General features: G+C 40.6%; 2 protein-coding genes across 3 annotated transcripts; one reads left to right on the top strand and one right to left on the bottom strand.

The window, feature by feature from the left end:
- Positions 1-44,661: 44,661 nt before the first annotated feature.
- Positions 44,662-78,380, bottom strand: znf830 (zinc finger protein 830). Its single transcript, XM_036537850.1, has 10 exons — positions 78,150-78,380; positions 77,468-77,567; positions 74,255-74,381; positions 66,628-66,661; positions 65,832-66,070; positions 64,410-64,500; positions 56,945-57,008; positions 47,642-47,722; positions 46,000-46,076; positions 44,662-44,910 (listed from the first exon to the last, which is right to left on the bottom strand). Exons 1-10 carry the CDS (start codon positions 78,272-78,274, stop codon positions 44,736-44,738), a joined length of 1,113 nt encoding a protein of 370 aa, XP_036393743.1. The 5' UTR covers positions 78,275-78,380; the 3' UTR covers positions 44,662-44,735.
- Positions 78,381-81,835: 3,455 nt separating this feature from the next.
- Positions 81,836-126,129, top strand: vwc2 (von Willebrand factor C domain containing 2). Of its 2 annotated transcripts, XM_036539663.1 has the most exons (4): positions 81,836-82,283; positions 91,175-91,903; positions 94,912-95,041; positions 125,720-126,129. In XM_036539663.1, exons 2-4 carry the CDS (start codon positions 91,256-91,258, stop codon positions 125,869-125,871), a joined length of 930 nt encoding a protein of 309 aa, XP_036395556.1. In that variant the 5' UTR covers positions 81,836-82,283; positions 91,175-91,255; the 3' UTR covers positions 125,872-126,129. The 2 variants fall into 2 exon arrangements, with proteins under 2 accessions (XP_036395556.1, XP_036395555.1); XM_036539662.1 differs by lacking the exon at positions 125,720-126,129 and having other exon boundaries at positions 94,912-95,271.
- Positions 126,130-126,333: the final 204 nt, after the last annotated feature.

Genomic DNA, 126,333 nt, shown 5'->3' with positions numbered 1-126,333 from the left:
TGTGCAGCTCATCTGGCCCCAATGTTTACTAACATTTTCAACACCTCCTTCCACCAGTATACAGTTCCACAGTCCTTCAAGGACTCAACCATAATCTCTGTGCCAAAATCAACCCAGATCTCCTGCCTCAACAATTTCAGACCAATTGCCCTTACATCTGTGGTCATGAAGTCATTTGAGCACATCATCCTCTGCTATCTGAAATCCAACACCACCCGTCTGATGGATACTTACCAGTTTGCTTATTGAGCCAACAGGTTTGTTGAGCATTCTGTTAACTTAGCCCTCCACCACACACTACAACACCTAGAGTCACCCAGCATCTACGCCCGCATCCTATTCATCGACTTCATCGTGACTTTCAATACAATAAACCTGGTCAATCTCTTCAATAAACTGTTGGACATGAACACTGACCCCTGCAGATGCTACTGGCTTTGGAGCTTCCTGTGGAGAAGACAACAGAGGGTGAAGATGAGTAGCCTTTTATCTCGCCCTCGGACCCTCAGCACAGGCGCCCCCCAGGGCTGTGTCCTCTCACCCTGGCTCTTCTCCCTTTACACAAACCACTTGAAATCCCACCACAGCTCAGTCACCATTCTAAAATATGCAGATGACATAACTATAATTGGACTTATAACCAACAACAACGAAGACCAATACGGTGAGCAGGTAGCCCAAGCAAGCAAGCCCAAGTAAAATGAAGCCTCCTCCTTCACTTCTACACAGCCATCATTGAGAGCATTCTCACCTCATCCATAACAGTTTGGTATGGCAGCTTGGACAGTTACACAAGCAAAAAACTGAAGCGCATAGTCAAAAATTATTGGCACCCCCCTCCCATCAGTTGAATCACTATATCATAAACGCACAATCAAAAGAGTAAAAAAATAATCTGTGACCCCTCTCATCCTGCTCACCACCTCTTCCAGCTGATGCCCTCTAGGAGGCACTATAGGTCCCTGCCTGCCAAAACATCCCGTTTTAAAAACAGTTTTTCCCCCCATTGCAATAAGGACTCTGAACACTTCTCTCTAACCCTGACAGAGGCACCTGCACTTAAATATCCTGTACTGATCTTGTAAATATTGTCTGTGAATCCTGTCTTGTGGTATTTGTGAACTCTCCTGTGTCAATCTTGTAAATAGTGTTTGTGAATATTGTCTGTGAATTTTGTGTTGCATTTGTGAACATTGTCTGTCGTGTTAGTCATTGTCTCTAATACCTAATATGATGTTGATATCTGCCTATGTTTGATGATACTGACACTGAAAGCAAATTCCACCGACCTCAGTCATGTGGTCATTAAAAATGATGCAGATTCAGATTCTGAACAGAAATTCAACATTACCATGCCAAAATAATATAATTGCACAATAATAATCTACAATAATCTATAATTCTCAATAATTCTATACATAGAATAGAATGATAGAATTCTATACATATCTAGAATTCTATACATATCTATAATTCTCAACATATCCAGACTTAAAAACTGGAAATGAAAACAGATTTGTTTTCCCCACCTTTGTTATGATAGGGCTAAATTATCTGAGGAGTAAAACCTTAACAGTATGATTTGTAAGATTCAGTGATCTATAAGGTCCCTCAGTCCAGCAGTAAATTTCAAGTTACAACACACCCAAAGAGAGCATGTAGCTGGAAAAAATATATAAACTAAGATACTGAATATTTCTTTGGAACCACAACAAGACTGCTGTTCCTTGGTCAGGGGCAACTCAAAGAGGGGGGACTCAGACTGCTAAAGGATGTTGCAATGATGCTAAGGTTATTGCATGTTTACAACTGCAACTCACAATACTGACCCACATACCCACAGAATTAGAATATCCAGGTCTGTATGTGTAGCACACAAGAATGAAGATGGTGTGGAACATTAAAGCAAAAGGTCTTGAATCCATTTCAACTAGTCTTTGTTGTTATTTCTCAATATGTGATCAAGTTCATCATATTTCCCTTACCCCTCTATGTTTTTCACCTGTATCCCTACTGCACTGACCCAAAGGATTCATCTTCACGTTACTTCTAGCACAGGTTAGCATGGTGGATGAGTAAGCTGGCCAGCACAGTATGACCTGGAATTCTAAATTCTTTTGTAGTCCAGTTTCTTTCAGATTTGTTTCGTACTTCATATCCATAACATTTTTCCTGCAGTACACTCAGTAACTCAAGTTAGAATAACAGTCAACACAATAATTGGCCACACCCTGCCTTGATAAGAATATTCATAGGCATTCACAGGAGTTCTTCAATGATGTTGAAAAGTTTACTTGTTATAGTTTAAAAAACATGCGAATTTCAAACTTTCCAGCAATGTTGCTAATCTCTGCTCTGAGGGCAGTCTTCCCAGTCATATGGCACTATACCATCTTGAAACATGGATCCAAGACAAAGGCCATTTGGTAGACCTTTTTCTCATGGTAACACATTAGGCACTCTCAGAAACTTCCTTCAGGCTTTTTACCAGCTTGCCATTGTACCGTGTATGGTACTTGCAGGGATGAGTCCAAAGCCCCCTAATGTATGGAATTATGTAGCTGGCTGTCATAACATTTAATCTCTGTGCACAATCTGTGGCCATCTCAAAGGGGATAAGGATGCCTACAACAACTCTGAGGACATACTTTCCAGGCTAGGATAGTTTGGGGAGGGCATTGTGTCTAACTTTTCCTTGTCTGCATTGAGAACTGACCTGATCATTTTCTAATGAGTGTTCCACCATGTTATACTGGCAGGTTACAGATGATTCTGTGCAAAACCAGACTTGTGGTAGTGAGAGACTAACGTTGAGACTTTGGAGATTGCCTCATTGAGATCATCAGCAGACTTGAGGCCAACTTTAATGGAGAGTTTTGCGTGAGAAAAACACCTCTCATGCTGAGGAAAGTAAATGTCATCAAAATCAGCAGAACTTACAGGATGCAGTCCTTCCTCCTCTTCAGAGTTTGTGACTCATCTTCAAATGAGCAATGGCAGCAACCATGTTACTTTCATTATCAGTTACCACAATCTGCACCCTTGTTGAAATTTTGTAGTCCAAGATCTTGTCAATGTTTTCCCCACCAGAGTAACTTAAAATTTTTAATCTTTGAAAGCCAGCATAACACTACAATGATCAGTCTTTGCAGAATTGCTCAGTCATTCCAAGGTAGTATTTCATCTGTCAGCTGGACCAGAGATCAAGAGTAACACAGACAGAGGTTGCTGACCCAAGAAAAGAGACAAGATTCTACAGTGGCAAAAAGTATTTTCCCCCTTCTTGATATTCTCTATTATTGCCTATCTGGAGCACTGATTGGTTTCAGCTTTTCAAACAAAATGTAATATAAGGATAAGGATATTTTTATTGTCATTCTTTGACATGTTGTACATGACAGGGAACAAAACTCGGGTCCAGTTCGGTGGTAGTAATAATTAATAATAATCAAAATCAAGAACAAGCAATAATAAAATCAAGAGGAACTCACAAGAAAAAAAAAACATTAAAGATAAAATAAGTAAATAAATATATAAATATGAGTATAAAGTGAGCAGGAATCTAAAAGATAGACAGTGGAAGTCATAGCAGCAAATTGTTCAATGGGAAGCAGCAGTTTTTCTGGGAAGCAGCATTTTTCTGTGCAATTACAGTCTTAAAGTGCAAAAGTGCAAAGTTTATCAGTCAATTGCAGCAATGCCCTGATATGGTGTGATAATGCTCTGATGTGGAGTAATGCCATAAAAATAGTAGCAGCAATTGTTCAGTGGGTTGCAGAGTTTGTCAGTCTCACAGCATCCGGGAAGAAGATATTCCTCAGCCTGGTGGTTCTGGCCTTGATGCTGCGTAGCCTCCTGCCTGAAGGGAGGGGGGCAAACAGCTGGTTAGCAGGGTGTGAAGAGTCCCTCATGATGCATGAGGCCTTTTTCCTGCACCTGCCGGTATAAATGTCACTGATGTAGGGTAGGCTGCTGCCAATGATCCTCTGGGCAGTCTTTACTACCAGCCGCAGTGCCTGTCTGTCTGCAGCAGAGCAGTTACTGTACCACACAGTGATGTAAAACATGTGGATGCTCTCCACTACACACCTGTAGAAGGAAGAGAGGACTGAGGTGCCAAGGCCAGCGCGCTTCAGCCTCCTTAAGAAGTAGAGGCGTTGGTGAGCCTTCTTCACTGTGCTGGCTGTGTTGATGCTCCAGGTGGGGTTGTCAGAAATGTGCAACCCCAGGTATCTGAAGCAGGAGACCACCTCAACAGCTGCTCCCCCTATGTGGAGGGGAGGGGGAGTGGTGCTGGTCTTCCTAAAGTCCACAATCATCAACTTTGTTTTCTTTACATTGATGGAGAGATTGTTTGCGCTGCACCAGGCCTCCAGATTTTCTACTTCCTGCCTGTACACGGACTCATCGTTGTGAGTGATGAGTCCCACCACTCCTGTGTCGTCTGCAAACATGACATTATGATTGTTCGGATGCTTTGCTGAGCAGTCATAGGTCAGCAGTGTGTACAGTAGGGGGCTCAGGACACACCCCTGGGAGGAACCGGTGCTGAGGATGACGGGGAGGATGAGATGTGGCAGATTCTCATGGACTGGGGTCTATTTGCTAAGACCCAGTACCCAGCTGCACAGGGATGAGCTCAGTCCAAGTAGTTTCAGTTTGTTTATCAGGGTTTGTGGGATGATGGTGTTAAAGGTGGAACTGAAGTCCAGGAAGAGCAGTCTGACATAGTTTTTACTTTCCAAGTGAGTGAGGGCCAGGTGAACCACAGATGAGATGGCATCTGCAGTGGAGCGGTTCTGTCTGTATGCGTACTGGTGGGGGTCTACTGTGACGTTGATAGTCTCCTTCATGTGTGCCATGACCAACCGTTCGAAGCACTTCATGATTATTGGGGTGAGTGCTACCGGGCGATAGTCATTCAGGCATAACACTGTTGAGCTCTTTGGGATGGGGATAATAGTAGCGGTCTTAAGGCATGTTGGGAGAGTTGCCTGGGAAGGGAAGGTGTTAAAGATGTCCGTCAGCACATCTGCCAGCTGATGTGTGCAGTCCCTGAGGACCCGGCCTGGGATGTTGTGTGGCAGTGGGGGCAGTGTAGCATAGTGGTGAAGGAGCAGGACTCGTAACCGAAAGGTTGCCGGTTCAATCCCCGCTGGGACACTGCTGCTGTACCCTTGGGCAAGGTACTTAACCCACAATTGCCTCAGTAAATATCCAGCTGTATAAATGGATAACATTGTAAAGAACTGTAACCTATGTAAGTCGCTTTGGATAAAGGCGTCTGCTAAATGAATAAATGTAAATGTAAATGTTGTCCAGGCCTGCAGCCTTGCGGGGGTTGACTCTCTCCTCACATCTACTGCGGTCACAGTGAGGGGCAGCTCATCTGGTGGGGGGGGTGAGCCTGGAGCCAGGGCACTTACTTCTAACTTAGTAACCGCATTGCTCAGATACCTCTCTGCTTATGGGGCACTGGGACTTCTTTTGGAACAGGGGTGACCTGTACAAGCAGGACGGGTTGCACCTGAACCGGAGGGATACAGCTGCACTGGGCCAGCGCATGCTTAGGGTAGCAGAGGGTTATTTAAACTAGGGTCTGGGGGGGCAGGGAGTTTATACAGTCAGATGGGTAGGGATAGACAGACTGCCGGAATAGAACACACCATGGCTAAATATCTTATTAGTAGAGAGGAAACGATGCTTGTAAATCAGTCAGAGCAGCACTGTAATAGAGGTGGTTCTGGGCAGTTGAGGGCGGGGGTGGAGGGCAGGAGAGGCACACATGGTACCCTGAAATTTCTCTGTTTAAATACTAGAAGCATAAAAAATAAAATTCTCGATCTGGAAACCGTTATGAGTAATAGTAACTTTGATGTTGTTGGGATTACAGAGACATGGCTTGGTGCAGGGGATGGGGATGAGTACAACGTAGAGGGATACAAGCTGCTAAGAAAAGACAGAATCAATAGAAGAGGAGGAGGCGTAGCTCTCTATGTAAAGGATAATCTTAATACTCAAGAAATTCCAGGAATGGAGCCCCTTGGTGTTAGTGAAGACATGGATTAAGATATTGGGGGAAAATGAAAAAGGCCTGAATGTTGGAGTATGATATAGGCCACCACCCTCAGATAGCAAAGTCAGTAGTACTCTCTTTGATAACATTAAACTAGCATGTCAGGAGGGTGAGACAATAGTAATGGGGGACTTCAATTACCCTTCAATTAATTGGGAAGCTGTGTCAGGTCAAGGTAAATATGAGGAAGAGTTTTTGGATGTTGTAAATGACTGTTTTTTGATACAGTCTGTTACTCAACCCACGAGAGAGAACACAATCCTAGATCTGGTTCTGTGTAATAATCCTGATAGAATCGGCAGTGTTGAGGTAGGGGAACCACTCAGTGCAAGTCACCATAGTTCAATTACATTTGAAGTTTTTTGGCAAGTTAAGTCTGCATTCTCCAATGCTAGAGTATTCAACTTTAGACAAGCTGACTTCATTAAGATGCGTGATTATACAAGGAATATAAACTGGGTACCTCTTCTAGGTGGTAAAACTGTCAAAGAAATGTGGTGCATATTTAAAATGATTATTCTGGATGTACAGCGTAAATTCATTCCGCAAGTGAGAAAAGGAAAACTGAAAAAGAAGCATCCATAGTGGATGAATAAGTCGCTACGGAACAGTTTGAAACAAAAAAGGAAATTATTTAGAAAATACAAGTTGGAGAGCTCAGATAGTAATAAGATTGAATACAGGAATATGCAAGCTCAAGTTAAGAAAAAAAATAAGGGAAGCCAAAAGGTGTTATGAAAGACAAATTGCACTAGATGCAAAGAGCAATTCTAAACATTTTTTTCAATATTATGGTCAAAAAAGGATAGTTAAGGATGAAATAAGAGGTATAAAAAATAAGGATGGGGTTATGGTTTACGATAACAAAGCTATTGCTGATACACAACAGTTACTTTGTGGAGAGTTTCACTAGTGAAGTGTTTTTGCATATGCCTTCAGGTGCAGTCAGTTCTCAGAGACTTATAGAGGAAATTGATTTAAATGATGCAGAAGTACTAGATAAACTTCAAAAACTTAAAACAAATAAGGCAGCAGGCCCTGATGGAATATCCAAGAGTTCTCAGAGAACTAGCAGAGGTGGTTTACAAGCCTCTGACAGTTATTTTTAAGCAATCCCTTAAAACTGGAGAAATACCAGATGACTGGAAACATGGCAGTGTAGTACCTATCTACAAGAAAGGAGACCGGACTGAACCAGGAAATTATAGGCCTGTCAGCTTAACTTGTATCGCATGCAAAATACTGGAATCCATCATTAGGGATAATTTGGAATTATTCCTGGAACGAAATGGTGTTCTAAATGATAGCCAACACGGTTTTCGCAGAGGGAGGTCGTGCTTAACAAACCTCCTGGACTTCTTTGAGGAAGCTACAGCATGTCTGGACTCAAACCAAGCTTATGATATTATCTATTTGGACTTTCAAAAGGCATTTGACAAAGTTCCACACGAGAGACTCATATTGAAAATGACATCTGCGGGAATTACAGGAGCTATCACCGAGTGGGTTCGAAGTTGGCTGTCTAATAGAAAGCAGACTGTAACTGTGGGAGGAATTGTATCAGAGCAGGGTCCTGTACGAAGTGGAGTCCCGCAGGGATCGGTGTTGGGGCCTATTGGGGCTATTTCTTATATACATAAATGATCTTGATGCAGAGGTTAGAAGTAAAATAGTAAAATTTGCAGATGACACAAAACTAGGGGGCCTAGCCAACAGTATAGAATCAACTAAGGTAATACAGGAAGACCTAAACAGCATCCAAAAGTGGGCAGATACCTGGCAGATGACTTTCAATTTAGATAAATGTAAAATCTTACATGTAGGAAATAAGAACCTTAGACAGGACTACTTCATGGGTGGAAAAAAACTAGAATGTGCTCAATTTGAAAAGGACTTGGGAGTAATGGTTGGCCCAAGCTTAACAGGATCTAGGCAGTGTGCTGTAGCAGTAAAAAAGGCCAACAGGATGCTGGGATATATAGCCAAAAGTATTGAGTATAAATCTAAAGAGGTTATATTGAAATTATACAATGCCTTAGTCAGACCGCACCTGGAATACTGTGTGCAGTTCTGGGCACCGCACTATAAAAAAGATACCGAAGCTTTAGAAAGGTTCAAAGAAGGGCAACTAAATTAGTTCCTGGCATAAAATATAAATGCTATGAGGAAAGACTCAAGTTACTTAACCTATTTAGATTAAGCGAGAGGAGGCTTAGGGGTGATTTAATTGAGGTATTTAAATTTATAAAAGGAATCAATAAGGTTAACTATAATAGATTCTTTAGGGTGAGTTCAGTCTGTAAAACAAGAGGACATAAATGGAAACTAGTTAAGAGTAAGTTCCGCACTGATGCAAGGAAATATCATTTTACACAAAGAGTTATCAATACATGGAATAGGTTGCCAGGTCGTGTAGTTGAGGCAGAGACCCTTGCTGTGTTCAAGTATAGACTTGATGCAGTTTTGGATACTCTTTAATTAAGAAATGGCGAGCTTAGTTGGGCCGAATGGCCTGTTCTCGTCATCATATGTTCTTGTTCTTGTTCTTGCTAATTGCTAAGATAGAATGCTTATATATGCAACCGAGGGACTGTAGCCTCTGGTCTCATGTAGTGTTGCTCTATACGGGTTGCAGTCTCTCATGGAGATGCATACATGCCTGTAGCCTGAGCCTGGCCTAAAATGGCACTAGTTGTATAGGCGAGGGACTACGGAGCATACCAATAGCATAATGATTCTATGAGCGCGTAATTAGCAGTTATCTTACCGTACAGTGATCACCTGCAGCGAGTAAGCCGGACGATGAGCATTGAGTTACGATAAATGAATGTATTGTTACAATGTATGGTTATCCAAAATAACAAACAGTATGTGATAGAAATAACAGAGTACAACGGAGAGGCAAAGAATAATGAATGGGCTATGCGCAAAAGTGCGCAGGAGGTCGTGCCAACGAGTCTCCCCGAACAATGCCAGTTTCCCCCTTATATACCTGAACATAGGGTATCTGGATTTTAGTGCTGTGACCAAACATGGTAAGCTTCGAAACAATAGTGTAGCCACGATTCATCAATTATAAATACTGTCATAACCAGGGGGGTACAAAGGGGTGCTAGTGAGTGAGGAATGCCAAGATAAGTGCATTCCTCACAGTCCACTTTTGAGCCACATATTGTAATCTTTATTATGGACCCATTGTACCTCCCTGCTACATGTACCATTGACATGTGTGTGAAAATAGCTTTCAAATGACACCAAATATGATTATGTAGCACATGAGAATGGCTGTTTTTCATACTTTTGACAAGAGATGAACAGAGTCCTGAGTGTGGCTGTGCTGTAGGTTGCCTGGCAGCAGACAGAGTTCAAAGTCCAGAATGCAGCTGCCCTTAGCGTGACCTGCTGATCAGAGATTAGCGGCAAGGGTTGGACCTGCCGTTACCCCCGTTTGGGTTGCTTATTCGTCACGTTTGGTGGGTGCTGCAGGGTAACTGAGGTAATCAGATACCCATTGCACCCTCCTGACCTCCTACAAGCCCAAAGGTAAACACTTGCATTCCTGTGGGGGGTTTTGCAGGAGATGTGGTCCTGTAAATTGCCCTACAGCGGTAATAACTGCAACTAAATGCTTTCTATAATTTGATGAGCTTTGTATATCTCTGTGGATCAGTGATCAAGGATATGTTTATTATCCCCGAGGGGCAATTTGATGTTGTGTGGATACTGCTGGCTGTATAACAGACAAACAATAATAAATAAATAAACAATAAACACAAAAATAAAAAACAATATAAAAACCCATAAAAATCCCACTGGGTAAAGGACGATGACTACAACCAGGGCCGGCCCGCGGCATAGGCAGTATAGGCAAATGCTAAGGGCGCCGACCATCCAGGGGGCGCCAAAAACGGGGGAGAAAAAAAAAATAAATACTCTTCTTAAAACTAGTTGGTATTATATATCTTAATAGGAAGATAATGAGCCAAAAATATCAACTGCATAGCAAACCCTATTAAATATGAATAAAAATAATAATAAAAATGATGATCACACTTTACTTTCCTGAGATGCTCCCCCTTCCCCCCGGACTAATTAGACTCTACCTGCTGGCGGAGGGGGGAGGGGGGAGGGGGGGCACGCATTGACGTGACCCCAAAAGCAAGCTCAACAACAAGACAACGACGACAGGACAACAACAACATGTCAAAACGTCCCAAACTGTCTGGTGCCCAGAGGAGGAAAAAAAGAAAAGAAGAGGAGGAAAAAAGAGAGAAAGACAGAGGTAATGTTACAATAAAGATGATGTCATGACATTATTTGTAGGTAGGAGAACAACGACACGTTGTTAACCAAACATGGTTTGCTAATCAATAAATAGCTAGCGTGAACTGTTTTAACTTCAGTTAGGCTAATGGCATGTTACGAAGGACCAAAGCTGTTATGAAAAATGGCACTCCCACCCAGCTTCCAAATATGTAAATATTATAGGGTCAGCAAGAGTTAAAATTAAAATAAAACTTGTTTACATTTTTATTGAAAACTGGTTAGCTCACGTTTTCTTAGCTTGCAATATTAGCCTTAATCAAAAAGCTAACGTGTTATTCCTTTTCCTATAGTTTTAAGCCTGCACAGTGCACATCATTCCTGTTATAGCATACCTTAGCATTCCTACATTCTATATTATAGTGCAGTTTACTACTTCTTTGCATTCTGCTAATCAGCATTTCCTTGTAATGACAAAAATTGAATCTTATATCATTTTCATATCAGAAAAGTATTAAACATGTACAGCGTAGTCATCATGCACATTTCCCGTAGATTTTTAATTTGTCATATTTCAGTTTATTCTTAAAATCATATTATGTATCATATCATATTTATTATTAGATTGGTGTAATATATTCCTCTTCTCTCTTCAGATGCGCTGTTGAGGTTTCTCAGTCCCACCCCTGCAAATCTTGGGTCATCTACAGCATCAAGCGCTCCTCCTGTTTCCTCCACCTCAACAGCCGATACTGTTGTTTTTTTAATATCTTATTGTGTGCAGTGCCTTATTTATATTGTATTTATAATTTATTTTATGCCACTGGTTTACACTTTTTTTATTTTGTGGTTATTTAAATCTTATATTTTATTTAAGCTATTCATATTGTATTTCAAAAATTCATTTCATATTTTTATTGTATTTCTTTCTAATTTGTTCCAAGTGTTTTGATTTTGCAATCGCAAATAAAAGAATGTCGAAGACAAAGCTATTCAGTTTCTTGTGAGTATGTACACCAGCAGTCGAATTTACTCTGATGCAAGGTGTCGCCACCTAAATTTTCACCTAGGGCGCCAAATTGGTTTGGGCCGGGCCTGACTACAACATAAAAAAAAGTTATTTAGAAGGCCAATGGCGGCTAGGACAAATGAGTTCTTAAATCTGTTTGTCCTGCATGTTGGCAAATTGTGTCTCTGGCCAGACGGTAGCAACTTGAACTCCTTGAACAAGGGGTGGTTAGGGTCAGCCAGGATTGACTAGGCCTTCTTCAAAGTCCTGACCTTGTACAGATTAGTTAACTCATTCAGGGTCGTACCTGCAGTTTGCTGCACACCTGCAAAAAAATCATAAAAGTATTGTCAACATTAAAGCTTTGAAGCTTGCGATAAAAATACATACGCTGATGGGCTTTTCTATACACAGCATCCACCTGACACTCAAAGGTCAGTTTGTCATCAATTTCAGTGCTAGGATATTTACAATGCTGCACAAACTTGACAGCCTGGTCATTGACCTAAAATCTATTGTCATCTCTTTAGTTTTAGACACATTAATGTCTAAGAAGGATGACTTGCACCAATCTGTGAAATCTGCCGCTACCGGGCCATGATCAGGGTCATTACTGCTGAGGAGAGACATGATCACTAAATTATCAATGAACTTAATATGGCGCCTCACATATTGGCTTTGGCACTCATTTACGTACAGCACAAATAAAAGAGGTGAGAGGATGCACCCCTGGGGCGATCCAGTGGAAGAGAGAACGTTGATAAAACACCATTAACCTTCACACGTTGCGAACTTCCAGTTAGAAAATCCATCAACCAACATATTAGACCAGGATCAATGTTGTGGATGCTCGCTAACCTTCCTGCTAAAATATGAGGCTGGATGCAATTAAAAGCTGAGGAGAAATCAATATAGATGAGTCGCACAAAAGTGTTTGCATCCTCCAAGTGTGCCAAAATCATATTTAGTAGGGTGCCCGTCGCATCGACCACGCCCCTGCCTGACCTATATGCAAATTGGAATGGGTTCAGAAGCGCATCCTTCACAATCTTCTCAAGTGATTTCATTACAAGAGAGGTAAGCGCTACAGGCCTGTAGTCTTTGGGTGACTTTGGAGCATTATTTTTTGGCAGGTACAATGATGGAATCCTTCCAAAGACAAGGAACCCTGGGGGCGCTGTCGAGCTAGCGATGGAGTAGTAAGTGTGTGAGTGAGCTTCGCAGAAAATATTGTATTTTAAGAGGTATTCTAATTTCAATGGTGTACCGAGTAACAGTGTTCAATGTTATTCAGCCTAGCTGTGATCAGAATTATGTCGAACAAGAATTTAAGAGTGCGCAATGCCAACTCATCTGTATCAAAGCCTAGTTCTCCCGTACCTGCCACGACCTTGACTGAGATAAATGTCTGCGAAAATGTTACACTGTCCGGATCACCCGACACAGTAGCGTTCAGACAGGAATTACTTTCCTTACTGCGCAAAGACTTTGTTGATATTATGAAAACTGAGCTCTGGGAAGTTGTAGAGAATGAAATGGCAGTTATTAGAACTGACATTCAAGTGCTCAGATTGGGATTTGACGGTTATAAGAAAACTTTAAACTCAGAATTATCAACATTGCGCAGCACCATGGGAGCTTTGGAGCAAAGCCTGTTGACCTGTACTGATGATGTAGCCATTCTGCAAACCAAGGTGAAATGGGTAGGTGCTTTGTTAGAGTCGCTTCAAAACAAATGTGATAATTTAGAGTCGAGGTCCAGAAGAAATAATGTAAGGATTACAGGAATTCCCGAGGGTCCCAGCAGCTGTTCGCCGACCGTGGTTGCAACTCTACTGCAAAGCACATTCTCCTTGGATAAAGCCCCATTGATCGACAGGGCCCACAGAACATTGCAACTGGTATCAAAATCTAGACAGTCACCTTGGGCCATTGTGGCACGCCTCCATTATTACATCGACTGTATCAACATCCAGTGGCTTGCCAGGGAAAAATAGAAGATTAAGGTCAAAGATATGACCATTTTGGTCGTCCCCGACTACACGGCACGGGTGGCCAAGACCCGCTCGGCTTTCAAAGGCATCCGACAGCAGCTGAGAGGCCTAGAGGCCTCGATTCCGGTACAGTATTATACACCAAGCTTGTCTCCGCATCACTTACAATGGTGTGGAGAAAACTTTCTCAGACCCGGAGGAGGCTCAAGCATTATGTAAAGCAACACATATCTTTGCATGTGGTATAAGCTGAAAATTCGATATATGTCTTTTTAAAAAAAAAAATCATCTACTCTTTCGGATACCAGAGTTGTTTGCAAAGACTTGTTGTGAATACAAAGTCACACGTTCTGATTATGCGTTTATGCTGCACTACTTTGACATTTATTACCATTAAGTTCATTGCCTGTTGTTCCGTTCTAATGTCAGGCTATTTCACATTTAATGCTTATCTCACAATTTTCCCTTTCTAAATGTTGGTCGGTCAGTGTTATCTGTAGATGTTTGATGAGCTGTTTTCTGTAGGAGTTCATTTGTTAGCTTAGTGGTTACCTGATTACCAAGCACTTTAAACGTGCCAACACTTTTTACATTTAGAGGAGTTTTATGCGATCTCCATGCAGTGGGAGATCAGCATTGGGGTTCAGGGATTTTTATTTTTATTTCCTTTTTTTTTTTTCCTTTCTTCTTTCATATATCTGCATTTCAACCTTGAGCTTAGGGTTCATAAATTATTCAGCTCTGAACCACTTTCATTCCATATATAATATATGGCATCAGGTAATACTAGTACTTCAGGCTCCATTCGGCTTATTAGCTGGAATATTAAGGGAATAAATCACCCCACCAAACGAAGTCATGTGTTTGCTCACCTGAAATCGTTGGGCTCAGAAATAATTTTTTACAAGAGACCCACCTCCATACCAGTGAGTGTGCTAGGCTTGAAAGAGGATGGATCAAACAAATACTTTGCTCTAACTAGGGATAGATCCAGGGGCATAGCTATACTGGTCAAAAAGGGGGTCCCATTTGTCCCAATGACTATAATTTCTGACAACGATGGCAGATATGTGATTGTAGCAGGGAAAATCTTTAGTACACAAGTTGTCTTAGCTAATGTATATGGCCCAAATTGGGATAACCTTCAATTCTTCTCCCACTTCATAGCGAAAATCCCAAATCTTAACACCCACCATAACACTCACTCATTACTCACCCATAAGAGGTGACTTTAATTGTGTGCTTCATGCATGTTCGGATAGGTCGAATCCTAGACCCAACAGTTCCGTTCTAAAATCTGGTGAGGTGATTTTGTCATTTATGCAATCCTATAAGCTTTATTGACCCATGGAGAAGCCTAAACTCAACCACTAAACAGCAGGCCTACTCATTTTTCTCACTGGTTCACCGTTCTTATTCAAGAATTGACTTTTTCTTACTTGATGACAGATCCTTTCCATTCGTCACAAACTTAATACCATAGTATTATTATCTCTGACCACAGCCCAGTTCAACTAGACATGCTCTTTCCTAATAGTGTTGCATCTCATCACACCTGGCAGTTCTACAACTACTGTTGCCCTGCAATAAATTCCAAAAGTTCATATCAGAGCAAATTGACATTTATCTGGAAATTAACATCACCCCAGGTATGTCATATAGTACTATTTGGGAATCCCATAAGGCCTATCTCAGGGGGCAGTTCATCTCTTATACAGCACATATGAAAAAAGAACACACAAAAAGGCTCTCAGAACTGTCAAAACAAATATCTGACATAGACAATAGATATGCCTCTGTCCTGCACTACATAAAGAGTGCCTTTGTTGCAGACAGAGTTTGATAACTTATCTATTAGCCAAACCGAGCAGCTCTTATTTAAATTAAGGCAATCATTCAGCAGGGTTATTCCTGAAATCCGGGTGACACCTGGCTGTACATCTACTCATCATAAAACAATAAATGACTGTTTCAAATACGTCATATACGTTTCATATACATCAGAGTCTAACATAGATACACATTTACATTTATTCATTTGGCAGACGCTTTTATCCAAAGCGACTTACATAGGTTACAGTTGTTTTTATAATGTTATCCATTTATACAGCTGGATATTTACTAAAGCAACTGTGGGTTAAGTACCTTGCCCAAGGGTACAGCAGCAGTGTCCCAGCGGGGATTGAACCGGCAACCTTTCGGTTACGAGTCCTGCTCCTTAACCACTATGCTACACTGCCGCCCTACACCTGAGATTCAAGCCTTTTTAGATGATTTGAATATTCCAAAGATTAGTTTAGAGGCCCAAGCTAGCATTGAAGGTGCCATCACCTCTGAAGAATATATCCCAAGTGATTCATTCCATGCAGAGTGGCAAGACAGGTTCCCCATAGAATTTTTTAAAATGTTTTTCTCTAAGTTGTCTCCTACTCTATGCTCCTTATACCACAAAATTCTTTCAGAGAAAAAATTACCTGAAACAATGACACTTGTCTTGGCAATCATATGGGTTCTACTTAAGAACAAAGACCCACTAGACTGTGCTTCCTTTCGCCCCATAAGCATTTTGTGTAATGACTACAAAATACTGACTAAAGTCCACTCCCGTCGACCTCAAAAAAGTGATCCCAATTATTATTTCCTCTGATCAAACTGGCTTTGTATCAGGCAGGCAGTTGTTTTACAATGTGGCATCTGCTTAATATGCTCCATTTGTCGCATTCACCCCATCAAGCAGAAGTTGTACTGTCCTTAGATGCCAAGAAAGCTTTCGATCGGATCGAGTGGAAGTACCTTCTTGCTGTTCTTGAAAAATTTGGTTTTGGTCCCTCATTTGTTTTGTGGATTAGATCAGTGGTTCTCAACCAGTGTGCCAGTGTGCCGTGAGGCAAAGTGAAGTGTGCTGTGGAATTTTGAGGAACCCAATGCGTTTTTATACAGGGGTGTGTGTGTGTGTGTGTGTGTGTGTGTGTGTGTGTGTGTGTGTGTGTGTGTGTGTGTGTGTGTGCGTGTGCGTGTGCGTGTGCGTGTGCGTGTGCGTGTGCGTGTGCGTGTGCGTGTGTGTGTGTGTGCGCACTTATACTCTGTGAAAACACTGATGTTTTATATTCTGCTATTAACCCTTTCGCATGTAACTTATTTTTATGCTATGTAGCACACGTTACATTACATGGTTTGTTATATTTCATTAGTGTTATTAAGCATCTCATAGCTTTCATACTTTATTTATTTTCATTTATTTATCTATTTCTCTTTAGACAATTGATATCAGGGTGGGGGTGAATGATATTTAGTTTTGTTAAGAGGGCCAAAAAGCTGTGTCCCCTGTAAAAAGCTGTGTTTTTATTGGTATAATATTTAGATGTTCCTGCTCTAACTTCCCTAAAAGCCACTTACAGCTAGGCCTTTATGTCTGATTGATTGGATTCAGGTACAGTATACACGAAGCCCATAGGAGTCTTTTTCTCAAATGAAATGCCAGAATTATTTTTTCTTTTTTCTTTCGCTGTAAATGCACGTTCTGTGTGGTTCAGTCATTCTTACAGTGCACAACTGCACAGTGACAACTTAAAAATAAAACAGAATATGTCTGCTTACTGTTCAGCACAATTTTTAAGAATGCGACCTCCAATGCCACCTGGGCCGGGACTTTTGCTTTCCTTTACACCCCGGAATAGTTCTCATCGTGTACACTGTTCTGCCCGGGAGCAGCATTTTTGAAGACTGACCACTCCTCACTAAAATCATAGACATTAAAATGATTATAAAAAGTGTTCAGTTCATTATAAAGGTCAAGATCAGGTTTGCCATTAAGGGAAATTGGACATTTCTTGGACTGCATCCCCATCATAGGTTTCACACCCTCCCATGCAGAGCATGAATTACCAGTAATGAGCATGCTCTCTCCTTTGTCCTTGTAGTTACACTTAGCAAGCTTTAGTTCTTTTTTTACTTGTTTCTGTAGTTCCCTGTACTGAGTCACATCCCCTTGATAAAAACTGATGTTTCGCTGGATAATTATGCTTTTGACAGGCTTGGAGACCCATGGATATTATTATTTGGATAAATGAAAATTGAATTCTGGGGGATGAATGAATCCTCAAAGAAGGTGATGTATGCTGACACAGTCTCTGTGAGTTCATCAAGATCAGCACAGACATTTCTAAATAAGTCCCAGTCTGTGCAACTGACCAGACCAGAACTAAACGCTGTGCCGGCTTGTTTCTCTTCAGGACCGGTTTGTAGGACAGAACCAACTACACAACATTGTGGTCAGACATACCGAGTGGAGCTCTACGAACGGATTTGTAAGCTCCGTTGACAGATCCATACCAAAGGTCCCGGCAGACAAATTGCATACTGATAAAACTTACACAAGGACTTTCCTGGTTTGCAGTGATTAAAATCACCAAGTTCAAAGTTCAAGTTCAAGGGATTGTGCCGGGTGCACAAAGTTCGGTGCACCCGGCACAATTCCTTGAAGTCGCTGCACTGTGTTAACCATAGCCTGAGTTGCCATGTCAACATTGGCCTTCGGGTGAATATACACAAGCGTAACTGTGGCAATTCCCTTGGCAAATAAAAGGGTCATAGGGATACATGTCAGGTGTGCATATAGTGCCTCCCTAACGACCACTGTATTACACTGCGTTACAGTTTATACTGACAGAGACACAAGCCTCCACCAAATGATTTACTGTGGAGTCTCAAGGCGAAAAGGTACTTCAAAACCATCAGTTTCCAGATCAGAAATAGGGTCTTGTTTTTTGAGCCATGTTTCCGTTAACGCAAGAAGACAAGCACTGTTCTACTCCGTCAGGAACTTGACCTTTGCCCGAATCTTGTCAACTTTGTTTCAGAGTGAGTGGACATTGGCGAGGATAACTGTGGGAAGGGATATCCAATGGTGACCCTGTCTCTTGAGCCTCTGGCACACGCCGCCACATCTCCCCCTTCTCCTTTTGCTTGCACCCATCGGCTTAGATGCCCAGCTTTGGTTCCCCACAGAAGGATCCGACCGGATGATCTCTGCAGGGAGAGCTGCCGAGGGTCCATGGTGCCCACACCGGAGTTGTGCAATAGCAGAAGGAACTCACGGCTATGCTGGAGAGGGTTAAAACGAAATTTGCCGTTCAGCACATCTGCGTTTGCCACACCTTTCAGTAATTCAGGCAGGTAAATATCCGTGCTGGAATTACAGAAGGGAGTTGCGGTCAAACCTGATAATATGATTAATTTGCGTTAAAACATTAACACGTTAAAGTTTCCAGATTAATCGCGAACGAGCATTAACGCGTTAACGTTGACAGCCCTAGTTTGTATTCATGTTGTCACACGGAAGTGACGACTCTCTGTCAACCAACCAACGGATGGCAGTGGGTGTAGCTCCATCCTTTACAAACCGTACCACCGTGCTTGGTACCCCAACAGAAGGGTACCAAAAACCAGTACGGTACGGTATGCCTATTTTTGTACGGTTCGCAACTTTTGATGATGGAAACACAAATAATTGTGTACCGTACTGTAGCGAACTGTACTGTACTGCTTGGGGGAAACGCACCATAAGAGGACTAGGGCCGAAGTATGGGCATATTTTGGGTTTTACAAGAATGCCGAGGGACGACTGGTTGAAGACAATTATCCTACCTGCAGAGCATGCAGGAAGAAAGTTGCTGCCAAAGGCAGCAACACTACAGATCTACTGGCCCATCTCCGTGACCATCATCCACAGCTTTACAGCCAATGCAAGGTAGTTGAACATTAGTTTAAATATGTGGTGTGAGGACTTCAGTTTTAGGAAGATTGCCATGTTTTGTCTGTCTAACTTGTTGATGTTTTCGGTGGTGTAATATTAACGTTAATGGAGCCAACCAAGACACTTAGCAGCTAGGCTAGCCTCGAGGCTGGATGCCAATTTGAATTTCGCTTAGCTTACATTTTTAGTAACATATTCTTGCAACAGAACCGTGTAGACCTGTATTTCCTTGTATGCATTTTGTTCTTATACTTCTTATGTGTTAATTTTCCAGTGTAATGACCATTAGATAGCATAATTTGAACTCTACAATTATAATTCAGTTAACGTAAGCTGATTTTGCTAGTCGCAGCCTGGCTCTGGACCAATGCATTTGAAAACATGTAATCTGCTATGTAAGGTGATCCATTTAAATGGAGTGGACTGAACACATGTAGGCTAGTCAATCGCTTTCGGTTGATGTGGAAATTAAGCAACCAGAACAGTCAAATGTATGATATTTAGCTATTGTATGTTAATATTTTAATATCAGCATTACTATCTATATTAATGTTGGCTGTAATACGAATTCTAAATGACATTGTTATTCCCTTTTTTACAGAAAGGGCATGCAGTGGGCCAACTAAGTGCTACTGGTTCAAGTACAGTGCCACAGACACGAGCAGGCCTTCAGAAAACACTCAGCTTATGCACCTGATTCAAAGAATGCTCAAGACCTCACTGCTGCCATTGGTTATTTCATAGCAAAAGACATGATGCCTTTCCAAGTCGTTGAGAAGCCAGGCTTTTTGAGGCTAATGAAGGTAGCCATGCCTCACTACAAAGTGCCATCACGCAATTTATTTTCCAAAACAGAAATACCAAAGCTGTACAACCAAGTTAAAGCTGATGTTGGGAAGAGTTTAGCTCAGGGTACTTTTTTTGCTGCAACTACTGACCTCTGGAACAGTGGAAGTGGGGCTAATGTACCTTACATCAGCTTCACCATTCATTATCTCACCCCAGACTGGCAGCTGGAAATGCACTGCTTAGAAACCAAGTTCTTCCCTGATGATCACTCGCCCCAAAACATCAGAGAGTTTTTTGAGAATATGCTTGATGAGTGGATGATAAACAAGAATGACTTCGTCTCCATAACCACCGACAATGCAACCAATATGGTCAAGGCTTTCGAAGACTTCCCAGATCTGTGGCTTGGGTGCTTTGGCCATAATTTGAACCTGGCTATCTCAAAGGCTCTGAAAAGTCAAAGAGTGAAACAGCAGTCAGGGCTTGCCGACATGTGGTCCAAGGCTTCTCACGGAGCTGGAAGAGAAGGAGAGGACTGACAGAAAAGCAAGCTGCCTTCAACTTGCCACAGAAGGCTCTTATCCATGATGTGGTGACCTGATGGGGATCTATCTACAAGATGCTTGAGCATTTCCTCAGCCAACAGCAGGCAGTCTGTGCAACACTGGCTGCAGAAAGGGGTGCATGGCATCTGATGCCCAAGGATGCAGACATTAATGTTATGGAGCAATTGTGCCAGCTCCTTGAAGCTCTGAGAACATTTACGGATGCACTTTCCTCAGAGAAGCGAGTGACACTATCAGCCATCAAGCCTGTCCTTGATCACATCATCCATGATGTACTGCAGGAAAATGATGAGGAGCCAGCCCTGACCAAGGAGATGAAACAGGTAATGAGAGAAGATTGTACCGACAGATATACAGAGAAGGCAAAGAGTGTCATGCACATGGCTTGTTTCATTGACCCCAAGTTCAAGGTGAGATATTTAGATGAGCCTGAGGCTGCAGTAGTTGACAGCTGTGTCCAAGAGGCCTTGATGCGGACACCTGCAGTCGGGGTTGGGGAGGAACAACCAAGCACAAGCAGTACCTCCACAGAGGCACCAGAGGGGAAAAGCTTGGCTGGATTGCTGAGAAGAATTGCTTCAACAAGGCAGGAGAGAGCTGCAGACGATTCAGCTCCAAGCACACCAGAAGATATAGTGAAGGAGGAGATCAAGGTCTACTTGTCTTTACCTTCCATTCCAGCTGAAGATGATCCACTGGTGTGGTGGAAGGGCCATGCATTAGAGCTGCCTCATCTTGCTAGGATTGCCAAGAAGCTGTTGTGCATCCCACCAACCAGCGTGCCTTCGGAGCGGCTGTTCAGTGCCAGTGGGCACATTGTTTCTCCTCAGAGAGCACTTTTAACACCAGACAAAGTAAATATGCTGACATTTCTACATTTCAATCTTAAATGAGCATAGATGCACACAGGATACTAGATCAGCAGCATATTATTTCTTGAGCTGGGAAAAAACAATCAATCAGTGCTGTTCTGTCATCAACGCTTGAATGTTTGTACTTGTTTACATTGTATTGTTACTCTCAATTTGGTTATAGTGACTGTTTCTTTATATGGACATTTATACTTATTTAAGGTTCAGTTTAAAGTATTCATTTAAAGTTGCAATATTACTACCTACTTGCACTAATTTTCCTGAAGAATAAGTTTTGTTCCTGATATTTGTTTACATATTTTGACTTGAATGCTTGGATTTGTTTACACAGGATTTTATTTTTAATGTTTTACTGTACTGTTTTGAATTACTTATTCAAGATTGTTTAAGTGTTCACTTAAACTTGCACTAAAGGAACATTTCCTGATGAATAAGCTTTGTTCCTGTCATTTGTTTACATATTTTGTTTTGTTATTTTAATATCCTCACTTGAATGTTTGGATTTGTTTACATAGGATTGTATTGTTAATGTTTTACTGTACTGTTTTGAATTACTTATTCAAGGTTGTTTAAGTCTTTAAACTTGCACTGAAGGAACTTTTCCTAACAAATAAGCTTTGTTCCTGTAATTTGTTTACATATTTTGTTCATTTAAAATAAACTCTCTTTCTGTGCTACTCCCTTGCCAAGAATGGAAGATACTTGTAAATAAGAACATTAAGAACATATTATGATGAGAACAGGCCATTCGGCCCAACTAAGCTTGCCAATTCTTAATTAAAGAGTATCCAAAACTGCATCAAGTCTGGACTTGAACACTGCAAGGGTCTCTGCATCAACTGCATGACCTGGCAACCTATTCCATGTATTGATAACTCTTTGTGTAAAATAATATTTCCTTATATCAGTGTGGGACTTACTCTTAACTAGTTTCCATTTATGTCCTCCTATTTTACAGACTGAACTCACCCCAAAACTGTTACAGTTAACCTTACTGAGTCCTTTTATAAATTTAAAAACCTCAATTAAATTACTCCTAAGCCTCCTCTCGCTTAGTCTAAACAGGTTAAGTAACTTGAGTCTTTCCTCGTAGCTTTTATATTTCATGCCAGGAACTAATTTAGTTGCCCTGCTTTGAACCTTTTCAAAAACTTTGATATCTTTTTTATAGTGCGGTGCCCAGAACTGTACACACTATTCCAAGTGAGGTCTGACTAAGTGTTACGTGCGGTGCACTGGGCGTGTGGAGTCTCCTCGTTCCAGATCGGCCAACCAGAAACGGGGCGCCCCGATTTAAAGATGCTGGATTCTTGGGGTGCTGTCTCGCTGTTTTGATCCGACGTGTTCATCATTTTTGCTTACAATCTTGCCTGTACCATGTTTTTGATATTGCATCGCTTATTGACTTCGATTGTGGATCTTGTCTCGGTTTTGGTTGCACTCGGTTGTCGTGGGAGGAGGACAGGTAAGCTGGGGGATCCCCGTGTGAGGGTTCACTGTGTTAGGGGTAGGTTAGAGGCGGGTGCCGCTCCTGTGTATTTTTGGTTAAGTTAGTTAGAGTAGGTAGGTTTTTGTTTAGCTCTGCCACCCCTTTTGTTTTTGTATTCAGTTGGATTTGTATAGGTACGTAGGGTTGGTGAATGGTTTTGTTAGAGCAGGGGTAAGACCCTCGCTGCCGGTGAAAGGGGTTGCCTTACTTTTGGGGAATGACCTAGCAGGGGGTAGGGTGCTGCCGTTACCAGAAGTGTCTGCTACGCCTGCGGAGCCGCCCCAAGATGATGGGTTCGCTCGTGAGTTTCCTTCCGTGTTTCCTGCCTGTGTACTGACTCGTGCCCAGTCCCGTAGATATGGAGACGCTGTGGATCTGTCCAATTCATTTCTCACCTCCTCTGATCAAGACACAGCTTCGCCGGCATCACCAGTTGCGGACTCTGTAACGAAATGTCGGGCGTACTCCGTAGAACATGAAAAAGAGTGGGACACTGGCATCCCGTTTGTTTTATTTGCTGTTCAGGAAACCGTGCAGGAAGCTCTAGGGTTTAGCCCCGCTGAATTAGTATTTGGGCATACGGTAAGAGGTCCTCTTAAGATCCTCAAAGAACAACTGTTGGGCGACACCTCGAAGCCCCCGTCCAACATACTGGACTACATCAGCGAGTTTAGGGAGCGGCTTCACTCTACCTGCGCGTACGCTAATAAATCCTTGTCCTCTTCACAGGCAGCCATGAAAGCCCGCTACGACCAGAGAGCGCTGCCACGGTGTTTCGGCCCTGGGGACCGAGTGCTGGTATTGTTGCCAATCCCTGGTTCGGCTTTGCAAGCCCGTTTTTTTCTGGCCCTTATGTGGTGGACCGTAAGCTCTCTGAAACGGACAATGTAATTTGGACGCCTGACCGAAAGCGCCAGACTCGCGTGTGCCACCTCAACATGTTGAAGCCCTATCAGGTGTGTGGCCAGGCCCCGATAACTCCGTGTCCGGATGTGGACGCTTCTGTCCCCTCTGCAATAGCTGTTCCGGTGTTGGCTGTCGGCGAGGATGGGGATGGTCTTGTGCTGCGGAACAGCAGTGTGCCAGGCTGCAGAATTATGCCGCTTTACAGGAGTTCCCCCGTCACCTCACTCACCTAGATGCCCTGCAGCAAGTGGACGTGCTTCGGTTAGTACAAGTGTACCCCTCTTTGTTTAATGATGTGCCAACCCAAACCAGCGTGCTTAAGCACGATATTGATGTAAATGGGGCCAGGCTGATTAAGCAGCACGCTTATCGCGTGAACCCCGTTAAACGAGCTCTGATGCGCCAGGAGGTTTCTTACCTGCTTGACCATGGCTTAGCCCAGCCTAGCTCGAGTCCCTGGAGTTCACCGTGCATTCTGGTGCCCAAGAGTGATGGCACCGCCCGTTTTTGCAGGTTAACGCAGTGACCATGCCCGATTCCTTCCCTTTGCCGCGTATGGAGGATTGTATCGACCGAGTTAGGTCAGCGAAGTTTGTCAGCAAACTCGACCTGTTAAAAGGGTATTGGCAGGTCCCGTTAACGTCACATGCTGCCGAGATCTCCGCCTTCGTTACACCTGACCATTTCCTCCAATACACAGTTATAGCATTCGGGATGTGAAATGCTCCTGCTACGTTTCAAAGGCTCATGACTATCATTTTGGAGGGGGTACCTAACTGCGAAGCCTACCTAGACAATCTCGTTGTGTATTCCGCCGATTGGCCGTCACATATGGAAACACTTGGCTTAGTCTTTAACCGCTTGAGTGGGGCCTCCCTGACCCTTAACCTGGCTAAGTGTGAGTTCGCTAAAGCCACAGTAACTTACCTGGGTAAGATCGTTGGCCAAGGTCAGGTGCGTCCCAAAGTGGATGCCAAAGTGGAATCTATCCGCTGTTTCCCCGCACCTGATACGAGGCGACAACTCCGGCTTTTCCTGGGCATGGCGGGTTATCTGTGCTTCTGCGGATAATAATAAGAGGGATAATTTTTCCTCTGTGGTTGCCCCTCTCACCAGTCTTTTAGGACAGGTAAGCTGGGGGATCCCCGTGTGAGGGTTCACTGTGTTAGGGTTACTTCTGAGAACTCTTGGTTATATTCCATCGGGCCTGCTGCCTTATTTGTTTTAAGTGTTTGAAGTTTATCTAGTACTCCTGCATCATTTAAATCAATTTCCCCTGCAAGACTCTGAGAACTAACTGCACCTGAAGGCATATGCAAAAACATTTCACTAATGGAACTCTCCACAAAGTAACTGTTGAGTGTATCAGCAATAGCTTTGTTATCATAAACCATAACTCCATCCATATTTTTTATACCTCTTATCTCATCCTTAACTATCCTTTTTCGACCATAATATTGAAAAAAGCATTTAGAGTTGCTCTTTGCATCTAGTGCAATCTGTCTTTCAAAACACCTTGTAGCTTCCCTTATTTTTTTCTCAACTTGAGCTCGCATATTTCTGTATTCAATCATATTACTATCTGAGCTCTCCAACTTGTATTTTCTAAGTAATTTCCTTTTTTGTTTCAAAACTGTCCCGTAGCGACTTATTCATCCACTGTGGATGCTTCTTTATCAGCTTCCCTTTTCTCACTTGCGGAATGAATTTATGCTGTACATCCAGAATAGTCGTTTTAAATATGCACCACATTTCTTTCACAGTCTTACCATCTAGAACAGGTACCCAGTTTATATTCCTTGTATAATCACACATCTTAATAAAGTCAGCTTGTCTAAAGTTGAATACTCTAGCATTGGAGAATGCAGACTTAACTTGCCATTTTTGCCACTTCAAATGTAATTGAACTATGGTCACTTGTTCTGAGTGGTTCCCCTACCTCAACACTGCCGATTCTATCAGGATTATTACACAGAACTAGATCTAGGATTGTTTTCTCCCTCGTTGGTTGAGTAACAGATTGTATCAAAAAACAGTCATTTACAACATCCAAAAACTCTTCCTCACATTTACCTTGACTTGACACAGCTTCCCAATTAATTGAAGGGTAATTGAAGTCCCCCATTACTATTGTCTCACCCTCCTGTTATCAAAGAGCATACTGTTGACACTTCTGTCTGAGGCTGGTGGCTTATAGCATACTCCAACATTCAGACCTTTTTCATTTTCCCCCAATATTTTAATCCATATGTCTTCTCTAACACCAAGGGGCTCCATTCCTGGTATTTCCTGAATACTAAGATTATCCTTTACATAGAATCAATAGAAGAGGAGGAGGCGTAGCTCTCTATCTTTTCTTAGCAGCTTGTATCCCAAGTTGTACTCATCCCCATCCCCTGCACCAAGCCACGTCTCTGTAATCCCAATAACATCATAATTACTATTACTCATAACGGTTTTTAGATCCAAAATTTTACTTTTTATGTTTCTAGCATTTAAACAGAGGAATTTCAGGGTACCACGTGTGCATTTCTTGTCCTTCACCCCCACCCCCAGCTGCTCAGAACCACCTCTATTACAATGCTGCTCTGACTAATTTACAAGCATCGTTTCCTCACTACTAATAAAATATTTATCCATGGTGTGTTCTATTCCGGCAGTCTGTCTATCCCTACCCATCTCACTGTATAACCTCCCTGCCCCCCCAGACCCTAGTTTAAATAACCCTCTGCTACCCTAAGCATACGCTGGCCCAGTGCAGCTGTACCCCTCCGGTTCAGGTGCAACCCGTCCCGCTTGTACAGGTCACCTCTGTTCCAAAAGGAGTCCCAGTGCCCCATAAACATGTACCCCTCTTTCCTACACCAGGTTTGTAGCCATGTGTTAAACCTCCATATAAAGGCTTGCTTCCCTTTGTTTGCACGTGGTACTGGTAGAATTCCAGAGAAGACTACCGTGGAGGTTCTGCTCCTAATCTTCCCCGCTAGCTCAATAAATTTTTCTTGCAGAACCCCAAACCTACCCCTTCCTATGTCATGGCTCCAACATGGACCAGGAGCTTGTCCGTGCTCTCCAGGAGGTCTCCAACCTGGGCACCAGGCAGGCAACAGACCAATGCGAGACTCCTTGTCGTGCAAACACACTATGCTATCTACCCCTCTAATGACTGAGTCCCCCACTATCACTAACTCCCTTTTTGTTGAGGATGAGGCCACCTGGGTGCCCTGGGGCTCTTCAGTCCTCCCACTCTCAGGATTGTGGGCCAACTCATCCTGCAGTGGCACGAAACGGTTGGTCACCGCAATCTCTGGAGATGCCGCCCCTCTTGGAATTGTGTACCCCTTTCTACGCCTGCGCCCTACTGTAACCCAGCTCTCCCGCCCTATCTGGTGTGTATCTTCCACCCTACCTGGCTTGGGTGAGCACACTATCTCTCTATAGGGCGTACCAATCAGTTCCTGGAACTCTAACAATTCAGGAATACTGTGGAGTGCAGCTAGTTGGGCCTCGAGATCAAGAATCTTGTTCTCCAAGTGCTTAACAAGTTGACAACAATTGCAGATGAACTCATCCTGTAGTTCTCCCTCCAGAAATCCGATCATCTGGCAACTCTCGCACAGTTTTGGCCACATTTTTTTCCCCTAACTGAAATGCTTTCCCTAAATAAAGATTTACTGCCGAGACAGAATTACCAGCTAAAAAGTGCTAAAGCACCAAGGTGGCTCAGAACAGCCAAAGGCAGAAATCAAGCACAAGAAATGCCACTTAACCTAAATACAATAAAACTATGTTTACAGTTCAGCAGATGCGCTAACACAACCAGAATCAGAATATCCTAAAATCTGACGCTGAAGAATAGTAGAAAAAAGTAAACAAGCGAACCGGCTAGCTAGCTAAACTACCCGACGAGCTAGCTAAAGTGTGCTGCTTAAATGTTTAAAGATTTGCTCCTGAGAGGGCGAAAAACCACAAAAAAACCTCTCATCGGCTAGAGCCAAATTAGCTGCGTTTGCCAATGAGCTAACTCGTTGGATAATGCTTCGATGGAGGAAAAAAGTGGAAAATTCCCTCTCTGTCCCCTAATGGCAACAAAAGATTCAACTTTAGGAGCAGATCAGACCTACCTTATTCAATAGCTAGGTAAATAGCCCCAATTTTTATTTTTATCCTATTGAATGTAATAGCACAGAGACAACTCCACAAACACAGCATAAACAAACACAGCAGGAACTCATCTATCCTAGAGCAATCAAGAAAGAGCAAGAGCCAATATAATAATATTTAATAATGTAAAATATGATGTGGTGGACATAAATGAAACCTTTGTTATCAGCTAATAATTAATATTTATGTTCAAGCAACCAACACCCTTGATTTATTGGTGATGATGCCTTCAAACTGGAATTTGATAATTAATGAGTCCTGGGCTGATCTCATGTGAATGTCATATTCACATGAGATCAGCCAAGGAATTAAACAGTATGCAATTTATTATACATTATAATATAGTGTCTTTACCTTTGTATTAACTTGCGTACCCTGAAATTCCTCTATGCTGTATAGTCTTTTTAGCGTGCCACCCCAAGATTTTCACTGGCCCCACTGGCCCCCCCACCTAAATATTTTCTGCATGTGCCACTGGTCATTAGTGATGTCAAGTAATGGAAGAACAAAATGAAAATAATCATAGCAATTACGCTAATGCATGAACAATTGTGGTCCTGAAGGTCCAGAGATGTAAAATATACTGTATGTCATGAACACATCAGGACGTTAGGTTTTGTAGCACATCAAATATAGAGTAAAGAAATGGGGTCTACATATGGCTCATATTATTACATCAGGCACTCTAAGCAGCTAGAGTAAGGATATCTTTCTGATTAGATCAACTACATGCTATACCAAATGATACAGCTGTCACTGAATCAGACTAAGATAACAGCTAGCTCTTCAGGGACATACATATGGGTTCATCACTCTCACTGGCCAAGGGGGTAAGGCTGCATCATCTCTCTGAATGTGCAGTACCACTAGGGATGCCAAACTGGAGGTAAGCTGGAATCAGCTTAGTCAAGCCTATGCATTATTCAGTAATTAATTACATATTCTCTAATGTCTCCACTTTTTTGAAAGAAGCTCTACAAAGTTGGTTACATGCCAATTTCAACCACCAGAAAATACAGAACAAGTCTTACAACAAATCATCTGGCTGAACTCCCACATTATGATGGATAGAACAATGATTTTTTGGAAACAAATGTTTGACAAAGGCATAATTTTTGTAAAGGATATAGTTGATGAAGAAGGTAACTCATGTCATATACACAACTAATTCATATTTATGGAACTGTTTGCACATTACAGCAATACAATCAACTTATCGGATCTTTACCACAAACGTGGAAAAGGAAAATTAGAAATGGTACCGGATACCAGTTAGTCTGTAGGCCACATATGAAAATGGCAACTTGGCTAAAAAAAACAAAGATAAATAAAGATACCTACAAATTTTACTTAAGAACAAATAACTTAGTTGCCATACCATACAAGATTTTAGATAGCTGGGAAAAAATGTTAGATACACCAATCCCATGGAATCAGATCTTCAATATCCTTTATAAAACAACACAAGATTCAAAAATTCAATTCAATTCAATTCAATTCATTTTTATTTGTATAGCGCTTTTTACAACACAAGTTGTCACAAAGCAGCTTTACATTGTTCCCAGGCCTGAGACCCCCTGAGAGCAAGCCAACAAGGCAACAGTGGCAAGGAAAAACTCCCTATCAGGAAGAAACCTTGAGCAGAACCGGGCTCATGGGGGGGGCCCATCTGCTTCTGGCCGGCACTGGGCAGATAGAGTTAGACACAAAATTATGCAATGTACATTTGTTATTGACAAACAATAGCAGTTAACAGTAGAGTGATTATAAGAATGTCTTCTAGGATGTCCGGGTCTTGGAATGCAGTTGGCTTTGATGGGCAGGGCAGCGAGGTAGCAGGACTGGAAAACGAGATGAGACGCTTGGGCTACAGCTCCGGACAGGAGCCCGGAGCAGGGAATAGGAAGCAAACAGAAAACAGTGGTTAGTGGATGATAAGAATGGCAGGGATGTAGAATAGAGAGGCAGGAGAGGAGGGGCAGAGAAAAAGGTGTGCAACAAGGAAAGACCCCGGCAGGCTAACATTATGGCAGCATAACCTAGGGGACGGGAGGCAAGGGACCGGCATAGTCATGAGGGCGACCCTAAGACAGTCAACACCAGATCACGGCACAGGGTCCATGAAAGCAATGACCACTTAGTCCACCAGAGACTCTATGATCCACGCCAGCACCAGGCCATGTCCCTCAGCTGAAGGATTTACTATATAGATATGTTTTGAGCCTAGACTTAAAGGTGGAGAGAGAGTCTGTTCCCCGAATCTCAGAGGGTAAACTGTTCCACAGGAGAGGGGCTTGATAGGAAAAGGCTCTACCGCCTACAGTAGTTTTGCCCACTCTTGGAATGGTGAGAAGCCCGGCATTTTGGGAGCGAAGGGCTCTCTGCGGAAGATATGGATGAAGAAGGTCCTTAAGATAGGGGGGGGCAAGCCCATTTAAAGCCTTAAATGTGAGTAAGAGTATTTTAAAAACGATCCGGTATTCAATAGGTAGCCAATGGAGAGAGGCCAGAACTGGGGTGATGTGCTCAAAGCGTTTAGTTTTAGTTAAGATTCGAGCAGCTGCATTTTGCACCAGCTGTAGGGGTTTTAATGAGACGTTTGTACATCCTGACAAGAGGGCATTACAGTAGTCTAATCTGGATGTTACAAAGGCATGGATTAGTTTTTCAGCGTCGTTAATTGATACGATTTTCCTGATTTTAGCAATATTTCTCAGATGGAAGAAGGCAGTCCTAGAGGTGTTAGTTATGTGAGTTTCAAAGGAGAGCTCGGAATCAATAACAACACCAAGGTCTTTGATGGCTGCACTCGGGGCAAGGGAAACACCATCAAGGTCCAATGTAAAATGAGTGAGTTTGCTCCTGATTGAATTTTGGCCTATGACCAATATTTCGGTTTTGTCCGGGTTGAGGAGCAGAAAGTTTCGGGCCATCCAATTCTTTACATCTGTTAGGCAGGCCTCCATGTTTGAAATATTCAGAGGGACATCGGGTTTGACTGATATGTATAACTGAGTGTCATCCGCGTAACAGTGGAAATTAATGTCATGTTTACGGATGATATCGCCAAGAGGCAACATGTATAACGAGAAGAGCAGAGGTCCAAGCACAGATCCTTGAGGTATACCATATTTTACTCTGGAACGAGCGGAGGATTCGTTGTTGATGGAGACAAACTGATATCGTTCTGATAGATAAGATCTAAACCAAGATAGGGCATGTCCACTTATGCCAACCAGGTTTTTGAGGCGGTCAAGGAGGATACAATGATCGATGGTATCAAAGGCTGCACTCAAGTCTAGCAGCACAAGAAGAGAGATACAGCCATTGTCACAGGAGAGTAGAAGGTCGTTGAGCACTTTCAGGAGAGCGGTTTCCGTACTGTGGTGAGGTCTAAATCCGGACTGGAAAACTTCCAAAATGTTGTTAGAGTGTAAAAAGGCACAGAGTTTGCTTTGATACCGCTTTTTCCAGAATTTTTGAGAGGAATGGAAGGTTCGAGATGGGCCTATAGTTTTGACAGGTCATTGGGATCAAGATTAGGCTTTTCAGAATAGGCTTGATAACTGCTACTTAGGGCTGAGGTACGTGTCCAGACATAAGAGAGGCATTGATAAGATCTAATAGTGGGTGTGCCAATTGCAGGCATAGCTGTTTTAGGAAGCCAGTTGGTATGGGGTCAAGTTGGCTGGTAGAGTTATTAGATGAATTGAGAAGAGAAGAAAAGTCGCCAAATTCAATGGGTATAAAAGAGTCGAAGTGCGAGGCGGGCCTAATAGACATGTCTACATAATCTGGAACGGGACTGGCCAGGCAGGAACCAGAAGTTGATGAGAATTTTTGTATTGTGTCTCTTATCTTTAAGATTTTACTGTCAAAGAAGTTCATGAAGTCACTGCTACTATAAATTGCTGGTATGGTAGGGTTAACTGATGCAGGACTCTTGGTTAATCTGGCGATAGTGCTAAACAGGTACCTAGGATTGTCCTTGTTTCTCTCAATAAGAGTAGAGAAATATTTGGATCTGGTAGCTGTGAGGGCATGCTTGTAATTTAGGAGACTTTCCTTCCACGCCAGGAGAAAAACCTGTAGTTTGGTGGAGCGCCATTTTCTTTCAAGTTTTCGTGTGGCTTGTTTGATAGCACGAGTATGGTCGTTATACCAAGGTGCTAGCTTCTTGTCTGTGATTTTCTTCCTTTTGAGGGGAGCAACGGCATCTAGAGTTTTACGCAAAGTAGAGTCGATTCTGTCCGCGAGTAGATTAATTTCAGTTGAGCTGGGGTTTGAACTAGAGGAGATTTCGTTGTGCAGGTAGTATGATGTAGGGAGCTCGTCGATAAAGGCATTTGCTGTAAGAGAGCAAAACGTGCGCCTGGAAGAAAATCTAGGCTCCGAGTATGTGAAGCACGTTAGTGGTAAATTGAAAGAGATGAGCTAGTGGTCGGATAACACAGGATTGTGTGGCATGATTTCCACCTGGTTAATGTCTGCTCCATATGTGAGGACCAAATCAAGAGTATGGTTGCGGTAATGTGTGGGTTTGTCACAGCTTGATTAGAGTCCAATGGATTCGATGATGGACAAAAAATGCTGTTCTGAACGGGTCATGTTCATTATCCATATGGACATTAAAGTCGCCTACTATTACAGCTTTTTCTATATTGACAACCAGGTCAGATAGAAAATTGGCAAATTCCGATAAGAAAACACTGTAAGGGCCAGGTGGCCTGTAAACTATAACAAGGGTAAATAGCTGAAATGCAGTCTTGTCAGGATGTGCAAAGCTAAGTACTAATAGTTCAAATGAATGGAAGTTATAGCCAGGTTTAAGGGTGGCACAGAGTTTGGAGCTGTGTACAGCAGCAACGCCGCCACCTCTACCAGTAGGTCGAGGGACCTGGTGATTACAATAATTGGGAGGAGTTGATTCGTTGAGAGCAACAAAGTCATTAGGTTTAAGCCATGTTTCAGTCAGGCATAAGATATCAAAATGGTGATCAGTAATCAATTTGTTTATTAATAAAGCTTTAGGTTGTAGCGATCTGATATTTATTAACCCAATCTTAAGGACCATTTGTCTACAGGTAGTACTTTCAGGTTTGGCAGACTTAATTTTTATCAAATTATCACCACAAATGCCCCTACTGGATGTTTTTAAGAAGTTTGGGACGGAGGGTCGTGGAACAGACACTGTCTCTATGGGATTTTTAAGTGGTGGTTCCAGGGAAAAAGCAGACAACTGTGTAGGACAGGAAGTCTGCTGCCTGGCCTTGGCCCTGATAAGTCAAGGTTTAGTGGAATTCAGACTATGATCTATGTTACTAGAGATGATAGCTGCACCCTCCCTCGAGGGGTGGATGCCATCTCGTTTTAAAAGACCAGGCCTCCCCCAGAACTTGTGCCAATTATCTATAAGTTAAATAAGATATTTCCAAGTTCCTGGCAACGAAAAAGATGTTAAATATCTGGGGAATTGACCCATCCCCCGTATGCGGATTCTGCCAAGAAGAGGTAGAATCTGTAGAGCATTTGTTTTGGTATTGTCCGATTGTGGCCTTATTTTGGAAAAAGGTTCAGGAATGGTTATCAATGCAGAATGTTTGTTTTCAATTAAACTTGTTTACAGTGATACTGGGCGATATATCAAAACACTCTCACACAATACACAACATAATTATATTGCTGGGAAAAGTATTTTTGGGTTGACATCAGACTCTAAGAACTGAGAGATTCAAGAACTTTGTCAACCATTATTGTAGAACCGAGTGTCTTATGGCACATGAAAAAGGAGCTTTAGCTTATGCCAAAAGATGTTAGAGAGGCTGAAGGATGGAATTGGTAATATATTTAAACAAAGAAGGTAAAGAATAATGAAATATATTGTATAATAACAGAGGGGGGGGGGGGGTGTTTGTTCTTTTTTTTTCCCTCCACATGTACTTATACATACATTCATTTTGCCCATTTGTTGATCCAGACATAGCTTGTCCTTTCCACCCTGTCTACGGGGAGGGTAAGGGGAGGAAGGGCTGGGGGGGGCTAGAGGAGGGAGGAAGAGTGGGGGGTGGCTAGAGGGTTGAGTAATTTTGTCTGTTCTACCCTTTTGTAATACTCCTGTTTTGTCTTAGATGTTTCTGAAATTAATTTATTTTTTTTACTTTTGATGTGGTTATTGTTGTTTGTTTGACTTATGTTTGCTCTGTTGCTGTCGTTTCATGTCTTGTAATATTGTATTGTGTACATGTTATATTTTAAAAAATAAATAATAAAAAAAAGATATCCCAAAGTCTGCAAAGTCTGTTGTCGCACTGTAGGACTTGTAATGCATAAAACAGCCCTTGGCTGAGACAGTGTATTGGGGCAATTGCACATTTTAAAATGTCTATTTTTGGAATATAGTAATACCTTTATTTGTTGTAATTTGGCAATTGTGAAATGTAGCCCTGATCTCTTGCAACGTTTGATTTTGAAACTGTAGTCTTTTGTTGTTGTTATTTAGCCTTTCAGAGGCAATTGCAGGGTTAAATCAATTATTTTCATTAACCCTACCACCAGACCAATTTTAGGTGGTGACCTGGCAATCTGCCCCAAGTATTCCTATTTCATATTATGGCCATGATGCAGAAACACATGGAAAAGGTAAGGTAGGGAATTGTTCGCATCTAGTCAAAACGCCACTATATTGCCATCCGCAGGGTGAAAAAAAAGCATAAATAGACAATAGCAGGATGATAATATACTATTTTACTATATAAAAAGATTTGCCCCCTCAGTAACTTCATCCTGGCACCGGGACCTGGCGCAATAACACTCATCAATGATTGACACAAGACCCGTTTACTTGCATCACCGCTAGTTCCTCTTGGTGTCGCCAATCTGCAAATGACAAATTTTATGCGTACGCCACCTCGAGACCATGCGCAGAGGTACGCATGTTTTCCCGGAAAGTATCTTTTCATAAATACCGTTTTATGTGTAGAAAAGTGCTGTTTTTTTTTTTTAAGTGGCAGAAACGGGCTTCCATAAACACACGAGCAATCTACAAAGTTGCGAAAGTAACCCATTTTAACATCGAAGTGTAATCACTGCCAAAAGAGCAGAAAAAGTATTTCAAACTTACCGCGGCTTGACTCTCCAACGCTAGTTTGACTGGTTTACAACGCAATGACTACGTCATGCTAAATTCCCACCGAAAACGAGCATAACACTCGTAGTAGAATCCGATGGGTCTTAGTGCCCTACCAGATCCTGCCTGCTACATAAGCGCCATATTATAGCACGAGTCTTCAGAAACAAAATGCACGCATGGAGGATAAACTTAGAGACCATGCTCGGTTGTTATAAAGCAGTGTTTCCCAAACCTCTCCTGGAGGACCCCTTCTCTTGCATGTTTTAGATCTCTCCCTGCTCCAACACAGCTGATTCAAATGATCAACTCATTATGAACTCCTAAAGCTACTTAATAACAAACTGATCATTTAGATCAGCTATGTTGGAACAGGGAGAGATCTAAAACATGCAGGACAAGGGGTCCTCCAGGAGAGATCTGGGAAACGCTGGTATAAAGGAATATTAATTTGGCTCCTGTTGGTCATTAAATTTGACCAATGTTAATTTACCTCTTATTTTGTTATTTAGGCAAGATATTTCTACTATACTGCAGTTTTTAAATATTTTTAAATTGACAATTTCAGTGATAAATGATAAACTGTAGTGTAAACATGAAATGATCAGCTTGTGTCCTGTTGATTGCTGAAAGGTATGCATTTTTAATGAGAAGGTTCAGTATGCTGATGCTACAAGGTACTGGAAATGTTTTGGCAATGCACCTTGAAAGTGATTGAATTTGATTTGAAAAGATATACAATCCTGTGTTACAGATTTCACAACCTTAAATGACAGACCTATTTTTGCAAAAGTGTATTTACTAGCTTATGACATTATATGTTACTAACTTTCTGTATGCTGGAATTGTTTTTTGTTATTGATGCAATTTGTGCAGTAGGAGATGGTCTTCAGATCTCCCCTCTGCAGAAAAATACAGTACGTCATCAGTGTTTGCCTAAAGGTATTGCACAACCATATGACATTTTATAATGGCAAAAAGCTTTGATTTGAGGAGAAAGGATTTTACAACGGTAGGATATTTATTTTATTATTGATACTAAAACGTACATTTATTTCTCAAAGTGTTCAGCTTAACCAAACTTTCATTAGCCCCTTTGAAGGCACAACCAATTATCCATGGTGGCTACATGTAAAGTAACAACCCATAATACTTTGCAGGTTGAAGGAGACAGCAAATGGGCTTTTAGTTATAACTGAAACTGATAACTGATAGCTTCTCTAACTCTGTTCAAACAGGACAGGCCATGGATAGGAATTACTATTAGCTAGACAATACTTTTCTTAGCTGGCTAACCACCAATCTGCTTAACAGATACAGTAATGCTAGGTCAGTATTGTTTAAGCTACTTATTTCATCTCAGGCCACGCTGAATGTATTATTACTTCTTTTCTGTTTTAATGGCAGTAGTAATTCTTTTTCAGCAGGCTAGCTAGCTGAGCTGCTAAATAGAGGGGCTTCTCCTTTTTCTGTTCAAATTCTGGCGGTCTGAGGCCCTCTCGTGGTGTACTCTGGGTTTCATATTCCTGGGCACTGTGCTAAACAACATCATAGCAATGTTGCTCCATGGACAGGAGGAGAAAATTCAGCATGCAGTTAAGGATGGTTGCATTTCTGGATGGAAATTTACAGGATAAGTTCTTGTGTGAACACTTCTGGTCTCAAGATCCAGTTGCACACAGCAGAACAAGTGGGTAGACAGCAGGCATGATAACCTTTAGAACACATACAGTGGAAAGTGATTCTGATTAAACCCAGATTAAAGTCAGCTGTTGCTGTAGGATTTGGTTGAATGTTTGGGGTTGCATCCTGCTGGGAGAGCCATGATCTGCAAAGAGTTGTCAAAGAAACTACGAGATCTACTTGTTGAAATGTACCAATCAGGAGAGGGATATAAAAGAATATTGAAGGCACTGGATTTACCACAGAGCACTGTCAAAATCATCTTCAATAAGTAGAGAGAATGTGGCACCACAGAGACATTGCAAAGATCAGGATGACCCTCCAAAGTTGATGAGAGGATGAGGAGAAAACTTATCAGGGAGGCTACCAAGAAGCCAACAGCAACACCGAAGGAGCTACAGGAATTTCTGGCAGGTACCGGTCACTCCTTGCATGTGACCACCATGTCTCATATTCTGCACGTCTGGGCTATGGGGTAGTGTGGCAGGACGGAAACCCTTTCTTACAAAAAGAAACATCCAAGCCCATCTAAATTATGCCAAAAGATTCATTCAGTCACCCCAAACCATGTGGGAAAATGTGCTATGGTCTGACGAGACAAAGGTTGAACTTTTCAGCCTAAATTGTAAAAGATATGTTTGGCGCAAAGTCAATAAAGCTCATCATCCAAGGAACACCATACCAACTTTGAAGCATGGTGGTGGTAACATCATGCTTTGGGGCTGCTTCTCCTCAGCTGGGTCAGGGGCTCTTGTCAAGATAGACAGGATAATGAATAGCTCCAAATATCAAGATATTTTGGCACAAAACCTGCTGGCCTCTGTCAGAAAGCTGAAGATGAAGAGGAATTTCACATTCCAACATGACAATGACCCAAAGCACACATCCAAGTCAACTAAGGCATAGCTTCAGAAAAGGAAAATCAAAGTCTTGGAATGGCCCAGCCAGAGCCCAGACCTCAATCCCATCGAAAACCTGTGGAATGACCTAAAGCTGTACACAGGAGATCCCCTCGCAATTTGAAGGAACTTGAACTTTTTTGCAAGGAAGAGTTGGATAACATTCCAAAGTCTAGATGTACAAAGTTAATAGAGACTTGCAGCTGTAATAAATGCAAAAGGTGCTTCCACAAAATATTTGTTGGGCGGGGTGTGCAGACTTATGCAATCAGGGTGTTGTATTTTTTTTCCCCCCAAATAATTCTTCTTTCTTGCTCTGAATTTTTGTTTGTTGGAAGGTCACATTAAAGATGGGAAGAGTCTGACATTTATGTTGATATTTCTGTCTTTACATTTCAAAAATCTGCAATTTTTGTAGACTTTTTATATCCACTGTATTTGGAACAATCAAAAGCATAGATAATTTTGGGGATATTCTCTAAATGGAAATTTTCCAGTTTTTCTAGGAAAATGTGCTCTGTCGAGGATGTTGACAGTGCAATTGTCAAAACTAAAATCAAACCATGCTATAATTGTTATACTCCTCTCACCACAAGTACAATATAAAAAAAGCCCAAGTGCAGTTGATTGTCATTTTGTATGCCTGTGCTTACCTGTGTGTGCCGCTGTCCTCCTCCTGTGCTTACTGCTATGCCTTTGCTGTCCCCCTTGTCTCACTTGTGTGCTTTCATTGCCTGTATGTTGTGTTATCTGTGTCACCTTGCCCCGCTGTAAACCTCCTCCACTGTCATGCAGCTGTTCTTGTAATAAGTCGACAGAGGTGTTTGGGATTCATAGCTCAGATGAAGATGTAAATATTCCTACTATTTTAACACAATCCACTGCAGACAGAATGGCACAATGCATATTAACTACTAAATCAGGTCTCTGATAGTTGTAGTTTGTATGTACGGCAGTCCAAATCGACCCTGTGAAACATACCATCTTATGTACATGTGTACAACTCAAGCTCCCTGATTGACCATCTGTACTACACAACAGAACTTGGATAGCAGAAGACTACAGACCCGCCTGAGTTTCATACAGCTTCTATTATCTCAGGAGACTAGCAAAGCTGTTGCACATGTGGTACACACTGGTATTATTGCTGAAATATGCATTGCATTGGTATTGTTACTGCAATATGGGTTTTTTGTACCACTGTCACAAAATATCCCTGTAAATAGATATTTTTACCACAGTAGAACCATGTATATTACCATTATATTACTCATTTAATTGCCCACAGGAACTGTCCTAGAGCAGTGTCACCACCATAGCAATGCACATCACACCAAATCGTCTGTGGGAACTGTGGATCACACCCAGTTGCCCACAGGAAGGGTCATCAACATATCAATACTTGTAGCCCACTATCTCTGCCTGTCTGTCTGAATGCAATCAACAACTGTTGAGATGTGGCCTAATCACAACTAGGGAATTTCTGTGAGTGCTCATCTGAGCCCAGGCAGTCTTAGTTCAGGGCATTGTTTGCGTGTGTAACTTTGGCTCTGCAAGACCAGTTTCATCTCATTCATCTGTCTGTTCCACAAAGTAGAACCTAACAACCTTGACTCGACTTCTCTTGCCTGACGAGTTTGTGCTGTGTTTGTGGAGTGGTCTGTCTACTCCTACATCCAAACGGATGAAAATAAAAATTGGGGCTATAAACCTATCTATTAAATAAGGGTAGGTCTGATCTATTCCTAAAGTTGAAATTTTTGTTGCCATTAGGGGACAGAGAGGGAATTTTCCACTTTTTTCCCTCCATTGAAGTGTTGGGCAACGAGTTAGCTTGTTAGCAAATGTAGCTAATTTGGCACATATTCTATCCGACAAGAGGTTTTTTTGTGGTTTTTTGCCTTCTCAGGAGCAAATCTTTAAATCTCTAGGTAGCATACTTTAGCTAGCTTGTTGGGGTGTTAGTTAGCCAGCCAGTTCGCTTGTTTATGGTGTTTTTACAGTTCTTCTGTGTTTGCTTTTAGGATATCCAGATTCTGGTTGTGTTAGCGCATCTGTTTTACTGAACTGTAGGTGTAGTTTATTGTATCTAGGCCAGCATTTCTCAAACCTCTCCTGGAGTACCACTTGTCCTGTATGTTTTAGATCTCTCCCTGCTCCAACACAGCTGATTCAAATGATCAGTTTGTTATTAGGCAGCTCCAGGAGTTCATAACGAGTTGATCATTTGAATCAGCTGTGTTGGAATTTCCTTGAATTGCTAAAACTAATAGCTAAATACGACTCAGTTATGGCTAGTCATATCAGCCGCACCGACGGTCCTTAATACATATCACATCAGTCACAAAATGAAATGATCGCTTCTCTTGCCAGTGAAACACTCCAGACCATTAAAAACGAGATAAAAAGTGCCGGGTTTTATTCCGTTATTATTCCGTTATATCAACAATTTCACGTGTAGATCAGTTCTCGTTGTCCTTACGATATGTCAGAAAAACTGGTGACAGCGCTGAAAGATTCATCAAATCCGAGGAGTTGACCAGTGCTGATGCGCAAACATTCCATGACATTCTCCTGAATTCCCTCGAAGAACTGGGGCTCAGTTTGACATTCCTGAGAGGCCAGGCATACGATGGGGGCAGCGCTGATGTCAGGGCACCTGTCAGGACTGCAGCAGCGCATAAAAGAGTCGTAGACAGATAAAGCTCTGTATGTGCATTGTTGCGATCATAATTTAAATCTAATTCTCCTGGATGCCGCTCCCTCTTGTCTGTGTGCAAAGCGTTTTTTCGGAGTTTTAGAGTCCCTGTATTGGTTTTTACCTTCAAGCCTAGCTCGATTTAGCAAGAGGAGCAAAACCAACTGGAGGCGGCAGTAGTCACCCTCAAACGCCTCTCTGATACACGATGGGCATCAAGGAAGGATGCAACACAAGCCGTATTCCTGAGTATGCTGTGGTGACTCCACCACTCCCCGCCCCTACCGGTCAGGCTGGAGGATCCTTTCCGTTCTTGTGCCTTCAATATGCTGTATTAAATACAGAAATAACAATCTCCAAAATTAATACAAACTATACCTCACAGTCTGATGTAAGTAGGTTTATTGTATATGGATCAGAAATCACATACAGTAAACCGGGCTGGTCCACGTGGAGCAAAGCAGTCACACCCTCTCTTGAGACCCAGGTCTGGGGAAGCACCTCAATTCCCCTTCTTTTATACCTTTTTCCTAACCCTTCCCATTGCTGAGCTCACCTGCCAGCTCCCACTCTCATGGTCCACCCTCTTTTTCTCTTTTTGGTTTAATTAAACTTTTACACAATGATTTATTTATTTATTTATTTATTTATTTATTTCCTTCTCAGTTTTTCTAGGGTTTTTCTTCCAATATTTTCATGCCAAGCCAAGCTATATTTTTTTAAATGGGTGGCGCTCTCCCAAAACTTAGGTTGGCAGTTACCCAGGCTTCCTGGGTCCATCACACCTGTCCTGCAATAACCTTAAGCAAGCATGGTGAACTTAATACAACCTTTTGGCAGTGAGCTCATGCTAGTACACAGTGTTGCTAGGCTAATACAATTTTGCCTGCAATTATTTCAGAGTGTGACAATAGTGCCCCAAAAGTTGCAGCCGACGCTGTGGGCTTACTCGCCACACTGGAAACCTTCGAGTTTGCTTTCATGCTCGTATTCTGGAACACCGTTCTTCATAAACCTATGCACTGTCCAACTATCTACCAAAAGAATCAATTGATCTGAACACAACCATTAGTCTAGTGGCAGCTGTGACCAAGAGCTAAGAAGTTTGCGCTCAGATGACGAGTTCCACAATATAGAAAGGCTGGCATATGAATTGTCAAACAGGGCTGGGACAAAAACGGAATATGCGGTAGTACGTGAGAGAAAAATAAAGAGGGCCTTTGATGAGGCACCTGGCGAGCCCGTGTCTATGCAGTCCCGCTTCAAGGTGGAGACTTATCTCGCTGTGTTGGATGTATTCGCTGTACAGTTTGCTGAGCGATTCTCAGACACCAGAGCAATGGCCAAGAAATTTGCGGCGCTTAACCCAAAACATTTTTTTTATTCGGAGTCAGTGGAAAGTATCAAGAAATTAGCCACGAATTACAGTACTGATGTGTCCTCTTCCGATCTGCTAGACGAATACTGCTCCTTCCGAGAAATGTGTAGGAGTCTGGAAATGGATGAGCTCTCCACCGGCCACGTGTTAGCTTTTCTTGTCGCCAATGATATGGAACGCGTTTTCCCAAATTTGGCTGCCCTGTACAAAATTTACCTCACTATTCCTGTGAGTAGTGCACAGGCAGAGCGCTTGTTCAGCCGCCTGAAATTGTTAAAAACATATTTGCGTGCCACCATGAGCGAGCAGCGCCTCTCACACCTTGCGCTTCTTTTTATGGAGAGAGGATTATTCGCGGACATGGATTTGGACAAGGTTGTCAATAAGTTTGCCGAAATGAAATGTCGGAAAGCAAATTTAACAGTTTAATGTTTAATGCTACAACAATCTGTTTGTTTTATCTGTTCGTAGTTCAGTTAACTGGCACATGACGAAATCATAAATGTGTTTAGTAGCCTAAAGTTGTGTTGAAATTTGTGTTCACAATATACAATATAAAAGGATAGATGTAGCCTACCTAAGGCTATATAAAAAAAATAATAAATAAAAGTGTTTTCATTCAATGACTTCGACCTTTGGTTTCCTAACAAATTATCTAGCCTAAACTAAGTCATTGCTTTTAGAAATAACGTTATTCCTAACGCACATAGGCTTTTTATAGGGATAGACACTTCTGAGCAAAAAAATATACCCTCTAAAAATTCGCACCCATTGTCGGGAACAGCAAACTCCGCCCCTGAGCGGTCCCCAACCACCGGGCTGCGGACCGGTAGCGGGCCACGGCACATTCGCTACCGGGCCGCACGGAAATGTATTAAAAATGGAAAGGATAATTTATTTATTTATTTTTTTAATCGGTAAAATAAAGTAATATTAAAATAATAATTATATACAATTATAGGCTATTCGTGCAGTAATTACATTGAACTTGGTGCAGCCTATTGGTTCTTTTTGCACCAATCTAATATCTCTCACGCCCACAACAGTGTACAGATTTTGAACTTGAGCATCGCGCGCGCCGCGAGTTCGTCACTTACTATACGGTCTGCTTGAGCTGTGTTGCCAACTTTGTACTAGCTAGCTAGCTGACATGATAAACAAAGTCGTTAAAATCAAGGCTGAATATCCTGAGAAAAGCACAAAAGCAATGAAAATGTTGCTTCCATTTCCAACATCCTATCTCTGCGAAGCGGGGTTTTCCGCAATGACGGCAATACAGACAGTATTTTGCCGGACTGCCCCCCCTCCCACCCACCCCATCCCATCCCATCCCATCCCATCCCATCCCATCCCACGGCCAGTCCGGGAAAATACGAATGAAACCGGTCCGTGGTGCAAAAAAGGTTGAGGATCGCTGAACTAAGGTAATACCGGAAGACCTAAACAGCATCCAAAAGTGGACAGATACCTGGCAGATGACATTCAATTTAGATAAATGTAAAGTCTTGCATGTGGGAAATAAGAACCTTAGACAAGACTACTTCATGGGGGGAAAAAACTAGAATGTGCTCAATTTGAAAAAGACTTGGGAGTAATAGTTGACCCAAGCTTAACAGGATCTAGGCAGTGTGCTGGAGCAGTAAAAAAGGCAAACAGGATGTTGGGATATATAGCCAAAAGTATTGATTATAAATCTAAAGAGGTTATATTGAAATTATACAATGCTTTAGTTAGACCTCACTTGGAATATTGTGTGCAGTTCTGGGCACTGTACTATAAAAAAGATATTGAGGCTCTTGAAAAAGTTCAAAGGGCAACTAAATTAGTTACTGGCATGAAATATAAAAGCTATGAGGAAAGACTCAAGTTACTTAACCTATTTAGTCTTAGCAAGAGGAGACTTAGGGGTGATCTAATAGAGGTTTTTAAATTTATAAAAGGACTCAATAAGGTTAATTATAATATATTTTTTAGGGTGCGTTCAGTCTGTAGAACAAAGGGACATAAATGGAAACTAGTGAAGAGTAAGTTCCGCACTGATATAAGGAAGGACTATTTTACAGAGTTATCAATACATGGAATAGGTTGCCAGGTCATGTAGTTGATGCAGAGACCCTTGTTGTGTTCAAGTCCAGAATTGATGCAGTTTTGGATTCTCTTTAATTGTAATAGCGAGCTTAGTTGGGCCGAATGGACTGTTCTCGTCACCCTTTAAGTAGGCTCCTGTTAATATATACAGATGGTGAAGCCATCTAGTCAGGTTTAACTTTATTCAGACTGTTGAAAAGCTTTATTATACAAGCTGCTTGGTTGTTTGCTGACTGAAATTCCTCTAGTAACCTTTGGGGTGAGTATAAACAGACAACATGAGTTTATGTGGGTCTTCTATCTAAAAATCTGGACTTACAGCTGTGTCCATGTCACAGAAACATCCTTTTTGTGAAAGCCCATCATGTTAGAGAGGGCACAGTATAGGACATCTACTGTTGTAGAACTAGTCATCCAAGTACATTATCTTAACTTTGCCCTTCTGTAATGTGCATTATTCTAACTCATTCACATTCTAACCTACTCTCCTAACTTTCAGAACTGGGTAGATGGTTATGAACTTGAAACTGACATTCTTATTCATTGGCTTCAGTGGAGGAGAAGGATGCTTCTGTTAGAGCTACAGCTGTACCTAGAATGGCAATGTAGAGATTTTCTCCAAAATAAAACTGTCCTTGGACCGAATACTACATAGACGGGCTTTACAAAAATGTAGCTAAAGGATACGCCATTCAACATTACTGGTGACAAGGATAAACTACAGCAGTACTAGCTAGCAAAGTTCATATGCAACATTAGCTGCTGAAGTTCATGTCAAGTGTTACTCCATGCTTAATTATTAAGGTACAGATTTGGTGAAAGTTTTCATCCTTTGGACAAGGTAAAGATGAAGCTCATTTTAATGGGCTGAGGGTGAGTCACACACACTGAGACAGCAAAGCTTCATGGTTTTATTTCAGGTCTTAACACTTAGTTCTGGTGGAAAGAGTAGGCTGGGAATTTGCATGAAGGGCACTGTGCTACGACAAGACTCCTTTGGCCCTCCAATCCCGGGAGAGGAGGTTCAGCAGCTCCTCTTCATCCTCCTCACTGCCCTCCTCATCCTCCTTCTCTCCTGCCCCCATCCTCTTCCTCGTTGAGTTCTTTGCCACGTCACGCTTGTCTCTCAGCACTTCTACCCTGCGGTAGCATTCGCTAAAATCACAACAGCAGAGCAGTTACTGAAACAACTTCCACAGCCCATGCTGCACTGTACCTGACCGTATCAATTATTGAAATGGTCACCCACTTTTCCAAAGCACACAGTATGAAAATATTTTGGCTTAAAAATGATCTGTTTGGTTTTGAGTGCCTCAGTGAAGTTATGTGGGGTCAAAGATTGGTAAGTGTTTACAGCCCAGATCAAGGCAGCTATGAAGGACATTCACTCTAGACGACACCTCAGATCAAGCTTAACTGCATTATTCAGTTATCATCAGAACCTGCCTTTAACAAAAGCTGACAAACAGAAATTTGTGCAGAGTCCATTGTAAACTCAGCAGTTTGTAGAGCTGTTAATGGATGTACAGCAATCTATCTCACAATCCAAAGCTATCCAGGGTGTCATGTGACCCCTTCGCAGCACACAATCTTTTGGTGATACTGTATGCTATGTGTTTCACAGCTGCTTAATCCCTTAGTGAACACTGCTTTCTACAACCTTGGCCTGTCCCTGTCAGATGTGCATTGTGATGTCATCTGTCTGCTTGCTATGTTAAAGTAGCCCTTTGGGATGCATGTCTGTGCATCTGTTGATGCCTGTGTTCTGAAAGACTATGGAATGTGTTAAAAGTAGCTAAGACCACTGTCAACTCTGTTGGCTGTATATGACCTCTCTCTACATTCCAGGTGAAACTCAGGTAACTGATAGGCTGGAAGGTATAAAAGTATATGACAGTCAGGTCCACACTACCCAAAAGCCACACTTTCACGCTCCTCAAGGCTGGCTGGGATTTTTTTGCAAGTCCCAAAACCTGTCAAAATACTACTGAACATTCAAAAGTTACAAAGTTATGATTACATAAGGATGTTAATGTGACCATACACTAAACTTTACCCAGCATGAATAATTATACCTTTAGGCAGAATGTGTGTTACATACATACATATTTACTTTTACTTACAGAATAGATAAAAAGCATACTATATATATATATAACTATATATATATATATATATATATATATATATATAAAATAGATTACCTTCATTACTGTGTAAATGTGTGTGCTGCGGATCACTTACATCTGCTCATCAATCTCATCGATCTGTCTCTCCAGCCGGCCCTCCTCATCGTCCTCTGCTACGATGGCCTCAGAGGCCTGTGGAGATACAAAGCGCAGATTGACTGTCTCCTGAGCACACACAGGACGGACAATCACACTGAGTGTTAAAGGACAGGTTAATGAAGGGGTTAGTGAAAGTTAAAATACTCTTTCTCCTTCAATACATGTGAAAACACTTCTTAGTCTGATACTGGTGTGAAAGCAAGCCTGGGGCACAATCATCAAGTGGTCCAAAAAACCAGCACAAAAAGTGCAATTAGAACTAATATGTGTATGAATCCTGAAGAGCAGACCTGATGGGTTAGTGGACTTCTAAATGAATAAATAACAGACTAGCCACTGCAGAAAAGGGACCCTGGGTGGTAAAAGAAACCTTACTACATGTTCAGAGCTGTAGCTCGTGGAACAATATTGTGTTGACTGGGATTCAAGGTAAGCTTGAAGAGGTAAGCTGGTCCAGTACTTCACAGAACAGAAGAAAAACCTGGTGCTCACAATATGGAGTGAGAATGGGATACAACTTGCTGTGCAACAGTCACTGTACTACAGTCACCGCCATGGTGACAGAGACACAAAGCGGAAGAAAGAACAGGGTGATTGACCTGAAGAGATTGCCCAATGAAGGAAATGTCTGAATCCCTTTCTGAAATGGTGGAGTATAAAACAAAAAGGCAAACTAGTGGGCAAATTATACACACACACACAGAGTAAGCTTCAGTGAGACAAAAAACCCTGCAGCTCTTTAAAACTGAATAAAGCTCAGTGCTTTATTCACACACATAGGTTTCACACCTTGCTGTACCTGGAGCTGTGTTAAAATGACACCTTCATCTGAGAGACCACTTTCTCTTCATACAGTAAGGTGCAAAAACACAGAACGCTTCAAGAAGCATTTGGTGGTGTGGCTTGTGGTTTGTGTGGTCCATATTGGGTCAGTGTAACAAGGCATCATTTTGATATCCGTAACAGCAATAGCAGACTTACTTTTGGAAGTGCATCTATAGAAAATAATTGTACTTATAGGCATATACTGAACATTAAAGGCAACACTGAAATTTGTTTTATACAGAGATGTGTATATGTATACACACATTCATGTACACTCACATGCACGATTTCCCAGCATGCAACATCTTCAACCACAGAGAAATGCCACTGTCCTAACTTAGCCTAGTGTTTTCCATTCTCTTGCGTACCGAAGACGTGAGTTCATTCAGTTCACTCACTATGTCACCAGAGGAACGCCACATTCACATAAAACACCATTACTCTCAGAAACCTCCAAGTAAAGCATATCAGAGAAGTCAAAAATGCGATACAGGTAAAGGCATACAGCTAAATCTTCCTCTTGAATTCCTTTGTGAAGTAATAGATATTCAAGTATGATGTGAACTATTTCAGTATGTCTAAACATCTTGTAATTGATCTGGATTTTGATTTACAGAAAAAACAAAAAGGGTATTGAAGGATGCAACCACACTGATATTGGTATAGTGACACAGCACTAACATGGTCCTGTGATTACTGCATATACAGTGGTATCAGTACTTCAGAAGTGGTATTCACTGCAGTCTTCAAGGGTTATGGCTCACGGAACTTACAGTGTTAACCTGACGCATTTCTTTCTGGAACTCCTCCCACTCCTTGTCCATTTGGTCCTTTGGTGCATCAACCTTGCGCACCTACAAGGGAAGCAAAAGTTAACAGTCAGAATATGATAAATTCATGCTGAGTAAGGAATAAGGAATAGCACTCCATGCAGAGAGGAGCGTATGTCTTAGCTACCAAAATACTGTGCTGGATGCATTTATAAAGATTCTGAAAATATTCTTGATGGACTTCAAACAGTGTTTCTTGGTCAAGATCATCAGCAAACATCAGCTAGCTTTTATATGTAAATATAAAAGGAAAGATTCAAGTTACTTAACCTATTTAGACTTAGCAAGAGGAGACTTAGGGGTGATTTAATAGAGGTTTTTAAATTTATAAAATGACTCAATAAGGTTAATTATACCATTTTTTTAGGGTGAGTTCGGTCTGTAGAACAAGGGGACATAAATGGAAACTAGTGAAGAGTAAGTTCCACACTGGTATAAGGAAATTTTTATTTTACACAAAGAGTTATCAATACAACGTATGGCTGTTCCTTGCTCGATTGCTCTTGCTCGATTGCTCTAGCCTGGACGAGTTCCTGCTGTGTTTGTGGAGTGGTCTCTGTGCCATTACATTCAATAGGATAAAAATAAAAATTGGGGCTAATTACCTAGCTATTACATAAGGTAGGTCTGATCTGCTCCTAAAGTTGAATCTTTTGTTGCCATTAGGGGACGGAGAGGGAATTTTCCACTTTTTTCCTCCGTCGCAGCTAATTTGGCTCTAGCCGACGAGAGTTTTTTTTGTGGTTTTTCACCCTCTCAGGAGCAAATCTTTAAATAATTAGGCAGCACACTTTAGCTAGCTAGTCGGATAGTTTAGCTAGCTAGCCAGTTCGCTTGCTTACTTTTTTCTACTATTTTTCAGCGTCAGATTTTAGGATATTCTGATTATAGTTGTGTTAGCGCGTCTGCTGAACTGTAAACGTAGTTTTATTGTATTTAGGTTAAGTGGCATTTCTTGTGCTTGATTTCTGCCTTTGACTGTTCTGAGCCTCCTCTGTGCTTTTAGCACTTTTTAGCTGGTAATTCTGTCTCGGCAGTAAATCTTTATTTAGGGAAAGCATTTCAGTTAGGGGAAAAAATGTGGCCAAAACTATGTGAGAGCTGCCGGATGATTGGATTTCTGGAGGGAGACCTCCAGGATGAGTTCATCTGCGACTGTTGCTGACTTGTTGAGCACTTGGAGAACAAGATTCTTGATCTCGAGAACCGACTAGCTGTACTCCACAGTAATCCTGAATTGTTAGAGTTCCAGGAACTGATTAGTACGCCCTATAGAGAGATAGTGTGCTCACCCAAGCCGGGTAGGGGGGAAGATACAGACCAGATAGGGTGAGAGAGCTGGGTTACAGTAGGGCGTAAGCGTAGCAAGGGGCACAAAATTCCAAGAGGGGCAGCATCTCCAGAGATTGCCATGACCAACCGTTTCATGCCACTGCAGGACAAGTTGGCCCACAATCCTGAGAGTGGGAGGACTGAAGAGCCCCAGGACACCCAGGTGGCCTCATCCTCCAAGAAAAGGGAGTTGGTAATAGTGGGGGACTCAATCATTAGAGGGGTAGATAGCATAGTGTGTTTGCACGACAAGGAGTCTCGCATAGTTTGTTGCCTGCCTGGTGCCCAGGTTGGAGACCTCCTGGAGAGCACGGACAAGCTCCTGGCCAGAGCGGGGGAGGATCCAGTGGTCATGGTCCATGTTGGAGCCAATGACATAGGAAAGGGTAGGTTCAGGGTTCTGCAAGAGAAATTTATTGAGCTAGTGGGGAAGATTAGGAGCAGAACCTCCACAGTAGTCTTCTCTGGAATTCTACCAGTACCATGTGCAAGCAAAGGGAAGCAAGCCTTTATATGGAGGTTTAACACGTGGCTACAAACCTGGTGTAGGAAAGAGGGGTACAGGTTTATGGGGCACTGGGACTCCTTTTGGAACAGGGGTGACCTGTACAAACGGGACGGGTTGCACCTGAACCGGAGGGGTACAGCTGCACTGGGCCAGTGTATGCTTAGGGTAGCAGAGGATTATTTAAACTAGGGTCTGGGGGGGCAGGGAGGTTATACAGTGAGATGGGTAGGGATAGACAGACTGCCGGAATAGAACACACTATGGCTAAATATTTTATTAGTAGTGAGGCAACGATGCTTGTAAATCAGTCAGAGCAGCATTGTAATAGAGGTGGTTCTGAGCAGTTGAGGGCGGGGGTGAAGAGCAAGAGAGGAAAGTTGGCAAGTTAAGTCTGCATTCTCCAATGCTACAGTATTCAACTTTAGACAAGCTGACTTTATTAAGATGCGTGATTACACAAGGAATTTAGACTGGGTACCTCTTCTAGGTGGTAAAACTGTGAAAGAAATGTGGTGCATATTTAAAACGATTATTCTGGATGTACAGCGTAAATTCATTCTGCAAGTGAGAAAAGGGAAGCTGAAAAAGAAGCATCCACAGTGGATGAATAAGTCGCTACGGAACAGTTTGAAACAAAAAAGGAAATTACTTAGAAAATACAAGTTGGAGAGCTCAGATAGTAATATGATTGAATACAGAAATATGCGTTGAGAAAAAAATAAGGGAAACTAAAAGGTGTTTTGAAAGACAGATTGCACTAGATGCAAAGAGCAACTCAGGAACAGCATCCAAAAGTGGACCTGGCAGATAAGGTTAATATAATAGATTTTTTAGGGTGAGTTCAGTCTGTAAAACAAGAGAACATAAACGGAAACTAGTTAAGAGTAAGTTCCGTACTGATATAAGGAAATATTATTTTACACAAAGACTTATCAATACATGGAATAGGTTGCCAGGTGATGTAGTTGACGCAGAGACCCTTGCTGTATTCATGGCCTGTTCTCTTCATAATATGTCCTTATGGCACAGAAAAATGGGCAGTTTTGGTTTAAGTGAGGATAGTACTGGCAGTTCTATCATTGGTTTTATTCCTATATCAGCATACCAAAGCTATTCCTGTTATACAAAACCTTCCAGCATGCACATATTCTTGATATTTTGTGAAATAATTAAAGGGCTGAAAAAACCATACAAAGGCCAGACCCCTTCCAACAACATCCCAAAAGCAAACACAGAACTCTTGGGGGGGTTCTGAAAAACCCCGTTTGTGGGTTATTCCAGCTCTGGGGGCCACTGTCAACAGAAACATGAGCACTTCCACACAGCCCCACAATCCCATATCGTATCATATCCCTTTGCGTAAAACTCTAGATGCTGTTGCTCCCCTCAAAAGGAAGAAAATCACAGACAAGAAGCTAGCACCTTGGTATGCTCGTGCTCTCAAACAAGCTACACGAAAACTCGAAAGAAAATGGCGCTCCACCAAATTACAGGTTTTTCTCCTGGCGTGGAAGGAAAGTCTCCTAACTTACAAGCATGCCCTCACAGCTACCGGATCCAAATATTTCTCTACCCTTATTGAGAGAAACAAGGACAATCCTAGGTACCTGTTTAGCACTATCGCCAGATTAACCAAGAGTCCTGCATCAGTTAACCCTACCATACCAGCAATTTATAGTAGCAATGACTTCATGAACTTCTTTGATAGTAAAATCTTAAAGATAAGAGACACAATACAAAAATTCTCATCAACTTCTGGTTCCTGCCTGGCCAGTCCCGTTCCAGATTATGAAGGCATGTCTATTAGGCCCACCTCGCACTTTGACTCTTTTATACCCATTGAATTTAGCGACTTTTCTTCTCTTATCAATTCATCTAATAACTCTACCAGCCAACTTGACCCCATACCAACTGGCTTCCTAAAACAGCTACTGCCTGCAATTGGCACACCACTATTAAATCTTATCAATGCCTCTCTTATGTCTGGACACGTACCTCAGCCCTTCAAAGTAGCAGTTATCAAGCCTATTCTGAAAAAGCCTAATCTTGATCCCAATGACCTGTCAAACTATAGGCCCATCTCGAACCTTCCATTCCTCTCAAAAATTCTGGAAAAAGCAGGATCAAAGCAACTCTGTGCCTTTTTACACTCTAACAACATTTTGGAAGTTTTCCAGTCTGGATTTAGGCCTCGCCACAGTACGGAAACCGCTCTCCTGAAAGTGCTCAACGACCTTCTACTCTCCTGTGACAATGGCTGTATCTCTCTTCTTGTGCTGCTAGACTTGAGTGCAGCCTTTGATACCATCGATCATTGTATCCTCCTTGACCGCCTCGAAAACCTGGTTAGCATAAGTGGACAGGCCCTATCTTGGTTTAGGTCTTATCTATCAGAACGATATCAGTTTGTCTCCATCAACAACGAATCCTCCGCTCGCTCCAGAGTAAGATATGGTATACCTCAAGGATCCGTGCTTGGACCTCTGCTCTTCTCGTTATACATGTTGCCTCTTGGCGATATCATCCGTAAACATGACATTAATTTCCACTGTTACGCGAATGACACTCAGTTTTACATATCAGTCAAACCCGATGTCCCTCTGAATATTTCAAACATGGAGGCCTGCCTAACAGATGTAAAGAATTGGATGGCCCGAAACTTTCTCCTCCTTAACCCGGACAAAACCGAAATATTGGTCATAGGCCAAAATTCAATCAGGAGCAAACTCACTCATTTTACATGGACCTTGATGGTGTCTCCCTTGCACCGAATGCAGCCATCAGACCTTGGTGTTGTTATTGATCCCGAGCTCTCCTTTGAAACTCACATAACTAACACCTCTAGGACTGCCTTCTTCCATCTGAGAAATATTGCTAAAATCAGGAAAATCATATCAATTAATGACGCTGAAAAACTAATCCACGCCTTTGTAACATCCAGATTAGACTACTGTAATGCCCTCTTGTCAGGATGTGCAAACGTCTCATTAAAACCCCTTCAGCTGGTGCAAAATGCAGCTGCTCGAATCTTAACTAAAACTTAACGCTTTGAGCACATGACCCCAGTTCTGGCTTCTCTCCATTGGCTACCTATTAAATACCGGATCGTTTTTAAAATACTCTTACTCACATTTAAGGCTTTAAATGGGCTTGCCCCCCCCTATCTTAAGGACCTTCTTCATCCATATCTTCCGCAGAGAGCCCTTCGCTCCCAAAATGCCGGGCTTCTCACCATTCCAAGAGTGGGCAAAACTACTGTAGGCGGTAGAGCCTTTTCCTATCAAGCCCCTCTCCTGTGGAACAGTTTACCCTCTGAGATTCGGGGAACAGACTCTCTCTCCACCTTTAAGTCTAGGCTCAAAAGATATCTATATAGTAAATCCTTCAGCTGAGGGACATGGCCTGGTGCTGGCGTGGATCATAGAGTCTCTGGTGGACTAAGTGGTCATTGCTTTCATGGACCCTGTGCCATGATCTGGTGTTGACTGTCTTAGGGTCGCCCTCATGACTATGCCGGTCCCTTGCCTCCCGTCCCCTAGGTATGCTGCCATAATGTTAGCCTGCCGGGGTCTTTCCTTGTTGAACACCTTTTTCTCTGCCTCTCTGTTCTACATCCCTGCCATTCTTATCATCCATTAACCACTGTTTTCTGTTTGCTTCCTATCCCTGCTCCGGGCTCCTGTCCGGAGCTGTAGCCCAAGCGTCTCATCCTGTTCTCCAGTCCTGCTACCTCGCTGCCCTGCCCATCAAAGCCAACTGCGTTCCAAGAACCGGACATCCTAGGAGACATTCTTATAATCACTCTACTGTTAACTACTATTGTCTGTCAATCGTAAATGTCTTAAAGTACATTGCATAATCTGTCTCTAACTCTATCTGCCCAGTGCCGGCCAGAAGCAGATGGGCCCCCCCTATGAGCCCGGTTCTGCTCAAGGTTTCTTCCTGATAGGGAGTTTTTCCTTGCCACTGTTGCCTTAGGCTTGCTCTCAGGGGGTCTCAGGCCTGGGAACAATGTAAAGCTGCTTTGTGACAACTTGTGTTGTAAAAAGCGCTATTCAAATAAAAATTAATTGAATTGAATTGAATATCCCAGCTTGCCAGTCTGGTTTGAACAAGCAAAATGACATGGGCACACAAGTCCTCCATGAAGTGGAAAACATCTAACAATATTTTTAAATAGAATAAATTTCCTCCAAAAATCAGACATGAACAAACATAAGACAATTTCTTCTTACCATCACTGTTCATGTAATTCATAAACCACAAAGAAGTATCACTTAATGCTGCACAGTGTCTAGCAAACAGCGAAAAGACTTTCACTGAAACGGTTTTTGAAATCTCTGAAGTGAAGAAGTAGTGAGAAAAACAATCCAACAGAGGTGGTCAAACAATTCCACTGTCTGACAATGGCTCTGAGAGAAGGTTTGAGGTGATGCTGATTGTTTTTCTTTTCCTCTCTCCCATCAGTAGCTCATGTTACTCACTGCATATGAATCCTCTGTCACATTCACCCAACCCCAATTTGGATTTTCTATTTAAAACTTTAGGGTTTTTAAATGAATAGTTACCATCCTGCATTTTGTGCCATAGCTGTGACGGCACCACATACAAATTTAACAACCCTGATTTGTACACCAATCACCAGTTTATGGAGTACAGTCAGAACTCACTTTTATAAAGAATGGATTGAATTTGGAAAACTGTTTTTTGGAGTAACAACTACTGTCCAGATCTGCAACATCTAAATGTAAATATAATGGCTTTGGTGCATAATTTTTCATTACCGTGTTTGACTCTTGCCAACAGGATTATAACTTTTTTCAGCTCATCTGTTGTCTGTCCAAAGAAATTTTTTGGGGTATTAGAATTTATCATTTTTACTTCGATGTCATTTTTCTCACCTCACAGTGAAGGGAGCAGGTAAAGTACTGTCCACTGTTTGATAGGAAGCCTACATAGTCCTCACAAACTGCATCAGCATCATGGTTCTTTACACAGGTTTGTTTTTGAATTTTGAATTTGAATTTCTGGAATTACCTGCTTCTCATTACTAGCCTCCTAAACTGGTTGTTATCTTTACACACCTATACTACTAAACTGGCTGTAAACTGAAAAATACAGAAAATGCAAAAAAAAAAAAAAAACACAACCAGTTTTGACCAACAGTCTCTTTAGACTGAAAGTAGATGTAGAGATGGCCTTGTCTAGTTTGATTAACCAGATGTGGTTAACCAGATCTCCTGAGGGTATCCAGAGGGGACCTCTGCTGGTGCTGACAGAGAGCCCCTATCACAAATCTAATCAGTGGTTGACTTGCATAGTGGTTGGCTATGCAGCTAAGTCACATGGTTCTTGTCTCAGTTTAATCTGTGTTGTTTATATTAATTAACAACCGAAGGGCAAGAAAACACTGTACTTTTTCTGCTCAGTCTTAAATGTTCATTATTTTTAATAAACTCACATTAATAAGTTTAATAAGCATAAAAAGTAAATAAACATTTAATACATTCACATTGTACCTATCCCCTACTGTATGAGTTGAGCACTGCAAATAAAAACTACTTTACGGGCCATATGTTTGAAGTATGAAGTTACTGAGGGGGCAGTTAAAAATGGCGAGGGGTCAAAACTTTTTATATAGTAAAACAGTAGGTTGTCATCTTTCTATGCCTATTTCTGCATTTTTTCATCCTGCGGGTGGCAATATAGTGTCGTTTTGACTAGATGCGAACAATTCCCTATCTTACCTTTTCCATGTGTTTGTGCGTCATGGCCATAATATGAAATAGGAATATTTGGGGCAGATTGCCAGGTCACATGCAATAGCCTCTGAAAGGCTAAATAACAACAACATAAGACTACTGTTTCAAAATCAAATAATACATTTATTTCACAGCAGTGAATCAGAGCACAGAGGGAATCAGAGCACTCGGAACATAGGTCTACAAGACGCAAAATAATAGAATTTATGAACAATTCAAACCTTCAAACCACTGAGAGACGACTGCTAAAATCAACAAAATAATAGCCAACAGCGTCAGGGTCATTAAGTAAAAAAAAAAAAAGATCAGATCGTTTTGTCAGTCTTTCTGCTCATGCCATGCAGCTCTCTCACTCTCTCTCCCTCGTTGACCTTCACTTCCCTGTGTTGTTTCCAGTGAGTATTCAAACGTTTCCAATATTTTTTTTGTTTTTGCTATTTTCCTATAGGGTACATAAAATTTAAACTGGGGGAGAGAAAATACAACTGAGTGAGAGAAAATACAACTCTTGCCACCGGGTGCAGACACTCTGGTCCTGTGTGCGCTTATTTGTTTTTTGGCCTCTCTTTTAAAATCCAACCACTCCTCCTCCACCGTACGCACCTCTGGTGAAACTGCATCCATAGCAGTCACCACTTTGAGCCACTCCACATTTTTCCGTCGATTTGAAATGCCGCTAGTCTGGCCTCTATACATATTTGTTCCACCCATGCACTACACCAGTTGAATTTAATTAGCACAACTCTTCAGCCCGGTAGTGGAGTTAATTAGTGAAATCACCTTGTTTAGTGAATGGCTAGAACAAATACATGGTAGGACTTTTACTTTCTGAAGCCGGGGTTTTCCACCTCTGTTTAACATCAATCTCTGCATTTCTCTCAGATTTACCTGGGATTAATATGCCAATTCGACTAATTAAAGGCGTGTCTTGTTCCATATAAGAACAATTGTGGGAGTGGACGTTAAGCGCGTTCATGTGCACAAAAGCTCACGTTAATTTGATCTATGCTCAGATTTATGAAGACAATTAGGCAAAATCTGGGGATTTCCATGGGAATCAACAGATTCACAACCATGTTAAAGACATGTCTGACCACTCAAAACACATGTACAGCAACACCCTGTAAGAATGTAAAGATGTAATGTATGGTGTTTGTAGAAAGTGAGTGAAAAGCAAGCTATTTTCAGCAAGACACACTGGACTGAAAGGATCTATAAGCTTCACTACTAGTATTTTCTTTTTAGCTCTATTTCTATGATTCATCCTATCTTAAAGTACATATTGCTATCTGTGAGGAAAAAATGACCTTTTTTCAACAGGATTGTGTAGGTCTCCCCTCAGTCTGATGAAAAGCTCTGGCCTGTAGCAAAGCCAACCTGTGTCACTGATTCAAAATGGAGGATCAATTCCTAAGCTTACCTGATTTGTCTCGGAAAGCTCAATTGTGCATGCAGTACTTGATACTTTTCATAAAAGCACTATATTCAGGCCTTTGATGAAGCATGCTTCAAGTAATATTTGCAAAATTGTTTCAAAGGCTAGTTTCAGAAACTCAGCTGAAGAGCATTACACAGACCCAACAACATCAGTCATTTCAAGTCTGATGAAAGTGGAGAACGTGATAAAAAAAATACATGTTTTACCTTTGCATCCTTCACTGGATCATCAAAGAATCCCTCTGGTAAAGCTTCAGCGGTGTTTTCTTTCCTGTGGAATTTTGAACAGTTCTTTTGACAGGTCTTGGCCCCATTTTGTGAACTCATTTGAAAGAGTTCTTCCTCAACACCTTCAACCCACTATTTAGATGTTTTGAGGAAGTACTTTCATATTTATTTATTTATTTATTAAATTTATTTATTTATTAAATCTAAATTTATTTATACCAGGGACCATGTACAAAATACATTTATCTCAAAAAAGAGGAAAGATGCTTTGTACCAGATTTAGGAACTAGCTAATTTCCATCTGCCGTCCCTGGGCAAGTGAAGGAAACAAAAAAAACACAAAACAAAACCTAACATCACCACTACAAATAGGCCAACATCCTATTCATACCCACGCAGGCACACGCAGACACATACACACAAACACACAATAACACACTTCATAAGAATAAACACATAAGAGAACATAGATTTCAAAATATTACATACATATATATAAGTTATAAAATCAGGTCATCAGAATGTCAAAATAATGCTGACAAGACTGGTTACTTAAAATCAATTTTTTAACTTCACAAGAAAAAATATGGAAGTCTGTGCAAGGTTTTCAGATTGGCGGGGAGCTTATTCCATTCTTTAATGCACCGATTCTCAATCCTGCTCCTGGCCCCCCCTGCTCCGCACATTTTCCATCTTTCCCTGCTCTACCTACCTGGCTAAACTCATCAGTGGCACTTTTGATTAGCTGAGCACACCTGATTTAATCAAGCAGCAAGGATAGGTAGAAGATATGCAGGAGGAGGGGGGGGGGGGCTCCAGGAGTAGGATTGAGAAACACTGCTTTAATGACTTTGGAAGAAAAGGCGGAGTGTGCAAAGGCGGAGCCTCGTTTAGGGACGCTACAATCTCCCCTTGAAGCAGACCTTGAAGTTCTGCTCATTTGCTCAGAGCAGAGCTGAACAAAGCTCTTCAACGATGGAGGAGCAGCATTATGCACTAAACGGACGTCTGAATACAAAATTGAGTTGTCAAAGCTTAACATTTTATATCTAACAAGTATATCACAATGGTGATACTGTCGCGATTTCCTGTCCAGAAACTTTTTTTGTGAAGTGTCCTAATAGCTTTTAAGACAGTCGTGCTTGCCTGTGACCAGCATGATATGCAATAATGAAAATAAGAAAAAATTATTGCATTCAAGTATGTCTTCTAGGCTTCAACTGTTAATGAATTCCTAATATGTCTAAAATTAGCTGTATTATATTTCAATACATGGCACATCTTTTTAATATGCCTTTTGAATGTAAGAGCAGAGGTGTCTTCAGAAAGTAACAGTCCTGCCATGTATGTGATCCACCCATGCACTACACCAGCTGAATTTAATTAGCACAACTCTTCAGCCAGGTAGGGTAGGTATTTCTCAATATTCAGAGTAGGGCTGTCCCAAATACCATTTTTTGGGCTCCGGAGCTTCGGCAGTTATCAACAGCGAATATTTGAAGCTTTGGCCGTGGGGTGGGGGGTGGGGGGTGTGGGTGCAGAGCATGACTCGGGAAGGACTCAGCCAGACACTTCTCCGTTCTCGGCTGAGATGGACGGCATAGCGCTGCAACACGTGTCTTTCGGTTTAATTAAAGGCATTAATTTTTAAGGATTCTGTTATTCTACAGTATTGTTGTTTGTACAGTCATGCGCCGCTTAACGTCCATTAGGACAATGTCCGTTCGCATATACGTCCGTAGTCCCATAAGGTTATAATGAAGTTTAAAAATCCTGATTGCAGAACGGGACGTAGCGGACGTAACCAGACGTAGTGAAGGCAACGCTTCCTGCATGCAACACCTGTATCTCATGTCTCATTGAAATAAAGTGATTGCTTTGCCAGGTGTATAATGGTACAGTACATAGTATCCCATATACTGTATATAGTATGGTGTTTGCACAACGTCCAAAACACATAACATTCTATTTCACAGAACGTATCGTGGACGTTACGCGACGCATGGCTGTATTTATATTTATAAGATTTGTATTTATTTATAATTTCTTTATTGTCATTTCTCAGTGCTCGTATACATTGAAACGAAATTCGTACACTGCATTTAACCCATCCTATACACTCCGCCGTCACTGCTTATGGAGCCGTGGTACTTAAAAATGGTCTCGCCCCGCTGGAAGCAGAGAGAAGCATGACATCGCTGCAGCTAGCATGCTCCCAGGGTGACAAACTTAGCCAGGGGTTGGTCGAAACCATTACGCCCTCTGTTTGAATCCCAAAGTAGGAACTAGGAGATCGCCAGCTACTTTTCATTTCCCATCGCCGTCTCTGCTGACGAAGTCACGATATTTAAAAATGGTCTCACGCCCCTCCAGAAGCAGAGAGAAGCATGGCATTGCTACAGCTAGCATCCTTCCACGGTGTAGTCGGCAGGCCAACACCAGGAAATGTGCTTAAAAAACACTTTTGATGGCATTCTTTGTTAAAAGTTGGCAACCATGCTAGAAGTTATCAGTGGGCTCTGAGTTTCCAGAATCCACTGGTTGCCAAAATCAAATTTATATTCTAAGGTCAAATTTGAAGGTCAAAAGGTCAAAAACAATATATTCATGGTTCGTCTTTTTGGGGGGGCTCTACTTTCATGGGATTCTTTTTAAAAAGTTGGCAACCATGCTAGAAGTTATTGGTTGGGTCTGAGGTTCCAGAATCCAGTGGTTGCCAAAATCAAATTTAGAATTTAAGGTCAAATTTGAAGGTCAAAAGTTAAAAAACAATAGATAAATGTTATCGTTCCTCTCTTTGGGGGGCTCTGTTTTCATGCTACTCTTTTTAAAAAGTTGGCAACCATGCTAGATGTCATGAGGGTGCTCTGAGGTTCCAGAATCCACTGGTTGCCAAAATCAAATGTATAATTTAAGGTCAAATTTGAAGGTCAAAAGATACAAAACGATAAATAAATGTTATGGTTCGCCTCTTTGGGGGGCTCTATTTTCATGCTAATCTTTTTAAAAAGTTGGCAATCATGCTAGTTGTTATTATTGGGTTCTGGGGTTCCAGAATCCAGTGGTTGCCAACATCATATTTATATTCAAATGTGAAGGTCAAAAGGTCAAAAAAAAAAAAACTTTTTAGGGTTCGTCTTTTTGGGGGGCTCTATTTTCATGGGATTCTTTTCTTAAAAGTTTGCAACCATGCTAGAAGTTATTAGTAGGGTCTGAGGTTCCAGATTCCAGTGGTTGTTAAAATCATTATAATTTAAGGTCAAATTTGAAAGTCGAAAAGTGAAAAAACGATACATAAATGTTATGGTTTGTCTTTTGGGGGGGCTCTATTTTCTATTATTTTTTGCAATACCCAGAACTGTTACATGGTGTTGGTCGGGATGGGCCTCAAGGTGACGTTGAGGAATTTTTGTGTCATCTGTACAAAGCACCATGCACATCTTCAGGTATTGACAGGGCTAGACATGACTTGTTTCAAAAAGGCAAAAAAGCTATGGAAATGTTACCACCAACAAGTGATGCATTGGCATTGCATCTCGCACGTGCAAATCATCAGGCAAAGGTATGGCTGCAGTCTGACAAGGTAGATATTAGTGAAACCCCTGAGGAGACGGGTGGTTGGAAGGTTGTAGACCAACAGTTGGTAGTTGTGTGGCTTAGGAAACCTCCTGTTCCAAGTAGTTGCTTGGAACTGGTTACTTGTGGTTGTAGAACCAAATGCCGTACACATGCCTGCACTTGCCTTAAGAATGGACAGCCCTGTATACCTGCATGTGGTTGTGATGCTGATGGATGTCTTAACACTGCAGGGATGGAACATGATCAGGATGAGACAGCCTACTTGTAACACAGCAACAACTAGAAAAGCACTCAGGGAGCGCAGATCTCCGCCAAGGCAATATGGCTCGCTGACCCACAAATTTGAGATGGTGTTACGGATCAACACCAAAATTTAATCAGCTGTTCATTGTCCCAATACCCACATTGTCTGAAAATTTCATCCAAATCTGTGCAGCACTTTTTGAGTTATCTTGCAAACAAACAGATAAACATAAAAACGTTTTGTATTATTCATACCATAAAGGAGTAATGGCCATATAAACTCTAAATATCCAAATCAAATTAATCAATATATTTGAAATTTCTATCCTTCATGCACTAATTATCCAATATTTATTTTAAAAAAGTTTATATTTTATGAAAGTACATCACAAAATAGAAAAAACTTGAAATTTGACCTCGATTGACCTTTTGACCTCAATATTTGACCTTGAAGGTCAAGTTCCATGTTGGCAACCGGGTTATTCTGAAACCTTAATCCATGCTGATAAAAGTTGGCAACCATGCCAGAAGTTAACAAAAAATGCCATCAAAAGTTTTTTTAAGGGTCTTGGCCTGCCGACTAGTGACAAACTTAGCTAGGGGTTGGTCGAAACAATTAGACCCTCCGTTTGAGTCCCAAAGCACAAGCTCGGCAGTTGCTGACTACTTTTTATTTCCCATCACCGACGTTCACTCTTGTGAGTGAGAGGGGTGTCAGGCGCCCAAGCTGAGATGGTATATATTTCCACATTTTAACAGTGCAATTAAAAAGTACAAATATAGTACAAGAATGTGCTGACAAAATGTATTTTGCAGTTCGCCTTTAATAGCCTACATTTAGCAAAAAAAAAAAAAAACAATATCCGAATCCCAAAATTGAAAACCGAATACCTACCCAACGAGCGAATATCCGAACAACAATGGCCTTAAGATGGAACCTTGCAGCACTCCCATAACGCAAGCTCTTAAAAGATTATGTTTCATCCTTATATAAGATATAACATGACCCTGTGACTTTGGACCAATGACCAGAGATGAGTTCTGATCCCAGATCAGTTATTGACACAGTCTTTAAATGCTGATAAACACAGATTTTCAGAGAATTTTTCCCACCACCTATGTAGATGTAGCGCAGGGTCAAATGTATTTGACAAATGAATAAAGGGGTAAGTGCAGTCAAAACAATCCCACTTTAATTAAATAATTATAAAAAAGTTATTACTTTTTTACATTAAACGTTTTAAGAAATGGTGGTAATAAACAAATAAAATGACATGATGACATGGAACACCCACTCTGCTAATATTATACAGATAAAACCTCTGTCATAGCGTAGAGGGGAGATCTGTCTTTTTTCTGTGACTGAAATTTGTCAACAAACAAAGAAATCATATAGTTTGTTACTTTAATTGAATACACAATATAGACATTGGGCTATTAAAAGTCACAGGCATTGTTTGTAACTAACAAGACAGGTCGTCAGCTACTTTGAGGTATTTCTCTGATATAAACAGGTAGCCAATTAGATGAAATTCTCCTTTAACCACTGAACCAATGTTTTTAGATTCTGTTCACAATGAAATAACTTGCAGCTGAAATTTATTGATCATCATCCTTATGTGATGAGTAGGGCTGCCCCGACCAAATATTTTCCTAGTCGACTAGTAGTCGTTAGTTCAAGCAATTAGTTGACTAGTCGTCGCACGTTTATGACATTAATTTAATTATTTAAATATGTATTTTTGGGGGGCATCAGAAAATGGTTTGAGTTCCAGGGCTAAGAAAGAATGTTATAGGTAACATTGTTAACACTGTGTAACGTTACAGAGAAATACAAAACCGTAATAATGAACCTTTAAAATAAAAATTTTACAAGCGCACGCACGAGGTGATCCGCCTGTTAATGATAATGCTAACAGCAAAAGCGGTAATGATTCTGAATGTGTCGGAACAAGCAGCAAGGAGACTGAACATGTTGTTAATTTATTTCAACACAGTAGGCCTATAACATAATACAACTTATGAACTTGTAACACCAACACAATAACTTATAAAACAAATGATAAATAAAAAACAGAACATGAAGTTAAACATGCAGTAAGCGAGGTAATTTAGCTCCCTAGACGCCACAAACACTTGGATAAGCCTAATAACGCATATGATAATTTATTTATTTAGCTGCATATAGCCTTATGCAATTCATTAATGTCAATTAGGCCATTAATTATTCAGCATAATGGAATAACCCTTTCGCGCATTTGGTCACACCGGTGTGGTTAGCCGTTTAGCACGTATGCTAAAACCGGTACGATTAGAACACTAGATTGGAAAAATTGTAGCTAATTTTAGCTTTGAGGAAACCGTGATTTAATGTTAAAAAATATAGCAAATGCTAACTGAAAACTATGAGAAGCTTAATAACGCCAATGAAAACATAACGAACCATGTAATGTAACAGCGCCCTACATTGCATAAAAATAAGTTGCGTGCGAAAGGGATAATAACATTAGGCTACTTAGGGGAGAGCCGGGATGGAAGTAACACTTTTCGTCATTTTAAAAGATAGACAGACAGAAACTAATTTTCGCTGTGATCAACAACTGTGTGTTCTATCAGTACCAGGTGCTATTTTGTGCAAATGTAGAACGACTTTGTTATAAAAATATAATCATAATAATCATATCATAATAATAAGTATAGTCGTTATTGTAGAGGGACGAAAGAAACAACTGTTACAATCGTCCAGACAATGACTCCTGACAGTTAAACCTGACTTGCTTCTAACCTAGAAACTCCGACATGGTAAACTTCAGGATGTGTTAAAGTACTAATTAATCTGTCAAATGACTATGACACTTGAAACAACAGACACAACTTGTCATTCAAAAAAATTACCGCTTGAGCAAAAACAGCTTCTCAGGTATAACTCTGCGAAAGTATGATGTATCCACGTGAATTTTTGGGGTTCTGGTAAGTGTTGCATGCTGTACATGCTGACGCAGTCAGGCACATCAGACTTGTATGGGCTCGGAAAAAATTGCCGTGTTACTTTCGTCTCGTGTTACTTTCGTACCGGCTCTCCCCTACATGTTTCAGATGATAAGTCAGGTTTGAGATCGATGAATGATAGGCGAATCTTTGCATGCAGAGTTTGCATGTCACCTTCTTGGGGTCGTCCTTTACACACTCGAAATGATCCCACACTTTGGATGATTTCCTGCCCGACATAGTCTAATAACTTTTTAACGAAAAGGCGCAGCTCCCGAATGGAGTTTGAGGGTTTTTTTTCTGTGACTAACTGCTGTGACTGACCAATGAAAACTTGTTCGACTAAGACTCTTCTCATCGACTAATGTTTGGTCGACTGATAGGGGGCAGCCCTAGTGGTGAGCCCATAAAAATGCCACCATAACTGTATGGACTATTAGGGAATAGCACAGTGCTGTAGCATGGATTTTCCATGTTGAGTTTGTTATAGTAGTCATCAAGGACCAAGGGCTTTTCAAGGTCTTGCAGACTACTAATGTTATCTCATTTTTTCAGCATCTAACCATTTTTTAAATGGCTGACAGTGGTACTTGTTGTAATGATCTGCATATCCCATAATTACATAGAAACTTACCTCTCGATGACCTTCTCCGGTTCTTCAGCCTTCAGGACAGACCCAGAGTGTGAAACAACGGGAGCAGATGGGATTTTGCTGTCAAAAAAATCTATGGGATGAAAAGAGAAAGAGAGTTTATTTCCAACCACATATGACATGTTTCATTTTTATTCTGGTTCAGGAAATGCTTGAGAGTAATCACCTCCTTAATTTAATCATACATTTCTTGAATGTTCATTAAATATCCAATAGGTATCCATCTCTTTCCTGTTCGATTTACATTTTTTTCCACGTAGTAGTCACTCTTACCCACAGTGACGTACATGTAATGTCACATTTACATTTTATGACATCCAGCACATTCTCCTTTCCAAATATTTGTTCCAGGGCAACAAAAATTCTTTAAACCAAGTATAAAAGATGCCAGAATTTCTCTGACTGCTGTTGCTACCATGTGATTATGTGAATAATCACTGCAACATGCCATGCTTACATTGAGAAAGACTATAGCACAATGCAGCATCAAACAAAGAAGTACATTTTAAAGAGGGAATTAAACATTTTTTGACATAGGATTGCATTGTCTGAATATATATGCTATTTGCCCTTTGTTTTGCTGGTTACTGAGTGGAAAGCTCTCTCTGATAGTATTACATTTTACTTTCATTTATTTTGTTTTATAATATTGTTTTCTGTGTGAGTGAACCTGACCTTGGGTGCAACTGGACAAATAGTTAGCTAAATTAAGTCTACCAGATACGTACACTTTATTGATTCTTTAAAATATTTGGTAAAATTTGAATCACCCATCAGACAGCTAGCCAGATTTGGTTATGTCTTTTGATGTCTTGCGTTTGTTGGCTTGGTTTTTTACATGTCAGTTGAGTCATGTAACACTGCCAATCATAACACATACGCACGCTATTCAGCTTAAAGGAGAAGCTATTTTCTAAGCGACAGCAGCACTCAACAGTAAAGCAACAGCTCAATGGTTATCTAAAATACTCATCAGTACCATTAAGCTAGCTGGACTTTACCAGCGTAGCATCATCTGAATGTGAAGGTTCAATGAAAGGTTCACTTTTAAGGTACACAAATTTAATGTCAACCTGAGGGAAGTAATAAATAAGTAATAAATCCCAAGATATATACTTCTAGGGAAATATATACAGGGATAAAACATTTACTCCAATTTTTTCAAGATCATATTTAATAGAATGTTTGAGGATGACTGCTGAAGCCCAAGACAATGGCAGTTCACCAGTTGCTATAGTACAAAATCATACAATATCTGTCTTAACATCACCCTCAGGTCATCTGAATTAAGCAATGCCAAATCTGAAACAGGAAAGGAAATTTACCAAGCCACCTTTAATGTTGAGCCCTGCAATGTGTTATGGTCAGTGGGGACTGATGCAGCAGGTTTAAAATGTGTTCTACCTGATGGGAGCCCCGGGGGAGCCACAGGTGGCGATTCCACACCCTTCTGCCCTGCAGCGCTTCTGGCCACGGGTCTGTCACAGCCCATCTCATCTTCATCCCACCCTTTCTCCTGAGCATCATCTTCCTCTTCATCTTCATCTCCATCATAATTTCCAAACAGGAGATCAAGCCCCGTTTGAGAGGAGCCAGGTGTGAGCTTCTGACTAGCAGTAACTTCAAAACAGTCTGCAGGCACCCTGAAAAACACAGACAAATCAGTGGTAGATAACAAGCGTTCTGAATTAAACCACTGCTCCTAGTTCATTAAGACAACCTCCCAAACAAGGGTAATATAGTATAGTGCATGAATAAATAAATGGAAAAGGCTCATCAATTTTTAATTATTTAATCCATGCAATTATAAGTTTATCAGGACAAAATTCAAACACAATAAAAGACTCAAGGCTGCAACAAATCTACCAAAGACTCCAACATTACAGCCCCACTCATCCTTGTCAATTTCATTGTGAAGAAAAAAATAATAATTAGCTTGTGTGTGTATGTGTTATTTGTGCACCTGATTAAACAGGAAAAAAAATCCATGATGTGAGAGAAAAAAATGTTTTATTGGACACATTTTTACTAATACTTTTGATGTTGTACTATACTGCTGTTCAAACAGTATTATAAACACTGTTCACAAAAGTTTATTGCAGAAAACCAGAAAACGTAAGAGAACATTTACTCCATCTCCCCGTATATGGGTCATCTGTTTTGTTTAGTTTAGTTTCATTCAAGGTTTTAGGTAACTTACCCCAAAGAGGGTGAATCTGTGATCTCTCTGTTTGCTGTAAAGAAAGAGAAGAGGGTGAGCAATGTGTGAATTCTTATCACTAGATATTGTAAATGCTCAGTTTGTGAAGACAAAAGAAATGTCATAATTGCAATAGAAGTAGCCCTGTCAGCACTTTAAGGAGTACATCACAAATATCAAAAGTAACACAAATAAAACAAAAGTAGTTTGAGTAGGTGGAAGTTTTAAAATGAAAGTTTTGGGTTTTTTAGTACTGAAGAACAGAACATCACTTTTGTTATTACTCACCAAATCATTAAATTCACAGTTGGATATTTTCTGATGCAATTCAGTCCTACCATGGTGCCATACTCACAACTGTAACCTGCAACCTTCTGGCATTTGCACCCCTAAGCCACCTCTGGAGTCCCAGCAACCCCTGCATTTCAAATTGTCTGCTCCAGTGTAGTGTTAACATTACTGTACATGTGAACATTTACAAAGATGGTTCCTCTTTAATTTTCTAGATCTGACCATTTTCCTAGGTGTACATGACACACGGAGATACACTGCTTGTAACAACCTGTCTCAGTCCTTTAACATTATTCTAACATTATTATAACATTATCAGGAACATTATTCCTGATGTCTAGCTATTACAACTATAACAGAATAGTATGCCTTTGCTCTAGTTGTCAGGCCTACAGCTTTAAATTGAAATGACTACCAATGGAAATGGCTACCAAATGACAATGGAAACCAACAGACTATCGAAGTAAATAAACTCAAAACATATGTACCAGCCAGATCACTACACTCTGCAACCTTGGGGCAACTGACTTCCTTCCCAGCAGGGTCACTCCTCTCAGCCACGATGTCCATCTGTACTGGTCCCCTAGAGATGGAATGAATTCCCCCCCAGGGGAATTCCCTCCACCTGATCCCTACAGAGCCATTTTAATCTGAAACCTTGACTATCCGCTGCCATGCCTCAGATGCAACTTCAAAATGCACTTGTATAATTTAATTGCTGCTGGTAGAAATTCTGCAGCAAAAACATTAAAAGCATTCATATTTCAATACTTTGAAGTCAGCCTTACCCACAGTGTATACCTGGTCAGCTGAAATTAGAATACAGCAACAGTACCATATCAATCAAATAAATGCAGTGAGCTCCATAGGTTTTGGTGACCAATGGCTGAGACTTTATTGATATCAGTTAACCTTTGTGTAATCTTAATATTTTATACACCCCCCTTTTCCTTCATGTCAAAAATGACTCAGTTTTGCCACATTCCTATGATAAAGCCTGTTAATTTAATTTTAAAACCCAAATCTATTTTGCATGAAGAAACAACCTGTCACTCATCAACAACTTGGTAAATAACTGTTTCTTCCTTCTTCACAGTGCAGAGAGACTGTATTTATTCAGTGTACACCACTTGTTTTTATAAGAACATAAGAACATAAGAACATATGATGACGAGAACAGGCCATTCGGCCCAACTAAGCTCGCCATTTCTTAATTAAAGAGTATCCAAAACTGCATCAAGTCTGGACTTGAACACAGCAAGGGTCTCTGCCTCAACTACATGACCTGGCAACCTATTCCATGTATTGATAACTCTTTGTGCAAAATAATATTTCCTTACATCAGTGCAGAACTTACTCTTAACTAGTTTCCATTTATGTCCTCTTGTTTTACAGACTGAACTCACCCTAAAGAATCTATTATAGTTAACCTTATTGATTCCTTTTATAAATTTAAATACCTCAATTAAATCACCCCTAAGCCTCCTCTCACTTAATCTAAATAGTCTTTCCTCATAGCATTTATATTTCATGCCAGGAACTAATTTAGTTGCCCTTCTTTGAACCTTTGCCCACTTTTGGATGCTGTTTAGGTCTTCCTGTATTATTTTAGTTGATTCTATACTGTTGGCTAGACCCCCTAGTTTTGTGTCATCTGCAAATTTTACTATTTTACTTCTAACCTTTGCATCAAGATCATTTATGTATATAAGAAATAGCAAAGGCCCCAACACCGATCCCTGCGGGACTCCACTTCGTACAGGACCCTGCTCTGATACAATTCCTCCCACAGTTACAGTTTGCTTTCTATTAGACAGCCAACTTCGAACCCACTCGGTGATGGCTCCTGTAATTCCCGCAGATGTCATTTTCAATATGAGTCTCTCGTGCGGAACTTTGTCAAATGCCTTTTGAAAGTCCAAATAGATAATATCATAAGCCTGGTTTGAGTCCAGACATGCTGTAGCTTCCTCAAAGAAGTCCAGGAGGTTTGTTAAGCATGACCTCCCTCTGCGAAAACCGTGTTGGCTATCATTTAGAACACCATTTCGTTCCAGGGATAATTGCAAATTATCCCTAATGATGGATTCCAGTATTTTGCATGCGATACAAGTTAAGCTGACAGGCCTATAATTTCCTGGTTCAGTCCGGTCTCCTTTCTTGTAGATAGGTACTACACTGCCATGTTTCCAGTCATCTGGCATTTCTCCAGTTTTAAGGGATTGCTTAAAAATAACTGTCAGAGGCTTGTAAACCACCTCTGCTAGTTCTCTGAGAACTCTTGGATATATTCCATCAGGGCCTGCTGCCTTATTTGTTTTAAGTTTTTGAAGTTTATCTAGTACTTCTGCATCATTTAAATCAATTTCCTCTATAAGTCTCTGAGAACTGACTGCACCTGAAGGCATATGCAAAAACACTTCACTAGTGAAACTCTCCACAAAGTAACTGTTTAGTGTATCAGCAATAGCTTTGTTATCGTAAACCATAACCCCATCCTTATTTTTTATACCTCTTATTTCATCCTTAACTATCCTTTTTTGATCATAATATTGAAAAAAACGTTTAGAGTTGCTCTTTGCATCTAGTGCAATTTGTCGTTCATAACATCTTTTGGCTTCCCTTATTTTTTTCTTAACTTGAGCTCGCATATTACTGTATTCAATCTTATTTCTATCTGAGCTCTCCAACTTATATTTTCTAAATAATTTCCTTTTTTGTGTTAAACTGTTCCGCAGTGACTTATTCATCCACTGTGGATGCTTCTTTTTCAGTTTTCCTTTTCTCACTTGCGGAATGAATTTACGCTGTACATCCAGAATAATCGTTTTAAATATGCACCACATTTCTTTGACAGTTTTACCACCTAGAAGAGGTACCCAGTTTATATTCCTTGTATAATCACGCATCTTAATAAAGTCAGCTTGCCTAAAGTTGAATACTCTAGCATTGGAGAATGCAGACTTGACTTGCCAAAAAACTTCAAATGTAATTGAACTATGGTCACTTGTACTGAGTGGTTCCCCTACCTCAATACTGCCGATTCTATCAGGATTATTACACAGAACCAGATCTAGGATTGTGTTCTCTCGCGTGGGTTGAGTAACAGACTGTATCAAAAAACAGTCATTTACAACATCCAAAAACTCTTCCTCACATTTACCTTGACCTGACACAGCTTCCCAATTAATTGAAGGGTAATTGAAGTCCCCCATTACTATTGTCTCACCCTCCTGACATGCAAGTTTAATGTTATCAAAGAGAGTACTACTGACATTGCTATCTGAGGCTGGTGGCCTATAGCATACTCCAACATTCAGGCCTTTTTGATTTTCCCCCAATATCTTAATCCATAAGTCTTCACTAACACCAAGGGACTCCATACCTGGTATTTCCTGAGTATTAAGATTATCCTTTACATAGAGAGCTACGCCTCCTCCTCTTCTATTGATTCTATCTTTTCTTAGTAGCTTGTATCCCTCTACGTTGTACTCATCCCCATCCCCTGGACCAAGCCACGTCTCTGTAATCCCAACAACATCAAAGTTACTATTACTCATAACGGTTTCCAGATGGAGAATTTTATTTTTTATGCTTCTAGCATTTAAACAGAGAAATTTCAGGGTACCATGTGTGCCTCTCCTGCCCTCTACCCCCGCCCCCAACTGCCCAGAACCACCTCTATTACAGTGCTGTTCTGACTGATTTACAAGCAACGTTTCCTCTCTACTAATAAGATATTTAGCCATGGTGTGTTCTATTCCGGCAGTCTGTCTATCCCTACCCATCTGACTGTATAAACTCCCTGCCCCCCCAAACCCTAGTTTAAATAACCCTCTGCTACCCTAAGCATACGCTGGCCCAGTGCAGCTGTACCCCTCCGGTTCAGGTGCAACCCGTCCCGTTTGTACAGGTCACCCCTGTTCCAAAAGGAGTCCCAGTGCCCCATAAACCTGTACCCCTCTTTCCTACACCAGGTTTGTAACCACGTGTTAAACCTCCATATAAAGGCTTGCTTCCCTTTGCTTGCACATGGTACTGGTAGAATTCCAGAGAAGACTACCGTGGAGGTTCTGCTCCTGATCTTCCCCGCTAGCTCAATAAATTTTTCTTGCAGAACCCCGAACCTACCCTTTCCTATGTCATTGGTTCCAACATGGACCATGACCACCGGATCCTCCCCCGCTCTGGCCAGGAGCTTGTCCACGCTCTCCAGGAGGTCTCCAACCTGGGCACCAGGCAGGCAACAGACCATGCGAGACTCCTTGTCGCGCGAACACACTATGCTGTCTACCCCTCTAATGACTGAATCCCCCACTATCACCAACTCCCTTTTCTTGGAGGATGAGGCCACCTGGGTGCCCTGGGGCTCTTCAGTCCTCCCACTCTCAGGATCGTGGGTCAACTCGTCCTGCAGTGGCACGAAACGGTTGGTCACCGCAATCTCTGGAGATACTGCCCCTCTTGGAATTTTGTGCCCCTTTCTACGTTTACGCCCTACTGTAACCCAGCTCTCTCGCCCTATCTGGTCTGTATCTTCCCCCCTACCCGGCTTGGGTGAGCACACTATCTCTCTATAGGGCGCACTAATCAGTTCCTGGAACTCTAACAATTCAGGATTACTGTGGAGTCCAGCTAGTTGGGCCTCGAGATCAAAAATCTTGTTCTCCAAGTGCTCAACAAGTCGGCAACGGTCGCAGATGAACTCATTCTGGAGGTCTCCTTCCAGAAATCCGATCATCCGGCAACTCTCGCACAGTTTTGGCCACATTTTTTCCCCTAACTGTAAACGCTTTCCCTAAATAAGGATTTACTGCCGAGACAGAATTACCAGCTAAAAAAGTGCTAAAAGCACCGAGGTGGCTCAAAACAGTCAGAAGGCAGAAATCAAGCGCAAGAAATGCCACTTAGCCTAATACAATAAAATTACGTTTACAGTTCAGCAAACGCGCAGACGCGCTAACACAACCAGAATCAGAATATTCTAAAATCTGATGCTGAAAAATAGTAGAAAAAGGTAACAAAAGTGAACCGGCTAGTTAGCTAAACTACCCGAATAGCTAGCTAAAGTGTGCTGCTTAATTATTTAGAGATTTGCTCCTGAGAGGGCGAAAAACCACAAAAAACCTCTCGTCGGCTAGAGCCGAATTAGCTGCGACGGAGGAAAAAAAGTGGAAAATTCCCTCTCTGTCCCCTAATGGCAACAAAAGATTCAACTTTAAGAGCAGATCAGACCTACCTTATGTAATAGCTAGGTAAATAGCACCAATTTTTATTTTTATCCGATTGAATGTAAAAGCACAGAAACCACTCCACAAACAACACAACACAGCAGGAACTCGTCCAAGCTAGAGCAGTCGAGCAAGAGCAAACGAGCAAGAGCCAGCAAGAGCAAACGAGCAAGAGCCAGCTTATTGCAAATCACAGATAACAGATTTTTTTGCTGTAATTGATGTTTATTATCATTATTATCATTGTTATTAATATTATTACTGAACTTGAACTTTTTGAGAAACATAGTAATAACGTCCTTGAACTCATATTTTACGAAGCATGAACACCAAGCACATGGCTGTGTATTTCTCCATTTAGCACATGTATGACGTTGTGTGTGTGTCGTCTGCAAGCATGGGCTTTACAGATGAATTTCTCACATTTGCAGCACATTGTTTGTTTTACAGTCCTTCTTTGGGAAGCAGAATTGGCATCTCTTCGGCTACAGCCTCAGGTGGATGTCAGCTGATGTACAGCATCTTTATAACATTATGACCCCGCTCCTGACTCCACTCCCTACGAGAAAACAATGCTCTCCTGCAAGAAATGTTGTTGATTTTATTTTGTTTGAAATGGTGTGTGAAACTGAGTCAGGTGTGGGGGGCAATGCTGCACATGCATTACATAACAGAGCGACTTACAATGTTATCCATTTATTCAGCTGGATATTTTACTGAGGTAATTGTGGGTTTGGTACCTTGCCCAATGGTACATCAGCAGTGCCCCAGTGGGGAATCGAACCAGCAACCTCTCGGTCCTGCTCCTTAGCCACTATGCTACACTGCCACCCCATGCACATCCACGAAACATGCACGAGAAAGTTTTTGTTTTTTCAAGCATAAGCACACACATTCTCACTTTCTGTGTGTGTGTATGTGTATGTGTGTGTGTGCGCGCACATACAAAATGTCAAGTTCATTTTGTCTGAAATGGTGTTTGTTTTTCGCGTGAAAACAGTCTTCATGAGTAACACAGTTAGGGGTGGGGTAGAGGGGAGGGAAATGCTGTAAATGCACGAGAAAGTTTTTGTTCAATCATAGGCACACATCGTCTCTACCGCTGTGTGTGAGTGAGAATGAGAGAGAGTAAAATACTGGAACTCCATTTGAAGTTGTGCATGTATGTGGGCTCATATTGTGTATGTTCGTGCATACGCAATTTTTAAATGTGAGATAGAAAGAGGGAGGAGGGGATTGAAGTGACAAAGATATCAAGAGAAAATCACCTCACGTTCTTTGTTATGCTCTATAGTTGCTATGAATCATTTATTAATATTTCAACTTGTCTGTTAATGATTTTATAGCTACTGGGTCAAAAAAGAAGAGGTGAAAAACAATCTTTGTACTCTGATTTTGTACAGTTTTGATAAAAATATACACAAGAGCAATGTTTCAATTTTTCTAATGGTACGGTCACTCCAGAAAAATTCATCAAATTTCATGCTGAAAAAATATTAATTTCAGGGGTTTTCTATGCTTTTAAACTCAGAAGCAGGTCATTTTTGGCCCATAAGACAACACACGGTTAAAAAGCATGCTGACATGTATATATTTGTTTCAGCACTACTTCTTTTCCTGACAAGACAGTAGTTGAAAGCATGAGTGAAACAGCAGCAGAACTGCATGGATGCCTCTTTTCATCAGCTACCAACTTATCATTAGAATGACAAGTAATACTTCTGTGATGGAGCTGCCAAGTTCCCCTACCACACAGCCCTACCCAGCAGTGTGGCAGAGGTTGAGGTTGACACTGCATTTCCCAGGTGATCCACTGCTGTTTAACCCTTTAGGCAAGATGCTTATTCCAAACTGTCTGTATCTCTGGATATGTGTATCTGCTAAGTATTTTAATGGAAAGTCATAGTATTTTAGTGGCCATCCGTCATCAGCTTCCAGTGATAATAATACAAATTAAACATAGGTTTTACAAAGTTCATCAATTAAAACATGTTGACCATATATAAAAAATGATGTATTACCTGTAGCGGTAACGGCAGGCACAATGAAATGTTACCTCCTTAATCTCTGCATACACATTCTGAATTCAGCTGTAATCTTCTTACCTTTTATTTTTTTCAGATGTGGATTTTCAGAACCTGATGTTTTCCTTTTGAGCACTGACGCTGTGGGAGTCTGATGGGCAGATGGACTGATGCAAGTCTGTTTTGCTCCTTTCAGTTCAGCAACTTTCTGGAAGAAACAGAACACAGCATCTAAAAGCATCTGCAGTAGGGGTGGGAATCAGAGTAACTCACGATATGATACACTGCCCATGATAACGATGGTATCACAATCAAGCGATTCTGCGATACTCGATGCATTGCAAGACAATCATCTACGATACATCACGATATCTGTGTAACTGAAGAAAAAATAGCATGAACTATGTATTTATTCACTGCATTGTGGTGTCAGTTTCACAGAATTTTACAATTAATTATCTAAACTTCGCAAATGAAAGTCCGGAAGGCGTCGGAAAATGCAGCCATTGTGTTTCATATTTTGCGGCAATTAAAGTCATTCAATTCAAGTCATGAGTTCATTATATATTTTACATTAGATGTTTTCTGTATGGCCTCCATGTGTATTGAAATACAGTGGTTAGCCTAGGTGACAAGCTAGATCATGTATTTCCCATTATCAGCTGGCTCCGTTATTTCTTGCAGGGACACGTTGTTGACAAGCTCCTGTGTCATGAATTACCTTGGCTTGTAATGGTTACATCGTTCAGTCTATTTTCCGTATTAGAGCGCTACACAACCCCACACCATCAGAAAAACGAAACGGTGATGGTGTGTGTGGACACAAACCACGGGAAGCCCTAAGCATGGCTGCTTATCCTTATATAGTGAAAAGTTAACAGCAAAATTCAATGTGACAATCACCGTATACAACAACTGATGTGTGTGGATACATTTTCAACTTAATTCTGGGAAATGGTACCAAGATATTGGATTACATCGTAAGAGGGAGTTAACATTAGCTAGCACGTTAGCTGATGTTTTTTTTAAAAACCAACTTTGGTAGAAAAAAAGAAGTGTGATGAGGGACCGGTTGGCCAACTTGACAGCCGCAAGTGAAGATATATTTTTCCTCTTTAAATTGCATAACGTTACTACTACTTTCATCAACCCATGACATTATAGCAAGCCAACTAGCTGGCTAGCTAGTTGATCCTACAGTTGTTACACGTTTATGGCAGTCAGTTGTCCAGTAATAACATAACTAAGTAGGTCATTAAATTAACCATAAAGCAAGTTATTAAAATAAACATTTGCAAGTTCAAGGATTATGCAACGCAACGGTGTAAATTCGCGAGCTAGCCATTAGCTAGCTAGTACCACCGGGGTGTAGGTCTGGCACTACGTTCAGGGTGGCCAGGGAAAAGACTAGGTAACGTTAGTTAAGTAATTGCTAACGGGAACCAACGACAAATTCGAGCTGAGACTGTGATGCTTTAACCACTTTCTGTTTTCTGTTTTTGGATAATGTTGGGTAGATAAGCTTTTTTAAATGCCTAACCACGCAGAATACTAGCGATATAATTGTAAAGTACTTTTCAATTTAGGTTTTCAACCAACCAAAAAGGGCTCACATTACACCTCTCTTGGTCTCGCTCCACTGGCTCTCTGTAGCTGTCTGCATCACGTTCAAGGCCTTGATGCTGCTCGCGTACAGGGTGACCAACAAAAGTGCACCTACCTACCTGAAATCACTGCTACAACCCTATGTTCCCTCCCAACTGCTACGCTCTGCCACCGAATGCCGTCTGGTGGTCCCGTCGCATCACGGCGTAAAATTACTATCCAGGACTTTCTGCGCTGTTGTCCCCCGAAGGTGGAATTAACTTCCAAACTTCATCCTTTCTGCCGAGTCCCTCTCTATCTTCAAGAAACATCTGAAGACACAGCTCTTCCGCTCTCACCTGGGCACCTGAAACACTACCCCCTAAAGGAACTTCTCATGTCTCAAACTGTCTCCTACTACACTATAAAAAAGTAACGCAGTTACTAAACAGTTTAACGCACTCGTTAGCTTTACCTCTTAGTTTGTGCCTCGCCTGGCCAACCATTGGAACCTGGTCATGCAGCGTTTCTAATATTGTTAACTCCGTATGGTTTTTCGCTTGTGTTGTACTGTACCTCACTTGTAAGTTGCTTTGGATAAAAGTTTCTGTCAAATGAATAAATGTAAATATAAATGATGACTGTTACCAATTAGGCAAACATTTAATCAGCAATAAACTGACATTTCAAGTGAATTTAACACACAAATCATATACAAAACATGACTGATGGATTGTATGGTCATCTGCATCACTCTGGAGAACACAGGAGGGACACCCTTCACTATAGGTAAAGTCTCTGTATCCAGGGCACTACACAGGAATGTAGGTACCAGCCACGCATCCAATGATTTGGGGGGTGCTACAGACTTTTGGCAATTGCACACCACTGCTCTGGTGTTGGGACTCTAACCACAGAGGAAACTAAGCCCTTGTAAAGGCCATTACAATGGTCTTGACAGCGCATCCTGTGTTCTTCAAAGTGATCTGTGAACACACGATACTCAGTAGTGCTACTGACCTTGTACAGCATATTTCTTATACACATCACAAAAGATTTGGACAAGTCCTTTAGTTCAAAAACGCCTCTGTGGATGTGTACAAATGACACCCACAGCATAAGCAAATCTGCTCCCTGTTCTGCATATGATTCAATTCGAGCAATACCTCTTCACCCCTCCAGGCCTTGCTGCACATTCAGCTGATGGCTGCGATTGCCTCAGGTGTCACACGGAATTTTACCCAGGATGTAAAGCAGAGGAGACGCAAAACAGAGTGCCGTTGTGATTTTTAGGTATCAAAAACAATCTTTTAGCACTGTGATATGAAGCTGGCCATTTTGCCACAGCACACAAAAAACTCTCAATGTTTGTAGTCCCATGCATTTTAAGAATCATTCTCAGACTGGACACAACCTGCCAAGCATGCCGCAAGTTAAACAAATAATATAACTAATTTCATATTGAGCAGAGGAAAGGCTTACAAGGAATATTTTTGATTGGATTATAATTTAAAGTATTTGTAAGAATGTGCACATGTAAACATTGTCAATGAGACATGTCCATGCAAGGGCAGATTTAAACCACTGTCCGCACAATGTCAAAAGACTGATTACATTCCAAATTACCAGCATTGCTGCATGGGATTCACATGCATTTTTGGCATTTAGGCAATAAATTAAGCATTCATAAAAACTGGCAGCAATACCAACCTCTTTGTGTTGTTTCCCTAAGATGTGAGTTTGCCACAGTATTTCAGATTTCACGGGCACGCTGCAAAGCACGCAGCTTAGGTGTCCAAGACTGTTATATGTGGAGCAGATTAGTTAAGGTAAACCAGGCCCAGCATTATGGAGGTGCTTAGGGGTGGACTGCATGCCCAGACAGACCTCAGTACATCCCCAGTATCCTGATGTCTACATAAGTAGTAATAGTATTTACGACCTTTTGTGACTTCTTGATTTGGACTCCTTCCATATACAGGTATTCGAGAGATAAATTACTAAGTCTAACGTTATCTAAAGGGCCGACACACAAATGTTGAACAAACCGTTAAAAGTAACTTAATGTGAATACACAACTCCAACAGCACATTACCGTATAGTAAATTTATAAGATTAAATGTAGTGATGGCAATAAATTTCATACAAAGGTTCGTCTGAATAATTTAACGCTAGCTAATCACAACTAGCTCAAGTTAAATAACACGTTTAAGATTTCCAAACGACAAATACAAGTTCAACGTACGACTGACTCGAAAAATGTTGGATATCAGTAACAAACACCGATTAACAGCGAGATCGCTGGGGGAAACAGAAGAGACAGTGACTTGCGCTGAGACTTGCGTAAGAGACTGTTGAGATACTATAGCTCAGATTAAGAAAATAAGGATATTTAGCAAACGGCGAGTCGATGCGTTTCTTCCTGTTCGCGGTTTCTCCTTGTTTCTCTCTCATCAATCGCCGCAGTTCGTCTTGACTAACCACTTTCTTTCCTTTGCCAGGTCTGGAGGATGCCATTCTTTCGAATGTACACAAAACTACCTTCTGTGCCCCGAACCGAGGAACACAAACGGTGTAACAATCAAAGAGGTCCGGGCTGAACCCAACGTGACCGCTTCCTGCTTTTTTCTTCTTCTGCGGAGTGGGATGGCTATTACCGTGGTAAAGTAAATACCATACCGCCACCATCAGCAAATAATGGGCATAACTCTAGAATCAAATTTCTTAAGCCATTTTATATAGGCAGAGGTAAAATTGGCTGTATTCTAAATGCGTACTCGCATTCATCTTAGCTATAACAGACGCATGGACGCCTTTTCCCCTTTTATTTCCGCCAAGAAGTTATCTCCGTGGAACCAGTCGGGGCGGCGGTTTCTGCTGAAGAAGGGACTTTGTGTGTGTGTTGGTCTTTTTATAACTATATATATAATTGTATATATACATATATATATATACAAATGCAGTTATAAAGACACCATGGTTTAGAGTACTTTGCACAGAGTAAAATATATTGCATATTGTATATTAAAATACAACAGACAAGTTTTACATCAGACAAAATTTAAGTGTAGAGTTAATGTACCACACAATAACTACTGAACACTGTATAGATGAAGTGACCCTCTGTTTTAATTGGGGACACAGAGGATCCAGGGATGCTGACCTGAAGTCTCAAGTTGGCACACAGAGGGTTAAAAGCTCTGACATATACTCTAGTGGCATGACCCTATTAGGCCGTAGAAGTAGCCGAAAGCTTTAAATAGCCTCTTAACACTACTGTGGCAACAGTTTACAGAGAAATTCTAGAATAGCAGTAGTATGTGCTCTTTTTGGGTCTGGTAATGAGGCTAGCAGTTGTGCTTTGTAGCAGCTGTAGGCAAGATAAAGGAGTCTACTGGGATGGGAAAATAGGAGTTTAACCTGGAGGAGATGAGCATGTTGATGGATTTCTCTGCATCTAATTCTGTATACATCTCTTAAGTAGCAGAGACAGGTCTGGGATACTGTCTTAACATGCTTCTCTAAATCCAGGTTAGGATTAAAGATAAAGCACAAGTTCTGTGCCTCAAGCTTTACATTGGGTAGTAACAGACCCCCACCAGTTTGGAGCATGCTGGATTTTATTCAGCATTGCGTATGGTAATCCTATGTAGATCTATGATAATCTGCTCATGGCCATTTACTATATCTGTCATTCACGCAAATTCACACTCAAAGTCTTGCAGCAGGATGTACACTGTAGTACCCATATGCATTGAAATGTGCCACAGTATGCCCCTGGCTGGGTTATATTGCATGGTGGTCATATTGCTCATAGCAAATATACATTACCTTGGTTGAACACTGAATGTCCTGATTGGATACTGTTGTAATTTTACAATTTTGAAAATATGTATTTGTGACATCACTCTGATATGTAAATTAAAATATGTGTCCTCACAGAGGGTTGAGGCTGTGTGGCTTTGGCTTTCACGGTAAAGGAGTTGAAAGCTCTAGTTCTCTTGAAACACTCTTTGTATGACTTCCACATTTTACACAAATGTCCATAATCAGACACCATTTTGACATGAAAAAAGAAACATACTGCCTGTGCAGTATTTCAAAGACTTTTTAAATATGTCATCCATAGACCTTAGTAACTACTGTCTATGAAGGAATAGTACTGTATCATACATGACATTCCACATAGCATAGTAATATAATCTTACATTTAATAATACTGGTATAAATATGCTAAAATCTATCACATTCCATTACTGCACAGGATCACATGTCATATTCATTATTTTGTTGGGTTATATGCAAGTATCATACAGTGTCATGCAAGTTTAGTAAACTTTTAATGGCCTTATTTGCAGTAGTTTGAAGTCATGCTGACATAAGGGATTGGATGGCCTGGATGGCAAGTAAATATTCTGTTGTTTTTTCATCTTGAGTGTTCTCAGAAAATTTAGGCATCCCTGTGAACACTTCAGAGAGCTTTGTAATGATGTCATGCACAAACTGAACAGACAGAAGTTTTGAACTGAGGAAGTGTCAGTTCCTCTGTTGTGTATATTGTGTTGTACTTCCATGCTGATCTAAATGTGCACTTGTGATCTCAGCATTATGTTTAGCAATGGTGTGTTTATTGATGTCTTGATTGTATGGCTTTTCATGCCACTTTAGATTGATCTGGACAGCGAGAATTACACTAAATTACACTAATGTAATGTACATGGGGTAATCCTTGAATGAATTGTCTGACATATACTAAGCATATTTGATTACTTGAATTACAAAGGACTAGTTGGCAAGTTGTATAATTTGGCAACCATGCCTTAGTAACAATCAAATTTTGAGTTGGTTTTGTACACTTTATAAAGTTTGTATGGCTCCCAAGCCAAAATGGAGCCAAGACCCAACAGCTTTTGAAATTCAGTGTTAGCTTACTGAAGATGTGAAGAGGTATCTTGTCATTGGTACAATTTTGTGGCCACACCCTTTTTTATATTGCTGAATGGCACATGCATGTTCTTTCATGTTAAAATAAGTATTTTCTCCAGACTTACTTGTGGCAGCAGCCCTCTTAATTTAGTGCGGAGGTTGATTATTTGACAAACCTTTTTGCTGTCATTGTAGCTGACATATAATTCTGCAGCATTATGGTATTTGGTGAATAAATGCCAGTGTACATACATGAATATGTCTTACAAATCTTGCAAAGAAGTTAATAACACATAACTTTGATATGTGAATCTCAATTAGCCATAAATGTGGTAATATGATATAACATCTCTGTTGCAAATGGTGAATAGATGGTTTATTTGGTTTGTCTGAATGGTCCTTCACATTGGTTATGAATGTAATCCTCATATTTTGCAAAGAGATTCAAGTCATATGCCGTAGGGAATTGAAACAGAGCATGTAGCCCATATTTCATGGAAGCAATATGGTGCGTACGTAAACATATAGTTAAAATACTTCCTTCCAAGCTCATACTTTACAATCCTTACAAATTCCAAATAGTTTCACAATGGGATTCACTCTTATGAACGAAATGCATCTTAAGTCACATATCCTGGCAGCCATATTGCTTGTGATTAATATGGGGGATTGTCTATTTGTAAGGTGGTCCAAAATTTAAAGTACACGTTTACAAATCTAAAAATATGTGCGTTTATCCTAACTAGTGCCAATGATGTCTAATGTTTGTTCATTGGATCCATAGAGTAACTAGATTCACCTTGGCTTCACAGTGTAACAAAGAATAATCAGTTTCACTAGACTTATACATTTTCTTCAACAAATCAATGCACATTATTTAAGAAAATGAGGATATTTAATTTGTGCAAATCGATAAGAGCACAAGAAAAATAAAAGTTATAATGATTAAATGTCCCCATCATTGTTGTCAGTGATGCAAATGTTGTGCCGACGCGATACACTTTTTTCTTAAAACAAAATGAATGTCCCCCATAACTCATAATCTCCCTTCCGTTTTCAAATAGCACTTGACACGTTATTTTACCGATCTGGAGGAAGTAATTTAATTCCACGTCGACTGAATAACCAGGAATGCATTTGCTCTTGCGTGAACATGAACGATTATTTGAGCACGTATAAACTTGTGATTTTGAAAATTAACGACTGCATCTTAAAATGTCTTAGTGCATTAGCGAACAGCATAACTCGTCGTCTCCCATGTTTGGCAGGCTTTGGTCGTGTGTCATGATTCATGATTTGGCTAAGATTTATCTCTGTAAATGGAATGATGTAGCTCCTCCCCCGTCTTGCTTTGCGAAAGGCCGGCTGTATTTACAACGGTTTTATACATCTCCGTGTATCACCGTCGCCTGCCTTGAAATACGACTGTGTCTGGGATAAACACCCGCGTCCACGTATCTTCCTTGGGAAAAGCCTCGAAGTTGATTCAAGGTTACTGTAAATAAATGACCTGCCTTCGAAATGTGATTTATTGTGCTTGCGACCTTCCCCTCCCTGTCAAAAGTATTGAAGCGGACTGCGACACAAAAGAGGAACACAGGTAAGTTTACCCTCACGCGTTTCTGTATAATATGTCTACATTTCACTGCATTGGGAGAAACAGCTCGATTTTAAATGCTTTGCATTTTATTATTCCAAAAATATAAACAAATGTACTCAGTACAACAGGATTAAGCAACAATGTGACTGTTGTATCCATCGGTTTATGTACTCTTGTTGTTGCTTTTCTGTATTCAGGAAACTTTCAAATCCTGAATAGAAATTTTAGTTAATCAATATTCATTCAAAATATTAAATATTACAATGAATGATTTTAAACAATGTGTTAGAAAATATGACAGTGTTTGTGAAACCATCGGCATTATTTGAGGCTTTTAATTATGTGTAGTACAAAGAAAAGTTATTTTCAGAGTATATTCTCTGTCAGCAGAGCTGGTGATCTTTTAATATAGCAAGCAATTCCACAGGCTTATGTACAGTGACAATGGTGATAGTATTCTGTTTGTTCTCAGATTTTTAAGGTTGGACTAAAATTAAATGGAATCAAAAAACATGTTTTTAACGTCACGCTTGGGAGACGCGAGATGTAAAGCTTAATTGAAAGGTGACGTCGGCGGGAGGGGCCGCGTCGATGTGGAAAAGTAGATGTGAATAGGCGCTATAATGCATTAATGCAATAATGAATTACTCCATGCTCATCACCCGCACCGCTGACCTGTTGGTGCGACCGAGAGACAACAAAGCCACTATTCACTAGTCAACATGATGCTGAATTAATGTGGAAATGTCACTATCGTCTTAGGGCCTGTAGAGGTGACAGACGGGCGCACATTTCATTTTTATCTTTGCTTCTCAAAAGGCCAGTAGAGTGTGATGCTGCAACGTTCAGTTTGACAGATCTCGTATGTTTACAGTGCAGGTGTCCTGTGTGAAGACAGATACATTTTAGCATCATCTACTGTCGATGACTTGCATGAATTGAAGGCAAACTCGCAGCACACAGGGTTGTGGGCAGATAGCAAATGGACCATCCACCATCATACGTGGTCTTACCTGGGGTTTCCTCGCCTGCTGGGAAATATGCCAAAAATGTTGCCTAGACCCTGGTCAATATTTAAAGTTAATAAATTGTGGTTGGATATTTTTTGTGAAGTATATATGTTTGACCATAAGAGGGTGGTGTGCAAGTTCTACTGTATATGTGTGTGTGTGTGTGTGTGTGTGTGTGGGGGGGGGCAATTAGGTTGAGTAGAACATAGAGTGACAGGCTGCTCCCCCCAACAGGCAGCATTTCAAAACACTGCCCCTCTTTATGTAGGCCAATTAAAGGAATGAAAGAAAACAGGCATGATACAAATTGAACATCATGGTGCTTAAAGCAGACCAACCTGTCACAGTGTGTGAGCTTCTCTCTGTGGGATCATTGTGGTCAGGGCTGATGGACTGCAGAAGTTTTGAAATCAGGGAGTCGCATTATGTGTCACCCCTCAGGATGCGGGTATGCTATTGCTTGCTATTCCATTACGAGGCTGTTGAGAGGTTTTTAAGCACATGACCTAATTTCAGGACATACAAAATCACCTACCATTTGTACCAAGCAAACCAGCTCCTTTTTTCTTTGTCATGTTTCAGATGATGCTCATCATTATGAGTCTCTGCGGATGTATGTAATTAACACTCATATTCCGGCAAGAGCTCGGTGAATTCATTTTCTTTTTCTGTACAATGTTCGTGTTTACTTTGGACATCACATTTTTCTGCAGATGTGTCTGTCTCTTACATGACTGTCTAGCTCCTTTTGTTTCTTACTCTTTAGGGAACGTCTTGGCTTTAATAATGCTAACAATGATAATGCTAATAATAATAGTAACAACAGTCATAATAATAACAACAACCTGTCTTAGAAGGGGTTTAAGGCTGAGGTTTAAACCCCTGCGAAAAAGAGGCCACAACTGTTCTTGATAAATGAGATTAGGACAGTCATTCCAGGCCTCATAAAGTGTAGTGGTCTAGTGATCTAAACCTTGAATTTTAGCCCTGTTGCAGTTGGTCCAGTCTATTTGTGGACACCACAACAAATTGCACAGAACTCTAGAGGGCTATGAGGTCGACAAATAAGCTAATGTTTTTGTGAAAAAAAAATTGAAAATGCTGTAAAGCATGAATGATGCATAATACAAGAGTGACAGTAAATCTATAACAAATGTCTGATATATTATTATTGGGTCTGCTGCTGGATTGTCCATCATTTAGAACAGTTTGTGTCAGCTCCATACACACTGTTTGGATGACTGCCACAAAATATGATGTGTCATTTTAGTACCTTTTGTGGTTGTCAAAATTCTGAGACCACTGTTAAACAATGCACAAGACTGGCAAATGACTGTAGGAAGTATCCTCTTTAGTGCCTGAAAGACCAACTCTTCCCAAACCCAGTGGCCTTATGGCATGAACATTTCTCCAAGTTATCGATGTGAAGAGCTGTATGTTTACTATAGTGCCAGCCACGTGCCAGCTACCGCTGTTGTTTCAGAAGTGGTGCATTCTTCCAGGTCTCAGTCTAAACTGCCATACATTTAAGGCTGCTGTTTAAATCTCACAAAACTATAGATATGGGAAGTACCCTCACAATTACATTAAGGTCAAGAGGTCACATTGGAATTATGCTGCATGTAATGTAGCCTGTCTACATAAATTCTTATTATACAAAACTGAAAGCCTTGAAGCTTTGTGGGCATACAATTACAGAAATATGCCCACAAAGCTTCAAGGCTTTGCACCATACAATTAATTTATTAGTGGTATTACATTATGTTCCCTAAACCCTCAACAAACATCTGCATTTTTAATTGTATCTTGACTTAAATGTATGTGACTTTCAGCCTTATTAAGCTATAAAAGGTTGAAGATAAATGTGTCCACCACACAGATAAGGAAAAAATCAAAATGATGTAACTGTGCTACTGTTTGCAGGAGTCATCACCTGTGGGTTTCAGTGCAGCTGAACAGATGTGAAAGGCCTGAAGCAGGAATGTGTTTCCATCCAAGTTAACTTTAAACCACTAACTAACAAAAGAATGTGACTCCTTAGAGATGACCTGTATGTGGAATGAGAATTTTGATGCATGGGCCTTTATTCATTAGCCAGTCTACATGGGCATGAAGTTTGAACATAAGATATTGTGGATTTTATGAAAGAGACTGTGTGACCGACTTGCCCTTTCCTCTGATGGAATATGCCATTCTTTTGAACACAAACAGATGTATTTATTTATATTTACATGCACATAGATTGCCTACACTGCAATCTCTCTACAGTATACTCTGTCTCATTCCATCCTTTAAATTGCTAAGAATAGCATCCTTCAAAGCATGCTGACTTTTTCTCTGTAAGCAAATGGTGAGCAAGGAAATTCTGTCAAACAGAAATCTGCTATAAAGAAAAGCATTTTAGACTGTGAGGATAGGTTGATTTTTTATTTAGTATCAGAAAGCAGTAATTCAGCTGGAACAAAAATGCACACAACTTGGTGGCTCTCAAGACCAGAGGTGTGCACTAGAGCTTGCAGGGATTACTGCTGTAGGAAAAAACTGCATTACAATATGATGCATGCATTAGACCCATACAAAAAACAGTCAACTGAGAATTTTAGAGAATACATGTAGTTCAATCAATATATTGATAATATGTAAATTTTGCCATTTTGGTATATTGAAATATATTTTTGCTTTACACAACATATTTATGTGAACACACATATATTTATATGAACACACCCAAACTTCATATATGATATCTGTGTGTCATTTCATTTTATGGGGAATGAGGAAAGCTAGATGCTGGTGTACATGTGACCTCCTGGATACCTGTCCTGCAGAATAATTCCAAAGCTCCAAATCAGCCACATAAAATATTATAAAGACCCTTTCTTTGACAGGCAGAATCTGACCTAATGATCTAATTCACAGCTTTTAAACCCCTGGGAGATCATGCTCTGCTCAGCAAGAAGTGCTGCACACAACTGAGTGAGTGCCGTCGTGGTTGTGATGTGGTCACGGTTACCAGGGCATTACATTTACATTTTACATTTACATTTATTTATTTAGCAGACGCTTTTATACAGTAAGTATAGCGACAGTACGGGGACAGGATGTGTACAGTTCCACAATGAGACAGTTCTCAGCTGAGAGCAAGGTCTGTTTGAGGACACAATACTATCAGATTTGTACAATTACAGCCTATAGGGCAACTAATACGATACACCTTCAAACAGCAAACTTCAACAACTTCAAACGGCGCAATGAGCGTCAGGGTAAAGGCAGCAATGAGAAACAATTTAAAAAGCACAATTTAAAAAGCACAGCAATTTACGACAGCACTGATTGGGGGGGGCAGCAATTGTGTGCTGGGTCAGTCCAGGTAGAGTCTGAAGAGGTGCGTCTTCAGGCCCCGTCTGAAGGAATGGGGTGAAGGAGCTGTCCGTAGCGGGACAGGGAGTTCGTTCCACCACTGGGGAGCGATGTAGGTGAAACGCCGATGTCTGGCAGAACGAGCACCTCCTGCCTTGACCATGCAAGGAGTGAGGCGTCCAGTTGCTGCTGAGCGCAGGGGTCGGGCTGGTGTGTAGGGCTGGATGAGTTCTTGGAGGTAGACAGGGGCTGTCCTGTTGATTGCAGAGAAGACGAGGGTCAGGGTCTTGAATCTGAATTACCAAGTGCTTTTTTAGGTTCACATCTAACACATTGTCAGTTCCATCACATAAAGGTTGTTCTGTACCCCACAAATTAAAGCAATTTAGCCATATGCTGTCATGTACTAACATGAGGGCATTTTTTGGCAAATTATGATGCCATGTATGGACCGAGAGCATTACCTTTACATGCAGTCAAGGACACTCTGTGATCTCCATCCATACTGAACTGCAGTCTATACCTTCATACCTCCTCTTCAGAACTGCTCTACAGCCACAGCATGACACAGATGATACCTTACCATTACATCACAACGGAATGAACTTGTCTCTAAGTGTTAGATTAGGCCTGTTTGGTTTAAACACATTCTGTGCATTATCCAGCAACAAACCAGCATGCATACTGTGGGCTATGAGGCATTCATCCTGAAGCCAATGTTTTACTTTATGGAAGCTGCTCTGGCCATAGTCATGTCCAGGTTTCCCCATGCTACTCTAGGATGTAGGAGGTCACATTGAGGTGGCCTGGATAAAGCAGTCTCGCACAGGGGTAATGACTTGACCACACAAACTGTGGATAGGCATGAGCTGAACCCAGCTGGATGGATTGCAGATCTAGGCATTGTCAGTCAGGGCCCTCCAACAGATGCAGGGTCACTGGGGTTTGGCATTCCTGTTTAATTTAATCAGAATCTCCACACAGATTTCTTTGTTCAATATAGCACTGTTTCACAGGTACCCTGTATTGTGGTGATTTTGAAGGATAGGGTGACAGGTATGAAAGGTTGATGCTCATGAGAATGTTTATTGTGGCCCTCTGTGTAGCATGGAAAGGGTTATTGGGTCCTGTCTGTATTGGGTGGAGAGTGTGTACTGTTACATGATCCTGTCTGTATTGGGTGTTGAGTGTGTACTATTGTATTATTCTGTTTTGGGTCCGTACTGGTACATGATAAACACCTGTGCATATCTAGCTTGTACCTTGTCTGGCCAACTACTGAAACTTGGTCATGCTGCACTTCCAATAATGTTGACTCCTTATGTGGTCTTTTGCTTGTGTTGTACTCCACCTCATTGTAAGTTGCTTTGGATAAAAGTATCTGCCAAATGAATAAATATAAATGTAAATGTAAATGTACATGATCCTAATTGTATTGGGTGGTGAGTGTGTACTGTTGTATCATCCTGGTTTGGGTGGAGAGTGTGTACTGTTACATGGTCCTGTCTGTATTGGGTGGAACATATGTACTGTTATATGATCCTTAGGGCTGTCGCGATAATCACAATATTGCAATACCATGCTATTGACAAGCCAACTGCAGGGGATGGCAAGTAACCGCTACAACCACTGCTACGCACAAGAAACTATTTCGGTTGAGCAAATAAATAAATAAATAAATAGTTAAATAATAAAGGCTTATAGCCTACTTTGCATTCTTATTGTGCCTCATTGCCCTTCTGTGTTCTGCATTTAATGATAAACATGTATTTAATTTGTTTTAAAATTAAGTTTTAAGTTGTGTCATCTTTGTCATTTAAAAAGCAACAATATACCTAATAATAGCCAAACAATAAAGTGTATTTATATAGCACTAAAATCAGGATGAATGAAGTAATTTGCAAAAACAACAAAAAAATAAATAAATAAATAAAATAAATGGCAATAACACAGCATATCGCGCTGTTGAGCCACCTTAACTCACCGCAGGGAAAATTCCTTCACTGCGACAGCCCTAATAATCCTGCCTGGATTGGGTGGAGAGTGTGTACTGTCATGTGGTATTGTCTGCGCTGGTTCCCGGACATATATTCAGAGGAATGCTTCTGATTGTTCTCACACCTTCAGAATGTGAAAATGATTTTTCCAGTCACATCAGTCACATTCTGATGTGAAATTTACTGCAATACAGTATATTTTGTTTTGTCCAGTGAAACCCGTTGAAAGGCAGCCACTCCCCATTTGTACACAATGCCTTCCTGAAAGGCCAACTATAATGTGAAGAACTGAGGTTAGATGCAATACTATAAGTAGGGGTTGTGTGAATGAACGGCTGGAAGTATAATTTTTCACTAAAAATACATTTACATTTAGCATATTTATAAAGACACTTACGCATGAAAAATATTATAATTATTTAGTGTTGTGACACAGGATGAATGGAGGTCAGTCTTCTGACAGGTGTTAATTTACTGAGCGAGCACAAGACAAGACAGAACATGTGGAATAAAACATTTACATTTATTCAAGATGTGTACAGGTCATACAATGCAGATAGTGTTGAAGCTGAGCACAAGGTCAGTGTAGTGAGACAGAACTAATCTGATCTAAGGGTACATATATCAAATACAATCATTGGGACAATAAAGTACCGCTATACTACCTAGGCAAAAAACATGCTACAAATACAAGGTAAGAGATAGAGCTACAAGTTCAAGCCAAGAATCTTAGCTCTACAAGGTCAAAATGGCAAGGGTGTCAGTCCAGGTAGACTATGAAGAGGTGTGAAACAAATAAATAAATAAAATTGAAACAAATAAAAAAATAAAAAACTGGATTACAGCACAACTATGGGAACTATTTAAAGTGTCTAGTTTCATTTTGCTCCAGTTTGACTATGTTACAGATCATGGCAAGGCATTCCATGCTTTAATGAGCTTGTGTGAAGAAATACATTGCAATTTCTTTATGAAGCTTAAACCAGTTTCATTTTGTTCATAGAATTTATTTTAAAATACCCTCCATGTTACAGATTATTAATCCCTGGAAAATGCTTTATGTCATCTGTTTTAGGATCAATCCCTCTTCTCTGTACCTCCTCTAGGCCTTCTATATTTATATTTATATTTATAGTACATTGAGCAAAACCAAACAGTATTATAAATGTGTAGGCACTGTATAGATTTACTGCAACCTCTTTTGACTTGTGCTCTGTATTTTTGACTGAGTAACCCTGCATACTTTTAACTGTGTCTGCATAGCTTCTAATTCCTGGGTCTGTTCTTGGTTCTGCTACAAGGCAAGTCTTTTTATTGTGCACACTCTGTCTTTGTACCCACATAAAGTACAAATGTCATATTATTGTATCTTTCATAGATATATTTCATCAGCATTCTATTGTGTATAAATCTTGACAGAGGGAGGCCGTTCATTTGCAACCTGTTGATGGTATATGCTACCAGTGGAAGCTGTCATGAGTGATTTGTCATAAATAAACCAAAATTGCTAACTCACCAATTGTTTGGCTGTTTTAATGCACCATTACCTGGTCAACACAGGCTGCCAGCTGATCATCACCTGGTTAGTGTTAGGACATCCAACACGGAACCAGCACTGGCTACAGATAGATGAGTGATTGCGGGTGAATTTCAGACCATTAGGCTTTGGGCCAGTGCTGGCAGTTGACATAGGGCCAAGCTGATTCTACCATCAGATGGGCACAGTAAACTGCTGTTGCAAAACCATCGACTGAACATTGATTGGGAGCATCACAAGTGTCATTGGCTACTGACTGGTGAGCAGTTTTTGGGGAAATGTAATGTGGCATTAGTAGCCCCACATTAGGTAATGATGGATAAGTGAACTTTGATTGATTGCACCCAGCCACAAAGTTGCCAGTGTGGGTCTATGGTGGTGAACAATATCCACCTTTATCCAATGTTTGTCCAACTAGGACATATTTCCAGGGTGTGAAGATTGCAGACATTCACATTATGTTTCTAGGGTGTAGTACTATTTTAGCTCTTTGATTAGATTAGATTATATAATATAATGTTACAAACATACTATTTATGTTCTACAACATATGACCACATACTATCCAGGGTCTTTGGTTAGCTTGTCTATATACATATTGAAAGGTTGAATGTACATTGCAGCATTTATGATCCAAAAGCAACGTGTATACTTGTGCACACAATAACATTTGGTCTCTATTTGTAGCCATGAATAACACACAATGGCATTTTTTTGTTTTGATTTGTTTTACTCTGAATAAAATGTATTTTTTCTTGCAAAATCTGTTGGAGAAGGAAGTAGCTAAGCCAAATCTAAGCTTTGACTACTGCAACATAAACACAACAAATGGTTTATTGAATGTTTTAGTGTAGGATATTGGTCTTCAGAATGTAAACTGAATCTGAAGCCTGTGAGGATGTGCAGTCTGACCTAATTGAGCTTGAGCATAGGGAAGCAGTGAGTGAAAGCAGTGGCTTATTGTTTTTCTGTGTGTTTGTTTTGCAGATGCGTAGAGAGGAGCCCCAAGATGTGAAGAGTGGCATGTGAGCCCCCTGGGTGTCCTCCCCTTGAGAGTGGTGGGTAGTCATGTGGCGTGGTCAGGTCATGATGCTGGCTGTCCTGTCCTGGGGCCTCTTTGTGGGAAGCTGCCTCATGGCGGGCGTCCTTTGCAATCCCATGATGCCCGTGCTGGTGAGCCGCAAGCAGCTGGAGCAAGCCACGGCACCAGGCACAGAGCGCCAGCCTGGCTCTAAGGGTGGGCTAGGCCGCACCATCCAGCACCGCCTGGAGGAGGTCGGCCCCGACAACAAGAAAGGAGCAAACTGGACCGCCCCTCAGCAGGGCCAGAAGGCCCAGGATGTTGTGGGCAGGGAGCAGGATACACAAGAGTCATGGGGCGAGGCCTCCTGGGAGCAGAGGGACAACAGCCCCACCAGTGACTCACAGATCTCCCAGGACAGCCTGGATGAGTATGCCTACTCAGACTACCGCGGGAAGGGGTGCGTGGATGAGAGTGGCTTTGTTTTCGCCATTGGGGAGAAGTTTATGCCAGGGCCTTCCACGTGCCCCTGCCTGTGCACAGAGGAAGGGCCCCTGTGCACCAAGCCCGAATGTCCCAAAGTTCATCCTCGCTGCATCCGCGTGGACACCAGTCAGTGCTGCCCGCAGTGCAAAGAGAAGAAAAACTACTGTGAATTCCGCGGCAAGGTCTACACTGTGTTGGAAGAGTTCAAGGTTAGACTTCATTTGTTGTTAAGGGATATCAATGCCAATGACACATATGAAAGGTCTAGGAAAGCACATTCTTTCTCATGTAAAGGTAGTTAAACTCCATGTCTATGATGCAGTATAATTTCTTTATGCCTTGTAACAGTAATGTTCTGTAACAAGATGTGTGGCACACTGGATCCATACTTTATTTATATATTTATATACATCTCTGCATCAAAATAATTGGGGGGTTACATTTTTAAGTCTTTCATTTTTACCTTTGTTGCTTTATATCATAACTTTTCAACATTTGTGTTAACATTTTTATACACAATTACTTTGATTAATCCCACAACAGATGAAATTATTTAACATAGCTAGTGTGATACAACAAGGAGCAAGGTGATTTAGGGACTTTACTTCTCCCACCAGTGGCTCCACCACTCTGTCAGTGGCCTTCTGTCAGTTTATATTAGTTATACATCAAAACATGTTGCTGAAGGCAGTGCTGGTGGGGCTGTAGTGGTAAAGTCTTCACATGCAATGACCTTATAATTTTGTGTGTTGGAATGCTTTGCAACTACTTAAAAGTGTTATTAATTCAGTATGACAGTGATTATTTTCCTAGAAAAAACTGTATTTCTTAAATTAAATAATAAAGTTGGAAAAAAAGCTTTTAGTTATAGTTTTAGTAATTGGAATAATTACTAAATATTTAACTAATAATTTAGTAATTGGCATAATAAGGAAAGAAGGTGCATGAAATGCACACTTTTGACCTGATTGAAATGCAGTGGGAAATGAAGTGTGTACCCAGCCATTTTGTCATTTCTGTTATTTGTGTCATTGTATTGTATTTTTTCTTTCATCAGTCACCACAGGTCCCCTTTGAAAAACAGTTGTCACATTTTAGGGGGGTTAGTCTGTGTTTTTATATATATATATATATATATATATATATATATATATATATATATATATATAATTTTTATAATAATATCTGTAACAATATCTTACCCAAAATATAAGATGAATGGAACAAAATAATGGTAAAAAAAAAGAACTTTTTGTGATTTTCATGCCCTACTTGATTTTAGAGATGAGGTCCCTCAAGCAAATAAAAGTTTGTAGAACAACTTAATTTTGTGGGTTGGGTTGTATTTTATGGCAGGCTTAATACTGTGCTTGTGGTCAGTGCACTACACAAAAGATTGCCTCTGACTGGCTGTTTTCCTCTTCAGAGGTGCATCAGAGTATGGCATAATGTATTGTTCAAGATTGTTCTTGGTTTTTTTCAGGTTATTTATTTTCTTATAATTATTCTCTTGCTTAAAATTGTAAAATTGTTTACTCATAGACAACATGTTGAAAATGCACACATGACTGCATGGTTCTGAATTCAGCCTGGTAGCCATACTGATTTTCTGTTCCAAATGTTGAAAATATTAAAAATGTTGTAATCCTATGATTTGAAATGTACTGCTATGAACAGTACATAGCAGTACATTCTAATGTTGTTACTGAGCTTATTTCTAAAATAGCTTTATAAAGTGCTATGCTGGGTTTTCCAGCATCTTATATTTGTTATAAAACACTGAAATATCAACTTCTCATGAACTGACTGGTCCCTTCATATAGAATTTGCAATGTAATCCAATGAAAGCTGTTCTTGTACGAAGCTCTGTCAAATGCCTAAGGAAAATTTGGTTGGTGAAAATCATCCCTAATCAGTTTGAAGCTTTGGCAAACAAAAATACCTACAAGCAAACTGTATTCACGATTTAGTCAACTGCTGCCAAGAATGGTGTGCTAATATTATGAACCTAGGTGCACTATTATGGGTCCTAAGCAAATATGAAACTGAGTGCAGCCATATAAGGGCTTGAAAATCTTCTAGAAAACATTGTGGTTTCTTTTGAGATGCTCTGTCATGCAGAACAACTGAAATTGTTTGTGATTTATTTGTTGGTTACATTTACATTTTACGTTTATTCATTTGGCAGACACTTTTATCCAAAGTGAGGTACAATACAACACAAGCGAAAAACCATGCAGAGTCAACAATATTAGAAGTACTGCATGACAAAGTTCCAGACGTTGGCCAGGTGAGGTACCAACTAGCAGGTAAAGGTAGCCAGTGCGTTAAGCCAGTGTTTCTCAGTCCTACTCCTGGCAGCCCACTGTCCTGCATATCTTCTGTCTATCCTTGCTCTACCTACTTGACTGAACTCATCAGTGGCATGTTTGATTAGCTGAACACACCTGATTTAATCAAGCAGCAAGGATAGATAGAAGATACGCAGGACAGTGGGCCGCCAGGAGAGGTTTGAGAAACACTGCGTTAAACTATTACAACCAAACCAGTGTTTCTTTTTTTTTAACATAGTTTACTAGGAGATAGGGGGGAAGTGTTTCAGGTAAAACTCACACAGTTTCATTTGCAAGTGGTCACATCAATATTATCAGGGGGCTCATCCAGGATTTGAACTTGGGACCTCTCGCACCCCAAGCAAGAATCATACCCCTAGACCACTGATTCTCAATCCTGCTCCTGGGGGGCCCCCTGCTCTACCTACCTGACTGAACTCATCAGTGGCACTTTTGACTAGCTGAGCACACCTGATTTAATCACTAATTTCAATCAGGTGTGTTTGGAGTAAGGATAGATAGAAGATATGTAGGACAGGGTGGCTTCAGGAGTAGCATTGAGAAACACTGCCCTAGACCAATGAGCCAGATGGTATATCATTTACATAATTGAGGGTGTTGTGTGTTATTCCTCAGAGTTGTGTTTTTACCTATTTACCATTACCTTTTTTTGACTGTGGAAATTGTATTGTAAAAATCTAAACAGAGATTTGTAATGGATGCTGCGGAATAGTTAAAGTAGTCAGTGCAGACCTGACCTGAAAGGCCACATGCCAGCCTTCAACAGGCTTATGCAGTGAGTTGGTTAGAGAGGGTACAGCCCTGCAGGATGAGCCCCTTGTGTCTCTAGTCTGCTGTAACAGTGCCCTACTGTGTGTCCCCAGGTGTCTGCCTGTGAGAAGTGCCGCTGTGAACCAAACGGAGAGGTGCTGTGCACAGTGGCGGCCTGTGCCCAGACTGAGTGCGTGGACCCGGAGTACGAGCCCGATCAATGCTGCCCCATCTGCAAGAGTGGTGAGTGCTGCCCCATCTGCTGGAGCGACAAAGTCTCCCCAGCCTGCTCTGGGGGCTCCCATCCAGTCCTGGCTACTTCAGAGCTTCTGCTTTTTCCTGCAGTGTGGCTGGTCATTCACTCAGAGTTGCTGGTCTCCCCTGAAATTTTTTACTCCCTTGCAGAGTCTCTGGTCTCTCCTGTAGAATCACTGGTAACTGCAAAGTGTTGGTCTTGTAACTGTTGAGGTAATTTGCCCCCCTTTAATGCGTTTTATATATTAATCACAGTCATTATAATATTAATCATGATTACTTTTATATTAACATACAGTTATTGACATATTAACTGAAGATATTGATATATCAGCCATTTACCCCATCTCTACTATGCATGTGGAGGTCTGGAAGTGTACAAAGGAACCAGACAATCCAATATGTTAGCCTTAAAGAAACTATATATATATACACATACAGTGCTGGCCAAAAGTATTGGCACCCCTGCAATTCTGTCAGATAATGCTCAATTTCTCCCAGAAAATGATTGCAATTACAAATGTTTTGGTAGTAATATCTTCATTTATTTTGCTTGCAATAAAAAAACACAAAAGAGAAAGAAAAAAAAGTCAAATCAAGTATCAATTTACACAAAACTCCAAAAATGGGCCGGACAAAAGTATTGGCACCCTTTGAAAAATCATGTGATGCTTCTCTAATTTGTGTAATTAACAGCACCTGTTACTTACCTGTGACACATAACAGGTGGTGGCAATCACTAAATCACACTTGCAGCCAGTTAAAATGGATTAAAGTTGACTCAACCTCTGTCCTGTGTCCTTGTGTGTACCACATTGAGTATGGAGAAAAGAAAGAAGACCAAAGAACTGTCTGAGGACTTGAGAAGCAAAATTGTGAGGAAGCATGGGCAATCTCAAGGCTACAAGTCCATCTCCAAAGACCTGAATGTTCCTGTGTCTACCGTGCGCAGTGTCATCAATAGGTTTAAAGCCCATGGCACTGTGGCTAACCTCCCTAGATGTGGACGGAAAAGAAAAATTGACGAGAGATTTCAACGAAAGATTGTGCGGATGGTGGATAAAGAACCTCGACTAACATCCAGACAAGTTCAAGCTGTCCTGCAGTCCGAGGGTACAACAGTGTCAACCCGTACTATCCGTCGGTGTCTGAATGAAAAGGGACTCTATGGTAGGATACCCAGGAAGACTCCACTTCTGACCCAGAGACATAAAAAAGCCAGGCTGGAGTTTGCTAAAACTTACCTGAGAAAGCCAAAAACATTTTGGAAGAATGTTCTCTGGTCAGATGAGACAAAAGTAGAGCTTTTTGGGAAAAGGCATCAACATAGAGTTTACAGGAAAAAAAACGAGGCCTTCAAAGAAAAGAACACGGTCCCCACAGTCAAACATGGCGGAGGTTCCCTGATGTTTTGGGGTTGCTTTGCTGCCTCTGGCACTGGACTGCTTGACCGTGTGCATGGCATTATGAAGTCTGAAGACTACCAACAAATTTTGCAGCGTAATGTAGGGCCCAGTGTGAGAAAGCTGGGTCTCCCTCAGAGGTCATGGGTCTTCCAGCAGGACAATGACCCAAAGCACACTTCAAAAAGCACTAGAAAATGGTTTGAGGGAAAGCACTGGAGACTTCTAAAGTGGCCAGCAATGAGTCCAGACCTGAATCCCATAGAACACTTGTGGAGAGATCTGAAAATGGCAGTTTGGAGAAGGCACCCTTCAAATCTCAGGGAGCTGGAGCAGTTTGCCAAAGAAGAATGGTCTAAAATTCCAGCAGAGCATTGTAAGAAACTCATTGATGGATACCGGAAGCGGTTGTTCGCAGTTATTTTGTCCAAAGGTTGTGCTACCAAGTATTAGGCTGAGGGTGCCAATACTTTTGTCCGGTCCATTTTTGGAGTTTTGTGTAAAATGATAATTGATTTAATTTTTTTTTCATTGTCTTTTGTGTTTTTTCATTGCAAGCAAAATAAATGAAGATATTACTACCAAAACATTTGTAATTGCAATCATTTTCTGGGAGAAATTGAGCATTATCTGACAGAATTGCAGGGGTGCCAATACTTTTGGCCAGCACTGTATACACTCAGTGACCACTTTATTAGGTACAGCTCTCTAATACTGGATAGGACCCCCCTTTGCTCCCAGAACGGCCTGAATTCTTTGTGATATGGATTCAACAAGGCGCTGCAAACATTCCTTAGAGATTTTGTGGCATGGTGCGTTATCCTGCTGGAAGTAGCCATTAGAAGATGGGTTGACCGTGGTCATAAAGGGATGCACATGGTCAGCAACAATACTCAGGTAGGCTGTGGCATTTAAATGATGCTCAGTTGGTATTAAGGTGCCAAGAAAATGTTCCCCACACCATTACACCACCACCTCCAGCCTGGACCATTGACACAAGGCAGGACGGATCCATGGATTCATGTTGTTTATGCCAAATTCTGACCCTACCATCTGCATGTCGCAGCAGAAATCGAGATTTGTCAGACCAGGCAATGTTTTTCCAAACATCTACCGTCCAGTTTTGGTGAGCCTGTGCCCACTGTAGCCTCAGTTTCCTGTTCTTAGCTGGCAGGAATGGTACCTGGAGGGGTCCTCTGCTGCTGTAGCCCATCCACCTCAATGTTCGATGTGTTGTATGTTCAGAAATGCTTTTTTGCATAGCACTGTTGTAACGTGTGGTTATTTGGGTTACTGTCACCTTCCTGTCAGCTTGGACCAGTCTGGCCATTCTCCTCTGACCTTCGTCATTAACAAGGCGTTTTTGCCCACAGAACTGCTGCTCGCTGGATGCTTTTTGTTTTTCGCACCATTCTCTATACACTCTAGAGTCTACACACTGTTGTGCGTGAAAATCCCAGGAGATCAGCAGTGTCTCAGATACTCAAACAACCCCATCTGGCACCAACAATCATCCCACGGTCAAAGTCACTTAAATCAGATTTCCTACCCATTCTGATGTTTCATCTGAACAGCAACTGAACCTCTTAACAATGTCTTTGTGATTTTATGCATTGAGTTGAGTTGCTGCCAGATGATTGGCTGATTATATATTTGCATCAATGGTGTATACCTAAAGTGGTCACTGAGTGTATACAGTGTGTGTGTGTGTGTGTGTGTGTGTATATATATATATATATGTATATAAGTATATATATATGTATGTAAGTATATTAGTATGTATGTATGTGAGCAGAAACTAAAAAAAGAAGGGTCAGAAGTGCATGTGTGCCGTATAAAATAAGGCCTGTTTTGGGGAGGAAAATGGGAGTTAGACACTGTCCGGACACCGCCAGGAAGATGGACCTTGAGTGTAAGATGAGAAAGAATTGGACTCTTTGAGGAAGGGGGTTGCAACCATTGGGACTCTTTGTTTGTCCAGTGCCATATAAAATTCTTCTTGGTGTCTCATGTTCTTTGAGATACCCGATGCTGCTGAGTGTGCATCTATTAGACTGTCTCCTGCAGATCTGCAATAAAGAAGTTTTTGGTCTCTGTCATTATTGTGTAGTGTGTTCCGTCTGCCTAATTAAAAGAACTGTTGTGTTTTATTATTAGTGTAATTGGCATTGATTTTATAGGTGAAGTAGGAGAGGGGGGATGAGACAAAATTTTCTCTGACATAACCCAAATGCTTTGATTACCAGTTGGGCATTTGTTATTATATGCCTGGACAAGGCACTTGTCCTGAACTACCAGTAAATATCCAGCTGTAGAATTTAGCGCTTAAAGTGGTAAAGTAATATGTTCATCATTGACGCTAGTGGCACAAAACCATATTGTTTATCATTACCACAGAAATACAAATGCAGTACAGAACCTGATAAAAGTGACCTTTCCACTCCACAAAAGAGTCTGTATTCTGCCTCTGTAGACTCTTTACCTGTTAACCTTGCTTACCAGGTGTGTGTTATGATTGAAAATGAGGGAAGGGAAGGGAAATATTTTGCCGTACCATTCCTCCAGATCTCCCATTAATAAAACGTGCTGCAACATTTAATTTCATGAAGTGGATGACAATGGATATACACATTCAGAGACTTCAGTCACATTTGCCTACACAGATTTCAGCATAGTGCATCCAGAACATATTCAAGGGAGTGTCTATAAACTATGGAAGAGTTTACAGTAACAGTGGCCAGTGCTGCCCCCTGAATCCCAATTAAGAACATTCTTAGTTATGTTAAATGTCAAGTAGATGATAGTGTTCAGCTACAACAACTTGACACCTGCGTTATCACTGGTAACTCACTTCTTTGCTCACTGCTTCAGATCATACCTTCTCCATGCCAGAATTGCAGTTTCCACATGTTTTTCCCACTCGAACTCACTGTTCACCATCAAAGGCTAAGATTTATCTCCAAAGTGACTCTGAGATTTCCCCCGGGTCCCATACATTTAGTTATCACACATTTCAGGAGAGGCTGCTTTCTTTTCCAGTGTTTATTTTGGGAATGAGCGAGATAATTCCTATTTAACTGAAATCAAGAAACCAAAAGTGTTTCCCACTCATGGTTTCCCCATACAAAACAAGAAATATAACTTTATCTTCTCTTCCTTCCATTATCTGAACATCTCAGATCTACCATCTATAGCGCTTTGTGATTGACCAAGTATATGTTGTGTAATGACAAGCAAAAACACCCAATAATCAGCCATGGACATATGTGTCAGTGTGTGAGCTGTCTTTCAGTTTTGCTCTGTTGAATGCCTCACTGATGCTCAGCCATGTATTCCATTAGTTGCAATTTATCCTTGAAAGGCTGACCTTTGCTGAGTGCATGCAGGAAGGACCGCTGGGTATTGAACTTGTTATTGAGCACCACCATAGTGTGGTTTATTATAAATGTCATTTTCATCCATTTGTGTACTTTAAATGAGGATAACAGTGTCACATCCTCGCAGCCTTCAATGGGTCAGAGCTGTTCGTGGGCACATAACAGTATGCGGATTCTTTTTGGGCCAGGCCAATCAATTTTGGCCATAATACTGCAACCATAAAGTGAAACGTGGAAAAATATGATGCCTTTTCTTATAATAAGATCTATAGTTATGTTTTATTATACAGTTACAAGTGATAGAGTACACACAGTAGCTTTTTGTCATTACAGATTATTCCATTATATTACGACCACACTCTCTGTTGCCTGGACGAACCTAGTAAATATTGGCTTTTTAAAATGCTGCACCAATACATGAACCAGATGTGGAAGGGTTTTTATTCTACAAGTGGTTTTCATTATGTATGGAATACTGTACCCAATGAGTCTTTGGCCATATTGGCACATACAGTGGATATAAAAAGACTACACATCCTTATGAAATTGCATATTTTTGAAATGTGAAGACGGAAATAACAACAACATAAATGTCTCTTTCCATCTTTAATGTGACCTTCCAACAAACAAAAATCCAGAGAAAAAACAAATAGTTAATAATAGTTAATTAGGAACATTTTAAATAAAAAAAAAAATACAACACCCTGATTGCATAAGTCCCCACCCAACTGATACTTTGTGGAAGCACTTTTTGCATGTATTACAGCAGCAAGTCTTTGTGAATAAGTCTCTATTAATTTTGCACATCTAGACTTTGGCAGACCCACTGTAGGGGTACATGTTGCTGCTGAGGTAGGTTCCAGTTTAAAATGACACATTGTATGAAGACTGGATGAAGTTGTATGAAGTTATCATCAAGGTGTTTATCATTTTATCCGAACTTCATTTAAGAATTTTGATCTTTAATAATGTTATGTAGTGATTAATTCATGTGATTTACTCAGAGGGAGATTTAAGATAAAAACCACAATCTGATCACTGTGCAAATGGACAGAATCTGTCTGAAAAGGTTTTACATTCATTTCACAAATGTGCGGTTCTTGTTCCTTTTTTATTTGTTTGTTATACTTAAGAGTTTTTCATGTGCACAGTTGTGAGTTGGTCTGTAGACATGGATTGTAACTTAAAATCACAAATCAGGATTTTGTAGGATCTGGATCAAATCTTATTAAAATGTCCTCCGTGAAAGTTCTCAGGATCACAGTGGATAATGCGAAGACAGTTTGGATGGCTGTAGACAGCCTGCCCTAGATATCATTCACTTGTTTTCTTTGGGTGATCATAATGCAACGCGGCGATGTCAAGTGATGTTGCCTTCTGTAGTTTAAAATAAAAAAAAAGGCAGCTCAGCTTGTCTTCATATCATCTCTCCAGTTCTTGTTCCATAACACCATTTCCTCTGAGCAAAGATGTCCTCTGAGCAAAGACTCAAATGCCTTCTGCCATGTGATTCACTTCAGGCAAATGCGATTTTTACATTCATTTGCATTCACTTTCATTGTATTTAAGATCATATAATGGAAAAGTGACCGCATTAAAAAGTCCTGTGTTGTGTTAGAGTGACTTATAGTTTGGATTTCTGTTTCTGTGTGAAAGCTGGATGATTTCCAAGCTCCACACAATAAACTGATCTTTAGGTGAGTAAACATTGCTAGACACAACAATCCTGAAAGGATTGTTTTTGATTGCAGTTGTGCACTTAATTTCGTGCAGACAAGTCCAGTGGATACCTTTTATAATGTAATTTAATACCTAATGCAAACAACAATGCAAACTGAACAGTTTTATGAAACTGTTTCTTTCTAATTTATTGATTCCTCCTGTGATCGAGTTTCTTTCCTGTTTCATAATCATGGAAGACAAACAGAATCTGCAGCATCTGGCTACTGGCCCCTTCCTGTTCAGGGCAGGGAGAGTGTGGTATCAAACTGTAAACAATGCGAGTTTGTGAATAACCCATGTGTCAGCAAGTGCATAATAGCTCTGAAAGCATGCTCAAGAGCAACCCCATAATTTCATAGTGTGAACATGCAAGTGAAGCTATTCAGATTAATTTTATACGAAGTATATTCAGTAAGATGCTGTAATGCCACACAGTCTCTTGATGTTCTGTGTTGACCTTCACACCAATGTCACACTTCCTCTGCAAAGGCAGGAGGTTGCACAGGCAGTCTAGGATCATTCTCCAATCTGGGGTACTATATATCTGTTTACCATTATTTCAAGATGCCAATTTAAATTAATGGCTGATTCCAGTTTCCCTTTGAAAGTTCAGTGTGCCAGCTGTTCCTGTGCATCTGGAATATTCTCCCAGAGGTCTGAAAAGCAGGCGTCCATAGCACTCCAGGTGAAAATGTCTAGTCTTTCCTGAATGTTATGACACCAAGGGTGGCCAGGGCATGCAGTGTGTTCACATCTCTCACCTTTGATGGTGGGGCTTCCTGAGTCACAGCTGGCAATGAATGATTACATCCTAGTTTTATGTTTTTAAGATATTATGATCACATCTTAGTTTCATGCTTTTAAGATATTGCAATCACAACCTAGTTTTATGCTTTTAAGACACTTTAATCATGTCAAACACATGGTGATCATGTCATAGTTTTATAGCCTATTTGTAGGACATGATTCCAGTCAGAGTGACATTTGGTTCTTGATTCTCACTCAGATCTTAGTTGTTTAACGGAAGTTATGTTTACAGTTAGTTGATTATGTTGTTATCTCTCCCAGTGCTCCAGTGTAAGTCATTTGCTTATTGAAACAGCCTACAGAACAGCTGCTGGGACAACCCACTAGCAGCTACAGTATAGCACAAGAGTGGTCTCCACTCTGTAATGTAACTCTTCTGTGCGAGGGCCATACTTGGTTTGTTAATACATACCCTGAAGCTCCAGTCTCACAGCCTCACAGTATAAAATAAGAATGACCACTCTGTTGTTGCTTAAGTCAGTGTGGGTTTAGGAGTATAACATAAGTATGTTGTCATGGTAGATGGTCCTGCTGCTTGAAGCTTTCCAGCCTTCATTTTGAACGGTGTGCAAAGATAATAAACACTGAGACTGCTGGTGTGTTCCAACATTATGTTAATGTGCTTAATGTTCCCTCTACATCACAATCTCAGATGGGGTTCTGTCCTGCTGCACTAAGTTCAAGTAAAATACCCTTTCAGAAGCAATTGTGTCCCAGAACAATTGTGGAATTGAAATGTGATTTAATGGAAAGAACATTTTCTTCTTGCACTATAGTGTAGCACTATATGTGTTTCAAACAGTTAGTCAATTTCTATGTAATATAGCACTAACATTCATAGAAAGTGTGTCACAGATGTAGTTTATGTAGTTAAGGCCAGTAGCAGCCATAAGAATGTGTGCCTCTCTAGTCCAGTGCCCTCAGGTTTGGAAATACCTCTGGTCAATTACTCCAATTATCAAGTGTGGGGACAAGTTTCAGCACCAACACTTTGCTAGGAGGAAAGCTGAGGAGTCTTGGCTAAGTGTGGGCTTATTCAGTTACCATCCATGGGATAAAAAGTGACTACAACATGGCCCTCCCACAGTTTGGCAAATTGCATGGGTTCAGAATGAGTCTGGACAGAGGATGCAAGACCAAGGAGGTATAGCTTGTGCTAAAAAACCATAGCTTTTATCAGTTTTGAGCTTTGATATCTTTGTTAGAAACAGTTACATGATTTGGGTTCATAGGAGGTGTTGGAAGTGGTTACTGCGTAACACCTTGTGAGAGATCTGATGCTCATGCCTTATGCAGAGAGACACTTTAGGAAGGGCCAGAGGGAGAGATCAAAGAGATAGTCTCTGCTTACAGCCACCTCAGGCAGTTGTTCATGAATATCAAAGAACATCTGTGGGAAGCATGTGGGAAGGATTTAATTTCTTTTGCAGACATTTTGTGTAAGTGTATGAAGCCCCATTCAGATTTTGCTTAGTTGTTTCATTGGTTTTTAGTTTTGTTGGTTTATTCATTTTTTTTTAGATTTATTAGTTATTTTGGGTTAGTGATCTTGGGTTAGAGAGAAGGAGAGAGAATGAATTTTTTTTGCGTAGACTGCAAAAAGATCCCTAAAAAGGTTTTACTGGAACTGCTGATTGTCTGAGCTTGCCCGTCACTCTGAAGCACACACAATCTCTATTTTCCTGTAGCTGTGCATCCAGATCCTCTCTTTTAACCCTGGCTTGGATGAGTCACAGCCTGGATGTGTCATAGCTGAGACTGGTCATAGCCTTGGCAACACATGGGGGATGCAGACACTGTTTACTTGAAGGCCTGACTGTTGATTCCTTACTAATCTGAAGGGGTAGCTATGAAAAGTTTGTGTTGGAGCCTAAAGTGCACCAATTGGTTGAAAAACAGAAGGAGATGTGGGGTTGCTGGGGGGAGCTAGAACTATGAAAGTGAGGTAGAAGAGGGAATAAATATTGATGAAGGGACTTAAGAGATTTTAAAGTGTTCTTTTTGAAAGCATGTTTCATTTGTAATTCTAAAGTGTTGTCTCTTCAATTGTTGTGGTACAAAATGTGGAACTGCCTTGCTACAAACTGCTAATTTTCCTTAATATACAGACAACTCTCAGTAATGCAAGTGATTGATGGGAGAGATGGTGTGGGTAATTCAAAACCAAGGTCCAAAACATTATTATGCTTATCAGGAACAGAATTCTCCTTGTATTCAGGTGAAATATTAGTGTTCAGTCCCTCTTCCATTCTATTATCACATACTTGCCAAAAAAGACACAAAAACTACAGCAGCTGAATGCTTGATTCCCCCTTTCAGTTTGAAGAGAATGTAAACCTGAAACATAACTTTCCTTTGGGAAAGTTATGACAAAAGAAATCAGCTTTGCCTGTTTGGAATTTTACTTTCCATTTGTATTCATGTTTTTAGATTTTATTTTTGAGTTGCACTCTTTGCTACCCAAAACACAGAGGGCGAGATGTACAAAAGGACTGCATGTATGCAAACTGTGCATAGGGCTTCCTGACCAGGTGTGCAAAAGGAAATGAAAACATTTGACTACAATATGTTATCTAATGCATAGTACCATGAAGGGGGTCAATCAATGTTCAACTTTGTTCTGTTTTAAACAGCTGTAAAGTTTAAAGTATAATGCTGTAAACAAATGTGGATACATAGAGGTAATATCATAGATAGTCAGAAAGAGCTTGTAAATTGTGAAATGTGTATTTTGGTGCACAATATGGAACATAAATAATGCTCAGAATGATGTACTAAATATGTAAGGTACTGTACCTCTGTTGGAGTATCCCACTGAATAGCTGTATTGCACTTGGAAGGAACCTCTGCCACCTGTTATTTACCTGATGCTTTCATCCTGTCAGACCTGATATTCTCAACTAATTATTAAGAGCTGCTCCATTAATCCAGAGTAGGGAGGGAGAAGGGGAGAGAGAAAGACAATTACAGACTGACTGCTTTTTTGAGATCAGATGAGCTATAGCTGATACATTATTTTTTTGGTCAAATGGCATCTTACCTTTGATTCAGTGCAGATGAAAATGTCTTAGTTTGTCTCTCAGGGACAAAGATATATCTGTTTATGCCATTTATATAATATGAGTACAAGCAGTGTCTTTAATCAAAATGTAAATGAGATTGGTGGAACATTTTAACAACAAAGGGAGAAAAGTGAGAGGACAACTGAATTTCTTAAGGTTAATATGTTGTACTCCCAGGAGTAGGAGAGAATGGAAACTCTCAGAGCATTTGGCTCTGATTAGTGTACGCCTTTGAAATGTTTTTCCCTGAAGACAAGAGAATTAATTGCATTAATTGAGCTAGTGCAATAATACGTTTTTGACTTAAACCGTGTAGAAGCACAGCTTAGGAACTAGTGCACCTTACTAAAACTTGCAAGCACTTGCCCTTACCAGGGAAATACATAATTCATGCCACAGTACAATCAAAGCTCCAAACTTTATCTCCCCAAACACTTTCAGTTATCATTTACATAAAGCCACCTGATTTTTTGCATTCATAATGCATGCATACCAAAGCATTCCATTAAGGGACAGCAAGTCATTTGCTCCTATTTTTACAGTGCTGTTTCCTTTCTCTCAGCTGTCACTTACATGAAAGTGTTTCAGTGCCAAGGTGCTGTAAAGCCATGTGAGGGTCCCCAAGACTTTAACTTTTTCACTCAGTCATTTATACTCGAATTGCGGCAGAGCCAGAGGGAATGACATTCATTCTTCAAGCTACATTAGAACTGCTTGCACTGTTTCCCTGTGGTGCTGCTTGTCTGACAGACATCAGCACTCCAGAACACTACTGATTATTCAGCCCCTGCCACATTACCCAATGACCACAGTCAGTAGGCCCCATCTGTAGAGGTCTGGATTAGCTCTGCCATATCTTCTGTGTCTCTGTGGTTTTTTTTGTTGTTGTTTTTGCCTCTCAGACACTTGCACTGGCACTTGCACTTTTTCCAGTCAGGTTTGGATTTTTGTGTTGACTGTGACAGAAATGCACGCATTGCTTTGGTAATTCTGGACATTTATAACATCAACAAAGAAACCTATCATTATTTGAAGAAGACTGAAGATGCAGCGATTTACTCAGCTGTCATACCAAAGTACTCCCCTCTTATTTCACTTTCTTGCAGATTTCAGTGTAGTTTGACAAACATTTTTGTCATGGTCAGTATATGTGTGTAAAACCTGATGCATGTGCACCATCATATGTTCAACCCATACTGGACCCATGCAACAAGCAAAGACCGTAAATGCAAATGGCTTGTCATTGCTCTCAGTTCCTGGCTACGTGTACTATGGTGAATACTGATGTTGCCCCTAGATGTGCATAATTCAACGTTTTAAACACAGGGGTTTTAACTTCAAACAGGACAGCAGGATGTTTTGCACCTGGCAGAGAGTCACTAATATCCCAGACCTGCAGGTAGTGGTGGTGGAGGTGTGGGGGTCTGGGATCTAAGTAGATGAACAAAAAATCAAGGAAGATTTCATATTGCATCCCGGTGTATGAAAGTAACATTTTCCACAATTCCACAAAATTGTTTTAATGGAATCAGATACAATGGTGAAGCAGGGATGACAATGTTAATATTACAGATTTAGGCCATGTCCATGAAAAAGTGAAAGGGCCTTTAAATTTATTCTCATTATTATTCTCAGAAGCTGCACCTAGGATTGTTTTCACGAAGGTGCTTTGAGCTGGCCCTGAGAAACAAAGGGTGCTTTATGCTGTTAATATGTTGTTATTGACACACATAATGCTGTTATTTCAGACAATTATCTAAGTGTTTCTTTTTGCCATTAATTTTTCCATAGCTAGCATAGCCCAAGGTGCTTCAGTCACGAAGGTCTGTGCAGTCACCAGTCACACATTTATTTATCTGTGTGCATAGATACATTTATTTATCACATACACAAGGGCAATGCTAGTCTTATAAAGTCAAAGTCAACTTTATTGTCAATTCTCCAATATGCACAGGACATACGGAGGATTGAAATTGCGTTTCAATTTTTGCGTTTCAAACAGTTCGACATAACACAATGACGACACTGAGAGACAAGAACAAGAATTTTCACAGAAAACAAGCTACAAATTACACATATTTACAGCAAGGGCATCCAGGCACATTGTAGGTTTATAAATATGAAGAATAAATATAAAAATATATAAATATAACTACATATTCCACACTGTTTCCAACTGTTCCACTGTTTTTATAAGTAAAGTGACTGTGCAGATCTGTGTGAGTTTGTGTGTGATTAATGTTGGGAGTAGGGATGGGTGGAGAATAGTCCAGGCTTCAGTATGAGGGGGGGGGGGGTTGAGGTGGAGTTCAAAGTTCAGTTCTGTGTTGGAGTAGATGGCTGAGGGAGGGAAGAGAGTTCAACTTCCTAACAGCCTGGTGGATGAAGCTGTCCCTCAACCTTGAGGTACGGGCCTGGAGGCTTCTGAATCTCCTCCCCGATGGGAGGGGACTGAAGAGCGTGTGCGAAGGATGAGTGGGGTCGGCAGCAATGCTCTGTGCTTTACGGGCTAGGCGTGTGTTGTAGATGTCCAGGGGGGGGCTGTTTACTGGCTATGTTGTTACCACTCAGTGATGTGATTGGCACTCTCATTAAGGCTGTCACAAACAGAATGCCTGCCTGATCTAATCATTGTCTTCTTATTAATTCATTGTCAATGCAGACTTTGCAGACATTCCATCTTGTGGTTATGTATGACATGCAGCAGCAATTTTTTTCTAACTCAGCTGTCTGAATCTGCTTTCCTGAATACTCTTGACCTTCTACAGTTTTAGAAGCAATAAAGATTTAAAGGGCCTCATGGATGAATCTGTGACTAATTCCTACATTTAGACCAGGGTTTGGTCTCGGAATTTTTCACACTTATGTGCTGTTATACTTTAATTACTATTCTAACACTTTCAATCACTTACAGCTCAAGGTATATTAAAGGAAATATGCATATGGTGCTTATATTTATAATGGTGCTGCATATATACATTTTTTATAATCAGAGAATTAATTCTGCATTCATTCAGTTTCATGAATGCAGTTTACTACTAGCAAAAGCCACAAACGATAGGAAATTTATTAAATTACCTCTTCATTAAACTCAGCCTATGCACTGCTGAAGCTTTTCAACACACTGTTTTGATACATAGTATGATACTTTAGCTACATTAGGTCACTTCACAAAACATGTACTTACCACTGGGCAGATTGCTGAGGACTCAAACTTTATCTCAAACATCAAAATATATAGTCCTCAAAGGAATGAAGGAATTAACCATGTAAGTATTTGGTTACTCTTTTTACTTTAGACATTAGCTGTGACAGTATCAAGTATGTGTAGTTATTTTCTAGAACATACAGTAACTACTTGAGTCATTACACAAAACACACGCAGATTAAGCCTGCTCATGGACTGAAAATTTCTACTTACAACATCACAGAATATGTTTAGATTTGTGAAAATTGTTCCCTTAGTTTCCAAAGAAATGAAAAAGCGTCACTTAACGTTAAATGGACCCACATTTTTGGGGAGAAAATTTGGCAGAAAAACCTTTTTAGAATGAAAGGTTCCATATAGCCATGTCACTGTCACACTTGTTGTTATGCTATATTGGAAGATCTAGCTCCTACTCCTTTCTACAATGTGAAATGAATTAGGCCTAAATCAATGTGTTTTCTGACTTAACTCAAAACAGAATTAAATTTAAAAAAGTCTTTTTGGATATGAAGCATACAAGATTGTTGAGGTTTATTTATAAAGCTTAACCACCATTGTAAATTTGTCACCTTGTCAAACAGATAATAAAATAGGAATAGTTATAATGCATGAATGGACCATCATCTTTGGATGATGAATAAAGCACAAAAGAGTAAATAGCACTTGTCAAGGATGAGTTTTATACAGAATTCAGCAGTTTGTCATAGTGGTAAATTGATCATGCTGATAAAGTTTTAAGAATAACTCAATGAGCCAGTCTCCCAGGCCAAGATTATTCTTACTCCTGGTCTAAATATAATTTTGATTCGTATGGATTTTTTGGATTGTCACAGTAATTTGTTGCTTGTTATGGTCAGGGTTGGTGTATGATATCTCAGCATAAACTTTTTTAAATTGGCAGAGATATTTGATATTGAATGTTTCCCAGTTTTTATTTTTAATGTGTTTTAATCTGATAAAGGTCATTCAAAATTAATGTTAAGTCATATTATGAAGCTACACTATACAGTTATTGTTTTAAGACCCTATTGAACTAATAAAAAAGTGTACATCTAGTTAAGTTAATTTGCTTAGCAGATGTGTGTCTTCTATCTGAATTTTATACTGAGATAATGTTGTAGTACATTTGATTAATAGAAAGTAAATGAATTAAATACCTAATCAATACACTGTTGGAATCTCCCCAAAATTCAAGTTTTACATTTGCTTTACATTTAGTACATTAGTACAAACAGAAAAAGCAGATGGAGCAGCATGCTCTGATTTAGTGTTTTGCTGGAGATTAGCTACCTGCTTTGTATTATTAGGGCAAGGGTGATGCCATCAGTGCTTTCCCTCTCTAGAAGTAGTTCCAGTTGTTATTTTGGTTTTTAGTTAAATTTAAAAGTTATGTTTATCAATCAAGCCTTAATTAATTAGTAGTAGATTAATGGCATTTTGACCACTTTCAGAATTGGTTCTGTCTAATGTTCAATTATTATTAAGTCGGTCTGCTTGAGCATGGAATAGTCGCACATACTTCACGCTCCCACCTACTATATAAATTTTAAGAACTTAACCCCTTCTTTAAAACTCTACGAATATTCACCTACAACTGTTAACCCCTAATGATCGACACCAGTGAGAATATGGCCTCAAAAACCAGCAGTACTACAAGAAAGGAAGAGGCTACAGCCAAGGATAACGCAGCTCCTAGCCGAACTGATATGGACGCCATAGCCGCCATGCTAGAAAACCATAGAGCTGCCCTCTCAAACGAATTCAGATCCGCGTTTTCAACCTTTGAATCAAAACTGGACACGATTCAATCTAAAGTAGAAGACCAGGAAAGAAGAGTGCTAGCCCTCGAGTCCAACGCCAGTGCAGTTAACAAAAGCATTAAGGCACTGGAGACAAACTGCTCAGTCCTAACCAACGACAATGCTAAGCTACAGGCAAAAGTTATGGATTTGGAGGGACGATGCAGAAGGAATAACATACGTATCATCGGCTTACCTAAATCTGTCGTCGGCTCCCGCCCCACAGAATTCTTCGCTGGGCTCCTGGTGGTGGTGCTGGGGGAACATGCCCTCCCTTCAACACCAGTATTAAACCGTGCCCATCGTGCCCTCACTGCCAAGCCAAAACCGGGAGAGAAACCTCGATCAGTTGTTATCTGCTTTCACAAGTTCCAAGTTCGAGATCTGGTGATACGCGAATCCCACAAGATGAGAGGTAAACTTCAGTATCGTGGCCATCCAATTCACATCTTTGAGGATTACAGTCCTGACGTTTTGGGCCAGCGGTCGGAATACCGAGGCGTCATGAAGGAGCTCTACAACCTTGGCCTCAAACCTGTTCTGTACTACCCAGCTGAGCTGTGGGTCACGCTTGAAAATGAAGGCAAGAAACAGCTATTCTCTCCCCAGGAGACACAGGAGCTTGTGTCTTCGTTTCGCTGTCCACAGCCTACGAACGAGTAGACGGATCATACTCTGTGCCGACAGAGGGACAAGGGACAACATTCATCCGTGACTTATTCACAGCCGTACCTCAGCATAAACTCTTGGTGATGCAATCCAGGGCTGTCAACCATAAGTGAGTTTGACCACTTTGCTGAGTTTGCTGTTCGGTTTTGTATCTTGCAATGCTATATGCTATGTTTACTAACGATTACCCCATGCAGGTACCTACTATAGGTTTTTCTTCCTGATGTTGTATCTGCCATACAGTTCTAAGTTAGATGTGTTATAATTGAAACATTGCCAGTGAATATTTTTAATATTATGGCGACAGTTTTGATTTGTGGATACAGCCATCATCCGTGCCACTTTAAACTAGGCTAATGATTTTTTTTTCTTTTTCTTTCTTCCTTTCTCCCCACTATTGTTATTTTGCCTACAGTGCCATACATTAAGTTTACAAAGATATTTGGTCTTAGTTTTGCCTTTGGCTTTACTCTAACCACCAGAAGGGGTTGCATCTAAAATTTGTTGTTTGTTACCAAGGTGTTTAATAAGCTTATTGTAAGTTGGGGGGCAAACGTACAGTTTGGTGGGCTGTGAGTTCGAGACATGAGAGCCCAAGAGATGCCAAGCAGCAGTGGGAGCTACAGTTTACATAGTCTCCCGGCTAAGGGTGGGAGGGGGGGGGTGGGAGATTGTTTATTATTTTCATTTTCTTTTTCTTTTTCTTTTTCTTGGCCAGCTGATATATGTCACCTTAGTTTTCCTCTGGACAGTGAACATTTACTTTGCATTACAAAGCTAAATAATAGCACATAACACTTCTGGAACTCAGGTGCATGGAAGGGGTTATATGTTTGTGAGTTGGAATGTGAGGGGTCTTGGTCATATCAGGAAACGTGCTAAAGTTTTCGCATATTTGAAGTCCTTGTCTGCAGATATAATGTTTCTACAGGAAATGCACATTAAACACACTGCTAAAGGGAAACTTAAGGTCAGTTGGGTAGACCAACTATATGAAACCAATTTCACTACTAAAGCAAGGGGGGTGGCGATTCTGATTAGGAAAAATGTCCCTTTTATTAAGTCGTCTACCATTAACGATCCCAATGGTAGGTTTTTAGTAGTGGCTGGTACCCTAACCTCGGTTCCAATAACACTTGTTAACCTCTATGCGCCCAATTTTGACAACCTTGGCTTTTTTCAGAAGGTCTTTAACTTGATTCCAGACATCTCAAGTACTAATATTATAAGTGGGGGGACTTTAACTGCGTGTTAGATCCCCTTCTGGATAAGCAGTTTTCCAAATCCCTTCAAAAATCAAACTCCTGTATTTGTCTAAACACTTTGCTGGACAACCTCAACTTAGCAGATATATGGGGGCTTAAGCATCCAACCATAAGGGACTATTCCTTTTTTTCTCCAGTGCATAAGTCATACTTTCACTATTTTTTAGTGGACTCTAAATTGTTATCAACTGTTGAAACTGTAACATACCAAGCCATTGCTATATCAGACCATGCGACTCTGTCCATGGTACTGAAAATAGGGGAGGGTAGAGTTAGCCGTAATCAGTGATGCTTTCACCCCACACTAATATCCAATGAACAGTTCACTAACTACCTACAAGAACAGATTTCTCACTTAATCACAGAGAATGATACTGGCGATGTCAATGACTCCACCCTCTGGGAAGCACTAAAGGCTGTTATTAGGGGCCATGTTATAGCCTATGTCTCCAGTAGAAGGAAAAGTGAAGGCAGTAGACTAAAAGATATAGAGCGTGACCTATCTTTTCAAGAAGATTAATATAAGAATAACCCCAAGGATGCTATTCTCGAGACAATCATTAACTTAAAATATGAATATAATACCATCCTTTCTCAAAGAGTTGGCTTATTACTTACTAAAACACAACAAAAATACTTTGAGTTGGGAGACAAACCCGACAGACTCCTTGCAAGGCAGCTGCGACACTCACAGGCTACACGTGCCATTCATAAAATAAGAGACAAACATGGCCATCTCAGATCCAGACAAGATAAACAAGGCCTTTGCATCGTTTTATGAGGACCTGTACCAGTCTAAAGTCAAATCCACTGATTCCCAGAAAATTAACCATTTTTTAGAGAATAGCCAGCTCCCTACATTAGATGAAGCAGCAGCTAAAGCAATGGATGCTGACATAACCTTGGAGGAGATCCAAACAGCTATTTCTCAATTCCCTAACAATAAAGCCCCCGGCCCGATGAGTTCACCATTGAACTCTATAAGAGATACTCATTCAGCCTTGCCCCTCTTCTTTTGTGCATGTTTGCCTATTCCAAAGAAACGTCAGAACTACCCCCCTCACTTTACAAAGCAAACATTGCTCTGATCCTTAAAAAAGATAGGGATCCTTTGGAAATGTCATCATATCGTCCAATATCTCTCCTCCAGATGGAAACAAAAATACTCAGCAAAGTGTTGGCTAACAGACTCTGTAAATACATAGCCAGTATAATTAACCCTGACCAGACTGGCTTTGTCCCAGGCAGACATATATATTTCAACCTACGATGTCTCTTCAACATCATATATCAGAAACAAAAGGAGGAGTCTGTGGTAATTGCATTAGATGCCGAAAAGGCTTTTGATTCCATCGAATGGAGGTACATGTTGACTACCCTGAAATATTTTGCCTTTGGTCTAGAATTGAAATGGATTGAAATTATTTATGCTCACCCTCAAGCTTCAATTCTTACTAATGGTGACATTTCACAACCATTTCATCTTTACAGGGGTGTTCGTCAGGGATGCTCTTGTTCACCTTACCTATTTAATCTTGCTATTGAGGCTCTAGCCAGCCAAATTAGGTTGAGCCAGGGAATTGCCCCAATCAAAATTCACAGTGTAGAGAATAAGATATCCCTATTTGCAGACGACATGACAATATTCTTATCACACCCCAAATCATCCGTCCCAACATTGTTACAGCTAATTGATACTTTTGGTAGTTTTTCTGGTTATAAGATCAATTGGGGAAAGAGTGAACTGATGCCCATATCAGACAAAGTGGGCTTAAACTTTCTACACACAACTCCTATTAAAAATTCCAAGAGACCAATTCAAAACCTTGGGTATCATTGTGACAAAGGAGCATGGGAAACTCCTCGACAGAAACTGGGAGTCCAAAATACAACAGTTGAAACAGAATATTCAATTCTGGAACACGCTGCCCATTTCTATGGTGGGATGCATCAACGCCATAAAAATGGTTGTCCTTCCTAGATTCCTATACATCTTCCAAAATATCCCTGTCTTTATCCCCTTCTATTATTTTAAAAAGTTGGACTCTATCATATCTTCCTTTATATGGAACAATAAATTAGCCAGGATATCCAAAAAACACCTGCGGAAGTGTAAGGTAAAAGGAGACTTTGGTTTACCGCACTTTAAGCTGTATTATTGGGCTGCCAATCTGAATGCACTACTGTAATGGCGTAATGGTTTGCTGACAGCCCATAATCAAGGAGGCGTACCCTCATGGCTTCAGATAGAAATAACTACATGTGGCGCCACCTCCCTCCCAGCACTTCTTAATAACCCGGCAAAAATAAAGACACCCCCTTATATAAATAATCCTATTATACTTCACTCCTTAAGAATTTGGAAACAAATTCAATCTTTTTTCGATTTGCCTAAAGTCTACATAGACAGTCCAATTTGTCACAACCATGCTTTTTCCCCTGCATTGATGGATCCAGCCTTTTCCAAGTGGAAAGCCAAAAATATTGTCTTTGTAAAGGACCTGTACCTGGAGGGGAACCTAATGTCATTTAAACACCTACAACAGATATATGACTTACCGTCAACACACTTTTTCAGGTTCCTCCAGATTAGGAATTACATCAGGACTCATATACCACATTACGAACGTATGCCTAAACACAAAATACTGGACAGTCTTCGACGCCTCGTACGAGGAAGTAGAGGCATAGTCTCTTCTCTATATGGTATCTTATTAGCTCATGAAGCGGCACCCACTGACAAATTGAAAAATAATTGGGAGCAGGAAATTAACATGGAAATTTCAGTAACGGTTTGGGAGGGAATTCTTGATAGAATTCAAATTGATAGAATTCACAGCAGCTCTATAAACTCCAGACATTCCCTACTACAATTTAAAGTAGTTCACAGACTCCATTACTCTAAATGCTCCATGGCATATACCCCAACATTTCTCCTTTATGTGATAAATGTAAACAACAACAGGAACTCTTACTTATCACTTTTGGTCTTGTTCTAAAATAACTCTTTTCTGGTCTCTTATATTTGACTACATTTCAAAGGCCTTCCATAAAACTATTACACCTGACCCACTCTATGCCATCTTTGGTTCAGTGGTGTTTGATCCCAACATTACAAACTATGAAGGGCGAGCCATTTCCCTCTGTACTCTGTTGGCAAGGCGCCTCATTTTGCAACAGTTGAAATCAGAGGCTAGCCCCCTATTCCAGCAGTGGCTTAGGGAGTTAGGTAATGTACTGCATATGGAAAGACTCCGCCATAAGATTACCAACAAAGATAGATTCTTCCAAAAAACATGGCAACCTCTGCTGGACAAATGGGCAGCAGCCAGTGAGAAAAACCATGCCCACTGTGACACCCCTAGCCCTTGAGGCCTTTCTCTTCTTTTCCTGACTTAGTCTTGTGCACCATGTTGACTGTCAGAATTTGATTTTCCTTCTCATGCTGGCCTTCCTCCATTTTTTTTTTTCATTTTTTTTTTCTCTCGAGAGGCGGGCGGGAGGGGGCCTGATGGTAAGGGGATTGTTGGTTTTTGTTGTTATTGATGTTGATAAATTTCTGAAAACATGAAGGAAAATGCTTACTGCCTTACTGTATTTTCACCATGTATAACCCCCAACATATCCTTCAATAAATATATAAATAACAATCATTATGAAGTCAAGAAGTGAAAACTGGCCAACTCTGTTTCCAGGTATCAGATGAAAATCCACAGGTGTCTGGACTGGTGACAGTTTCACCTGGTCTGTAGTATAAAATTTAAACTGTAACAAAATTTTTGCATAAATTGTGTTGGAAAGTGAGTGGACAAAAACATAACCTCCTGCAGCTGTTTACATTCTCAACTCTGGAGTTAATGAAAACAATAGAGAATAATACAACAAACTACTTCATTATCAAACAAAGATAGCCCAATCATGAGCGGGGGGTGGCGGGTTGTTCTGCTTAATGGCTAAATAGGCAGGTGCAGCAAAGAGCACAGCATACAGCCAGCATGCCCATGAGGCCACTGATGCCTCAGGCCCCAAAGCCTGCAGGAAACAGCATAAAGGACCTTCAGCAGCCAATAAAAACTGCAGGAACAGTCCTCTGTGCTCCTGCCCCACTCCTCCCAGCGTCACATGGCTGTGTTTCTCAAACATTGTCTCGAGATTTACTGTTGGCCACAGTTCAAAGTCAGCATGCATCATGTTTGCATTTATTGGACCTAGTCTTGAATCAAATGACCCACTTCTGATTACAATATTTCAAAATGACTTAATTCTAACACAGTTTTAATATTGTAGTAGTTCTGATTTGGGTTACAAGTAACAATTGGTAATGGTACCACATTTTCAGCTTCAGGTGAACTCAAAAATTTGAATTAAATGCCAGTAGTAATATGCAAATAGGAACTCTCTTAGTGACAATGACCTGGCCATCCGATTACTTCAAAATACAAACGTTGCAGTTTTGCGTCAACTAAACATATATAAGCACAGACATTTCCCATCAGAATCTGCCCATGTTTCCGGCATTATCTTATCAGTATCTGGCTTGGCAATCATAATTAAACATTTGCCACACATTTTCATTTTAAAGACGCTTCAGAATTGTTAATTTTGACTACAAGCATGAACCAGCTAACGCAAGCTTTTGACATGAGAAGCAGAGAGTTCTGAGTGGCTGATAAGGGATGTTATTCTGTTTTGAAAGTCATCCCACTTGGATTGGCAGTCTCATTAACAACTATAGCAAGTGGATTGGCAGATACAGAGCCAGCCATGCAAAATTGTGTGGTTTATGGCCTAAAAGTTCCATCTTTGAGCAGTCAATCAAGCTCTTAAAGGAGTGCATTTTAAAGAATCACATATACTATAGGGGGTGATATAACTTGAAAGGAAGAACAACATTGCTTGAGATGTGACCAGTGTGTTCTTGTAGTTATATATAATAAAGAATAATATAAAAAATTTACTATTGAGCAGACAGAAAACCATAAAAAGGACTTCAAACAGTAGTACAGAGTAAAAAAATGAAAGAAATCCCCTTGTGCTTCAGGTGGCAACCATTAACAATGGTTAACATAATTGTTAACATAATTTTTTTATATGCAAGGTCCTCAAAGGTTTACAACTGCAGTGTAGTTTACAACCCCTGTACTGACCTGGGGTTGAATTTGGATAGGGAGTAAAGTTGGTATTTAGCTTTTGGTGGCAGCCGGCAGAGGAGGGGAGACTTGTGGGGTGGGATTGTCCCTTGTAGTAATTCATTTATTGAGGGGGTGAGATGGATTGACAGTGCTGTAGCCCACACCACAGAGACATAAGGGAAACTCCTCTATGCTATGGTGAAGAGGAGGCCAAGCACTAGTGCCTGAGGAACTAATGTTGAGAGAAAGAGTAATCACTTGAGATATTTCCTGTTTGAATTGGAAAGAACAATTTATCATTGCATACTGCTAACAACAGAATTTTCATGAGAATAGGACAGGGTGTCTTAAACCAAAACAACCACAAGATGATCTGGTGTCTGTTGGTTGTTAAGGCCTTTTGAGGTGTTTTTTGTGGTATAGCTAAACCCCTACTATTACGGTACTTATTTGAAAACTAACACAGCATTTGTTGCTGATTAGAAGGAGGAATATATGGATTGATTTCACCTTGAGCAAGATGAAAACTTATTAATCGAATGGTCCTCGAAAGAGGACCATGAGCACATTCAGAAAGTTACTATATAGTGCCATGGCTATTTCAGCAAAAAACAGCATATTATCGCAGAATGAAAACATAAGAATGTGGTCTTTGATTCTTTGTAGATGTAACTTTACTGTAGCAGCATTGTAAATTAGTGTGTATAATAATAGGATGTCCTATGATTAAAGCTGGCTAGTGCTAACCCACAACAAATAAATGAAACAGAGTAGTTACAATCACCCTAATGTGCTTTTCACTGACATCATTGCCATACCATATGAATTGATTTCCATTGTGCAAATTAAATTGCTTTTTTGTGATAATATTTATCTGATAATCACTCCCAGGGGGTCGATCTTTGGGTGTGGCTGACTTCTCTGACCATGGCAGGTTCATTTTTTCACTTCTGTGTAATATTACACATTCTCAGAAATATGCCAACATTAACATCTAAATATTATGTCCAATAAAATAAGTTGAATGCGGTGTGTGTCTGTGTATGTATGTGTTATATGGTAATAATACTGTTTTAATGTTTATTCTTTTTAGCATTTTACAATTTAAAATTAATTAAAATAAAAAGATATGATATAATGAGTATATAACAAAAGATAATATTTTTCACCTTTGCCCAACCTTACAACTTTGTGTTGTCCTTTTAATGTTTAAAATTTAAATATCCCCTCCTGGTGGTCATATCTGGAAGTAGAGTAAACAGTGGGAGGAATTTAGAGATCAGCAAAAAAACTCCCATTAGCTAAATCAGGCAAAAATGATTTTATTTTTGGATTTAAAAAATTGAATATAAAAATGTATAAATTAAATACAAAGCTTTATTTTTATTTTACCCAGTTAGTATTACTGTATACACTGATGAGCCAAAACATTATGACCATCTGCCTAGTATGCTGTTGGTCCTCCGTGTGCTGTCAACACAGCGCCGACCCGCCGAGGTATGGACGCTACAAGACCGCTGAAGGTGTCCTGTGGTATCTGGCACCAAAACATTAGCAGCAGATCATTCAAGTCCTGTAAGTTGCGAGGTGGAGCCGCCGTGGATTTGACTTGTCGTTCCAACACATCCCACAGATGCTCAATTGGATTGATATCTGAGAATTTGGAGGCCAGGGCAACACCTTGAACACTTCATCATGTTCCTCAAGCCATTCCCCAACAATGGGTGCAGTGTGGCAGGGCGCATTATCCTGCTGAAAGAGGCCACTGCCATCAGGGGATACCATTGCCATGAAGGGGTGTGCCTGGTCTGCAATGATGTTTTGGTAGGTGGCACGTGTCAAATTGACGTCCACATGAATGGCTGGACCTAGAGTTTCCCTGCAGAACATTGTCCAGAGCATCACACTCCCTCCATCGGCTTGTCATCTTCCCACAGTGCATCCTGGTGCCATCAATTCCCCAGGTAAACGGCACACACGTACACGGCCATCCACATGATCTAAAAGAAAATGGGACTTATCGGACTAGGTGACCTTCTTCCACTGCTCCAAGGTCCAGTTCCAATGCTCGTGTTCCCATTGTAGGCACTTTTGACGGTGGATAGGGGTCATCATGGGCACTCTGACCAGTCTGCGGCTACACAGCCCCATACGCAGCAGGGTGCGATGCACTGCGTGTTGTGACACATTCCTCTCATAACCATCATTAAAATTTTCTGTGACTTGTGCCACAGTAGACCTTCTGTCAGTTCGGAGTAGATGGGATATCCTTTGTTGCCCTCACGCATCGATGAGCCTTGGGTGCCCAACACCTTGTCGCCAGTTTGTGGTTTGTCCCTCCTCGGACCACTGCCGGTAGGTACTCACCACTGCTGACTGGTAGTACCCCACAAACCTTGCCATTTCAGAGATGCTCTGACCCAGTCATCTGGCCATAACAATTTGGCCCTTGTCAAAGGCACTCAGGTCATTTCTCCTGCATCCAACACGTTGACTACGAGAACTGATTGTTCGCTTATCTAATCTACCCAGACCTTGACATGTGCCCTTGTTTGGAGATGATCAACTTTATTTGGTTCACCTGTGAGTGGTCATAATGTCTTGGCTCATCAGTGTATATTTCATAGTATATGCCATTACTTGAGCCTTTTATTTGGTTGTGTTTTCCTGTATCTTGTAACCTAAATAAATACATTTCAATGTACTTTATGGACTGCTATCAAGACACAATGTTTTTTTTCTCTAATTATAAGCATGCACTTACAGCATATACTGTAGAGGAAAGAAGCTGATTTTACATCAGATGAAATATTAAATTATTATAAACTGCTGAAAAACTATTTGCTCACTAAAAAGCAAACAAACTACTTACATGTAGTTAATAACATAATTAGGCTAAGTGGGTCAACAGTTTGTAGCCAACTAGAAAAAAAGAAAAATGAAAGCTGAGTTGCAGATGAACATCCATGTAGTTTTCTGTAAGATCAGCAGACCATTTACATTATTGGTGGACTAGGCGACATTTATAGACATTTATAAACATTTGTTGTTATAATGGTTTTTGAAATACCTGTATAAACAAGGCAAAGGAAATCACACAAGCATAAAAAACACATGAAAGCAAAAACACATCATGTGTTTACTCACAGGGATTATAATTATTCACACCTCATAGGTATCTACAAACAGAATCCTCCTAATTAATCCAGCTTCAACCTACGTTTGGATGTCAGTTACATGAATCTGAAGTTCATGGCTGAAACACAGAAGTGTCACCAGGAACTACAATGTAAAATCAGCAGATTTGACTAATGACACTTGGGATGTTGTCTGGTATTTAGATTCTTCAAAAATTGAATTGTGTGGACAGACTCATCAGTGGAATGTTTGCCACAAAAAAGGTGAAACACATTGGTGAATGTGATCCCCTCTATGAAACACAGATTTGTTATCTCTGCAGTTTGTTAATGCATCCCAGTACCAGCGTCCATGCAGGTATAAGGTAAAGATGTATTCACACATATACCAGGACATGTTTGGCTAAAAAATCTGATCTGTCTGCTAAGAGGCCCAGGTTTTAAAACATTATCTTGGAAATGATCTAAATAGGCACTGATGTCTATAGCAAAAACAAAATAATCATTCTGGACTAGGCCAGAACAATTGCAATTCCTATAACTCAGTCCTTTGTGGTTTAAACTCAAGAATGCTGTTCACAAGTGAAAACTAAAAAATCTGTTGGAACTGAAGGAATTTAGATGAGTGGTTAAAAATCCCACTAGACCATGAAAAGATATAATTTGCTTCTTCATGTGTGGTTGTGGGCTGTCCCTGATCAAGTTCAACAGAATTATTTTTCCAACAGCTCTCACATAAACATATAAACAAGTACAGCACACAGTGCAATGACCACATACAGTGTTAGCAAGACAGAAAAACCTGAACAAAGTGCTGAGTGCTGGAGTTAGTTAGTTCAGTTATTTTCACTTTATGATACTGAATGGAAGTCCATCACCATGGCTTGGTATAAAAGATGGATTGTTCTAGCATATAAACTGTTATTTTACCTGGTAATGGAGGTTTTAATTCTGCAATACCACTACCCTGATGATATCAAAGGCAATGGGTTAGCATTACAATTAGTAGGGTCACTGGGATCTCCTATGATCTATGTCAGGGGTATTCAACTAAAATTACAACAGGTCCAGTAAGTCAACCCTCCTCCCCTGCTGAGGTCCGAGCAATTAGATACCTACAAATATGGGCTCATGCTTTTTGCCAGACTAAAGAAATCAGTTTAGTTAACATTTTTATTGAACAAAGTATAAAATGTTCTCAGTTTTGCAGTAACATGTTTTTGGTATGACATAACTAATCCTTAATAAAATGCATCTGATTTTGAACACTGCTCTCTTCTGTCCTCCAGGTTGCTTTGGTAAAGATACAAAATCATTCATAAACTCAAACAGGCAAAAATACAGTGCAAACATAAGGACAAACATATGATGAATGAAAAACAAAGTGCAATAAACCCTTCATCTCTAAATATGTATTTCAAATACATTCCTTTCAGTCCATGAAAATATAACATCCTCAAAGGAAAACTAAATGAAGTGCTCTTTTAGGCTGAACTGAGCATAACAACAATCACTTAAAGATGGAAGCACAAACTTCTTAGCTTAAAAAAGAAATCACATATCACAAATCACATTCATATGTTCATTCACATGCATTGTCTCTACTTCCCTAAGTCAGTGGGAGAAATTGGCTTTAGCCTTTCCTGCTAGTATTTTGAACCTTGGGAGGAATGGGGTCAGTGCAATTCTCAAACAGGCATGTAAATGTCCATTGCTCATTCTTGAACGGTAGTTTAGTTTTAATAATGTTTACTGTTGAGAACGCTGATTTACAGCTGTATGTGGAGCCAAACATGGTCTCCAAGGCTGAAGATGTCAAAGCGATCGCTGAAGTTTCCAATCAGTTTTTGTATGAACTCAACATGAGAGGAAACAGCTCTCTCACCCTGAATTTGTTTCATTGCTGGAAAATGGTTACAGTCCTCTTGGAGATCCACTTTAAAAATGTCCAACTTCCTCTGGAAAGACTGGACAGCTGCCACCAAATCACACACAGAGTTCCTCTTGCCCTGTAATTTTAAGTTACGTCATTTAGGTGTGATGTCATGTCAACCAGGAAGGCCATAATATCAATTTTTCTCTCATCTTCCACAAACTGAGCAAACTGTCTGGCCTTATGATTCTTCTGTTGTGCCAAGAACATTTTCATTTCATTTCTAATTGCCCAAAAGCATGCTAGCACCCTGCCTTTGTTCAGCAATCTAACGTTGCAGTGCAGCAGTAGGTCATTTGAATTTGCATCAGCTTCTGTCAGGAATTCTTGAAGCAGGTGATGTTGATGGGATGAGGATGCCCTGAGAAAGCTGATAAGTTTCATCACTGTATTCATAACCTCTGCATACTCTTCTGAAAGAGTAGAGCACAGAACAGACTGATGGATAATACAGTGATATGAGGAGAGGTCTGAGTTGTCCTCTCATTCGAGTCACTGCACCTTTTTCTTTTCCTATCATGGAGGGAGCTCCGTCAGTGGTGATGGACACAACATCTTTCAGGCTGATCCCTCTCTGTGTTAACATTTCTTTTATGGCCAAGTACATGTCTTCCCCTATGGTGTGTGTTGTAAGTGCTGTGACACCTAAGATGTCCTCACTGAAATCTTTCCTCTCTGCGTGGTAAAACCTGATGTAAACCAAAAGCTGGGCATTAATATCAGTCACTAATATCAGTTGATTCATCAACTGCTAAAGCTATGCAAGGTGCACTCTGAATAGCAGCATCAAGCTGTGACTGTACATCCTGTGCTAATATTTCAGCTCTTCTTGTGGTTGTTGTGCCTGAAAGGGGGATTTGTTTAATTTTTTCTCTTAGTTCATGTCTTTCTTTTCCATCTAGAAGTGTTTCAGACAGCCTCCATCCATTCCTTTACTATTTCCTCATCTATAAAGGGCTTTTTATGTTTTCCTAAAATCCACTGTATTCACAGCAAACACTCGTATGCTCACTGTTGTGCTGTGAGGGAATGAGAGAGGATCCGTGTAGATCGCTCATACTGGGCTTTGAGCTCATTTATTTTCCACGTCCTTACCTGCTGCGGGTAAGTTTCTTCGAAGTGCCTATGTCTAGCTACATAATGCCGTTAATATTTCCACTTTTGACAACTGCAACAGGCTCTGAGCAAATGAGGCACACCGGCTTCATAGAGATTGTTGCAGAAAGAATAAATGCATACTTTTCTGTCCAGTCAGCCCAGAAGACTCAGTTTTCACTGTCAACTTTTCTCATTTTTGATGATGCCATCTTTTTGCAATCATTAAAAGTTACATCTGCCTGTGTGCCTCGGTCTCCTCACTTCTCTACCGGAACATAGCATACGTAGCAACCTATGGTAGCAACCCGTAGTCGTAGGACCCAGATGGCTCTACTGAGCTGGCCTTGTTGTGCCTGCTAAAAAGTCGCTTTAATGACAAAATAAAGAATAGGAACTGAGTGCCAATGATTCTCCCTGATTGTCTCTATCTTGTGTAGCTGTGGAGTGATGCAGCTACTTCCCAGCTACTATTTCAGGTACTGGACCTCCTCTTTCAACAAATCATAATTTTGCAAGTTGACTGTAAATCCAACCTTCTTGATTTTTTCTAGGGCCTGGATGCTTCTTTGTAGTGGTACTAATCATGATACCAATACAACACAATGAATTCTTCCCATATTTACAGTGTTCACAAGATACTGAAAAATCATGACATTGTGAAACCCTAAGGGTATTACTGTGGACTGGTGCAGCCTAAGGGGCTTATCATCTTCAGTGCACATGCTTGTGGCCCTTACATGAATACATGGTTGTGATTTGTAATCTAGATGCATTGGATAATCATCCAACCAAAAAATGGAGCTGAACCTCTTAAGGTCCATTCACAATAGCAGTAATTCCCCTGCCTTCAGTATAATCACCATTGTGCTAAAACATTATGTTCCACTACCTCCCTCATGACATAGATTTCTTTTGCATGGTCTAATGAGATTTTCTGGTACTCACAGTAGTCACTAGTAAATAGAGGTTGGATTTCTGCAGTGAATGACAAGTCCGGTTTGTTGGAACAACACTGTTGCTCTCAGGTTGATGGGCCACATCTGTGTTCTGTGACTGTTTCAGAGTCTGCAGACTCATGTCTGTTTCTTTTTTCCCTTCTAAATGGGTGTGAATCTCACTTTTTCATAGGGATTCACACAGTAGACCTGAGAGCCTTGCCTTGGTCAGGGTGCTGGGTCTCCAAGGTGACTGTTACAACAGCACACTAACATTTTCTAACAGTGCTCTACCCATCTGAAGAGAAGTTGAACAATCAAAACAAGCACAGTAAATCCAACATTTGGCAAAATGTGTGTTCCCTGTGGTTGGAGGGGTGGGCTTGGTCATGCTCCCAGTCTTATTTTGACATACATGCAATTTGCAATTCTTAAAATATCACTATTTCTGCTCTTTGTGTAAGTGATATAAAAACACATCCATTTCTAATTGAAGACATGGATAAAGGAATACAGGCAGTATAGTAGCAGACACTGAGAAGGGCTCCCCTGTACATCCATAGCACACACATTTTCTGGGGCTAAATACAAGCAAAGGAGCTGAGTGTATCTGGTGGGTTTCCCTCCTGACTGCACCGCACAGCATTTTTTGCCTCTAATTCAGTTCTGGGCTCTGACTCTGTAGTAATTCTTGTATGTGCTATGCTATGTGAGGACGTATCAGTGTCATTGAGTGATCCACATCAATGAGCCTTAGAATGGAAAGTCCTGATCCACATATAAACAATATCAGCAGATAACCCATGAATGCATCTTTTTATGGGCTTTTGGTTATCATCTTTTATGATTTTTGTTATAATTTCTGAGACCCTTGTGGAATTCCACAGAGCTCTTTACTGTGGCATATTTTCAGCTCACACTTGAGAGTCAGAAATGCTACTTGAAAGAACAGTATTTATAGGACCTCCACTGACTTGTAGAGTGCGAGACACTGAGCACACAGATTGTTATAGACAGTAAGGCTGGTAACTCACTTAACATGGCTCCACTCTCACTATCTCTCTCTCTCTCTCTCTCTCTCTCTCTCTCTCTCTCTCTCTCTGAACATCTTGTTTCTAGGGCCAAACTGCTTTGCAGACAACTCTGTGATACCAGCTGGTCGGGAGGTGAAGGTGGACGACTGTACGATTTGCTACTGCACGTATGAGGAGGGCACATGGCGCATCGAACGTCAGGCCACCTGCAGCAAGAACGAATGCCAACGGAGCTAGGCTCAGGGTCAGAGGGGGTCAGCAGCTAGGCCAGCATGTCACAGTCTTCACCCAGCAAATCAGATGGGAGCCAGCCAAGTGACACAACATAGTGATTCATGTAATAGTAATCACATGTATTACAATCTAAAATTTGTATGAATTTTTGTAATCCATATTTATCTATTTACTGATTTATGTATGGACAATCAGGAAGTCTGATGTAGAACCAAAAGCTATTTTTCTTAGGAATCATAGTTTAATATACTGTGACATACACGCCCAGACTGTTATCCAGTATTACTGAAAGAATACACTGCATGAAAGTTATGGATTCTGCAGGCAAGTGTAGGACAAACAATGTAGGAATTCATTGTTGAAGGATTTGTTCTGTCAATTGTTTAAAGTAGTTATTGCTTGGGTATTTATTTCAAGTGCATTTAAGTTTTTGTGTATATTGTAGGTATTTTGTAAATGCACAAA

This window comes from Megalops cyprinoides, chromosome 10, assembly GCF_013368585.1.
Source record: "Megalops cyprinoides isolate fMegCyp1 chromosome 10, fMegCyp1.pri, whole genome shotgun sequence".
Classification (NCBI taxonomy): Eukaryota; Metazoa; Chordata; class Actinopteri; order Elopiformes; family Megalopidae; genus Megalops; species Megalops cyprinoides.
This window is presented reverse-complemented; position numbering and strand designations above follow the sequence as displayed.

Coding starts and splice junctions, on each gene's coding strand:
- znf830 (XM_036537850.1), bottom strand. CDS start 78,274: ATGGCATCCTCCAGACCTGGCAAAGGAAAGAAAGTGGTTAGTCAAGAC. Junction 66,662..74,254: donor ACATCTGAAAAAAATAAAAG/GTAAGAAGATTA, acceptor CTTTCTTTACAG/CAAACAGAGAGATCACAGAT. Junction 66,071..66,627: donor ACAGATTCACCCTCTTTGGG/GTAAGTTACCTA, acceptor TGTGTTTTTCAG/GGTGCCTGCAGACTGTTTTG.
- vwc2 (XM_036539662.1), top strand. CDS start 91,256: ATGTGGCGTGGTCAGGTCATGATGCTGGCTGTCCTGTCCTGGGGCCTC. Junction 91,904..94,911: donor CTGTGTTGGAAGAGTTCAAG/GTTAGACTTCAT, acceptor GTGTGTCCCCAG/GTGTCTGCCTGTGAGAAGTG.